Raw genomic sequence first — 138,362 nt, 5'->3', positions numbered from 1 at the left:
TGCTCCCGCCCTCGCAGCAGCTCCATGGCCTCCTCTGGCCTCGCTCCAACAGCTCCAGGTCCCTCTTGTGCTGCTGCCCCAGAGCTGGATCAGGGCTGCAGGGGGGGTCTCACAGAGCACAGCAGAGGGGCAGGATCCCCTCCCTGAGCTGCTGCTCACGCTCTGGGGGTGCAGCCCCACACACGGAGGGGTTCTGGTCTCAAGCACTCACTGAAGCTGGGTCATGAGGAGCTTCTCCTCAGCCAACACCCCAAGTCCTTCTCATCAAGCTGCTCCATGCCCTTTCCCCCAGCCTGTGTTTCTGCTGAGTATTGCCCTGACATAGGGGCAGGACCTTGCTCTTGGAAGAGCTTGCTGTGGCAAAATGGGGGTTCTTGGGCAAAGATTTTCTCAAACATCTACTGACTGGCATATTGCTTCAAGGTTTTATTGCCATGAGCCATGTGGTGATGGTCTCTGCACTGACTCGATGGTCCTTTCACTGAAGCAGTAAGTGTATGTCAATGCACATAATAAATGATATTTTCTTTTCAAGGGCTGGTTTGTTTGGTAGAGGCTGAATAGCACCAGCATTTCAGAAAACCCGTGGTGCCCAGCACATCACAGGACCTTGGCTCCAGGACCCTGTTGCCAGAGCAGCTCTGTGTGACAAACAAACTCCGTTTGCATTGTGCAGAAGCTCTCACAGCACTCCAGCAACAAACACCGCAGCCTGGCAGGATCTGTCCTGAACGCTGATGAGAGAAAGGGGTATCTCCATTCAAATGGGGTGATTAAACTCAGCAATAGCTCCTCATGACCACCAAGCTGCCACGCGTAATGAATGGAAATGCCATACTTAAAGCATGTGGTGTTGGCATGACTCAAAGTGTGCGCCATAAATTGCAGGGTTTTGGCACTTGTGGGTGCATAATGGTGCTGTTGTTGCACATGCACACAGACAGGAGCTCCTGCTCTCTAACATGAGATGGGTGCAAGACAGCGTTTTTCCATGTGGGATGAAGAGAGACGGAATGGTAACATGATGAGGGACTTAATTAAACACTGTGGAGCCTGAATAGATAATCACAGGCCTGTGCTGCACCTTCATGCACGAGGAGTTGTGTCGCTTTGTAAGCAGCGGAGAAGCAAAGCTCTCAATAACCTGAGTGTTTACATTAATTTCCCATGATTGGTGAGGAGGGACCCCGCACGCTTGATTGAAGCAGGCAGCACTGGTGCCTGAAGAATGTGCCAATAATGGGAGCTGTAAGAACCTCTTTTTTTCACTCTGCCATAACGTGGATTTTAATCCAAGCTCTCTCCCTCTAATCCGTGAGAAACACAGGGAAGGCAAACACAGAACAGTGAAGCATTAGTCCTGGAAGTAAGAGATTTGGCTTTCCTGCTGCAGGCTTGGGCTATTAGACACCTTTCAGAAGAGGCTGCTTTACTCTGCTCTCTCCTTCTCCTACACTCCATATGTTCACAGAGAGAGAGGGGATTTTAACTGTCTAATCACAGCAGCATTTGATTCAGAGACTGAAATTCACCCCTTTGACAGGCAAGCAAGCTGAGGCCCACAGGGGTGATGTTCAGAGTGTACTGGGGGTTTATACCCTGTCTGTGTGTAGACTTCACCCCAGCTGCAAAACAATGCCCTTATACACACTGCAAAATGTTTGTCTTGCATAATATTTTTGCATCTCTCATTACAGCACTTCTCCAGCATATTTAGGAAGTTAAATCATTACCTGCTCCAAGTGCCTACAGCATGAATGAGGCTCAGAAATTCAGTGACAGGAGTCAGCCCAGCACCAGTGTTCCCACAGGGAACATTCAACACATCCTGTTTAATACTGCCTTTTCTAGACACTTCCCAGTGTTTTATCAGCACTTGGAACAAGGTACAACATGTCACGTGGTTGCCCTGTCTATTAGTGACCTGCAGCAGTACACCTTATGATGGATCATTGATGCTTTCACCAACACACACACAACAGGCAGAGAATAGACTCTTTTTCTCATAACAAAGTCGATAAAATGAAGAAGCAGCATGAAAGTGGCCACAGTTCCAGAGGTGCTAAAACCAACTGATGGGCTTTGGGAGCATCTAAGAACCCATGAAAGAAGAAAAATCTTGCTTTTATTCATCAACATTTTAAGAATTGCTCTGTGTGGTAAGAATTTCCCACGTTACAGTTGCTTGCAGGGAACCACAGGACAATTCATGTGGGAAGGGACCTCTGGAATCGCCCAGTCCAGCTTGGAGCACATGTTCTCAGATCAGATTCCTCGCAGCTGAGTCTTGACCACCTCAAAGGATGGAAGGTTGTATGGTGGAGTAGGGAGAAGGGGATTTAACAGAATCAGGTTTCCTGTGTGAGGCAGCAAGAGGAAAAGAGTGTTGCTTGCCTCGCAGTCTTCTTTCTGTTGCACATTGCTCACCAAATTCTAGCTTTCCTCAGCGCTTTGAGCTTGCAGCCCATTTTCATTCTGTCGGCTGTAATATTAATCAGCAGGCTGCCAATTATTTTGTTGTAACCCATGTACTTTAAACTGGAAATAAGATGAATTGGTGCAGGGTAAACAAATTCCAGCTTTCTGGGAGAAGCACACAGGCAGCGCAGCAGAGCAAGGGGAGCTGTGGGTGCTACAGCCAGGAGCCCATGGAGAGCAACCTCATTGAGTCTGGACCCGTTGTTCAGCTGATGAAGATAATTAATGGAGTGCTCATCCAGACAGGCTCTGTACAGATCACAGAGCAGCAAACACAGCTGCGAGACCATCTCCCTCTTGCTTCTGACCCAAGGTGCCTCTTGGTCTGCTCAACACCGGCGTAAAGCACCATGTGAGCACGGTCCAGCTGCATGAGTTCTGGTAGCTCCATTGAAATCCCTCTGCTTTTTCACTGACACCATCAGAAAAAGATTAATTCCTCAGGGGATTGTGTGACAGTAACATGCAATCAGTCACCCCAGAGCAGTATGAACATACAAAAACTAGAGTGGAAATTAAAAACAGTGGGACAGGAAAGTGCTGTGACTGTGTCAAGCAGAGGAAATTAAATCACTCCAACCCACCATGTGTGCTGATTTCTCCCCAAAGTGTTATAAATCAAAGAGGAACTTCAATATTGGTGTCTGCAAAGTAGCTAGGCACGTTAGTCCTGGCTGGTGGGGACATATTAGTGGGGTGAAGCAGCTGCTGGTGTACAATGCCCTTCCCACCGTGACTAAGGACATCAGAACCAACAGGCATCACACCTTCCTCTTTAATCTACCTTTAAAACACCAAAGACAGGTCATAGAATCATGAATCCCAGGTTGGAAGGGACCTCAAGGTTGGATCTGGTCTAACCTTTCTCGGCAAAGAATGACCTAAACTAGATGTTAGACTCTTGGTTAATATTCAAGGATCACCTGCTACAAGCTCAGGAGTGTTGCATCCTGACTAGAAGGAAGTGCAGCAGGAGGGCCAGGAGACCTCCTGGGATGGATAAGGAGCTGCTGAGAAAAATTCACAGGAAAAAAGAGGCTTATAAAAGGTGGAAACAAGGACAGGTGGCCTGGGATAAACACAGGGATGTTGTCAGGGTAGCTAGGGACCAAGGCAGGAAAGCTAAGGCCCCGTTGGAGCTAAACTTGGCAAGGGATGTAAACGATAAGAGGAAGGGATTTTATAGGTATGTAGCAGCTAAAAAACAGACTAAGGACAATGTAGGCCCCCTCTGGAAACTTTCAGGAGAACTGGCTACACAGGACTTGGAGAAGGCTGAGGTTCTGAATGGCTTCTTTGCCTCAGTCGTCACTGGCAAAGGCTCTGACCGCACCACCCAAGTCTTGGAAGGTGGACGCAGGGACTGTGAAAACCTAGACCTAGGGCCCACTGTACATGAGGATCTGGTTCGAGACCATTTTAAGAACCTGAATGTACACAAGTCCATGGGACCTGATGAAATCCATCCATGGGTCCTGAAGGAGCTGTTGAATGAAGTTGCAAATCCACTGGCCATCATATTTGAAAAATCCTGGCAGTCAGGTGAAGTTCCTGACGACTGGACAAAGGGAAATATAACCCCCATTTTCAAGAAGGAGAAAATGGATGACCCGGGAATTACAGACCAGTCAGTCTCACCTCTGTGCCTGGCAAAATCTGGGAGCAGATTCTCTGGGAAGGCATGCTAAGGCATATGACAAAAAACAAGGTGCTTGGCGACAGCCAGCATGGCTTTACTAAGGGGAAATCCTGCCTGACCAATTTGGTAGCCTTCTATGATGGCACTACAGAAGTGATGGACAGTGGTGGAGCAGTTGACGTCATCTACCTGGACTTGTGCAAAGAGTTCGACACTGTCCCACACTACATCCTTGTCTCTAAATTGGAGTGTCATCAATTTGATAGGTGGACCACTTGGTGGATAAAGAACTGGCTGGATAGACACACACAAAGAGTTGTGGTCAACAGCTCAATGTCCGCCTGGAGACCAGTAACGAGCAGCATCCCTCAGGGATCCGTGTTGGGACCAGTCTTAACATCTTTGTTGCTGACATGGGCAGTGGAATTCAGTGCACCCTCAGCAAGACTGCCAATGACACCAAGCTGTGTGGTTCGGTTGATACGCTGCAGGGAAGGAATGCCATTCAGAGGAACCTTGACATGCTTGTGAGGTGAGCTGATGCCAACCTCATGAAGTTTAACCATGCCAAGTGCAAGGTCCTACACCTGGGTCAGAGCAATCCCAGGCACAGCTACAGGTTGGGCAAAGAACAGATTCAGAGCAGCCCTGCGGAGAGGATGTTATGGGGACCGTCCTGTGGGACTAGGTGGGCTGGTGTTGGAGGAGGGCCAAGGAGAATAACATTAAGCCACTCCTGGGGACTCCCAGTCCTGGTGTTTGCTGAGCCCAAAGCCCCATACTGAAGCTGTGTGCCTGTGTGCCAGCAGTGGGTTCATGGGCCTCAGAGCAGATATAACATGGAAAGGTGCTATGGAGCGATGATTCACAATCACTGGAGGCTGTTGGATGTGGTCTAGGCTGCGCCGAGCCTGGACCAGGACCTGAAAGAAGTTATCATCCAACCTCTCAGTCCTGTAATTTCAAAATCAGCTAGTTCAGGCTTATTCTTCCTTGAACGGGCTTGCTCCTCTCTTACAGTGGGAGCAGCACTCTGGACATCCTGCCCTTCCCTCTGCAAGATCTCAGGAATAATTGCAAGGGGAGAAGAAGACTCATTCACCTTTTACTGTCCGTCTCTTCTCTGTGTAATCCAGTTGGTGTTTGTCTTGATGGTGATAATTACTCAGGAGTATGTAACTGCAAGAGAAATGTTTAATTAAGAGTGGGTTTATCACTAGTCTGTTGTCTGCTTCCATCTGGAAAGAGTGTGGGTGTGTCAGTCATCTTGGCAGCCCAGGTTGGAGGTCTGACAGCCCGATTCTGCACTCTCCCAAAAAAGTAAGGAAATAAATGACATTAAAATACTAATGGGACCCTTCTTTCCCTGCTGCTGCCATGTGAGCTCCTGATTTCTAAATAATACTTCATCCAAGATCCACATTTTCTGCTCCCTGGAATTGTTCAAGGCCAGGCTGGACAGGGCTTGGAGCAAGCTGCACTACTGGAAGGTGTCCCTGTCCATGGCAGGGGGTTGGAGCTGGGTGATCTTTAAGGTCCCTCCAACCTAAAGCAGTTTGGGATTCCATACCCACTGAGGATAAACCAGGTTTGCCTCAACTGAATCCATAATGCAGGACAGTGTCCTCTATGTGGTCAGAGTTCCAGGTGCCCTGTAAGGATATCTGCTTGTTTAGATGATGCAGTTATTTGCCTCCAGGTGAGTTTAAATCAAAATTACATTTACTAGCTCTTTAGAAATGCCCAGTAATCTACTCCTGCAATATCTTAAAAGTCAGAAGGCTTTTAAAAGCCACAAAAATCTTGCTCAGGGTGCAAAGGCTCCTCATTTAAGCATATTGGAATCAAAAGGCTTTAAATTATCAGCCTGTGCTACCTCCTGGGAAGGGTCAACAAAGGTGAAGGTGGCCCAGAAACCTGATTGCACAGGGAATTAGCACTAGAAATATTTCTCCTCTTGTTGCTCTCAGGTGCAGTGGACATTCAGGGCAGAATGTGTCCCTGCCTTACAATAACTGCAATGAGCATAACCAGCTGGAGTGATTTATACACATTTTCACTCTGGGAAATCATGCTGATCTTAATAGGGTTTTTAATTAAACAATGTGGTGTTACAAGCTGCAAATACGTTGATTTTGTGTTTATTCTTTGCAGCAGCATTTCCTTCTGGCTGTTGCTCAGTTGCTTAAGGAGAGAAAGGCTCAGGATTGCTACCCACCAGGAAATGGCTCCGGGATCCTGCTCTCAAAAGGGTGGATGTATGGGAATACATATATGAGCAGCTGGGGAAGTGCTGATCTTGGAGCTAGGCTGCTGTAGTGTGTCACTGGAGGGTGTATCCCAAATACAACACTGGGTCTCTCCTGGATCCCTGCAACTGGCAAATCTGGAAATAGATGGAGTTGCAGTATTTCTTTCCCCTGCTGATAATGAAGTGGCTAATTAGGCAGAGCAGCAGCAATTTCACTGGTTCTTTAAAACTCAATGAACATAAAACATCCTGTTTCTCCCCATGCTGGTGCGTCCCAGCAATGAAGCCCCTGCTGTCCCTCAGCACTGCCAGGTGTGAATAATCTGGCAGTCGAATATAGGCACTGTGGGGCTGTGAAATGCCATGGCAACATTTCAGGCAGGAGTTGGGTGGGTAGAACATATATGCATATGCCAATTCAAATTTAAACAGTCCTTCACGTGAAGAGTGAGCCTTGCCCATGCAGCGGGACCCCTGGTTTGTTAGTAAAGTATATGAGGATCAAATGGATGTCTCTGTGCTGGTGGGTGCCTGGCTCTGGGGCTCCTCTGTCCCTGCCTGACCCCGTGCCTGCATGTCCCTCACTCCTGGCCTGATTTGGATGTTTTGAGATGTTTTGACTGCTCTACTGTCTGCAGTGACATATTCATGGGGCTTCCTCCTGCTGTGTGATGGGCTGACCTCTTTATGAAGCACCTGTACAAGATCCTCCTTGGGCATTTCCATCCCCAGATTGTCACAGATGACTTGGAAGTTATCAATACTTTGTGCTGCAACGTGAATCAGGAAGGGTTCCCACACAGCATAAGCATTCCCAAGATGACCTCATGAGGACATGCAACAGCTGGCTAATTCCAAGGGACAAAAGCAGTGGCTGGAGCCGACAGGAAAAGGCAGCAGGGTGATGTGTGCAGGGAAGGGATGATATTTTGGGCTAAGCAATTGCCTTACGAGCTATTCCTCCCTGGACTGTTATGCTGCTGTCAAAAGTACATCAGATGCAGGGGTACTTGCATCTTCTCAGCTTGAGGTGGAAGCGAGCAGCTCTGCAGCGCTGCCAACCTTTCCCTGCTGAACTGCCAGCTAAGAGCCTCTAGAAAGGCACAGCAGTATTAGTTAAGAGCTTCTTTCCCAAATGACCCAAATGAGGCATTACCTCAAATGTGCTCCCCATGTGACATCCAGATGCTGCTTTTGGACAAACTGTGCTGGTCTGGGAGATTTCTCTGCAGGGAGGTTATTGTCAGCATCTGCTTCTTTGCCTTCCTAGCTTTGAAGTGTTTGGGCTGAGTTGTAAATTCAAGTTGATCCCCCTATTAAAAAGCACACTCAGCTACACACTGCTCAGCTTCAGTCTTTCATGGTCTCTGAGAGGCTGGGACAGTTTGCATCACTTCCAAAACACCTTTTAAAGCTTAAAAACACTATTTGCAATTAGAACAGTGAAGGGAAATGGCCAGTCTTGGAGGAAAAAAAACGTAATGTTCTCTTGTTGTGTACTTGAGATTGGTTATTTCTCATGTTGAAATATTCCCAAAATGTTTGATCTGAAATCTAAATGGCTGTATGGTGCCTCAGCTTTGTTCTCAGAGGAGATAGCATCTCCTGGCACAGACAGCACAGCTTTCCCAAACCAGGCTGCTTAAGGTCATTTGAGAACTTCACTTGCACATGTTCAAACAGATCCTTCATTATCATCCATCAATACCTCCGTCCTCACCCAGTCCTTTGGATACCCACTGCGGCTGGTGCAAAGCCATCCCACTTAATTGGTACCTCAGGGAAGCTGTTTCCATTCCGAAGCCTGCTCTGCTTTAATTAATGGATAAAAATTTCTGTGAATAGGAAGACCTTAACTCACTCCCATTTTTATTTCTCTTCTGCTTCCCATGCTTCTCCCAGGTAATTTGGGGGGGCACTTTGTGAAGCTCCATGGAAAGATTGCCTGGCCACTTGTTTCCTACAGACACAGTCCAGCAAAGAGCAGGGATGCTTGTTAAACACAGGTTAATTGTTCCTGAGATAGCTCCTTTGTTAAAGCTGAGCTTGGATCCAAGTACTCCAAGGAATTTTCCCTGGAGGGTGGGGAAACAGCAGTTTTGAGGTGATGCTGTTTACTCTGCGCATCTTCTGCATTTGGCATGCTGGGGACAGCCCTGACAAATTCAAAGTGTCTGCTTTTACAAAGAACACCACAACTTCTAAAAGAATTCTCATTATTTTCTGCATTTCTTCTATGGGAACAATGAGGAGTGCAGCTGGTCTAGGTAGCAGCCTCCAAAATTACCCGGTAGTGCCGAGGACCCTGCACGGTTCCTTCTGCTGTGCCTGGGCTCCCCTTGCCCCTCATAGCTTCGGAAGCCATGGCCAAGCCAGTGCCATCAAGGGTTATGGGCAGGCAGAGGTTGTGCTTTTAATTAGAACCTTTCAATTGAACACAGGACTGTTAATGATTGAGTTACCAGGGTAAATGGCTTGTGTGGTAAGTAGCGAAGGACACTGGGCGGAAAAAGGGAGGCGATGCTGTGGGGTGCAGGATTTCCTTCTTGGGCATGTGCTAATTGCTTGTGAAAAATGGGCTCTGGGTGGCAGAGAAACAGGGAAGCACTGTGGCAAAATCTGGGCTCTCCAAGGCCACCCCTGGAGCTCCCCAGCACATTAAACCGGGAGGCGTTTCATGTCCTTGGGAGGCTTCTGCCATTATTCTGGCAGATGTGATGCTCATGGTCTGTATAAAGGCTGCTTATGGCATACGTGAAAAATAGTAGCAGGAGGTTGAAAATGATGGAGAATGGGGGTGTGCAGCTGCTCTATGGGCATCCCCCTGTACCAGAGAGCTGTGACAAGCTCCTTCCCAAGGATTTATAAAGGTGGCTGCCTACGACGTGACAGAGACTTCATCGTTTTTCTCTTTGCTTTGGCAGTTTTAGGTCAGTTTAATAAGAGAGAAGAAAACAGGAGACCTTCAAGGGAGTTGATGCCAAATTGGGAAATGAAAAGCTTTGCTCTGAACTACTTTTGTTGCCAGTGAGATGGAAGGAGCCAGCTGGGATCCCTCGCAGCTGCCACGTGGTAGCTCTTGCCCCGGTTTGGTGGGTGGGTGATTTGACATCAGCGTTAAATTGAACGTGATGTGGGAAGATGGAGGAAGAAGTGAGTAAAGAGTGTTAATTCAGGATGCAAGGAGGGTGCCAAGGCCTGGGTGCTGCTGTGGTGGGGTGGGACAGGAAGGGAGAGCACCAGGGGCAGGCTCTGGGGGCACAAGGCAGCAAACCAGCATTTGCAAGAAATATAAACTAAATGGGCTGGGCTGCTGATACTGCTTTCCCTACATGGGCTCATCCTGAGGACCGCGACATCTGGACATCATCTGCTCTGGGGAAAGGGACCTGAGTGTCCTGAGGGACACAAGCTCAAAAGCACTGAACAGTGAGCAGCAGTAGCAAAGAAAGCCAACAGGATGCTGGGGAACATCAGCAAGGGCATCACCAGCAGAGGTAAAGGTGGTGTTGTCCCACTCTGCTCACCCCTTGTCAGGCCACCCCTGGAATACTGTGTTCAGTTTTGGTCCCCACTATACAAAAAAGATGTGGGTGGATGGAGAGGGTCCAGAGAAGGGCCACAAAGATGATCCAAGGATTGGGTAGAGTGTGAGGAAAGGCTGGGAGAGCTGGAACACTTCAGCAGGAGAAAAAAAGGCTCAGGAGAGACCTTGTCACCATGTTCCAGTATTTAAAGGGTGGCTACAAAGAAGATGGAGACTCCAATTTTACAGGGAGTCCCATGGAAAAGATAAGGGGTGATGGGCACAAGTTAGTCCTGGGGAGATCCTTTCTCTCACCAAAGGAAAATCTTTCATCATGAGAACAACCAGCCATAGGAATAATCTCCCAAGGAAAGTGGTAGACTCTTCAACGCAGGACAAGTTAAGCTTTGGCTGACATGGTGCTCGGACATAGAATCATGGAATAGTTAGGACTGGAAAGGACCTCAAGATCATCTAGTTCCAAGCCCCCTGCCATGGGCAGGGACACCTCACACTAAACCGTATCACCCAAGGCTTCATCCAACCTGGTCTTGAACACTGCCAGGGATGGAGCATTCACTACCTCCCTGGGCAACCCATTCCACTACCTCACCACCCTCACAGGAAAGAACTTCTTCCTTATATCCAGTCTAAACCTCTGCTGTTTTAAGTTTCAACCCGTTACCCCTTGTCCTATCACGACAGTCCCTAATGAAGAGTCCCACACCAGCATACCTGTAGGCCCCCTTCAGATACTGCAAGGCTGCTCTGAGGTCTCCACGCAGCCTTCTCTTCTCCAGGCTGAACAGCCACAACTTTCTCAGCCTCTCTTCATACAGGAGGTGCTCCAGTCGCTGATCATCCTCGTGGCCTCCTCTGGACTTGTTCCAACAGTTCCATGTCCTTTTTATGTTGAGGACACCAGAACTGCACACAATACTCCAAGTGAGGTCTCACGAGAGCAGAGTAGAGGGGCAGGATCGCCTCCTTTGACCTGCTGGTCACGCTTCTTTTGATGCAGCCTAGGATACGGTTGGCTTTCTGAGCTGTGAGTGCATACTGAAGCTGGCTCATGTTCATTTTCTGACTGACCAACACCCCCAAGTCCCTCTCCTTGGGCTGCTCTGAATCTTTTCTCCGCTCAACCTGTAGCTGTGCCTGGGACTGCTCCCACCCAGGTGTACGATCTTGCTCTTCTCATGGTTAAACTTCATGAGGTTGGCATCAGCTCACCTCACAAGCGTGTCAAGGTCCCTCTGGATGGCATTCCTTCCCTCTAGCCTATCAACCAAACCACACAGCCTGGTGTCATCGGCAAACTTGCTGAGGGCGTACTCAAACCCACTGTCCGTGTCACCGACAAAGATGTTAAGACTGGTCCCAGCACGGATCACTGAGGGACACCACTCATTACTGGTCTCCAGGCGGACATTGAGCCGTTGACCACAACTCTTTGTGTGTGTCTATCCAGCCAGTTCTTTATCCACCAAGTGGTCCACCTATCAAATTGATGACACTCCATTTTAGAGACAAGGATGTTGTGTGGGACAGTGTCAAACGCTTTGCACAAGTCCAGGTAGATGACGTCAACTGCTCCACCCCTGTCCATCATTTTTGTAGGCCCGTTATAGAAGGCCACCAAATTGGTCAGGCAGGATTTCCCCTTAGTGAAGCCATGCTGGCTGTCACCAAGCACCTTGTTGTTTTTCGTGTGCCATAGCATGCCTTCCAAGAGAATCTGCTCCCAGATTTTGCCAGGCACAGAGGTGAGACTGACTGGTCTGTAATTCCCCAGGTCATCCATCTTCCCCTTCTTGAAAATGGGGGTTATATTTCCTTTTTTCCAGTGATCAGGAACTTGTCCTGACTGCCAGGATTTTTCAAATATGATGGCCAGTGGCTTAGCAACTTCATTCGCCAGCTGCTTCGGGACCCATGGATGGATTTCATCAGGTCCCATGGACTTGTGTACATTCAGGTTCTTAAGATGGTCTCGAACCAGATCCTCATGTACAGTGGGCCCAAGGTCTAGGTTTTCACAGTCCCTGCGTCTGCCTTCCAAGACTCGGGTGCTGCGGTCAGAGCCTTTGCCAGTGACGACCGAGGCAAAGAAGTCATTCAGAACCTCAGTCTTCTCCAAGTCCTGTGTAGCCAGTTCTCCCGAAAGTTTCCGGAGGGGGCCTACATTGTCCTTAGTCTGTTTTTTAGCTGCTACATACCTATAAAATCCCTTCCTCTTATCTTTAACATCCCTTGCCAAGTTTAGCTCCAATTGGGCCTTAGCTTTCCTACCTTGGTCCCTAGCTTCCCAGACAACATCCCTGTATTCATCCCAGGCCACCTGTCCTTGTTTCCACCTTTTATAAGCCTCTTTTTTCCTGTGAATTTTTCTCAGCAGCTCCTTATCCATCCCAGGAGGTCTCCTGGCCCTCCTGCTGCACTTCCTTCTAGTCAGGATGCAACACTCCTGAGCTTGTAGCAGGTGATCCTTGAATATTAACCAAGAGTCTAACATCTAGTTTAGGTCATTCTTTGCCGAGAAAGGTTAGACCAGATCCAACCTTGAGGTCCCTTCCAACCTGGGATTCATGATTCTATGACCTGTCTTTGGTGTTTTAAAGGTAGATTAAAGAGGAAGGTGTGATGCCTGTTGGTTCTGATGTCCTTAGTCACGGTGGGAAGGGCATTGTACACCAGCAGCTGCTTCACCCCACTAATATGTCCCCACCAGCCAGGACTAACGTGCCTAGCTACTTTGCAGACACCAATATTGAAGTTCCTCTTTGATTTATAACACTTTGGGGAGAAATCAGCACACATGGTGGGTTGGAGTGATTTAATTTCCTCTGCTTGACACAGTCACAGCACTTTCCTGTCCCACTGTTTTTAATTTCCACTCTAGTTTTTGTATGTTCATACTGCTCTGGGGTGACTGATTGCATGTTACTGTCACACAATCCCCTGAGGAATTAATCTTTTTCTGATGGTGTCAGTGAAAAAGCAGAGGGATTTCAATGGAGCTACCAGAACTCATGCAGCTGGACCGTGCTCACATGGTGCTTTACGCCGGTGTTGAGCAGACCAAGAGGCACCTTGGGTCAGAAGCAAGAGGGAGATGGTCTCGCAGCTGTGTTTGCTGCTCTGTGATCTGTACAGAGCCTGTCTGGATGAGCACTCCATTAATTATCTTCATCAGCTGACAACGGGTCCAGACTCAATGAGGTTGCTCTCCATGGGCTCCTGGCTGTAGCATCCGCAGCTCCCCTTGCTCTGCTGCGCTGCCTGTGTGCTTCTCCCAGAAAGCTGGAATTTGTTTACCCTGCACCAATTCATCTTATTTCCAGTTTAAAGTACATGGGTTACAACAAAATAATTGGCAGCCTGCTGATTAATATTACAGCCGACAGAATGAAAATGGGCTGCAAGCTCAAAGCGCTGAGGAAAGCTAGAATTTGGTGAGCAATGTGCAACAGAAAGAAGACTGCGAGGCAAGCAACACTCTTTTCCTCTTGCTGCCTCACACAGGAAACCTGATTCTGTTAAATCCCCTTCTCCCTACTCCACCATACAACCTTCCATCCTTTGAGGTGGTCAAGACTCAGCTGCGAGGAATCTGATCTGAGAACATGTGCTCCAAGCTGGACTGGGCGATTCCAGAGGTCCCTTCCCACATGAATTGTCCTGTGGTTCCCCGCAAGCAACTGTAACATGGGAAATTCTTACCACACAGAGCAATTCTTAAAATATTGATGAATAAAAGCAAGTTTTTTCTTCTTTCATGGGTTCTTAGATGCTCCCAAAGCCCATCAGTTGGTCTTAGCACCTCTGGAATTGTGGCCACTTTCATGCTGCTTCTTCATTTTATCGACTTTGTTATGAGAAAAAGAGTCTATTCTCTGCCTGTTGTGTGTGGGTTGGTGAAAGCATCAATGATCCATCCTAAGGTGTACTGCTGCAGGTCACTAATAGACAGGGCAACCACGTGACATGTTGTACCTTGTTCCAAGTGCTGATAAAACACTGGGAAGTGTCTAGAAAAGGCAGTATTAAACAGGATGTGCTGAATGTTCCTTGTGGGAACACTGGTGCTGGGCTGACTCCTGTCACTGAATTTCTGAGCCTCATTCATGCTGTAGGCACTTGGAGCAGGTAATGATTTAACTTCCTAAATATGCTGGAGAAGTGCTGTAATGAGAGATGCAAAAATATTATGCAAGACAAACATTTTGCAGTGTGTATAAGGGCATTGTTTTGCAGCTGGGGTGAAGTCTACACACAGACAGGGTATAAACCCCCAGTACACTCTGAACATCACCCCTGTGGGCCTCAGCTTGCTTGCCTGTCAAAGGGGTGAATTTCAGTCTCTGAATCAAATGCTGCTGTGATTAGACAGTTAAAATCCCCTCTCTCTCTGTGAACATATGGAGTGTAGGAGAAGGAGAGAGCAGAGTAAAGCAGCCTCTTCTGAAAGGTGTCTAATAGCCCAAGCCTGCAGCAGGAAAGCCAAATCTCTTACTTCCAGGACTAATGCTTCACTGTTCTGTGTTTGCCTTCCCTGTGTTTCTCACGGATTAGAGGGAGAGAGCTTGGATTAAAATCCACGTTATGGCAGAGTGAAAAAAAGAGGTTCTTACAGCTCCCATTATTGGCACATTCTTCAGGCACCAGTGCTGCCTGCTTCAATCAAGAGCGCCGGGTCCCTCCTCACCAATCATGGGAAATTAATGTAAACACTCAGGTTATTGAGAGCTTTGCTTCTCCCCTGCTTACAAAGAGACACAACTCCTCGTGCATGAAGGTGCAGCACAGGCCTGTGATTATCTATTAAAGGCTCCACAGTGTTTCATTAAGTCCCTCTTCATGTTACCATTCTGTCTCTCTTCATCCCGCATGAAAAAACGTTGTCTTGCACCCATCTCATGTTAGAGAGCAGGAGCTCCTGTCTGTGTGCATGTGCAACAACAGCACCATTATGCACCCACAAGTGCCAAAACCCTGCAATTTATGGCGCACACTTTGAGTCATGCCAACACCACATGCTTTAAGTATGGCATTTCCATTCATTACGCGTGGCAGCTTGGTGGTCATGAGGAGCTATTGCTGAGTTTAATCACCCCATTTGAATGGAGATACCCCTTTCTCTCATCAGCGTTCAGGACAGATCCTGCCAGGCTGCGGTGTTTGTTGCTGGAGTGCTGTGAGAGCTTCTGCACAATGCAAACGGAGTTTGTTTGTCACACAGAGCTGCTCTGGCAACAGGGTCCTGGAGCCAAGGTCCTGTGAGGTGCTGGGCACCACTGGGTTTTCTGAAATGCTGGTGCTATTCAGCCTCTACCAAACAAACCAGCCCTTGAAAAGAAAATATCATTTATTATGTGCATTGACATACACTTACTGCTTCAGTGCAAGGACCATCGAGTCAGTGCAGAGACCATCACCACATGGTTCATGGCAATAAAACCTTGAAGCAATATGCCAGTCAGTAGATGTTTGAGAAAATCTTTGCCCAAGAACCCCCACTTTGCCCCAGCAAGCTCTTCCAAGAGCAAGGTCCTGCCCCTATGTCAGGGCAATCCCCAGCACAAACACAGGCTGGGGAAGAGGGCATGGAGCATCTTGAGGAGAAGGACTTGGGGTGTTGGCTGAGGAGAAGCTCCTCATGACCCAGCTTCAGTGACTGCTTGAGCCCAGAACCCCCCCCGTGTGTGGGGCTGCACCCCCAGAGCGTGAGCAGCAGCTCAGGGAGGGGATCCTGCCCCTCTGCTGTGCTCTGTGAGACCCCCCCTGCAGCCCTGATCCAGCTCTGGGGCAGCAGCACAAGAGGGACCTGGAGCTGTTGGAGCGAGGCCAGAGGAGGCCATGGAGCTGCTGCGAGGGCTGGAGCAGCTCTGCTCTGGAGCCAGGCTGAGAGAGCTGGGCTGGGCAGCCTGGACAAGAGAAGGCTCCTGAAGGGGACACCTGAGAGCAGCTCCAGGGCCTAAAGGGGCTGCAGGAAAGCTGGAGAGGGGCTTGGGACAAGGGCCTGTAGGGACAGGACAAGGGGAATGGCTTGAACCTGCCAGAACAGGGGAGACTGAGCTGAGCTCTGAGGCAGAAGCTGTTCCCTGGGAGGGTGCTGAGGCGCTGGCACAGGGTGCCCAGAGCAGCTGTGGCTGCCCCATCCCTGCAGTGCTCAAGGCCAGGCTGGACACAGGGGCTTGGAGCAGCTGCTCCAGTGGAAGGGGTCCCTACCTGTGGCAGGGGTTGGAACTGGAGGAGCTTTAAAGTCCCTTCCAACCCAAACCAGTCGGGGGTTCTATGATACATAACACCAAAGGATGAGAATTTGGGGTTATAAGGGTAAATCCCGAGAGGACTGCCTTGAGTAGCACAACACCTCTACAAGAGCGTGAAATGGCTTTAAGTGCCCACAGTTCTTTGTCTTCCATGCTACAGCTTCATTCTTGCCCTATACATGCAAGGGAGTGTTTATAGTTTGCTTTACATACACTGAACAAGCGTCCTCACCACAGATCACCTCCAGCCATCTCCCTCCAGCCACATCTCCCCTGTCACACACAGCCGCACCCCACGGCGAATACAGGGGACCTGTACATCCGTGAAGGGCAGACTTCACCCCACACGGGTGCAGCTGGGAAGGCTCCTTCAGGGACCCCCACATCCTGCAGCCCTCACGACACCCCGCTCCCAGCTCCCCTCACAGAGCCCGGCACCGGGTTGCGGCTCCTATCGCCCCTCTCGACGGACGGGAGGAGGCTGTCCCCGCTCCGGCCCCGTCCCTCACCACCGCTACGGAGTGCGGGCCCGGCCCGGACACCTCCCGGCACCGCCGCTGCGCCGCCATGGCCGCCCGGCCGCCTCAGCCGTTGCTAGAGCGACGCGCGGCGGTGGATGTGGCGTCATGGCGCAGCCACGGTGAGGGGCTCGGGAGCTGTAATGGCGGCCTGAGGTGACCCGCAGCCCAGCGGCGCTGCCGTGTGGTGCCGCAGCCCTGCAGCCTCTCACAGCCCCCCACAAAGTCCGTTTCTCTCAGCTGTAGAGGTACGGGTGTAATGAGGGGGCTGATCGATGGTTGGACAGTCGCATGCAGCTCAGTGTCTCGATGCACACCAGTGACAAATGGTGTCCCTCAGGGGTCTGTACTGGGACCAGTGCTGTTTAGTATCTTCATCAACAACATAGTGGGATCGAGCGCACTGTCACAAGCATGCAGGTGACACACCCGAGGTAAGGGATGGGATACAGGTTGGAGAAGTGGAACCATCATGAGGTTCAATGGGCCCAGCACAGGGTCCACACTGTGAAATACGAGCTCTCTGCTCTAATCGAGATTAACAGGGGTTTATTGAGGGACAAAGTCAATAAAGCAAAAGCAACAGTGCTGGGCGCATGGCTGCAGCCGGAGGCACACTGGTTAGCGTTTGTTACAGGTTTATATACTTTCACTATTGCCTTAGTCATATACATATTGATAATTCCTGCATATAGGCAGGGAATATTATAACTAAATCCAGGAACTTATTACCATAAGTCTCTTGGCATCTGTGCACTGCTCTGCAGTGATTGTGGGCAGGGTCTTGAGGATGAACTAAGCAGTCTTTCTCTTGTGAGCAGGGGTCTTCAAGATGAAGTAAGCAGTCTTCCTCGCAGTGTACTTTTCACCTTTGGCACGGTTGGATGCCCCAGTAATCACCAATTAGCTGAAACCAGCCATATCTGCAAGTTTCTGGTAGCTGGCAAAGATTTAGAACAGGGTGACCTTCCACAAAATTTGGTGCAGGAGGGGCAGACAAGGAGTATCCCAAGCTAGCAGATGTTGGGGAGGCTCTGTCTCTGAACTAACTGATAAGTAGAAGGCTGGTGTGAAGTCATTCAGTCATGTTTAGTGGGTCCCCTAAATTCCAAAGACTTACAGCACAGACTTTGTTCTTTATCTTCGACCTAAGTTAAGCTGAAAGTACTTTAACCCTACGTTTTCCAGGCACTAGCTTTTATCAAGCCTCCCCCCCCCCCCCCTTTTTTTTCTTTTTACTTGACTCCATTTTGCTCGAGTTCTGGCCATTTTCAACTTTGTGAACCCATACAGTTATATCCACATAGCAGCACCAATGATTGCCAAAAGCAAATACGTTTATGTGTTTATTGCAGCCCCCTGGGTCAGGCAACCCCCAGTATCAAGACAGGCTGGGGGATGGAGGAATGGAGAGTAGCCCTGAGGAGAAGAACTTGGGGTGCTGGATGAGCAGAAGCTCCCCATGACCCAGCTTCAGTGAGTGCTGGAGCCCAGAGCCCCCCGTGTGTGGGGCTGCACCCCCAGAGCATGAGCAGCAGCTCAGGGAGGGGATCCTGCCCCTCTGCTGTGCTTTGGGCAGACCCCCCCCTGCAGCCCTGATCCAGCTCTGGGGCAGCAGCACAATGATCAGAGGGGTGAAGCTGATCTGCTGTGAGAAAAGGCTGAGACAGCTGGGCTTGTTCAGCCTGGATGAAGACGACTCAGGGAGACCTTATTGTGGCACTCCAGTTCTTAGAAAGAGCCTATTAAGAAGTATGGGGAGAGACTTTTTAGCAGGGCCTGTTGTGATAAAACGAGGGGTGATGGTTTTAACTTAGAGAGGGGACATTCATGATGGATATGAGAAAAAATTCTTCACAGTGTGAGTGGTAAAAACTGGCACAGGTTACCCAGAGCATTGGCAGTTGCAGCATCCCTGGAGATATTCAAGGCTGGATGTGGTTCTGGGGTACCTGATCTAGTGGAAGGTGTCCCTGCTCACTGCATGGGGGTTGGACTGGATGAGCTTTTGAAGGTCCCTTACAACCCAAACCATTCTATGAGTCTACGATTCAGAGGGTGACAGAGCCCAGACCCTGGATCCCCTCAGAGCACAGTGCCTGGCTGGGAAGGGCTAAGGACATCTAGTGAGGGGAGAGCTTGCACAGACGGGTACAAGAGTGAGAAAGTTTTGCATTAATATGTGCATAAACCAAAGGTTGAGTTTAATGGCAAGAATGGGCTCCCTGTGCCTGTGGGTTGGTGGTAGCTGTGTGAGCCCCACAGCATCAGCTCCTGGTCAGGGAGGGCAGTCACCTCTGAGGCCTCCTGTGGTCCATGTCCTGCTGATGGACAGGTGCCGGAGCTGCCTGGGGTGGAGGGAAATGGGAATTAAAACAGTGACTGTGGATCAGAGATTGCTTCAAGTTAATTGCCCACAAAGAAGGAAAAAGCTGTTGCTCTGTCTGCCAAGAACTTCTCTTTCTTGCTGAAAATCAGGACTTGGCTGATGACAAGTTGGAAAAATTATCCAAAGGAGGAGAGGTCAGTGTTTAAAGCTGACTGTAAAGCTTGTTGTCATCCAGCTGAAATATGCCATGCAGTTACTTTAGGTATGGGTCCCAGGATCCTTGCACAATCAGACAAAGTGCTGTGTTACACAGCATGTATACACTGTGTTTCACACACATATATTATGCCACCACAGCAGTGCTTGAACTGCCATCTCTTTATTTCAGTAGAGACTTATGCTACCATTCTACTGTAAGTTAATCTTGGAGATGTTTAGGAGATGTAAACAACTTCACACCAGGGAACTGTGGACTCTCCCCCTGAAAACTCATATTTAAGGGCTGGGAGGGATGAATTTCTTGGTATGTTACAGTTTTGTCTGAGGTTTTATGAAGTAATGAGAAAACTGTTGACTCCATGGAAATAGAGTAATGCAGCAGCTAGGGATGACTTGAAAATCCAGTGGCAAATGGCAAGCATAAAACTTGTAGTACAACAAAGCAGCAAGGGAGCCAGAAAGAGTAATTCCCCTTGCCATGGGTGCTGCCTGGTGGGGTTATAAAACAATACATTACTTATGGAGGAAATAGTGTGCAAACCTTTCTGAGCAAAGGATTTGCCTCTCAAGTAAGTAAGAAATCCAAAGACAAAGAAACTCTTTTGCTTGGGTTATGCAGCTGTAATTGAGACCAGCATTGCTGGGGCTTCATTCTAGATATAGGGGGGAAGGGAACCTCACAGTAGTGGCAAATAATTGCAGATGGTTTCCTAATCTCTCATGTGGAAAATCAAAACTGCTGAAAAGATGACAGCACCCTAGTGAATGTTGTTTCTGGATGTGAAGGCAAAACATCAGCACCTGGTGTTTTGTGGGGAGAGGTGTTTTGACTTGAATCACTGCTATGCAAGGATACTGGTGGATAAAAAGTGGTTTTCAAGGCCCAGATTTAAATAAAACAGTGAGCTGATTATCTAAGGAAGAACTAAAAGGGAGTGTTTCAGGATGTGTTTCTATGAACATTGATAGTTCTGCTAGCACATATTTGTTGTAGTTTGCTGCAGAAAAATATTACTGTCACTCTAAGCTATGCTATTAACCTTTTCTCGTAAAAAGCTTATAATATGGGACAAAATCAAATCAGTTCAAATTTTGTGCTGTGGAAGATACTAGTGCTGGTAATGGGAAAGGCCTGACAGATATGGGAGAAATGCCATTGTCCATCATATTTGAAAAATCCTGGCAGTCGGGTGAGGTTCCTGATGGCTGGAAAAAGGGAATATAACCCCCATTTTCAAGAAGGGGAAAATGGATGACCCGGGGAATTACAGACCAGTCAGTCTCACCTCTGTGCCTGGCAAAATCTGGGAGCAGATTCTCCTGCAAGGCATGCTAAGGCACAGGAAGAACAACAAGGTGCTTGGTGACAGCCAGCATGGTTTCACTAAGGGGAAATCCTGCCTGACCAATTTGGTGGCCTTCTATGATGGGGCTACAGAACTGATGGACAGGGGTAGAGGCTTTGAGGACCACAGGATGGCTTCAGGGCAGACTGGGACCTGAGGAGCAACAAGAGGGCTGCAGGAGGTTCATCTGGGCAACATGTTCCCCTTATGGTGACTAGTCTGAGTTTCCTAAGCCTGTGCTGGAGACCTCAGTGTCTGCACAGGTCTCCTGGATGTCTGAGCAGGGAAAAACACCAAGGAAAGTAGCAAAAAGTTCCCACTGGCAAAAAGGGAACTCTGAGAGGTAGGAGCTGGGCCAACATGCTTCTACACAGTGCCACATCAGGTTTGAGATCCACCTCTACATCTCACCCCTTGGCACCATCATCAGAACACAAGATGCTTCCCAGCTTTTTGGCACTACGAGCTGAAATCCCCAGGGTTGCTGAGACCAGGTAGGGCTGGATGGGAGGTGGTGCTGGCTCCCACACTGAGCTTCTTGGCTTACTCTACATGCAGTGGAAGGAAACCAAGTTTTGCCTCATCAGCTTAATTAGCAATATTAGTACAGTTCTAGAAGCACTGAAAGGGAAAATGCAAAGCATGAGACTAAAAGGGGAGAAAGAGCCCCATTTTATCTCATGAGCAAAGGGATGGCCTTCATGGTGCTCCTGGCTACATCTCAGTCCCTGATGAGTGATGACCCTGCAGCATCTCCTGCAATTAGAGGGCGGAGACAGAATCACCCCTAAAAGGATGGCCCCAGAGCATTCAGGCTGTGTTCCTGCCTTTGCTCTAAGGGCTGGGTCCCTCTCATTGAACCACCCTGGGAAAAGCTGGTGGTGAATACAGGGACATGCACCACGGCTAAGAGACCAGCAGGCAACACGCTCCCACTGGGGCAGGGGTAACCAAGTGGGAGTTCCAGGATTCACCATCACCAATCCCAGTATTTTCCTCTTCTCTTCTTGGGTCTCCGTGTCTATTGTAATGAAAAAGTATTATTTCAGTGGCCTAATGAAAATAGCTGCTCAGACCAACAGTGGTGGTAAAACCAGCAATGATGCTTTCTGGCAGCAGATGATGGAAACTGTGGTCTATTTTCATGTGCTCATGTGCTCGATAGAGGGTTTTATTGGGGTGCTGGAAGAGAGTAGGACACAAAGGGACAGTAGTTTTAAGAGATCTGAGTGCTATCTTTATTCCCATCTATTTCCCACCTCCTGTCCATCCTAGTTTAAGGCTGGGAAAGCTTTGGGGAACTTTCAGAAAGCACATACTAACATTGATCTCTGTTGGAAAACTCTCCTGTACTGCAGACCATAAATCCCATCAATTTAGTAAATATGAGCAAGGTCAAACTCATCATTGAAACATGCAGCATGGACAGAGGGAAGGGTCAGGAGCTCTCATGTTGCCCCCGATCCAGTCACCCAGCCCTTCAGTTGCCTGGGCATGGCTGGGACACCAGGGAAGGGAAACAGTCACTTATAAAGAGAACTATACAAGCAAACTGGTAATAAAACAAATCAATCACATACAACCAAACCAAGCACAAACACAGGTTGCAGCAGAGGATATGGAGCAGCCTGACAAGAAGGACTTGGTGTGTTGGGTGAGGAGAAGCTCCTCATGACCCAGCTTCAGTGAGTGCTGGAGCCCAGAACCCCCCCCGTGTGTGGGGCTGCACCCCCAGAGCGTGAGCAGCAGCTCAGGGAGGGAATCCTGCCCCTCTGCTGTGCTCTGGGGAGACCCCCCCTGCAGCCCTGATCCAGCTCTGGGGCAGCAGCACAAGAGGGACCTGGAGCTGTTGGAGCGAGGCCAGAGGAGGCCATGGAGCTGCTGCGAGGGCTGGAGCAGCTCTGCTCTGGAGCCAGGCTGAGAGAGCTGGGCTGGGGCAGCCTGGACAAGAGAAGGCTCCTGAAGGGGACACCTGAGAGCAGCTCCAGTGCCTAAAGGGGCTGCAGGAAAGCTGGAGAGGGGCTTGGGACAAGGGCCTGTAGGGACAGGACAAGGGGAATGGCTTGAACCTGCCAGAACAGGGGAGACTGAGCTGAGCTCTTAGGCAGAAGCTGTTCCCTGGGAGGGTGCTGAGGTGCTGGCACAGGGTGCCCAGAGCAGCTGTGGCTGCCCCATCCCTGGCAGTGTTCAAGGCCAGGTTGGAGCAGTTTGTGATTCTATGAAATCCCAAAAAAAACACTGTGCATATAAGAATAATGCAGGAAATGTAGAGACTTGTTACCTCTTCATGAACACTGAGCAGATTTTACAGTTTCCATTTACCTCTCACTTGCTTTTTCACTGAAGGCAGCTGCAGCCTCTGCACAGATGCAGAGATTTCATAATCAGGACCCCTTATCCCATAAAATAGTAGGATGAGGGAATTAAGAAGTTTGCTTCTATTCTTCCATTCTGTCTCTCTCGTTCACCACTCTAGGCAAGGTAAGCATTTCTCCTTGTCTTGCTGCTGGGATCTGCACTCACCTTTCTGCTCCCTTCACTGCTCTAAAGCCAAGGGGAGCTCTGTGTACCCTTGCATGAGCTCTCCATGCCATCTCCCAGCATTTCCCAGCCCAAGCCCTGCCCACGACATTGTGATGAGCTTTTCTTTTTCACCAAGCCCTCTCAAAGCAGCATCGGTCTCTCTACCTGCATGAATTCATTAAAGCTCAAGCTTTGTAGCAAGATGTCTGTTATTAACAGGGCACCACATGTGCTAATTAAAGGAGAATAACAGCCATCTCTCTCTGAAACACTTTGTAAAGGGATGGGTCCTGCAAACCATCACATCTTTACAGCCTTTTCAACTGGTGTCAAGATTAAACGTAAAGCAGGAGGGGTTCAGCAGGGGCTGTGTTCATCGTACAGGCTTGGCTCATTGATTCCTGCATTGGGTGGGTCTGGTGGGAGCAGGATGAGATTCATTTTGTGTTCTGTCTCCTCACTCCAGCATGCCTCCCTTCCTCCCCAGCATCAAGAGCCTTTCAAATGCCCTCTGTCTCTTCCTCACTGCTCCCAGTACCACAGCAGCATCTTCCCCACCGAGCACAGCAGAAGCCATATCTGACCTAGAGGAGCCAAGCAGAGCTGCAGAGACCCCACTGTGGAGGGTGCAGAGAACCGAGGATGGGGAGTTTGGTTCCCATTGTTCCCGGGATGGACTTGCATGTCCTTAGGGAATCTCTCCAAGCTTTAGTCACAGTAATGGAGTTAGTGAAGCAGAGGGAAGTATGGACAAACCTCCCATAGCTCGTGGCCTCCAGGCCAGTGGCTGCTTCAAGGCTGAAATGTAATGAGTTCTTCCCACGAATAAACACGGGCTCCTGCTGCTCAGTTCTGCAGGAACATCCTGCAGAGAGCCCCAGGGAGGGTCACTCTCTGGGGCTGAACACAGGTAAAGGCAACGCTCTGGTCTTGGCAAACAGCCTCTTCCCTTCCCTCCTGCAGCTATGAGCTATGGGATCTGGTTATGTGCTTTGCAATGCCTTGCATTGCCCAGGAGTATGAAGTTCCTATCACAGCCGTGGGAAGCTTTATGCCCTGTTCTTTCCTGAGGCTCTCCACACACTCTGATGCCAAAGGGCTGTGCTCTGCACCAGCCTTCCCAGAAGAACAAGCACACCAGTCAGTTGCCAGCACATATAATAAATGATCAGAGCAATGCAGAGATATTCCAGCTGCTCCAGCCAATGAGCTGTCTTCATTTAGAGCTCGGCAAAGATGCCTTTATCCAAACACCCTTAGCATGGGGAACAGAAATTCGACATGTGTGCACATCTGCGGGGGTATGATATAATGGGCATCACACAGAAACATGGTGAGATGGCTCCTATGACTGGAGTGTTGGAATGGAAGGTTACAGGCTCTTTAGAAAAGACAGGCCCAGCAGGCGGAGACGGGGATTTGCCATTTATGTTAGGGATAGGCTGGAGAGTATGGAACTCTGCCTGGGGACAGGTGAGCAGTTAACAGACAGTTTGTGGGTCAGGGTTAAGGGGAAGACAATGATGGGAGACATTACTGTGGGGATCTGTTACAGGCCAACTGATCAAGAGGAACCTGTGGATGAAGTGCTCTATAGACAGATAGGAACAGCCTCATGCTCACAGGCCCTTGCTCTCATGTGGGACTTCAACCACCCTGATACCTGCTGGAGCAACGAAACGGCCCAGCACAAGCAATCCAGGAGGTTCCTCGACTGTGTGGAAGACAAATTCCTCCTGCAAGTAACAGAGGAGCTGACAAGGAGAGGTGCCCTGCTTGACGTTGTGCTCACCAACAGGGAAGGGCTGGTTGGAAATGTGATGCTCCAGGGCAGCCTTGGTTGTAGTGATCAAGAGATGGTTGAATTTGAGATCCTCAGGACAGTGAGAAGAGTGTGCAGCAAGCTCACTGCCCTGGACTTCAAGAGAGGAGACTTTGGCCTCTTCAGGAACCTGCTTAGCAAGGTTCCATGGGATATAGAATCATAGAATCATAGAATAGTTAGGATTGGAAAGGACCTCAAGATCATCCAGTTCCAACCCCCCTGCCATGGGCAGGGACACCTCACATTAACCATATCACCCAAGGCTTCATCCAACCTGGTCTTGAACACTGCCAGGGATGGAGCATTCACTACCTCCCTGGGCAACCCATTCCAGTGCCTCACCACCCTAACAGGAAAGAATTTCTTCCTTATATCCAGTCTAAACCTCTGCTGTTTAAGTTTCAACCCGTTACCCCTTGTCCTATCACCCTAGAGGGCAGGGGGGCCCAAGACTCATGGTTAATATTCAAGGATCACCTGCTACAAGCTCAGAAATATTGCATCCCAAAGTAGAAGGAAGTGCAGCAGGAGGGCCAGGAGACCCCATTGGATGGATAAGGAGCTGCTGTGGAAACTCTGAGGGAAAAAATAGGCTCATAAAAGGTGGAAGCAAGGACAGGTGGCCTGGGAAGAATACAGGGATATTGTTCGGGAAGCTAGGGACCAGGTTAGGAAAGACAAGGGCCACTTAGAATTAAAATTGGCTAGGGATGTAAACGATAACAGGAAGGGATTCCATAAGTACATGGCAAATAAAGAAGAGACTAGGGACAATGTAGGCCCATCCAGAAGCTATCGGGAGAGCTGGCTACCCTGGATTTGGAGAAGCCTGAGGTTCTTAATGACTTCTTTGCCTCCGTCTTCACTGGCAAATGTTCTGACCACACCACCCAAATCTTAGAAGGCAGATGCAGGGACTGTGAGAATAATGACCCTAGGCCCACTGTAGGAGAGAGAGGATCTGGTTCGAGACCATCTTAAAAACCTGAACGTACACAAGGGGTAACGGGTTGAAACTTAAACAGCAGAGGTTTAGATTGGATATAAAGAAGAAATTCTTTCCTGTGAGGGTGCTGAGGCACTGGAATGGGTTGCCCAGGGAATTGGTGAATGCTCCATCCCTGGCAGTGTTCAAGGGAGGGTTGGATAGAGCCTGGGGTGGCAGGGTTTAGTGTGAAGTGTCCCTGGCCCTGGCCAGGGGGGTTGGAACTGGATGATCTTAAGGTCCTTTCCAACCCTGACTATTCTGTGATTCTAAGTCTCATTGTCTCAGCTCTTTTCCTCTCTAGAGGATGCATCTTGCTGAGCACACTCCTTGGTTGAACTTGCAAACAAATTTGTCCTGTAAATTCCTTTTAATGTTCTGGCTTTGTTACTTTCTATTTAACTGACCATCCTTTTAATAAGAAAATCCTATATTGGTTCACATTAATACACTAAATGACAACATCAAAACTCTGAAATTGGATGGTGCTGGGAGAAAACCTCAAAACCAGCAACAGCAGTCCCAGAAATTCTCAAAATAACAGGCCCTGCTTTTTAATCTCACAGGTGGCAGTTTGGCTCCTGTGCTGCATTTTGTTTAGGTATGGCCAAGGAGAAAGCAGCCTAAACTGATAAATACAAGGAACACAAACCTCTGTTCTCAGCCGTCATGGAGGCTCAACTTAGTAGAACAAAGAAATGCTGGTGGGAAACTGCTCTGGGAGAATCTGCCTGTTAAAGCCTTTGCTTTCTTTTAGCTCAACGGCAACAAGAAGTTAAGTTTTTAAACAATTGAAGATTTCTGGGCAGCTACAGCTTCTCTGGTCAACATGGGCCTGGGCCTCAGCAGCCTCACAGTAAAGAACTTCCTAATGTCTGATTTAAATTTCCCCTCTTTCAGTTGAAAACCATTCTCTGTTGTCCCTTCACCACATGCTCTTGTCAAAAGCCCCACACTACAGGCCCTTGTCCCAAACCCCCTCCCCAGGTTTCTTTTAGGGCCCCTTTAGGCACTGGAGCTGCTCTCAGGTCTCCCCTTCAGGAGCCTTCTCTTTGCAGGCTGCCCCAGCCTGGCTCTCTCAGCCTGGCTCCAGAGGCTGGAGGTGTTCTGGGCCAGGCTGGATGGGGCTTGGAGCAAGCTGCTCTCGTGGAAGGTGTCCCAGCTCCTGGCAAAGCCCCTTCAAGCCAAACCATTCCAGCATAATATGGTTCTTATGGTCATATGTTGTAATTCGAGTTACTGCACAGGTGTTTGGTGCAAGACAACTAACAAGAAAGTTAAAATCTAGAACCAATATTTGAGGGAGCACAGTGTACAGTTCTGGTGTCCTCAACATAGAAAGGACATGGAGCTGTTGGAACAAGCCCAGAGGAGGCCACGAGGATGATCAGGGGGGACTGCAGCACCTCTTTTATGGAGACAAGCTGTGAAGGTTGGGGCTGTTCAGCCTGGAGAAGAGAAGGTTGTGTGGAGACCTCAGAGCAGCCTTCCAGTATCTGAATGGGGCTATAGGGATGCTGGGGATGGACTGTTCATTAGGGACTGTAGTGATAGGACAAGGGGGAAAAGGTTAAAACTTAAACAGGGGAAGTTTAGATTGGATCTAAGGAACTTCTTTACTGTAAGGGTAGTGAGGCACTGGAATGGGTTACCCAGGGAATTTGTGAATGCTCCATCCCTGGCAGTGTGCAAGGGAGGGTTGGAGAGAGCCTGGGGTGGCAGGGTTTAGTGTGAGGTGTCCCTGGCCCTGGCCAGGGGGGTTGGAACTAAGTGAACTTAAGCTCCTTTCCAACCCAAACTGTTCTGTGACTCTTTGATTCTGTGACAATTGCTTGTTAAACAGGGCCTTTGGTTCTCCCCTCCCCTTTACTGATGCCTTTATTGTGTGCCGACAGAAATACAGCCTATGTATGTCCAGTTAGTGTACAAGTTGGATAATTAGATGTATACGGTGTGAAAGATGGGAATCTCAGAACACAACACCTCAGTGTGGTTGTGCAGACAGGACTGCTGGTGGGGTTTGTGCTGGCTCCCGTGTGCCACTGAAGATGTGATTGCTTTCGGCTGCTCAGTATGTTAGAATTCTGTGTGGTTGTAGGGGCCAGCTTCAGTAACTTAGTTACTGTCAGTGCAAGTCCTTCTGTGCTGGTTTTCCTTTCTTCTTACAGGTCTGCTGAATGCAGTCAGTGCTTGGAGCGCACTGCTGCTTTAAACACGGCCCTTCTTTAACTCATTTGTACGTTAATCTGTTTCTCAGTTCTTCAGGAAGGTTGGGTTATTTTTAACGTTGGAGAGAGAGCTGAGAGCTACGGTTCATTAGAGAGCTGTGGAAAAGCAGCAGAGGTTTTGCTTGGTTTTAATTTGCAGAGATAAACAGCTTCTCCTTAGCAATAAACCTTTATAGATGGAGTTGAGCAGGAAAACGAATTAGTTGGGGGTAACTTCGCCCTCTCCTGCAGAGCAAAGAAAAGGGACTAGAGTGTTTTGTGGGAGCCATACGAGTGTGTCCGTGCTGCAAACCGCTGTTTGATGAACACTGCTGTTACCGACGGCCTCGCCTTCTGTTGAAGGCCGCCATTGACTGAACGTTCATCACCCCCAGCACCGCTGCGGGGCCGCTGCTTGGGGGGGGAGGTGGGGGGGCTGCTTGCGGGCCGCTCTGCTGCTCTCCCCCCGCCGTGCCCACCTGCAGCTGCAGCGCATGCGCCAGCTCTAGACCCGCCCGCCCGAGCGCGGTTTGAAAGCGGAGCAGTCCCTGCCCAGCCGCTGTGCTCGGGAATTGCTGTGCTGGTTGCTTTGCTTGTTGTGGTGCTGCTCGGAGCCGCCGCCGCAAGGATCGCGGAGGTGAGGATCGGGGAACAGAAGGGGTCGTGCTGGGGGGCTTGGTGAGGGAGCTGGGGGTGGCCCGGGGTAATGCGGGTTAGGAGGGAGCCCCTCCCGCTTCTGCTGAGGCGCGGAGATCGGCCGGGCCCTCCTAAGTGACTAATAAGTGATGTGTGCCGGTTCGTAGCGCTGTAAAATGCAAAGGGAAGTAAACCTTTGTTTTGCGGTGTGGTGGATCCACCATGAGGGTGGTGAGCTCAGCGCTGGCACAGGGTGCCCAGAGAAGCTGTGGCTGCCCCATCCCTGGCAGTGCTCAAGGCCAGGCTGTGCGGTTCCTGAGGGAATGCTAAGGGTCCCGGGTCTCATGGCGGACGGGCGGCCGGTGTGGCAGGGCCGTGGCTGCGGGGCTGGCACGGATCTGCACATGACGAGTGTGCAGTGAGTCCAGAACCCCCCGTGTGCTGGGCTGCACCCCCAGAGCGTGAGCAGCAGCTCAGGGAGGGGATCCTGCCCCTGTGCTGTGCTCTGGGGAGACCCCCCCTGCAGCCCTGATCCAGCTCTGGGGCAGCAGCACAGAGAGCTGGGCTGGGGCAGCCTGGAGGAGAGAAGGCTCCTGAAGGGGAGACCTTAAAGGAGCTCCAGTGCCTAAAGGGGCTGCAGGAAAGCTGGAGAGGGGCTTGGGACAAGGGCCTGTAGGGACAGGCCAAGGGGAATAGCTTGAACCTGCCAGAACAGGGGAGACTGAGCTCTTAGGCAGAAGCTGTTCCCTGTGAGGGTGCTGAGGCGCTGGCACAGGGTGCCCAGAGAAGCTGTGGCTGCCCCATCCCTGGCGGTGCTCAAGGCCGGGTTGGACACAGGGGCTTGGAGCAGCTGCTCCAGTGGAAGGGGTCCCTTCCCGTGGCAGGGGGTTGGAAATGGAGGAGCTTTAAGCTTTCTTGCAGGCAGAAGCGTTCTGGTTTTGTGCGTCCATTCTCTGCTCTGGCAGGCAGGAGCATGTTGGTGTTGTTGTGTTTTTGTTGGTGGTGGTTGTTTTTTTTTGGTGGGTTTTGTTTGTTTGTTTAATTATTAAAAAAACCTGCAACAAACACAGGCTTTTGAAATATTGATCACCTCATGATGTATCCCAGAGAGGGATTTATAGGTCTGCTCTATATAAACCACTATTTCCTGGTTTTGCAGTAAGTTTCCAACTCCTTTAGTAGTGAGCACTTTAATATAATAAAGATGTAATTCAATTTCATGAGGAATTGTATGTTAGTACACTGTGTTTATCTCCAGAGTTCAGGAAATTGCTTTGTTTGGTCTAACAACAGTCACTTTGTGCTTTTGGTGTTGTAAAATAAAAGGTAGTTACTCCATTTACTGCTTCATTTAGGTTCCTTTTGCTGCTTTGGCAGATCAGGGTCCTCTTTAAAATGCTGCTTTCATGCCTAGTGTTTGCAATTCTTTCTGAAATTACTGCATTCTTTGTTTCCCTTCAGAGTGATGGCAGAGAGTTCTGAATCTTCTTGCTCGCAAAGGTTGCTCTCAGACCTGGACACTTTAGATGCTGAAAGGGAAAAGATTTCATCTTTGAAACGGTTTTTTCGATTTACACTGAAAGGTGAAAGGAACTGAAGAGTGGGTTTTGCTTTTAAGCTGTAGCAGTAGTGGGTAAAGCTTAGTGCTTTCTGGCCTTGTGCTGGAGAGAAGCCTTTATTCCCACAGCAGCTTTGAACTGTTGGCTCTATGGTTGACAGTTTGACCAGCAAATATTGCTGCTTCTTCTGGGAAGATACTGGTGTTTGGGGCACATAGACTTAGTAGATAATTGCTGCATGTGGAGGGGAGGGAAATGGGATTTTCATTTTGTGTTGGAGATGGTTTGGCTTAATGTTCTTTCTTTTTTGGCAGGTCAAAAATCATCCCTTAAGTACGTGGTTCTTAAAATAAGAAAGCAGATAGAATCCTTGCATGGTCTCCTGAAGAAAATAGGATTTGGTTGTCAAGAAAATATTGAACAGGCAACATCGCTAAAAGTAATCTTTTTTTCTTTTTTAATCCTGTTCATAGTGATACACTGGTAACCAATGTACAGGGGGGTAATATAGAGAAATTGTACAAGGGGGTTAAAGGAATTCCTTTACTTAAACAAAAGTATTGTCTGTCCTAAGTATCTGCCACTGCCACCTTGCCAAGGCATTGATTATTGCTGGAGGGGAAGAAGCAGATGCTAGTTCTGCTGACAAAAGCAGATGAAAGGTCCTGCTGATAAGCCGGGGAGAAGCAGACTGGGCGATCAGGCCTTAAGACCATGACAAAAACACGGATGTTTATTCCTACTGATAAGCAGTAGGAGAAGCAGACTGGGCGCCAACTAACCCTAAATCCATGTCTGAAGATTAAAAGGTAAAAAGGTTAAGAAGAGGAAGACTCATTTACTTCATCTTGAAGACCCCTGCCCACAGGAGGAAGACTCATTTACTTCATCCTGAGACCCCTGCCCATGATCAGAAGGGGCACTGCGCAAGTGCAAAGGACCTTCCGGCTCATTATAATACGAAGCGGGGATAGGTAATAAATATGTATAGGCGGATTGAGCAATCTCATGTCTATGTATACCTTAAGAGAATAAGTGTAAAGGGACAACCACCCTGAGGTGTGCATGCTTTGCAGGAGCTATCCCCATGCACCTCAGCGCTGAATAAAAGCATACCTACTTTACAACTTTAACTAGTTGTGGAGTCTATCCGCGCATCAATTTGGCGAGCCAGCCAGGAGGCCTCTGTCCGGCTGCAGGATCGGCCAAGGGGTGGACATCCTCGGCGCCACAGGCTGTTTGCCTGGAGGACCTCCACTTCTCGTCTGCTCACTGCGGGGACAGACAACAACCTGTGCCGGCTGCGGAGAAACGGTATGTTTGGGGTTTTGGTGATTTGGGTTTTGGTAATTTAGGTTTTGGTAATTTAGGTGGCCTGTAAGGCGTACGCGTGGCCCGGGGCGCGCAGAGACGTCTGGCGCACAGCGAAGTTCCCCTTGGTTGGTATGGCTTGCAAGCGGGGGGCTCGCCGACCGATAGAGCGGCTGCTAGCGATCCTGGGAGCGGATCGGGTGAGCCCGGGTTTTCGCTGTATCCCAAGTTTTGGGAGCCAGGACGGACCTGCTAGGGGGGCAGGTGAAGGGTAAGCGAACCCACCAGGTTTCTGCTGTATCTCAAATTCTGAGAACCGTGAGGATGGTAAGCGGAACCATAGTATGAGTGGGGGATCCCATGTGTAACTTTGTGTTTCTGTGTGACTGAGACGTAGCATAGCTACGAAGCGAGTGTGGAGTCCCAATCCGCGGTTCCGTGTCTCCGCGAGGAGAGCGGCCGGAGACGGACGAAGTGTCTATGTTTTGTGGTCCTGTCTCTGTCCTGTGTATAAGATTAAAAGAAAAAAAAAAAAAGAGAGAAAAAAACACAAACTGGAAAAAAAAAATTGTAAAAAATGTAAAAAAAAAATTTAAGAGGCATGATTGCAAAGGTTTTCTGTAACTGAAACTTGTGTAGGTGCTCTCATATTTTCATAAGTGCATTTGCAGAGCACTGAGAAGCTATAGAGATCTGTAAAAGATTGACTGAAATGGGAGCCGGTCAAAACAAGGAAATTCTGAGGAAAAGCCCATTGGGTTACATTTTGGCTCATTAGAAAGAACTGAGAGGATCTTCTGGGGCCTCTGTAAACAAGAAAACGTTGGTAAAATATTGTAACCAATGCTGACCTTCATATACTTTGGAAGATGAAGGAAAATGGCCCAAAAATGGAACTTTGAATTATGATACATTGTTATAATTAATGTTGTTTTGAGGTGACAAGGAAAATGGAATGTATGCAGATGTGACAGTGCAAAATTAATATACCTCTTCCTGATCCCTTAATTTTTGCTTTGGAAAAGAACAGGAAAAACTAAAAGCTAATGAAATGTTGTTCAGATTGTGATACTGGGGAAAGATGTTTAAAGTTAAGGAGGGAGCTCGAGCAGCTCCTGTGTTTGAGTATGGGATGGGTGCCGGGATTGACAAACAAGTGGAAACAGACATGTTGATAAATGCGGACTGGGAGTAAAGGAGGAAACATGGAAAGTGGATAAAAAAGAAAGCGGTTGCTTTGAAACTGGTGGAGAAGGAATGTTGAGCAGAGGTGGGGGAGTAGGCTCTTCTGTGGAACCAGATCGGTGTGTGTGCTATGGGGAGTCTGGACCCTGGAAGTGAGACTGCCTGGAGGGGAGTGCCATGGGGCGGCTGCAGTGAATGAATTAGAACTAAAATGGCATAAAAGCTGAAAAAGAAGAGAGTTTATCCCCTCGTTGGGAGGGACCATTTCTTGTTCTTTTAACTACAGAAACGGCGATAAGAACTGCTGAAAAAGGTGGACACATGCGTCATGAATAAAAGGAAAGAATGGAAAGTTGTGACTGAACCCGGAGACACCAAGCTGACCCTCAAAAGGACTTGGATAAGTAACTGAGAGAATTCATATTGACTCCTGTAAATTTGATATGGGAAATGCAGATATAGCTGAAATTATTTTAAGAGCCAAGTGTCCCAATTGTTTGAAGTATGTTATTACTGGTAAGGGAGACCACGAATAGTTTTTGAGAAATCAATTACAGTTCTTTTTGCATTCGGTGTGAAATTACCACCTCGTTGGAATAGTTGTTGTGGGGTATACCTTTAACCTACCAGAGAGGGCAAGACCGGAGGGAGTTGGTGCTGCAGCTGAAAAGGTCTGCCAAGGGCTGCAACCCCTGGGGCTGTGACCGCTGAGCACTATGATCCTGACCGGACCTCTTTTGGTGTCGGTTCTGATAGGAACCATATGGGAAAATGCCGTGGCTTCTAAAATCATTCACAACAACTGTAGTGAATGCATTACCACAACTAGACAAGGGAGAGTAACCTCTCAAATGCTGATCTACCACACCTTTTATGAATGCAAAGGAACAAAGACAGGCAGTTGCATATATAATCAAACTCAGTGAGAACAAATTCAGAAGGAAGATTAATTGGAATAAGTTATAATGAAGTTATAACCAATTCGAGTACCTCACTGTCAATAATTTTTGATGCATGTGATATTATAGATGATAATTTAGATACTAATTGTGGAAGTTTAGAGTGGAGGTGGTACTATAGTAGCCAACCAAAATATATTTGCCCAGGTGGATACCAATGTCACATAAATCCTGATGATGTACCTAGTCAAACGGCTAGATATCAGTCATCACACCTCTGTGGAAGAAAAAGATGGTCTTGTGTATGCTGGAATACTGCAGGCTGGAGATATGACTATCAATGTAAGAGCTGTACAACCCGTGCCTGCAAGCCAGTAAATTTAACTGAAATTTAACTGAAAAATTGGAAACAGAAAAAAAAAAAAGTAACTAAAATTGGGCTTAAACTGGAGAAGATCCAAATGTGATTATTAGTATTAAGATCAAAGAAAAATATAAAGAGTCAATACAACATCATGTATTATCATGAAATGGAAATTGGAGTCCAATATGAAATTCCCACAGTTGCTAAAAAAAAAAAAAAAAAAAAAAAAAAAATCTCTTTGTAAAGCATTGAATGTAACTAACTGCTGTGTTTGTGGGGGAAATAACCGGGGAGAGAGATGGCCCTGAGAGGCAATGGAGAGTAATATAAGTGACCCTGCAATCTGGAAAAATCTAAAAGGGAACAAATGGACCAGGCCAACAATGGCAGATTGACTTTACAGAACTGCCAAGGAAGGGGGGTATAGGCATGTGTTACTAAATTGAATAATAATCAAATGGTTTGCTGTCTTGGATTTAAAGGACTCTTTCTTTGCTTAATATTGGCCAAAGAAAACCAGAATTTATTGGCTTTTGAATAAGGAAAATCCTGACACAGTAAGGAAAACTCAACTAATTTGGACAGTATTACCTGAAGGGTTTAAAACCAGTCCAACAAGTTTTGATCCACCCACTCAGAGGGACTCTTACAATATGTGAATGACCTATTAATTGCTACAGGAACAAAGGAAGAATATGTCTCGTTAATGGTGGGATTGTTGAATTTTCTGGGACTGAATGATTATCAGGTATCCAGACAAAAGGCCAAACTAATTCAAACCTGAGTTTCCTACCTAGGATATGAAACAACAGGAGAACATAGAAGTTGGAACTGCTAGAAAAGAAGCCATTTATCAAACACCACGACCATCAGCCATCAAGGAGTACGTACCTGGGAATGACTGGATGATGCAGACATGGATACATGATTATGGTGTTCTGGTAAGACCACTATATGAACTGTTAAAAGAAACCTCTCTCTTTGGAATAGACTGATTCTGTAGAGGAGGGCTTTAAAACAGAGCTAATGAGAACTGCAGCTCTGTGACTTCTGGATGTGACTGAATCATTTTGGCTATATTCCTATGAAGAGGGAATAGCTTTGGTCCTTGCTCAGAAACTAGGACCCTATAAGAAGACAGTGGTGCATTTTTCAAAACAGCTGGATGAAGCAAGCAAAGGATAGCCCAGATGCCCAAGGGCTGTGGCTGCAGTTGTCATGAACATTGAAGAGGCTTGCAAATTTACCTTGGGACAAAAGATTACTGTACTAGTGTCTCATGTTGTATTAGCAGTTCTGGAACAGAAAGAAGCCCACTGGTTATCTCCTTCATGGTTTTTTTTTTTTTTGGTTTTTAAATTTAAGCTGGTGACTCTGATCAGGAAACTGGAAATAATTTGGCCAATATTGAAGCCAAACAAGAAGCTGAACAATCTAAAATCATTCTTTTAATCCCTGATGGCAAACTAACAATTGAGAAATCTAAACCTAGATATTCAGAGGATAGAAAATTGATTGAAGATCTCAAAGGACAGGAAAAAAAAGGGGGTTGGGTTCAGATACATGATGGGCGAATAGTAATTCCCTGTAATCAACTCTGGAAGATACTTCAGGAGGAACCTAATAAAACTCATTGGGGTCGCAACTCTTTGTATAAATACTTAGACAGGCAAATTGTAGGAAGGCGAAATTAGAAATCAAATTGGTACAACTGGGGAGGAAGCTACCCAGGACAGTACTGGCAAATAAATTTTCCTGAGTTACCGAGAACAGGTTACCAATATTTGTTGGTGTTAACGGATACTTTTTCAGGGTGGCCAGAAGCATTCCCTTGTAGAATAAATAATGTAAGACAAGTAATTGGAACATCGTTGTATGATATACCTTGTTTTGGAGTACCAGAGGCAATTTCTTCCGACCGAGGCTCGCACTTTAGAGCAAAATAGTTGTAAAATATGTCAGGAAATAAATTAATATTGGTACCAAGCCTTACCACTGGCTCTATTAAGGCTTTGAACTAAACCTCGGTCGAAAGAAAAGGCTAGACCATGTAAAATTTTATATGGAAGACCATATGGGGTCCAACAGGGAGTGCCTCTCCAAGTGGGAGAAGAAAACCATGTGGCTGGAACTCGAAGCAGAGGACTGGAGAGTCCAGTACATAATATACAACCTGGAGATTATGTATACCACAGAGGAAGATCTCGAACCAAGGTAGAAGGGGCCGTTCCAAGTATTACTCACAACTTTCACTACTATCAAATTAGAGAACAAAGCGTCTGGATTCAAAAAGGCTCCAAAAGCTCCCTGGAAAATCACATCAAGTGCAGCAGGGAAAGCATTGAAAGACATACATCATTTGGCATGTTGGGCAGCTAAACAACTAAATATAACTTCAGACATAATATCCTCACTTGCCACGGATACAGATAGTGTAAGACATGCATCTTTACAAAATCGAGCAGCAATTGATTTTTTATTATTGGCCCATGGACATGGCTGTGAGGATTTCGAAGGTATGTGTTGTATGAACTTATCTGATCATTCTGAATCGATCCATGCCAAGCTTAAAAAATTGCAGGAGAATATGAAAGAGCTTAGAATTGCTGGAAGTGGATTGGATGAATGGCTAAACAACCTAGGAGTTACTGGATGGTTCAGAGATATACTTAAACAAGGTTTTCTAATCTTAATTATAGTACCTTGCATAATACAATTTATATCAAAATTACTCCATAAATCAATAGAAGGAACATGGATAGCTCTGTCATAAATAATATAGTAAAAGAATTTACTCACTTTATAGAAAAAGGGGGGACTGATACACTGGTAACCAATGTACAGGGGGGTAATATAGAGAAATTGTACAAGGGGGTTAAAGGAATTCCTTTACTTAAACAAAAGTATTGTCTGTCCTAAGTATCTGCCACTGCCACCTTGCCAAGGCATTGATTATTGCTGGAGGGGAAGAAGCAGATGCTAGTTCTGCTGACAAAAGCAGATGAAAGGTCCTGCTGATAAGCCGGGGAGAAGCAGACTGGGCGATCAGGCCTTAAGACCATGACAAAAACACGGATGTTTATTCCTACTGATAAGCAGTAGGAGAAGCAGACTGGGCGCCAACTAACCCTAAATCCATGTCTGAAGATTAAAAGGTAAAAAGGTTAAGAAGAGGAAGACTCATTTACTTCATCTTGAAGACCCCTGCCCACAGGAGGAAGACTCATTTACTTCATCCTGAGACCCCTGCCCATGATCAGAAGGGGCACTGCGCAAGTGCAAAGGACCTTCCGGCTCATTATAATACGAAGCGGGGATAGGTAATAAATATGTATAGGCGGATTGAGCAATCTCATGTCTATGTATACCTTAAGAGAATAAGTGTAAAGGGACAACCACCCTGAGGTGTGCATGCTTTGCAGGAGCTATCCCCATGCACCTCAGCGCTGAATAAAAGCATACCTACTTTACAACTTTAACTAGTTGTGGAGTCTATCCGCGTATCAATAAAACACTGGCAGATTCAAAGGGTTGTTTGATAAGGGTGTGGTAGTTCTTTTCCAGATCCTCAATGCCTACAGAAGAAGCTGGGGCCTGTACTGGGTTTACTAATGGTTTATTAAGAAGCTCTCCAGCACAGTAAAAACTAAATATTTTATTTATCAAGTTTTATACATTGAAAGCACATCTTTATCTTAACAGACACACGAGATAAACAGCAGTTCTATTTTTGAATCCTTGCTATAGCTACGAAAACTATTTAATGAGAGTATTTATGTGTTGTTCTGATAAGTGTTTGCAGTGCTTTCATGTGTTAAGTCTTTCTGAAAGTGTTGCTCGGGGAATGTAGATGGGTTTCCTGTGCTATGTGTTCATTGCCCTCACCATTCCCCTGCCGAGACTTAGTAAGGTATATTGGTAAAGATTTTTCTTGCCCATTCAGTTACCTGCCACTTTGAGGGCAAGGACAGACATTGTTGGAATAGTTTTTCTGAGCTTTACTAGTTGCTTTTTGGAAAGTGCGGGGTAAAGAACTGAGATGATGAGGGGAGAGCAAAGAACATCTGTTGCCAAGTTAAAAATTACTTTAGCAATACCCTAATAGTAAACTAATTTTGCGTGCTTGACATTAATATTTCAAGATTTCTGATTAAGTCTTAACATTCATTTTAGGAGCTCCAGGACACTGTGGAGATGGAACAGAATGAAGCACAGCACTTACAGGAAGCATTTCCTAATGGTTTTAGTGCGCCGGGCGGCTGGTACGTGTTACATAAATATGGAGGGCTTGGGCTGTTCCTGGCATTGTCCATCCGCAGAATGGTATTCCTTTTCCTGTATATTAACTGTAAACATTTGGGAGCTGAGGTTGTTACATGTATTGATTCCAGAGTTTGCTCTTGACTGTTCAAATTCAAGCTTGTGCTAGAACCCTAAAAACTCACTCACGTGAACCCTGTAAAACACTAGTCATCTTCCCTAGCAAGAAGGACACTGGGTTTTGGGGGGGTTGCATTGAGCAACGCATGAAATCTCAGCCCTCACATCAACAGATGGGGCACTACTGCGCCTGTCAGTGACTGCAGGGCCCTGTCAAACAAAGCTCTCTTCTTGTGGCAAGGGTAGACTGAAGTAGAGGATCAGTTATTTGTGACAGATCAGTTTGGTACTGCTTTGAGTTATTTGTGTTGAGCATCTCAGCCCAGTAATGTCCTTGTATTCAGATGGCTTAGGCTAAATGCATCCTCTTTGCTGTTCTCTTAGCCGTGAGTAGGAGAGCAGTTGGGTCGGTGAGTGGCAAATAATTTGGTGTTTGAGGCTCTAAGCTGAGGGTTTTGAGGAAAAGTAATTTTATGAAAATAATTCTCTAATAATCACTCAAAGCAGGACGTTCCTCAGCTTTTGGGATCTTGCCTAAGGAACAGAAATTCCTATATAAACAACCCCAGCCTGCTGCATGGTGTGGAATTCCTTTGCTTTATATATAACCTTAATGACTTATCTAACCCATGGTATATAATCTTAAGGGGTGAGTCAGGCTTCCCATGGTTTGAAATTGTTTCAAAGAGCTGTGAAGTGTTTGAGATCTGCCTGTTAGACTGCAACTCTGCGCTGTGGTTCACGTGATGAAAAGCCAGGCTTCATGTTCTGTGTGAAATGTAATGGTACGCTGAATTCCAAAGTGCTCAGTGCTGTGTTTGGAGTGCTTCTAATTCACTGGCTAGCAGCCTGTCTAGCAGAGACATTAAGAGCTATCCTGAAGTCAGCTGCATTCTTCAGCTGACAATGGAGTAGGCAGGCTTTATTAATTCTTTTTCTTTCAGAAGAGATTGTGAATTGTCTTCATTCACACAGATGGGTTGGAACTTAGTCCTGTGAGTGAGCAGATTGATATTGTAATGGTATTCTCCTTATACTTACCTGCTATTTATACACTTATTATTCATGCATTTTACAGTGAGTCTGTGGAATCCCAGAGATGTGATGTGAGGCAGCGAGTGAATGAAGCAAAACGAAAAAAGGTAGCTGCAGTACCAGGATTTCCTAGTGATATGCCTGCAACAAGCACAGATGATTCTCGAGAAATTCCTGCGTAAGTATGAGTGGCTTTTCTTACTGCTGTCATGCCAGTGTGGTGGGAAGGGCAGGTCTGGGTGAGTGAGCTCTTGCAGATCTGAGACTGACAGAGCTGCTTTAGAGTTGTAGATGTTCCACAGGGTGGAAAGTTGTGCTGTCAGCTCAAGCTAGCTTATATGCAGCACTGTAAAACCTGGAAATGAAAGTAATGAAGGTGATTATGTTCCTTTCTAATGTGTATGTTGGGAAGATGAGAAATCATCACTTAAACGCCAAACGTCTCATCTCTAAAGTCACTTTGAGTTTATGAAATATCTTGGCTACGGAATGTATGGCTGGGTTCTCCTTGTGTTCTGCAAAGAGGAATTAAAAACTGAGCTATCCTGTCATAAGAGGAAAGGTATGGTTAAGCTTAAAAGGAAAACTAATGATAAATGCTGGTTTTATTGTACCTGACAGTTGGTTTAGGTCTTGACTTACCAAGCTGTTCTGGGACAGGAAATAAATCAGACTTGTTAAAAGCAACAAAGACCACCTACTGAAAGATCCGAGATTTCTGGAAAGGAAAGCTGTGGTTTTTTTTCCCTACAGTCGGGACCTGATTGTTAGATGTTCTTGTGTGCAGTCTGACATGTAGTAGTAACATTTCTTAAATAGTATTTTTTGGACAAGGTCAAATATTTCTGCCAAAATGAGGGAGTTCTCTTGATGGCTGAAGCTAAATTGTTATCCTAAAATCCCAAACTGATTTGGGTTGGAAGGGACCTTAAAGCTCACCCGGATCCAACCTCCCTGCTCAAACAAATGCTCGATGGAGCATAATTGGTCAGGATCCATCTGTATTGCTGTAAATAGGTCTTCAGTCCTCTTCCTCAAACGTTCTTCCATTGACTTTCTCCATTTCTGTTCCTATGTGTCCCAAAATGCATGGGGAGCCAAGTACTGATTGTCTATTGAGTGCATTTTGTAAGTGATGGAGAAAGCAAAGCACTTGAGCCCTGGTGATGCAGGCCTTCAAATCTGAGGAAGAATGAGACTGTACGCACAGAGGAATGGGACACTTCATGGGTTTAGCTGTTTTTCTCTCATGTTCTTGGTTCTGATGTTCTCATTTAGCAGAGGAATCTCACTGAAATGAAAAGCAAGTTGAGTATGTCTTCAGGCCTTTGTATTCCAGGTGTTTATTTAGAGAGCAGTTTATCATTACACAAAAGCAAGGTTGTGAAACATGCTTCAGTTCTTTCCTTTTGTGGTTCAGGTTAGCAGCCAACTGTGTAAATGTACTATCTCATTGCAGCTACGTAGTGTCAAGGTAGTGGGTGGGAAGCCAAAGCAGAAGTACCTGCATGTCACAGATGGTATAGATGAGCAGGGAATCCTGGAGGAAAGGTATGTTTGTTGTGGTGAGGCAGAGAGCAGAAGTCAGGAGTGTACGGGAGGAATGACGTTTTAAGATGCGAACTCGCATCTCTTGGTCCTTGTGTTTCTCCTATTTTATATCCTCCTTCCACACCACCAAAATCCACACCCTTCCCTGAGGGAAGTCTTTGCTGATGTGCCCTGCCAGTAGTGCTCACGCAGGGGTGCCAGGATAAATCTTGTGCAGTGCCTCATCGTTTTTTTCAGCTGTTTAAATCGGCATTAGTGTAACTGGTTTTCAGAAGGGCTCTGCCTTGTGGTGTGGCAAGGAGCAGAGCCTTCACCTCGTCCCTGAGGTGCAGACCAGGCAGATTGTGAGTCCAGCAGGTGGCACTGGCTGTCTTCTAGACTGCACTCATCTTCCCTAGCAAGAAGGACACTGGGTTTTGGGGGGGTTGCATTGAGCAACGCATGAAATCTCAGCCCTCACGTCAACAGATGGGGCACTACTGCGCCTGTCAGTGACTGCAGGGCCCTGTCAAACAAAGCTCTCTTCTTGTGGCAAGGGTAGACTGAAGTAGAGGATCAGTTATTTGTGATAGATCAGTTTGGTACTGCTTTGAGTTATTTGTGTTGAGCATCTCAGCCCAGTAATGTCCTTGTATTCAGATGGCTTAGGCTAAATGCATCCTCTTTGCTGTTCTCTTAGCCGTGAGTAGGAGAGCAGTTGGGTCGGTGAGTGGCAAATAATTTGGTGTTTGAGGCTCTAAGCTGAGGGTTTTGAGGAAAAGTAATTTTATGAAAATAATTCTCTAATAATCACTCAAAGCAGGACGTTCCTCAGCTTTTGGGATCTTGCCTAAGGAACAGAAATTCCTATATAAACAACCCCAGCCTGCTGCTGTATGGTGTGGAATTCCTTTGCTTTATAACCTTAATGACTTATCTAACCCATGGTATATAATCTTAAGGGGTGAGTCAGGCTTCCCATGGTTTGAAATTGTTTCAAAGAGCTGTGAAGTGTTTGAGATCTGCCTGTTAGACTGCAACTCTGCGCTGTGGTTCACGTGATGAAAAGCCAGGCTTCATGTTCTGTGTGAAATGTAATGGTACGCTGAATTCCAAAGTGCTCAGTGCTGTGTTTGGAGTGCTTCTAATTCACTGGCTAGCAGCCTGTCTAGCAGAGACATTAAGAGCTATCCTGAAGTCAGCTGCATTCTTCAGCTGACAATGGAGTAGGCAGGCTTTATTAATTCTTTTTCTTTCAGAAGAGATTGTGAATTGTCTTCATTCACACAGATGGGTTGGAACTTAGTCCTGTGAGTGAGCAGATTGATATTGTAATGGTATTCTCCTTATACTTACCTGCTATTTATACACTTATTATTCATGCATTTTACAGTGAGTCTGTGGAATCCCAGAGATGTGATGTGAGGCAGCGAGTGAATGAAGCAGAATGAAAAAAGGCAGCAAAATCACCTGTGAGCATTCTGCCTGTGACCCCAGAAGATCTTGGGGAAATTCCTATGTAAGTATGAGTGGCTTTTCTTACTGCTGTCATGCCAGTGTGGTGGGAAGGGCAGGTCTGGGTGAGTGAGCTCTTGCAGATCTGAGACTGACAGAGCTGCTTTAGAGTTGTAGATGTTCCACAGGGTGGAAAGTTGTGCTGTCAGCTCAAGCTAGCTTATATGCAGCACTGTAAAACCTGGAAATGAAAGTAATGGAGGTGATTATGTTCCTTTCTAATGTGTATGTTGGGAAGATGAGAAATCATCACTTAAACGCCAAACGTCTCATCTCTAAAGTCACTTTGAGTTTATGAAATATCTTGGCTACGGAATGTATGGCTGGGTTCTCCTTGTGTTCTGCAAAGAGGAATTAAAAACTGAGCCATCCTGTCATAAGAGGAAAGGTATGGTTAAGCTTAAAAGGAAAACTAATGATAAATGCTGGTTTTATTGTACCTGACAGTTGGTTTAGGTCTTGACTTACCAAGCTGTTCTGGGACAGGAAATAAATCAGACTTGTTAAAAGCAACAAAGACCACCTACTGAAAGATCCGAGATTTCTGGAAAGGAAAGCTGTGGTTTTTTTCCCTACAGTCGGGACCTGATTATTAGAGGTCCTTGTCTCCTGGGTTCAGCTGTAGTAGTCATTTTTCTCCTTTTTAGCAGCCATCTTTTCACCGCTGGGGCAGTTGATCCCAAGTGTACTGGACACCTCTCCAAGTAAACGTGAACCGTGGCCTGCACTCTACTGCCAAAGGGATCGAGAAAAATGCCTTGGCAATATCAGTTGTGCCATTCCTCTTAGCTGCCTTTGACTCCAGTTCCCACTGAAGTTCTAGCATGTCTGGTATGGCAGCACTCAATGGTGGGGTGACTTCATTCGGGCCATGATAGTCTACAGTTAGTATTCACTTGTGCACTGGCCATATGGGGCTAAACTGGCCAGACCACAGCAACTTGCCCCATCCTGTGCTTCTCCATTAAGGGGCGTTTTGCAGTCTGTCGTGGAGGAACAACTCTTCTTAAATGGCATTTTTTGGACAAGGACAAATATTTCTGCCAAAATGAGGGAACTCTCTCGATGACTAAATTGTGATCCTAAAATTAGAGACTGTTTAGGTTGGAAGGGAGCTTAAAGCTCCTCCAGTTCCAGCCCCTGCCATGGGCAGAGAGACCTTCCACTGGAGCAGCTGCTCCAAGCCCCTGTGTCCAACCTGGCCTTGAACACTGCCAGGGATGGGGCAGCCACAGCTTCTCTGGGCACCCTGTGCCAGCGCCTCAGCACCCTCCCAGGGAACAGCTTCTGCCTAAGAGCTCAGCTCAGTCTCCCCTGTTCTGTCCGGTTCAAGCCATTCCCCTTGTCCTGTCCCTACAGGCCCTTGTCCCAAGCCCCTCTCCAGCTTTCCTGCAGCCCCTTTAGGCACTGGAGCTGCTCTCAGGTGTCCCCTTCAGGAGCCTTCTCTTGCCCAGGCTGCCCCAGCCCAGCTCTCTCAGCCTGGCTCCAGAGCAGAGCTGCTCCAGCCCTCGCAGCATCTCCATGGTCTCCTCTGGGCTCACTGGTTCATTGTTACCAAGAGTCTGGTTTCAGTGTGTTCCCTGGTAGCACTTATTTCTGTAAGATTTTTTTTTTATTATTGAGTCAGAATGTTGAGCTGCTCCTATTTTTTACTGTTGTGATAATTTCTGTTATATGGTGGATTTAATCCTGTAGATACTTCTCTCTGATAAAACTTTGGAAAGGTGAATCTGGAGTACATGAATTTTTAGTCCCATGCTACGGCAGGAGTAGTTCCAGGCAAACATTCCAGGCAAATATTGTGTCTTCCACTTTCAACTACAGTCTTCCATGTCACTTCTTGACTGTTTCATCATCCCTAAAAATGGGAGACTTTCCACTACTGATCCCGGGTTGGGAGGGTAGGGACAGAGCCCTCCTCTATTTATTCTGGATTTATAAAAAGGTCACATCTTATGCTGTGCTTATGGAGCTGGAGAAGTACTTTTACTCATATGGGAAAAGCGTGTTTGTTCTGTGGAGGATGATTTACATGAATTTAAATAGTACTATTAATCTTCCAATTTTTATCTGTTGCCTGGCTGTGTAGTAATAGATTGGGAGAGTGTGCTAAGCTTGCCATCTCACATCCTATTTATTCAAATCTAACCAGCAAGCTTGCGACCCAAGTTTTCTCACACTTCACATATTGTCTTAGAACAATGAGAGTTAGGCTCATATCCCAGTTCTCTAGGTCAGCACTGGTTCCATTGTCGGGTCTCTTTACCTGCTGCATTTTTACACAGCTCTAGTGCTAGAGCTGCTTGGCTGTGCTAGCACAGGACTGTGCCTATGCTAAGCCTGTTTGAGGGACTTAGTAAAGTACAAATGCATCACATATGTGTCTAAATCCTATACCAGCTGGGTATCTTGGATTTTGCATCTGCCAAGAGTCTCATTCCTCTCCTCCCACAGCTGCTATAGATTGTAACTGAATAGGTGGTTTTCACCCTCTTTGTGCTGAATGTGAGCAACAGTCTACTCCTGACATCATTAGGGCACAAAAAAGGGGATTGTCTGCAGTGGCTTTCTAATTTTGAACTCTGCAGCAGGTATTTAGCACACGTCCATGCTGTGTTAAAGTGTGGATACAAGAGTCCCTTGATCAAGCAGAATGCTTCAGCACAGTAAGAAACTTGCAAATTATCTCACCCTTCAAATCTGTCAAGAAAGGCACTTTTTGGAGGAAGAGAAAGGAAGTTGCACAGTGGATGTCTCAGTTAACATTGAATTCAAGGCAAAAGAAGATGCTTGCTTTATTCCCTGTGTAAAATTCTTACCCCTTAAAATATTTTAGAATCTGCATATTCATTATAACTCTCAAGTCTCAGAAGATGGTAACTTGGGGAAATAGAGGTTTCTTTTTGCCTAAGCACTTTTGAGGGAGCAGGCTAGCCATTAGGAGGAGGTTCATCTCCAGTGACGTATATGTGATATACTGATGTTTTTTCTTTGAAGAACATAGCACTGTGCTTTGGCTTTCATACCTAGGGAGAAAGATGTTTTGAAAAGAGCTTCTGTGGATTAAAAAAAAAGAAATTGGGTCAGTCTTTTAAAAACTAAAGAAGAATCTGATTTACTTTTTGCTTTTAGTGTAGTAAAATAGATTTTAAAGTTATTTTAAATCTAAATTAAAGGGGTGAATTTGTAACTTCTGAACTTTGTCTTTTCATGTTGCTGTATGTGCAAACAGAAACAAATATACCAGCATTTATGTGCTTGCCAGCCATGGCTGATCAAAACATGAGGGGGTTTTGTGACCCTTCTGGTTATGCACAGAAAAACAAAAAAGGCAGTTTCTTTTGGCATCATTTCATTTCAGATGAAGGCACCTACGTGTAAATGTCTGTGATACTGGTGTCCCTATGCTCATTGGGTGCCCCAGCTCCCCCTCTTGTCCCTGAATGCCTTTGGAGAAACCAGAAGGCAGTTGGCTAAGCCTGACGCCCTGGTGCCATTGCAGGTGCTGTAGCACTCAGTGTCAGATCTTTAGTTAGTGAGTTGTCTGTAAACCCCTTCATATCTGCTGGCCTCTGCCAATCCCCTTGGGATTCCTGAGGGCCTGTCGTTGAGCACTCGTTTCTTAGGCTCAGGTAACCAAATCCTGCTTTTCTGTTTCTGCTTCTCACGCTCTTTGTCTTCTGATAGTGGGAGCATAGGAGCTTAAATCTAGGTATTTTATCCTCTGGCCTTAATCTTTGTAACTCTGCACCCTCCCCTGTGACTTTATAAATAGGCTAAGGGAGGCAAATAGAGCAATAAATAGCAGTTAATGTATACAGGCAAAGCCCTTCTGTGGTTGTTTATGCCAAGTGTGACTGAAGGTCAGGGGTGGCAGTGCTGTTTTTATTTGAACAGATGCTATTTGTGCAAAGTAGAATATTTTTATATAAAAAAAAAGTCTGCACCTCAAACTTTGAGTCTGGTTTAATCAAAGTATCAATACAGTTGAAAACTGGCAGCAAATAACTTAGCAGCACTTCAGTCTGGAGTGAGAGCAAATGCTTTGAATTTAGGATTTTGTACAGTCCCCCTGCAGGCCTGTGTCCCTGGCAGGGACTGGCTATTCTTCATATTGACAGCAAACGCTTCTTTCTAGTTGGCAACTGTAGGATGCCTGCCCACATTGTGGTTTGGTATATTGAATTTCTCATTGATGAGCTACTTGTGCTTTTAATGCTTTGTATGTTTTCCAGATACGTTTTTCCATTCAGATTAAAATGAGGGAAGAAATTTCCTGTTCATTGATCTTTTCAGTCTTACTCTCCTACAGCTTTTAGCCACCTGATGTACCAACCTGAAGAACTCTGTTCTTCAAATTAATTGCAACACTTTCCTCAGTTCCACACATCAGCAAATTGGTACTGAAGCAAACACCCAACAGCCAAGTTTGGTTTGTTGTAGTACCTGAAAAGCAATCACAGGATAATTCAGGTTACAAGGGTGCCCTCTCTGTTACTGCAGTAGTTCCTGGGGTTTTATTTTGCATTTAGCTTACTGCTTGTTTATGTGAGTTTCAGCCTTTGTTTTTAGATAATGGCTCTTCAGTTTGTAGCATGTTTCCTTTTGCTTGAATTTATGCCTTTACATTATAAATACTAAAGAGCTTAACTTGCAAATATTCCAGTGTTCTAATGCTTCCACATCACTTTGTTTTTATCTTCTGTGCTTCCTGCACCTCTAGGCTGTTACTGGCAGATCTTATTATCTTCGTGTCAGCTTTGTGATCCGCTCTGGAAGTTCAGAGGAACTGTGTCTTGCATAGCTCAATACGCTGCACAATAAAATCGAGAGAACAACACAAAACTGGTATTTCTTCAGAAAAGTTACAGGAGTGGCTCTAGGGTCACACACAGTATCTAGTGCAAATAACATTGCACTCTTAGGCAGAAGCATTTCAGTTTTGGCTTGTGCGATGTTTTCTGCAATGCTGTTTGATTTTTCTGCATTTGTATTTCAGGTGGTACAAGGTAACAGCAACCTTTGTTCCGTCTTGAAATGCTTCTTACAACTGAAGCACTGGGGTTTTGTTTTACTTAATTTAGCTTTCTAATGTTTCATCTCTCTGCTTTAAGTTTTATCACGGCTTTTTACTGTCAAGATTATTAGGCAGTCAAGGAAATGAACAAAATTAACGACTATGTTTATTCATTAACACAGAGCAGGAAAATTGAAGAAGAAACTGAATAAGGTGTTCAGTGAAGGCAGATGAAAGAGAAGAAGAAACACAGAACTTTGATTTTCTGGTTACTGATTTGTATTTTTCATTTGCAGGTATATGAAATGCCGCATAACATGTGATCAGATCAATGCAGTTGTTGAAAACCTGAACAAAGCGATTACGAGCAAATACAGGATCCGCAATCAGGCTCTAAGTTCTATGAATGCAGCAGATAGAAACACGTACTACAGATACTTAAGAGAAGAAAGTGATAACAAAGAAGGTATTTGTTTTATCCCTTTGTTAGTGCCAGATTTGTAACATTCAGATATTGCAGCACAAGTATAAAGATACGAACAAAATACTGAATCATTAATAACAGCATGTGCTTTTCATGTTATGGTGTAACTCAGAGCATTTTATTCTCAGCAAACAGTCTATGCAGGCTGTGGTCAATGGTGGAATGGTGTAACCTACTGGAGGTAAAATGTTTACAAAATCTGCTGTTACTTATTCTCAGATGAAAAAAAAAAGTGGAAAAAAAACTAATAGTTTGTGAAGTTCCAGTGCTTCAGCAGTCTGGAGCTGGGAAAGTTCTGCTTCCACCTCCGTGGAAGGGAAGGGGAACAGAAATGAAGTTTGTTTCCAGATTAGATTCTAGGCCATAAGGAATAGAAGTGTCTTATTACTGTACAGATCTGGGTAATCAGTAGAAAGTCCTTTTTATATTCTCCGTATAAAAAACCTTTAAAAATACTCAACATAAAACCGTTTTCTGGCTAAAGTTGTACGGTGTAGCAACAAGGGTTATGTTTTTGTGTGAAGAGTTTTCCCATGACCAACTTGGTGGCTTTTTATATGTTTTTGCTTAAGAAATTATCGCTTTCACAGTGTGTTGTAGCAAAATCTTGGAGTGCACAAAGGTTTAGTGAGGAATTGCTACAAGTTCCGGAAGCTCCTGCTTTGATAACCAAGCTGTATAAATAGTGCTTTCAGTTTCTAAGCTAGAATGGACATGAACTATTAGAAACTTGTTGGGAAATCTGGGTAATCAGCCATGCTGCAGAGGGTTTATAGAAAAGACAGGGCTGTCTGATAGTCTCAAGAGGTTTTCTCCTCTTGAAAGTGTGGAGGGGGAGACAACAAACCAAAATGTCTTTCCCTCAACTTAGAAGCCAGCTGTACTTACAGGTTAGTTTTTCAAAGAGACATGGCACAATGAATCTCTAATATTAAAATACCCTATTTGACATTCTTCTTGAGAACAAGAACGTAATTATTCCTGGAGGGGTGTACTCCACATGCTGAGCTTGGCAATATCCTTAGAATGTTCTCAGGTGTCCGAGTTCAGACATAAAACATGGAGCAAACCCTATCTGTCTCGCAGAAGGAGAGTTCTTTATGTAGGGGCCTGCCTCTTAATTTTTGCCCTGGGCAGAATGCAAGAGTATTCTGCCCTAAGCATTCACTGGGAGCTCAGGAGTCACCTTATGACAAACTGAGACTTTTTCTTGCTTCTTTTGGATTTGTTGTTCATCGAGACTCTCCCAGTATTATAGTAGTGTGACAATATGCTGTGGGCTTGCTTGAGTGAGTCCAGAAGAGGCCACAGAGTTGCTGCGAGGGCTGGAGCAGCTCTGCTCTGGAGCCAGGCTGAGAGAGCTGGGCTGGGGCAGCCTGGACGAGAGAAGGCTCCTGAAGGGGAGACCTGAGAGCAGCTCCAGTGCCTAAAGGGGCTCCAGAAAAGCTGGAGAGGGGCTTGGGACAAGCTCTAACTTAGGCAGAAGCTGTTCCCTGTGAGGGTGCTGAGGCGCTGGCACAGGGTGCCCAGAGAAGCTGTGGCTGCCCCATCCCTGGCAGTGTTCAAGGCCAGGTTGGACACAGGGGCTTGGAGCAGCTGCTCCAGTGGAAGGGGTCCCTTCCTGTGGCAGGGGTTGGAACTGGAGGAGCCTTAAGTTTCTTCCAATACAGACCACTGTGTGATTGTATGTACACCCTGACAGGAGCATATGTGTGGTTTGGGAGATGTTAGCTACAGCTGAAAACAGAGGGAGCTCAGTGAATGGGGCCTGTGGATCGTGCAGGTTTTCCATTAACTTAATGAACCCTGGTAATTCTTCCTGGTGATAGTTTAGACGGTAGGACAAAGCTCCTGAGACAGTGTGATGCTGCCCTACTGATGACTGTATTGCTCATCAGCACATGCAGTTGCTAAGTAGAAGCTGTGTAGTAATGTGTGCAATATCAAGTGTATCCTACAACAGTTATTTCTCTAGCAAAGCTGGTTTTTGTTTTCCAGGTTGTGTTTTTATTGTGGAGGAGGATATCCAACTGTTCACCCCTATGAAAACGGATAAGCGCTTCCATAAGATCATCGTCATCCTGCGCCACTGCCGAAGGCTGAAAGAAATTCATGTCTCCGGAATTACCCGCTATGTCATATGCTAACATGCTTCACGTACTCTGCTTCCCCCAGATGTAGATGGCAGCAGTGTTTTGAGACGCAGAGAGAGTTTTGTTTTATGCAGAAAGTTTCCATGTGTGGATGTTACTTTTGAGATTTATTTTTTTCTGAAAGGCAGTGTTTTCCCTGCTGTGTTTTCATACAGTCTGGGTCAGGACATGGAATCTCAAATGTCCTCAAAGTACCTGGTTTTTGTTTTGAAAACTTGAGAGGGAGCTAATGCCTTTTGATAAATTATATGTGCAAACCAAAGACGTGATTGGCTCATCTGTTGTCACAGGCAGTTCTAATCACATTTTCAGGTCAGCACTTGAAAGTTAATATCCTCTACATGGTCATGATGGTCTGGTTTTTGTTGATGAGTTAGAAACTGTGTCCCAAGCTCTGCAGCTACTCAAAGGGAATTTCATTACTTCATGAAGACAAAAAAGACAGTTAGATTTTTCCCTCAGATTTACCCTTGGACCAAAATTTTACAGAGCAGTGTCTGTTTTTCAGAAAAAAAGTTGACGTCCTCTGCAAGAATGGTGCCCAAACTTGTCAGTTTGTGATATAGAAGGTTGTTTTGACATACCTAGGAGTCCCAGAACAAACTTACTGCGATAAGTGCTAATTCTGCAAGTTGGTCAAAAAAGAGAAATGTGTGGTCTGCAAGTCTGTGTCTGTTTTAAACCCATGATCTAATCTAAAGTATCTGCTCTTATGGGCCCTGAATATGACAATGTGTTTAAAAAAGATTTTAAATTTATTAATAAAGGTGTACCCCAATCCATGCAATGCAACCCTGGATTTCTGTGGTTTTTTTCTGAGTGGGGGGTGTTGGTTGGTTTTGAGTTGGAGTTTTCTTGGTCTTCTGCTTCGGGTACTGAGGTCCAACCTGAGGTTTCTACTCTGCATTGTGTTGGAATAAACTGAGAGAACCACAGTCTGGTTTGGGTTTCAGAGAAGCTTAAAATCATAGAATAGTTAGGGTTGGAAAGGACCTGAAGATCATCCAGTTCTCGGGGTGGGAACATCTCACACTAAACCATGTCACAGGATCACAGAATCCCAAGGGTTGGAAGGGACCTCGAAAGATCATGTAGTCCAGCCCCCCTGCAAGAGCAGGGTAACCTAAGAGTACATCACACAGGAACTTGTCCAGGCGGGCCTTGAATATCTCCAACGTAGGAGACTCCACAACCCCCCTGGGCAACCTGTTCCAGTGCTCTGTCACTCTCACAGTAAAGAAGTTCTTCCTGATGTTAACGTGGAAGCTCCTGTGGTCCAGTTTACACCCACTGCCCCATGTCCTATCACTGGGTATCACTGGAAAAAACCTAGCTCCACCATCCTGACACCTACCCTTTACATATTTGTAAACACTGATGAAGTCACCCCTCTGTAACCCAAGGCTTTGTCCAGCCTGGCCTTGAACACTGCCAGGGATGGAGCATTCACAGCCTCTGGGCAACCCATTCCAGTACCTCACCACCCTCACAGGAAAGAACGTCTTCCTTACATCCAACCTAAACTTACCCTGGTTAAGTTTCAACCCGTTACCCCTTGTCCTGTCACTACAGTCCCTAATGAAGAGTCCCCCACCAGCATCCCTATAGCCCCCTTCAGATACTGGAAGGCTGCTCTGAGGTCTCCACACAGCCTTCTCCAGGCTGAACAGCCCCAACTTTCTCAGCCTCTCTTCATACAGGAGGTGCTCCAGTCGCTGATCATCCTCGTGGCCTCCTCTGGACTTGTTCCAACAGTTCCATGTCCTTTTTGTTTTGAAGGCACCAGAACTGCACACAATACTCCAAGTGAGGTCTCACAAGAGCAGAGTAGAGGGGCAGGATCACCTCCTTCGACCTGCTGGTCACGCTCCTCTTCATGCAGCCCAGAATACTGTTGCTTTCTGAGCTGTGAGTGCACACTGCTGTCTTATGTTTATTTTCTGACTGACCAACACCCCCAAGTCCTTCTCTGCAGGGCTGCTGTGACCCTCTTCTCTGCCCAACCTGTAGCTGTGCCTGGGATTGCTCCAACCCAGGTGTAGAACCTTACACTTGGCATGGTTAAACTTCATGAGTTTGGCATCAGCTCACTTCACAAGCGTGTCAAGGTCCCTCTGGATGGCATTCCTTCCCTCTAGCGTATCAACAGAGCCATACAGCTTGGTGTCATTGGCAAACTTGCTGAGGGTGCACTCAATCCCATTGTCCATGTCAGCGATGAAGATGTTAAGACTGGTCCCAACACTGATCCCTGAGGGACGCTGCTCGTTACTGGTCTCCAGGTGGACATTGAGCCATTGACCACAACTCTTTGTGTGTGTCTATCCAGCTAGTTCTTTATCCACCAAGTGGTCCACCTATCAAATTGATGACACTCCAATTTAGAGACAAGGATGTTGTGTGGGACAGTGTCAAATGCTTTGCACAAGTCCAGGTAGATGACATCAACTGCTCCACCCCTGTCCATCATTTTTGTAGCCCCGTTGTAGAAGGCCACCACATTAGGCAGGATTTCCCCTTAGTGAAGCCATGCTGGCTGTCACCAAGCACCTTGTTATTTTTCATGTGCCTTAGCATGCCTTGCAGGAGAATCTGCTCCCAGGTTTTGCCAGGCACAGAGGTGGTATTGACTGGTCTGTAATTCCCCGTGTCATCCATCTTCCCCTTCTTGAAAATGGGGGTTATATTTCCCTTTTTCCAGTCATCAGGAACTTGTCCTGACTGCCATAATTTTTCAAATATGATAGCCAGTGGATTTGCACCTTTATTCGCCAGCTCCTTCAGGACCCATGGGTGGATTTCATCAGATGCCATGGACTTGTGTACATTCAGGTTCTTAATATGGTCTCGAACCAGGTCTAGATTTTCACAGAGCCCAAGGCCTAGATTTTCAGAGTCCCTGCATCCACCTTCCAAGACTTGGGTGGTGCGGTCAGAGCCTTTGCCAGTGATGACTGAGGCAAAGAAGCCATTCAGAACCTCAACCTTCTCCAAATCCTGTGTAGCCAGTTCTCCCGAATGTTTCCGGAGGGGGCCTACATTGTCCCTATTCTGTTTTTTAGCTGCTACATACCTATAAAATCCCTTCCTCTTATCTTTAACATCCCTTGCCAAGTTTAGCTCCAATTGGGCCTTAGCTTTCTAACCTGGTCCCTAGCTTCCCGGTCAATATCCCTGTATTCATCCCAGGCCACATGTCCTTGCTTTCACCTTTTATAAGCCTCTTTTTTCCTGTGAATTTTTCTCAGCAGCTCTTTATCCATCCCAGGGGGTCTCCTGTCCCTCCTGCTGCACTTCCTTCTAGTCGGGACGCAACACTCCTGAGCTTGTAGCAGGTGATCCTTGAATATTAACCAAGAGTCATAGGCCCCCCTGCCCTCTAGGGTTTTATCCCATGGAACCTTACTAAGCAGGTTCCTGAATAATATATTATTATACAAATATATATATATAGGGAAATATAACCCCCATTTTCAATATTCAGGAACCTGGTAAGAGGGGAGGCTGCGGTGCAGAGCTTGGAGTGTAGAGAGTGCCTGTGCTGGTCTGGTGAGGGAAAGGTGCAGAATGGGCAGGGCTGCGCTCGCTGCTCCCTGGTGCAGGTCCACTTGCAGCAGGTGGCTGAGCTACGGCATGCTGTCAGTAAGCTGCAAGATGTCAGGGAAGCTGAGAGGAAGCAGGACTGCTTGCTCCAGGCTCAAACAGCGCAGGGGCCTCAAGCTTCCCCTCTAACTCACGGAGGAAAGAAGGAGGCTGTTGACCAGGGAAGCTGGGAATTAGTAACAAAGAAAAACAAACAAAGGACGAAGAGAACAATTAAACGCAAGGGGCTTCCTCCTAAATCTGCTGTACCCACCCAGAACCGCTCTGCTGTCCTGCAGGGGGCTGATGAGGAAACGCACTCACACCAGAACACCCGGCTGGTGCACTGGTACAGAAGATCTCTACTGGTGCCGCCTGCAAAAAGCGGCGGGTTGTAGTAGTAGGGGACTCTGCCCTGAAAGGGACAGAAGCGCTCATCTGTCACCCTGACCCGGGCGCAAGGGAGGTGTGTTGTCTACCTGGGGCACGGATCAGGGATGCTGTGGAGAGGCTGCCTGCTCTAGTAAGTCCCACGGACTATTACCCGCTTCTAGTGATACATGTGGGTGCTAGGGATATAGATAGTAGTAGCCTGAGGAGTATAAAGAAGGACTACAGAGCTCTGGGAGAGGTGGTCGGGGGTTCTGGAGCTCAGATAGTCTTTTCGACAATTCTCCAAGACACAGGGGAGGACCTTTCAAAGGCTAGGAGGATTGGACAGGTTAATAAATGGTTAAAAGGGTGGAGTCATAGTCAAGGGTTTGGGTGTCTTGGACATGGGGCCCACATTTGTAGGCCAGGCCTACTGGGGGCTGGTGGAGCTGCTCTGATAAAGAAAGGGAAGAGCAGTTTAGCTGGGAGGCTTGCCAGACTTGTCAAGGATGCTTTAAACTAGTTGTGTTGGGGGAGGGGAGCATCATTCCATCCCAACACACCCAGGCAGTTGCCAGCACCTATAATAAATACTTGGAGCAATGTAGAGATATCCTAGCCGCTCCAGCCAATGAGCAGGCTTCATTTGGAGCTCGGCTAAGATGTCTCTATACAAATGCCCGTAGCATGGGGAACAAACAAGAGGAATTAGAGATGTGGGCACATCTACAGGGCTATGATATAACGGGCATCACAGAAACATGGTGGGATGGCTCCTTTGACTGGAGTGGTGGAATGGAAGGTTACAGGTTCTTTAGAAAAGACAGGCCCGGTAGGAGGGGAGGGGGAGTTGCCCTTTATGTTAGGGATAGGCTGGAGAGTATGGAACTGTGTCTGGGAACAACTGACCAGTTAACAGAAAGTTTATGGGTCAGGGTTAAGAGGAAATAGCTGATGGGACACATTACTGTCAGGATCTGTTACAGACCACCTGACCAAGAGGAACCTGTGGATGAAGAACGCTACAGACAAATAGGAAAAGCCTCACACTCTCAGGCCCTTGTTCTCATGGGGGACTTCAACCACCCTGACATCTGTTGGGGCAAAGGTACAGCCCAGCACAAGCAATCCAGGAGGTTTCTTGATTGTGTGGAAGACAATTTCCTTCTGCAAGCAATAGAGGAGCCAACGAGGAGAGGTGCCCTGCTTGACCTCGTGCTCACCAACAGGGAAGGGCTCGTTGGAAATGTGACTCTCCAGGGAAGTCTTGGATGCAGCAATCACGAGATGGTCGAAATCGAGGTCCTCAGGACAGTGAGAAGAGTGTGCAGCAAGCTCACTGACCTGGACTTCCAGAGAGCAGACTTTGGCCTCTTCAGGAACCTGCTTAGCAAGGTTCCATGGGATATAGCCCTAGAGGGCAGGGGGGCCCAAGACTCTTGGTTAATATTCAAGGATCACCTGCTACAAGCTCAGGAGTGTTACATCCCGACTAGAAGGAAGTGCAGCAGGAGGGCCAGGAGACCTCCTGGGATGGATAAGGAGCTGCTGAGAAAAATTCACAGGAAAAAAGAGGCTTATAAAAGGTGGAAACAAGGACAGGTGGCCTGGGATGAATACAGGGATGTTGTCAGGGTAGCTAGGGACCAAGGTAGGAAAGCTAAGGCCCAATTGGAGCTAAACTTGGCAAGGGATGTTAAAGATAAGAGGAAGGGATTTTATAGGTATGTAGCAGCTAAAAAACAGACTAAGGACAACCTAGGCCCCCTCCAGAAACTTTCGGGAGAACTGGCTACACAGGACTTGGAGGAGGCTGAGGTTCTGAATGACTTCTTTGCCTCGGTCTTCACTGGCAAAGGCTCTGACCGCAGCACCCGAGTCTTGGAAGGCAGACGCATGGACTGTGAAAAACTAGACCTTGGGCCTACTGTACATGAGGATCTGGTTCGAGACCCTTTTAAGAACCTGAATGTACACAAGTCCATGGGACCTGATGAAATCCATCCATGGGTCCTGAAGGAGCTGTTGAATGAAGTTGCAAATCCACTGGCCATCATATTTGAAAAATCCTGGCAGTCAGGTGAAGTTTCTGATGACTGGAAAAAGGGAAATATAACCCCCATTTTCAAGAAGGAGAAAATGGATGACCTGGGGAATTACAGACCAGTCAGTCTCACCTCTGTGCCTGGCAAAGTCTGGGAGCAGATTCTCCTGCAAGGCATGCTAAGGCACAGGAAGAACAACAAGGTGCTTGGTGACAGCCAGCATGGCTTCACTAAGGGGAAATCCTGCCTGACCAACCTGGTGGCCTTCTATGATGGGGCTACGGAAACGATGGACAGGGGTGGAGCAGTTGACGTCATCTACCTGGACTTGTGCAAAGAGTTCGACACTGTCCCACACTACATCCTTGTCTCTAAATTGGAGTGTCATCAATTTGATAGGTGGACCACTTGATGGATAAAGAACTGGGTGGATGGTCGCATGCAAAGAGTTGTGGTCAACTGTTCAATGTCCGCCTGGAGACCAGTAACGAGTGGTGTCTCTCAGTGATCCATGTTGGGACCGGTCTTGTTTAATATCTTTGTTGCCGACATGGACAATGGAATTGAGAATCAATGAGTGAATCGGAGAAGTGAATAGCAACACACCCTTCTCACTCAAGCAATTATATAAGTTTTTGGTGTTTCCATTTTTTTTTCTATTACAATTCAGTAGTATTCGTTATTTAGGTGATGTGAGACTAGTAACGGATGATACATCCAGCCTTTATGTCACTTTGTGAGCTCAAGCTGCTTGGACTCTCCTGGTAACACTTCAAGGCTGTTTCATGCTTAGTAGAAGTCTTGTGGATTGATTTATCCTGAAGTTTCTTTTTTTTTTGTCCCTTATTGATTTCATTTTTCCCAGATTTCAGGGAGAATTTGTCCACAGGAGAGCCTCAGCCCCTGTTCCCCTGTACCGCTTTGCACTGGTCATCTCCACCTCACCCATTCCTGCTGATGCAGCTACTCCTGCCACGTGCTGAGCAGCAGCATTGCAGTTATGAACTGATGTTTTATGGTTGATATTTATGCAGCAGCTTAGAAACCTAAACACTGACATTTACCTATGGCCTGAGCAGGCCATGAGCTCCTTCACAGGCATAAGCTGGGCTAGCTTGAAAGCTTTACTGATGTAATGACTGAAACCTGTGTGCTTGTTCCTTGACAGGGATGGTGGTTCTGGCCATTAGTACTTCAGCATTGGCTCAGCAAAACAGACGAATGTGCCAGGGTGCTTTTCCTGCAGCTCACACAAAGAGTTGTGGCCAATGGCTCAATGTTCAGCTGGAGACCAGTACTGAGTGGTGTCCCTCAGGGATCGGTGTTGGGACTGGTCTTGTTCAACATCTTTGTCGGTGACATGGACAGCGGGATTGAGTGCACCCGCAGCAAGATTGCCAATGACACCAAGCTGTGTGGTTCGGTTGATACGCTGCAGGGAAGGAATGCCATTCAGAGGAACCTTGACACGCTTGTGAGGTGAGCTGATGCCAACCTCATGAAGTTTAAGCATGACAAGTGCAAGGTCCTACACCTGGGTCAGAGCAATCCCAGGCACAGCTACAGGTTGGGCAAAGAACAGATTCAGAGCAGCCCTGAGGAGAGGATGTTATGGGGACCGTCCTGTGGGACTAGGTGGGCTGGTGTTGGAGGAGGGCCAAGGAGAATAACATTAAGCCACTCCTGGGGACTCCCAATCCTAGTGTTTGCTGAGCCCAAAGCCCCATACTGAAGCTGTGTGCCTGTGTGCCAGCAGTGGGTTCATGGGCCTCAGAGCAGATACAACATGGAAAGGTGCTATGGAGGGATGATTCACAATCACTGGAGGCTGTTGGATGTGGTCTAGGCTGCGCCAAGCCTGGACCAGGACCTCAAAGAAGTCATCATCCAACCTCTCAGTCCTGTAATTTCAAAATCAGCTAGTTCAGGCTTATTCTTCCTTGAACGGGCTTGCTCCTCTCTTACAGTGGGAGCAGCACTCTGGACATCCTGCCCTTCCCTCTGCAAGAACTCAGGAATAATTGCAAGGGGAGAAGAAGACTCATTCACCTTTTACTGTCCGTCTCTTCTCTGTGTAATCCAGTTGGTGTTTGTCTTGATGGTGATAATTACTCAGGAGTATGTAACTGCAAGAGAAATGTTTAATTAAGAGTGGGTTTATCACTAGTCTGTTGTCTGCTTCCATCTGGAAAGAGTGTGGGTGTGTCAGTCATCTTGGCAGCCCAGGTTGGAGGTCTGACAGCCCGATTCTGCACTCTCCCAAAAAAGTAAGGAAATAAATGACATTAAAATACTAATGGGACCCTTCTTTCCCTGCTGCTGCCATGTGAGCTCCTGATTTCTAAATAATACTTCATCCAAGATCCACATTTTCTGCTCCCTGGAATTGTTCAAGGCCAGGCTGGACAGGGCTTGGAGCAAGCTGCACTACTGGAAGGTGTCCCTGTCCATGGCAGGGGGTTGGAGCTGGGTGATCTTTAAGGTCCCTCCAACCTAAAGCAGTTTGGGATTCCATACCCACTGAGGATAAACCAGGTTTGCCTCAACTGAATCCATAATGCAGAACAGTGTCCTCTATGTGGTCAGATTTCCAGGTGCCCTGTAAGGATATCTGCTCTTCTAGATGATGCAGTTATTTGCCTCCAGATGAGTTTAAATCAAAATTACATTTACTAGCTCTTTAGAAATGCCCAGTAATATACTCCTGCAATATCTTAAAAGTCAGAAGGCTTTTAAAAGCCACAAAAATCTTGCTCAGGGTGCAAAGGCTCCTCATTTAAGCATATTGGAATCAAAAGGCTTTAAATTATCAGCCTGTGCTACCTCCTGGGAAGGGTCAACAAAGGTGAAGGTGGCCCAGAAACCTGATTGCACAGGGAATTAGCACTAGAAATATTTCTCCTCTTGTTGCTCTCAGGTGCAGTGGACATTCAGGGCAGAATGTGTCCCTGCCTTACAATAACTGCAATGAGCATAACCAGCTGGAGTGATTTATACACATTTTCACTCTGGGAAATCATGCTGATCTTAAGAGGGTTTTTAATTAAACAATGTGGTGTTACAAGCTGCAAATACGTTGATTTTGTGTTTATTCTTTGCAGCAGCATTTCCTTCTGGCTGTTGCTCAGTTGCTTAAGGAGAGAAAGGCTCAGGATTGCTACCCACCAGGAAATGGCTCCGGGATCCTGCTCTCAAAAGGGTGGATGTATGGGAATACATATATGAGCAGCTGGGGAAGTGCTGATCTTGGAGCTGGGCTGCTGTAGTGTGTCACTGGAGGGTGTATCCCAAATACGACACTGGGTCTCTCCTGGATCCTCACTTCTCCCTTCCCTGCAACTGGCAAATCTGGAAATAGATGGAGTTGCAGTATTTCTTTCCCCTGCTGATAATGAAGTGGGTAATTAGGCAGAGCAGCAGCAATTTCACTGGTTCTTTAAAACTCAATGAACATAAACCATTCTGTTTCTCCCCATGCTGGTGCGTCCCAGCAATGAAGCCCCTGCTGTCCCTCAGCACTGCCAGGTGTGAATAATCTGGCAGTTGAATATAGGTGCTGTGGGGCTGTGAAATGCCCTGGCAACATTTCAGGCAGGAGTTGGGTGGGTACGAACGTATATGCACATGCCAATTCAAATTTAAACAGTCCTTCACGTGAAGAGTGAGCCTTGCCCATGCAGCGGGACCCCTGGTTTGTTAGTAAAGTATATGAGGATCAAATGGATGTCTCTGTGCTGGTGGGTGCCTGGCTCTGGGGCTCCTCTGTCCCTGCCTGACCCCGTGCCTGCTTGTCCCTCACTCCTGGCCTGATTTGGATGTTTTGAGATGTTTTGACTGCTCTACTGTCTGCAGTGACGTGTTCATGGGGCTTCCTCCTGCTGTGTGATGGGCTAAGCTCTTTATGAAGCATCTGTACAGGATCCTCCTTGGGCATTTCCATCCCCAGATTGTCACAGATGACTTGGAAGTTATCAATACTTTGTGGTGCAACGTGAACCAGGAGGGGTTCCCACACAGCATAAGCATTCCCAAGATGACCTCATGAGGACATGCAACAGCTGGCTAATTCCAAGGGACAAAAGCAGTACATCAGATGCAGGGGTACTTGCATCTTCTCAGCTTGAGGTGGAAGCGAGCAGCTCTGCAGCGCTGCCAACCTTTCCCTGCTGAACTGCCAGCTAAGAGCCTCTAGAAAGGCGCAGCAGTATTAGTTAAGAGCTTCTTTCCCAAATGACCCAAATGAGGCATTACCTCAAATGTGCTCCCCATGTGACATCCAGATGCTGCTTTTGGACAAACTGTGCTGGTCTGGGAGATTTCTCTGCAGGGAGGTTGTTGTCAGCATCTGCTTCTTTGCCTTCCTAGCTTTGAAGTGTTTGGGCTGAGTTGTAAATTCAAGTTGATCCCCCTATTAAAAAGCACACTCAGCTACACACTGCTCAGCTTCAGTCTTTCATGGTCTCTGAGAGGCTGGGACAGTTTGCATCACTTCCAAAACACCTTTTTAAGCTTAAAAACACTATTTGCAATTAGAACAGTGAAGGGAAATGGCCAGTCTTGGAGGAAAAAAAACGTAATGTTCTCTTGTTGTGTACTTGAGATTGGTTATTTCTCATGTTGAAATATTCCCAAAACGTTTGATCTGAAATCTAAAGGGCTGTATGGTGCCTCAGCTTTGTTCTCAGAGGAGATAGCATCTCCTGGCACAGACCAGGCTGCTTAAGGTCATTTGAGAACTTCACTTGCACATGTTCAAACAGATCTTTCATTATCATCCATCAATACCTCCATCCTCACCCAGTCCTTTGGATACCCACTGCGGCTGGTGCAAAGCCATCCCACTTAATTGGTACCTCAGGGAAGCTGTTTCCATTCCGAAGCCTGCTCTGCTTTAATTAATGGATAAAAATTTCTGTGAATAGGAAGACCTTAACTCACTCCCATTTTTATTTCTCTTCTGCTTCCCATGCTTCTCCCAGGTAATTTGGGGGGGCACTTTGTGAAGCTCCATGGAAAGATTGCCTGGCCACTTGTTTCCTACAGACACAGTCCAGCAAAGAGCAGGGATGCTTGTTAAACACAAGTTAATTGTTCCTGAGATAGCTCCTTTGTTAAAGCTGAGCTTGGATCCAAGTACTCCAAGGAACTTTCCCTGGAGGGTGGGGAAACAGCAGTTTTGAGGTGATGCTGTTTACTCTGCGCATCTTCTGCATTTGGCATGCTGGGGACAGCCCTGACAAATTCAAAGTGTCTGCTTTTACAAAGAACACCACAACTTCTAAAAGAATTCTCATTATTTTCTGCATTTCTTCTATGGGAACAATGAGGAGTGCAGCTGGTCTAGGTACCAGCCTCCAAAATTACCCGGTAGTGCCGAGGACCCTGCACGGTTCCTTCTGCTGTGCCTGGGCTCCCCTTGCCCCTCATAGCTTCGGAAGCCATGGCCAAGCCAGTGCCATCAAGGGTTATGGGCAGGCAGAGGTTGTGCTTTTAATTAGAACCTTTCAATTGAACACAGGACTGTTAATGATTGAGTTACCAGGGTAAATGGCTTGTGTGGTAAGTAGCGAAGGACACTGGGCGGAAAAAGGGAGGCGATGCTGTGGGGTGCAGGATTTCCTTCTTGGGCATGTGCTAATTGCTTGTGAAAAATGGGCTCTGGGTGGCAGAGAAACAGGGAAGCACTGTGGCAAAATCTGGGCTCTCCAAGGCCACCCCTGGAGCTCCCCAGCACATTAAACCGGGAGGCGTTTCATGTCCTTGGGAGGCTTCTGCCATTATTCTGGCAGATGTGATGCTCATGGTCTGTATAAAGGCTGCTTATGGCATACGTGAAAAATAGTAGCAGGAGGTTGAAAATGATGGAGAATGGGGGTGTGCAGCTGCTCTATGGGCATCCCCCTGTACCAGAGAGCTGTGACAAGCTCCTTCCCAAGGATTTATAAAGGTGGCTGCCTACGACGTGACAGAGACTTCATCGTTTTTCTCTTTGCTTTGGCAGTTTTAGGTCAGTTTAATAAGAGAGAAGAAAACAGGAGACCTTCAAGGGAGTTGATGCCAAATTGGGAAATGAAAAGCTTTGCTCTGAACTACTTTTGTTGCCAGTGAGATGGAAGGAGCCAGCTGGGATCCCTCGCAGCTGCCACGTGGTAGCTCTTGCCCCGGTTTGGTGGGTGGGTGATTTGACATCAGCGTTAAATTGAACGTGATGTGGGAAGATGGAGGAAGAAGTGAGTAAAGAGTGTTAATTCAGGATGCAAGGAGGGTGCCAAGGCCTGGGTGCTGCTGTGGTGGGGTGGGACAGGAAGGGAGAGCACCAGGGGCAGGCTCTGGGGGCACAAGGCAGCAAACCAGCATTTGCAAGAAATATAAACTAAATGGGCTGGGCTGCTGATACTGCTTTCCCTACATGGGCTCATCCTGAGGACCGCGACATCTGGACATCATCTGCTCTGGGGAAAGGGACCTGAGTGTCCTGAGGGACACAAGCTCAAAAGCACTGAACAGTGAGCAGCAGTAGCAAAGAAAGCCAACAGGATGCTGGGGAACATCAGCAAGGGCATCACCAGCAGAGGTAAAGGTGGTGTTGTCCCACTCTGCTCACCCCTTGTCAGGCCACCCCTGGAATACTGTGTTCAGTTTTGGTCCCCACTATACAAAAAAGATGTGGGTGGATGGAGAGGGTCCAGAGAAGGGCCACAAAGATGATCCAAGGATTGGGTAGAGTGTGAGGAAAGGCTGGGAGAGCTGGAACACTTCAGCAGGAGAAAAAAAGGCTCAGGAGAGACCTTGTCACCATGTTCCAGTATTTAAAGGGTGGCTACAAAGAAGATGGAGACTCCAATTTTACAGGGAGTCCCATGGAAAAGATAAGGGGTGATGGGCACAAGTTAGTCCTGGGGAGATCCTTTCTCTCACCAAAGGAAAATCTTTCATCATGAGAACAACCAGCCATAGGAATAATCTCCCAAGGAAAGTGGTAGACTCTTCAACGCAGGACAGTTAAGCTTTGGCTGACATGGTGCTCGGACATAGAATCATGGAATAGTTAGGACTGGAAAGGACCTCAAGATCATCTAGTTCCAAGCCCCCTGCCATGGGCAGGGACACCTCACACTAAACCGTATCACCCAAGGCTTCATCCAACCTGGTCTTGAACACTGCCAGGGATGGAGCATTCACTACCTCCCTGGGCAACCCATTCCACTACCTCACCACCCTCACAGGAAAGAACTTCTTCCTTATATCCAGTCTAAACCTCTGCTGTTTTAAGTTTCAACCCGTTACCCCTTGTCCTATCACGACAGTCCCTAATGAAGAGTCCCACACCAGCATACCTGTAGGCCCCCTTCAGATACTGCAAGGCTGCTCTGAGGTCTCCACGCAGCCTTCTCTTCTCCAGGCTGAACAGCCACAACTTTCTCAGCCTCTCTTCATACAGGAGGTGCTCCAGTCGCTGATCATCCTCGTGGCCTCCTCTGGACTTGTTCCAACAGTTCCATGTCCTTTTTATGTTGAGGACACCAGAACTGCACACAATACTCCAAGTGAGGTCTCACGAGAGCAGAGTAGAGGGGCAGGATCGCCTCCTTTGACCTGCTGGTCACGCTTCTTTTGATGCAGCCTAGGATACGGTTGGCTTTCTGAGCTGTGAGTGCATACTGAAGCTGGCTCATGTTCATTTTCTGACTGACCAACACCCCCAAGTCCCTCTCCTTGGGCTGCTCTGAATCTTTTCTCCGCTCAACCTGTAGCTGTGCCTGGGACTGCTCCCACCCAGGTGTACGATCTTGCTCTTCTCATGGTTAAACTTCATGAGGTTGGCATCAGCTCACCTCACAAGCGTGTCAAGGTCCCTCTGGATGGCATTCCTTCCCTCTAGCCTATCAACCAAACCACACAGCCTGGTGTCATCGGCAAACTTGCTGAGGGCGTACTCAAACCCACTGTCCGTGTCACCGACAAAGATGTTAAGACTGGTCCCAGCACGGATCACTGAGGGACACCACTCATTACTGGTCTCCAGGCGGACATTGAGCCGTTGACCACAACTCTTTGTGTGTGTCTATCCAGCCAGTTCTTTATCCACCAAGTGGTCCACCTATCAAATTGATGACACTCCATTTTAGAGACAAGGATGTTGTGTGGGACAGTGTCAAACGCTTTGCACAAGTCCAGGTAGATGACGTCAACTGCTCCACCCCTGTCCATCATTTTTGTAGGCCCGTTATAGAAGGCCACCAAATTGGTCAGGCAGGATTTCCCCTTAGTGAAGCCATGCTGGCTGTCACCAAGCACCTTGTTGTTCTTCCTGTGCCATAGCATGCCTTCCAAGAGAATCTGCTCCCAGATTTTGCCAGGCACAGAGGTGAGACTGACTGGTCTGTAATTCCCCAGGTCATCCATCTTCCCCTTCTTGAAAATGGGGGTTATATTTCCTTTTTTCCAGTGATCAGGAACTTGTCCTGACTGCCAGGATTTTTCAAATATGATGGCCAGTGGCTTAGCAACTTCATTCGCCAGCTGCTTCGGGACCCATGGATGGATTTCATCAGGTCCCATGGACTTGTGTACATTCAGGTTCTTAAGATGGTCTCGAACCAGATCCTCATGTACAGTGGGCCCAAGGTCTAGGTTTTCACAGTCCCTGCGTCTGCCTTCCAAGACTCGGGTGCTGCGGTCAGAGCCTTTGCCAGTGACGACCGAGGCAAAGAAGTCATTCAGAACCTCAGTCTTCTCCAAGTCCTGTGTAGCCAGTTCTCCCGAAAGTTTCGGAGGGGGCCTACATTGTCCTTAGTCTGTTTTTTAGCTGCTACATACCTATAAAATCCCTTCCTCTTGTCGTTTACATCCCTTGCCAAGATTAGCTCCAATTGGGCCTTAGCTTTCCTACCTTGGTCCCTAACTTCCCAGACAACATCCCTGTATTCATCCCAGGCCACCTGTCCTTGTTTCCACCTTTTATAAGCCTCTTTTTTCCTGTGAATTTTTCTCAGCAGCTCCTTATCCATCCCAGGAGGTCTCCTGGCCCTCCTGCTGCACTTCCTTCTAGTCAGGATGCAACACTTCCTGAGCTTGTAGCAGGTGATCCTTGAATATTAACCAAGAGTCTAACATCTACTTTAGGTCATTCTTTGCCGAGAAAGGTTAGACCAGATCCAACCTTGAGGTCCCTTCCAACCTGGGATTCATGATTCTATGACCTGTCTTTGGTGTTTTAAAGGTAGATTAAAGAGGAAGGTGTGATGCCTGTTGGTTCTGATGTCCTTAGTCACGGTGGGAAGGGCATTGTACACCAGCAGCTGCTTCACCCCACTAATATGTCCCCACCAGCCAGGACTAACATGCCTAGCTACTTTGCAGACACCAATATTGAAGTTCCTCTTTGATTTATAACACTTTGGGGAGAAATCAGCACACATGGTGGGTTGGAGTGATTTAATTTCCTCTGCTTGACACAGTCACAGCACTTTCCTGTCCCACTGTTTTTAATTTCCACTCTAGTTTTTGTATGTTCATACTGCTCTGGGGTGACTGATTGCATGTTACTGTCACACAATCCCCTGAGGAATTAATCTTTTTCTGATGGTGTCAGTGAAAAAGCAGAGGGATTTCAATGGAGCTACCAGAACTCATGCAGCTGGACCGTGCTCACATGGTGCTTTACGCCGGTGTTGAGCAGACCAAGAGGCACCTTGGGTCAGAAGCAAGAGGGAGATGGTCTCGCAGCTGTGTTTGCTTGCTCTGTGATCTGTACAGAGCCTGTCTGGATGAGCACTCCATTAATTATCTTCATCAGCTGACAACGGGTCCAGACTCAATGAGGTTGCTCTCCATGGGCTCCTGGCTGTAGCATCCCAGCAGCTCCCCTTGCTCTGCTGCGCTGCCTGTGTGCTTCTCCCAGAAAGCTGGAATTTGTTTACCCTGCACCAATTCATCTTATTTCCAGTTTAAAGTACATGGGTTACAACAAAATAATTGGCAGCCTGCTGATTAATATTACAGCCGACAGAATGAAAATGGGCTGCAAGCTCAAAGCGCTGAGGAAAGCTAGAATTTGGTGAGCAATGTGCAACAGAAAGAAGACTGCGAGGCAAGCAACACTCTTTTCCTCTTGCTGCCTCACACAGGAAACCTGATTCTGTTAAATCCCCTTCTCCCTACTCCACCATACAACCTTCCATCCTTTGAGGTGGTCAAGACTCAGCTGCGAGGAATCTGATCTGAGAACATGTGCTCCAAGCTGGACTGGGCGATTCCAGAGGTCCCTTCCCACATGAATTGTCCTGTGGTTCCCCTGCAAGCAACTGTAACATGGGAAATTCTTACCACACAGAGCAATTCTTAAAATATTGATGAATAAAAGCAAGTTTTTTCTTCTTTCATGGGTTCTTAGATGCTCCCAAAGCCCATCAGTTGGTCTTAGCACCTCTGGAATTGTGGCCACTTTCATGCTGCTTCTTCATTTTATCGACTTTGTTATGAGAAAAAGAGTCTATTCTCTGCCTGTTGTGTGTGGGTTGGTGAAAGCATCAATGATCCATCCTAAGGTGTACTGCTGCAGGTCACTAATAGACAGGGCAACCACGTGACATGTTGTACCTTGTTCCAAGTGCTGATAAAACACTGGGAAGTGTCTAGAAAAGGCAGTATTAAACAGGATGTGCTGAATGTTCCCTTGTGGGAACACTGGTGCTGGGCTGACTCCTGTCACTGAATTTCTGAGCCTCATTCATGCTGTAGGCACTTGGAGCAGGTAATGATTTAACTTCCTAAATATGCTGGAGAAGTGCTGTAATGAGAGATGCAAAAATATTATGCAAGACAAACATTTTGCAGTGTGTATAAGGGCATTGTTTTGCAGCTGGGGTGAAGTCTACACACAGACAGGGTATAAACCCCCAGTACACTCTGAACATCACCCCTGTGGGCCTCAGCTTGCTTGCCTGTCAAAGGGGTGAATTTCAGTCTCTGAATCAAATGCTGCTGTGATTAGACAGTTAAAATCCCCTCTCTCTCTGTGAACATATGGAGTGTAGGAGAAGGAGAGAGCAGAGTAAAGCAGCCTCTTCTGAAAGGTGTCTAATAGCCCAAGCCTGCAGCAGGAAAGCCAAATCTCTTACTTCCAGGACTAATGCTTCACTGTTCTGTGTTTGCCTTCCCTGTGTTTCTCACGGATTAGAGGGAGAGAGCTTGGATTAAAATCCACGTTATGGCAGAGTGAAAAAAAGAGGTTCTTACAGCTCCCATTATTGGCACATTCTTCAGGCACCAGTGCTGCCTGCTTCAATCAAGAGCGCCGGGTCCCTCCTCACCAATCATGGGAAATTAATGTAAACACTCAGGTTATTGAGAGCTTTGCTTCTCCCCTGCTTACAAAGAGACACAACTCCTCGTGCATGAAGGTGCAGCACAGGCCTGTGATTATCTATTAAAGGCTCCACAGTGTTTCATTAAGTCCCTCTTCATGTTACCATTCTGTCTCTCTTCATCCCGCATGAAAAAACGTTGTCTTGCACCCATCTCATGTTAGAGAGCAGGAGCTCCTGTCTGTGTGCATGTGCAACAACAGCACCATTATGCACCCACAAGTGCCAAAACCCTGCAATTTATGGCGCACACTTTGAGTCATGCCAACACCACATGCTTTAAGTATGGCATTTCCATTCATTACGCGTGGCAGCTTGGTGGTCATGAGGAGCTATTGCTGAGTTTAATCACCCCATTTGAATGGAGATACCCCTTTCTCTCATCAGCGTTCAGGACAGATCCTGCCAGGCTGCGGTGTTTGTTGCTGGAGTGCTGTGAGAGCTTCTGCACAATGCAAACGGAGTTTGTTTGTCACACAGAGCTGCTCTGGCAACAGGGTCCTGGAGCCAAGGTCCTGTGAGGTGCTGGGCACCACTGGGTTTTCTGAAATGCTGGTGCTATTCAGCCTCTACCAAACAAACCAGCCCTTGAAAAGAAAATATCATTTATTATGTGCATTGACATACACTTACTGCTTCAGTGCAAGGACCATCGAGTCAGTGCAGAGACCATCACCACATGGTTCATGGCAATAAAACCTTGAAGCAATATGCCAGTCAGTAGATGTTTGAGAAAATCTTTGCCCAAGAACCCCCACTTTGCCCCAGCAAGCTCTTCCAAGAGCAAGGTCCTGCCCCTATGTCAGGGCAATCCCCAGCACAAACACAGGCTGGGGAAGAGGGCATGGAGCATCTTGAGGAGAAGGACTTGGGGTGTTGGCTGAGGAGAAGCTCCTCATGACCCAGCTTCAGTGAGTGCTGGAGCCCAGAACCCCCCCCGTGTGTGGGGCTGCACCCCCAGAGCGTGAGCAGCAGCTCAGGGAGGGAATCCTGCCCCTCTGCTGTGCTCTGTGAGACCCCCCCTGCAGCCCTGATCCAGCTCTGGGGCAGCAGCACAAGAGGGACCTGGAGCTGTTGGAGCGAGGCCAGAGGAGGCCATGGAGCTGCTGCGAGGGCTGGAGCAGCTCTGCTCTGGAGCCAGGCTGAGAGAGCTGGGCTGGGGCAGCCTGGACAAGAGAAGGCTCCTGAAGGGGACACCTGAGAGCAGCTCCAGGGCCTAAAGGGGCTGCAGGAAAGCTGGAGAGGGGCTTGGGACAAGGGCCTGTAGGGACAGGACAAGGGGAATGGCTTGAACCTGCCAGAACAGGGGAGACTGAGCTGAGCTCTGAGGCAGAAGCTGTTCCCTGTGAGGGTGCTGAGGCGCTGGCACAGGGTGCCCAGAGCAGCTGTGGCTGCCCCATCCCTGCAGTGCTCAAGGCCAGGCTGGACACAGGGGCTTGGAGCAGCTGCTCCAGTGGAAGGGGTCCCTACCTGTGGCAGGGGTTGGAACTGGAGGAGCTTTAAAGTCCCTTCCAACCCAAACCAGTCGGGGGTTCTATGATACATAACACCAAAGGATGAGAATTTGGGGTTATAAGGGTAAATCCCGAGAGGACTGCCTTGAGTAGCACAACACCTCTACAAGAGCGTGAAATGGCTTTAAGTGCCCACAGTTCTTTGTCTTCCATGCTACAGCTTCATTCTTGCCCTATACATGCAAGGGAGTGTTTATAGTTTGCTTTACATACACTGAACAAGCGTCCTCACCACAGATCACCTCCAGCCATCTCCCTCCAGCCACATCTCCCCTGTCACACACAGCCGCACCCCACGGCGAATACAGGGGACCTGTACATCCGTGAAGGGCAGACTTCACCCCACACGGGTGCAGCTGGGAAGGCTCCTTCAGGGACCCCCACATCCTGCAGCCCTCACGACACCCCGCTCCCAGCTCCCCTCACAGAGCCCGGCACCGGGTTGCGGCTCCTATCGCCCCTCTCGACGGACGGGAGGAGGCTGTCCCCGCTCCGGCCCCGTCCCTCACCACCGCTACGGAGTGCGGGCCCGGCCCGGACACCTCCCGGCACCGCCGCTGCGCCGCCATGGCCGCCCGGCCGCCTCAGCCGTTGCTAGAGCGACGCGCGGCGGTGGATGTGGCGTCATGGCGCAGCCACGGTGAGGGGCTCGGGAGCTGTAATGGCGGCCTGAGGTGACCCGCAGCCCAGCGGCGCTGCCGTGTGGTGCCGCAGCCCTGCAGCCTCTCACAGCCCCCCACAAAGTCCGTTTCTCTCAGCTGTAGAGGTACGGGTGTAATGAGGGGGCTGATCGATGGTTGGACAGTCGCATGCAGCTCAGTGTCTCGATGCACACCAGTGACAAATGGTGTCCCTCAGGGGTCTGTACTGGGACCAGTGCTGTTTAGTATCTTCATCAACAACATAGTGGGATCGAGCGCACTGTCACAAGCATGCAGGTGACACACCCGAGGTAAGGGATGGGATACAGGTTGGAGAAGTGGAACCATCATGAGGTTCAATGGGCCCAGCACAGGGTCCACACTGTGAAATACGAGCTCTCTGCTCTAATCGAGATTAACAGGGGTTTATTGAGGGACAAAGTCAATAAAGCAAAAGCAACAGCGCTGGGCGCATGGCTGCAGCCGGAGGCACACTGGTTAGCGTTTGTTACAGGTTTATATACTTTCACTATTGCCTTAGTCATATACATATTGATAATTCCTGCATATAGGCAGGGAATATTATAACTAAATCCAGGAACTTATTACCATAAGTCTCTTGGCATCTGTGCACTGCTCTGCAGTGATTGTGGGCAGGGTCTTGAGGATGAACTAAGCAGTCTTTCTCTTGTGAGCAGGGGTCTTCAAGATGAAGTAAGCAGTCTTCCTCGCAGTGTACTTTTCACCTTTGGCACGGTTGGATGCCCCAGTAATCACCAATTAGCTGAAACCAGCCATATCTGCAAGTTTCTGGTAGCTGGCAAAGATTTAGAACAGGGTGACCTTCCACAAAATTTGGTGCAGGAGGGGCAGACAAGGAGTATCCCAAGCTAGCAGATGTTGGGGAGGCTCTGTCTCTGAACTAACTGATAAGTAGAAGGCTGGTGTGAAGTCATTCAGTCATGTTTAGTGGGTCCCCTAAATTCCAAAGACTTACAGCACAGACTTTGTTCTTTATCTTCGACCTAAGTTAAGCTGAAAGTACTTTAACCCTACGTTTTCCAGGCACTAGCTTTTATCAAGCCTCCCCCCCCCCCCCCCTTTTTTTTCTTTTTACTTGACTCCATTTTGCTCGAGTTCTGGCCATTTTCAACTTTGTGAACCCATACAGTTATATCCACATAGCAGCACCAATGATTGCCAAAAGCAAATACGTTTATGTGTTTATTGCAGCCCCCTGGGTCGGGCAACCCCCAGTATCAAGACAGGCAGGGGGATGGAGGAATGGAGAGTAGCCCTGAGGAGAAGAACTTGGGGTGCTGGATGAGCAGAAGCTCCCCATGACCCAGCTTCAGTGAGTGCTAGAGCCCAGAGCCCCCCGTGTGTGGGGCTGCACCCCCAGAGCATGAGCAGCAGCTCAGGGAGGGGATCCTGCCCCTCTGCTGTGCTCTGGGCAGACCCCCCCTGCAGCCCTGATCCAGCTCTGGGGCAGCAGCACAATGATCAGAGGGGTGAAGCTGATCTGCTGTGAGAAAAGGCTGAGACAGCTGGGCTTGTTCAGCCTGGATGAAGACGACTCAGGGAGACCTTATTGTGGCACTCCAGTTCTTAGAAAGGGCCTATTAAGAAGTATGGGGAGAGACTTTTTAGCAGGGCCTGTTGTGATAAAACGAGGGGTGATGGTTTTAACTTAGAGAGGGGACATTCATGATGGATATGAGAAAAAATTCTTCACAGTGTGAGTGGTAAAAACTGGCACAGGTTACCCAGAGCATTGGCAGTTGCAGCATCCCTGGAGATATTCAAGGCTGGATGTGGTTCTGGGGTACCTGATCTAGTGGAAGGTGTCCCTGCTCACTGCATGGGGGTTGGACTGGATGAGCTTTTGAAGGTCCCTTACAACCCAAACCATTCTATGAGTCTACGATTCAGAGGGTGACAGAGCCCAGACCCTGGATCCCCTCAGAGCACAGTGCCTGGCTGGGAAGGGCTAAGGACATCTAGTGAGGGGAGAGCTTGCACAGACAGGTACAAGAGTGAGAAAGTTTTGCATTAATATGTGCATAAACCAAAGGTTGAGTTTAATGGCAAGAATGGGCTCCCTGTGCCTGTGGGTTGGTGGTAGCTGTGTGAGCCCCACAGCATCAGCTCCTGGTCAGGGAGGGCAGTCACCTCTGAGGCCTCCTGTGGTCCATGTCCTGCTGATGGACAGGTGCCGGAGCTGCCTGGGGTGGAGGGAAATGGGAATTAAAACAGTGACTGTGGATCAGAGATTGCTTCAAGTTAATTGCCCACAAAGAAGGAAAAAGCTGTTGCTCTGTCTGCCAAGAACTTCTCTTTCTTGCTGAAAATCAGGACTTGGCTGATGACAAGTTGGAAAAATTATCCAAAGGAGGAGAGGTCAGTGTTTAAAGCTGACTGTAAAGCTTGTTGTCATCCAGCTGAAATATGCCATGCAGTTACTTTAGGTATGGGTCCCAGGATCCTTGCACAATCAGACAAAGTGCTGTGTTACACAGCATGTATACACTGTGTTTCACACACATATATTATGCCACCACAGCAGTGCTTGAACTGCCATCTCTTTATTTCAGTAGAGACTTATGCTACCATTCTACTGTAAGTTAATCTTGGAGATGTTTAGGAGATGTAAACAACTTCACACCAGGGAACTGTGGACTCTCCCCCTGAAAACTCATATTTAAGGGCTGGGAGGGATGAATTTCTTGGTATGTTACAGTTTTGTCTGAGGTTTTATGAAGTAATGAGAAAACTGTTGACTCCATGGAAATAGAGTAATGCAGCAGCTAGGGATGACTTGAAAATCCAGTGGCAAATGGCAAGCATAAAACTTGTAGTACAACAAAGCAGCAAGGGAGCCAGAAAGAGTAATTCCCCTTGCCATGGGTGCTGCCTGGTGGGGTTATAAAACAATACATTACTTATGGAGGAAATAGTGTGCAAACCTTTCTGAGCAAAGGATTTGCCTCTCAAGTAAGTAAGAAATCCAAAGACAAAGAACTTCTTTTGCATGGGTTATGCAGCTGTAATTGAGACCAGCATTGCTGGGGCTTCATTCTAGATATAGGGGGGAAGGGAACCTCACAGTAGTGGCAAATAATTGCAGATGGTTTCCTAATCTCTCATGTGGAAAATCAAAACTGCTGAAAAGATGACAGCACCCTAGTGAATGTTGTTTCTGGATGTGAAGGCAAAACATCAGCACCTGGTGTTTTGTGGGGAGAGGTGTTTTGACTTGAATCACTGCTATGCAAGGATACTGGTGGATAAAAAGTGGTTTTCAAGGCCCAGATTTAAATAAAACAGTGAGCTGATTATCTAAGGAAGAACTAAAAGGGAGTGTTTCAGGATGTGTTTCTATGAACATTGATAGTTCTGCTAGCACATATTTGTTGTAGTTTGCTGCAGAAAAATATTACTGTCACTCTAAGCTATGCTATTAACCTTTTCTCGTAAAAAGCTTATAATATGGGACAAAATCAAATCAGTTCAAATTTTGTGCTGTGGAAGATACTAGTGCTGGTAATGGGAAAGGCCTGACAGATATGGGAGAAATGCCATTGTCCATCATATTTGAAAAATCCTGGCAGTCGGGTGAGGTTCCTGATGGCTGGAAAAAGGGAATATAACCCCCATTTTCAAGAAGGGGAAAATGGATGACCCGGGGAATTACAGACCAGTCAGTCTCACCTCTGTGCCTGGCAAAATCTGGGAGCAGATTCTCCTGCAAGGCATGCTAAGGCACAGGAAGAACAACAAGGTGCTTGGTGACAGCCAGCATGGTTTCACTAAGGGGAAATCCTGCCTGACCAATTTGGTGGCCTTCTATGATGGGGCTACAGAACTGATGGACAGGGGTAGAGGCTTTGAGGACCACAGGATGGCTTCAGGGCAGACTGGGACCTGAGGAGCAACAAGAGGGCTGCAGGAGGTTCATCTGGGCAACATGTTCCCCTTATGGTGACTAGTCTGAGTTTCCTAAGCCTGTGCTGGAGACCTCAGTGTCTGCACAGGTCTCCTGGATGTCTGAGCAGGGAAAAACACCAAGGAAAGTAGCAAAAAGTTCCCACTGGCAAAAAGGGAACTCTGAGAGGTAGGAGCTGGGCCAACATGCTTCTACACAGTGCCACATCAGGTTTGAGATCCACCTCTACATCTCACCCCTTGGCACCATCATCAGAACACAAGATGCTTCCCAGCTTTTTGGCACTACGAGCTGAAATCCCCAGGGTTGCTGAGACCAGGTAGGGCTGGATGGGAGGTGGTGCTGGCTCCCACACTGAGCTTCTTGGCTTACTCTACATGCAGTGGAAGGAAACCAAGTTTTGCCTCATCAGCTTAATTAGCAATATTAGTACAGTTCTAGAAGCACTGAAAGGGAAAATGCAAAGCATGAGACTAAAAGGGGAGAAAGAGCCCCATTTTATCTCATGAGCAAAGGGATGGCCTTCATGGTGCTCCTGGCTACATCTCAGTCCCTGATGAGTGATGACCCTGCAGCATCTCCTGCAATTAGAGGGCGGAGACAGAATCACCCCTAAAAGGATGGCCCCAGAGCATTCAGGCTGTGTTCCTGCCTTTGCTCTAAGGGCTGGGTCCCTCTCATTGAACCACCCTGGGAAAAGCTGGTGGTGAATACAGGGGACATGCACCACGGCTAAGAGACCAGCAGGCAACACGCTCCCACTGGGGCAGGGGTAACCAAGTGGGAGTTCCAGGATTCACCATCACCAATCCCAGTATTTTCCTCTTCTCTTCTTGGGTCTCCGTGTCTATTGTAATGAAAAAGTATTATTTCAGTGGCCTAATGAAAATAGCTGCTCAGACCAACAGTGGTGGTAAAACCAGCAATGATGCTTTCTGGCAGCAGATGATGGAAACTGTGGTCTATTTTCATGTGCTCATGTGCTCGATAGAGGGTTTTATTGGGGTGCTGGAAGAGAGTAGGACACAAAGGGACAGTAGTTTTAAGAGATCTGAGTGCTATCTTTATTCCCATCTATTTCCCACCTCCTGTCCATCCTAGTTTAAGGCTGGGAAAGCTTTGGGGAACTTTCAGAAAGCACATACTAACATTGATCTCTGTTGGAAAACTCTCCTGTACTGCAGACCATAAATCCCATCCATTTAGTAAATATGAGCAAGGTCAAACTCATCATTGAAACATGCAGCATGGACAGAGGGAAGGGTCAGGAGCTCTCATGTTGCCCCCGATCCAGTCACCCAGCCCTTCAGTTGCCTGGGCATGGCCGGGACACCAGGGAAGGGAAACAGTCACTTATAAAGAGAACTATACAAGCAAACTGGTAATAAAACAAATCAATCGCATACAACCAAACCCAGCACAAACACAGGTTGCAGCAGAGGATATGGAGCAGCCTGACAAGAAGGACTTGGTGTGATGGGTGAGGAGAAGCTCTCCATGACCCAGCTTCAGTGAGTGCTTGAGCCCAGAACCCCCCCGTGTGTGGGGCTGCACCCCCAGAGCGTGAGCAGCAGCTCAGGGAGGGGAATCCTGCCCCTCTGCTGTGCTCTGGGGAGACCCCCCCTGCAGCCCTGATCCAGCTCTGGGGCAGCAGCACAAGAGGGACCTGGAGCTGTTGGAGCGAGGCCAGAGGAGGCCATGGAGCTGCTGCGAGGGCTGGAGCAGCTCTGCTCTGGAGCCAGGCTGAGAGAGCTGGGCTGGGGCAGCCTGGACAAGAGAAGGCTCCTGAAGGGGACACCTGAGAGCAGCTCCAGTGCCTAAAGGGGCTGCAGGAAAGCTGGAGAGGGGCTTGGGACAAGGGCCTGTAGGGACAGGACAAGGGGAATGGCTTGAACCTGCCAGAACAGGGGAGACTGAGCTGAGCTCTTAGGCAGAAGCTGTTCCCTGGGAGGGTGCTGAGGTGCTGGCACAGGGTGCCCAGAGCAGCTGTGGCTGCCCCATCCCTGGCAGTGTTCAAGGCCAGGTTGGAGCAGTTTGTGATTCTATGAAATCCCAAAAAAAACACTGTGCATATAAGAATAATGCAGGAAATGTAGAGACTTGTTACCTCTTCATGAACACTGAGCAGATTTTACAGTTTCCATTTACCTCTCACTTGCTTTTTCACTGAAGGCAGCTGCAGCCTCTGCACAGATGCAGAGATTTCATCATCAGGACCCCTTATCCCATAAAATAGTAGGATGAGGGAATTAAGAAGTTTGCTTCTACCATTCTGTCTCTCTCGTTCACCACTCTAGGCAAGGTAAGCATTTCTCCTTGTCTTGCTGCTGGGATCTGCACTCACCTTTCTGCTCCCTTCACTGCTCTAAAGCCAAGGGGAGCTCTGTGTACCCTTGCATGAGCTCTCCATGCCATCTCCCAGCATTTCCCAGCCCAAGCCCTGCCCACGACATTGTGATGAGCTTTTCTTTTTCACCAAGCCCTCTCAAAGCAGCATCGGTCTCTCTACCTGCATGAATTCATTAAAGCTCAAGCTTTGTAGCAAGATGTCTGTTATTAACAGGGCACCACATGTGCTAATTAAAGGAGAATAACAGCCATCTCTCTCTGAAACACTTTGTAAAGGGATGGGTCCTGCAAACCATCACATCTTTACAGCCTTTTCAACTGGTGTCAAGATTAAACGTAAAGCAGGAGGGGTTCAGCAGGGGCTGTGTTCATCGTACAGGCTTGGCTCATTGATTCCTGCATTGGGTGGGTCTGGTGGGAGCAGGATGAGATTCATTTTGTGTTCTGTCTCCTCACTCCAGCATGCCTCCCTTCCTCCCCAGCATCAAGAGCCTTTCAAATGCCCTCTGTCTCTTCCTCACTGCTCCCAGTACCACAGCAGCATCTTCCCCACCGAGCACAGCAGAAGCCATATCTGACCTAGAGGAGCCAAGCAGAGCTGCAGAGACCCCACTGTGGAGGGTGCAGAGAACCGAGGATGGGGAGTTTGGTTCCCATTGTTCCCGGGATGGACTTGCATGTCCTTAGGGAATCTCTCCAAGCTTTAGTCACAGTAATGGAGTTAGTGAAGCAGAGGGAAGTATGGACAAACCTCCCATAGCTCGTGGCCTCCAGGCCAGTGGCTGCTTCAAGGCTGAAATGTAATGAGTTCTTCCCACGAATAAACACGGGCTCCTGCTGCTCAGTTCTGCAGGAACATCCTGCAGAGAGCCCCAGGGAGGGTCACTCTCTGGGGCTGAACACAGGTAAAGGCAACGCTCTGGTCTTGGCAAACAGCCTCTTCCCTTCCCTCCTGCAGCTATGAGCTATGGGATCTGGTTATGTGCTTTGCAATGCCTTGCATTGCCCAGGAGTATGAAGTTCCTATCACAGCCTTGGGAAGCTTTATGCCCTGTTCTTTCCTGAGGCTCTCCACACACTCTGATGCCAAAGGGCTGTGCTCTGCACCAGCCTTCCCAGAAGAACAAGCACACCAGTCAGTTGCCAGCACATATAATAAATGATCAGAGCAATGCAGAGATATTCCAGCTGCTCCAGCCAATGAGCTGTCTTCATTTAGAGCTCGGCAAAGATGCCTTTATCCAAACACCCTTAGCATGGGGAACAGAAATTCGACATGTGTGCACATCTGCGGGGGTATGATATAATGGGCATCACACAGAAACATGGTGAGATGGCTCCTATGACTGGAGTGTTGGAATGGAAGGTTACAGGCTCTTTAGAAAAGACAGGCCCAGCAGGCGGAGACGGGGATTTGCCATTTATGTTAGGGATAGGCTGGAGAGTATGGAACTCTGCCTGGGGACAGGTGAGCAGTTAACAGACAGTTTGTGGGTCAGGGTTAAGGGGAAGACAATGATGGGAGACATTACTGTGGGGATCTGTTACAGGCCAACTGATCAAGAGGAACCTGTGGATGAAGTGCTCTATAGACAGATAGGAACAGCCTCATGCTCACAGGCCCTTGCTCTCATGTGGGACTTCAACCACCCTGATACCTGCTGGAGCAACGAAACGGCCCAGCACAAGCAATCCAGGAGGTTCCTCGACTGTGTGGAAGACAAATTCCTCCTGCAAGTAACAGAGGAGCTGACAAGGAGAGGTGCCCTGCTTGACGTTGTGCTCACCAACAGGGAAGGGCTGGTTGGAAATGTGATGCTCCAGGGCAGCCTTGGTTGTAGTGATCAAGAGATGGTTGAATTTGAGATCCTCAGGACAGTGAGAAGAGTGTGCAGCAAGCTCACTGCCCTGGACTTCAAGAGAGGAGACTTTGGCCTCTTCAGGAACCTGCTTAGCAAGGTTCCATGGGATATAGAATCATAGAATCATAGAATAGTTAGGATTGGAAAGGACCTCAAGATCATCCAGTTCCAACCCCCCTGCCATGGGCAGGGACACCTCACATTAACCATATCACCCAAGGCTTCATCCAACCTGGTCTTGAACACTGCCAGGGATGGAGCATTCACTACCTCCCTGGGCAACCCATTCCAGTGCCTCACCACCCTAACAGGAAAGAATTTCTTCCTTATATCCAGTCTAAACCTCTGCTGTTTAAGTTTCAACCCGTTACCCCTTGTCCTATCACCCTAGAGGGCAGGGGGGCCCAAGACTCATGGTTAATATTCAAGGATCACCTGCTACAAGCTCAGGAATATTGCATCCCAAAGTAGAAGGAAGTGCAGCAGGAGGGCCAGGAGACCCCCTGGGATGGATAAGGAGCTGCTGTGGAAACTCTGAGGGAAAAAATAGGCTCATAAAAGGTGGAAGCAAGGACAGGTGGCCTGGGAAGAATACAGGGATATTGTTCGGGAAGCTAGGGACCAGGTTAGGAAAGACAAGGGCCACTTAGAATTAAAATTGGCTAGGGATGTAAACGATAACAGGAAGGGATTCCATAAGTACATGGCAAATAAAGAAGAGACTAGGGACAATGTAGGCCCATCCAGAAGCTATCGGGAGAGCTGGCTACCCTGGATTTGGAGAAGCCTGAGGTTCTTAATGACTTCTTTGCCTCCGTCTTCACTGGCAAATGTTCTGACCACACCACCCAAATCTTAGAAGGCAGATGCAGGGACTGTGAGAATAATGACCCTAGGCCCACTGTAGGAGAGAGAGGATCTGGTTCGAGACCATCTTAAAAACCTGAACGTACACAAGGGGTAACGGGTTGAAACTTAAACAGCAGAGGTTTAGATTGGATATAAGGAAGAAATTCTTTCCTGTGAGGGTGCTGAGGCACTGGAATGGGTTGCCCAGGGAGGTTGTGAATGCTCCATGCCTGGCAGTGTTCAAGGCGAGGTTGGATGAAGCATTGGGTGACATGGTTTAGTGTGAGGTGTCTCTGCCCATGGCAGGGGGGTTGGAACTGGATGATCTTAAGGTCCTTTCCAACCCTAACTATTCTATGATTCTATAGAGACAGGCTGAGAAAGTTGGGGCTGTTCAGCCTGGAGAAATGAAGGCAGCGTGTAGACCTCAGAGCAGCCTTCCAGTATCTGAATGGGGCTATAGGGATGCTGGGGATGGACTGTTCATTAGGGACTGTAATGATAGGACAAGGGGGAACAGGTTAAAACTTAAACAGGGGAAGTTTAGATTGGATCTAAGGAACTTCTTTACTGTAAGGGTAGTGAGGCACTGGAATGGGTTACCCAGGGAATTGGTGAATGCTCCATCCCTGGCAGTGTTCAAGGGAGGGTTGGATAGAGCCTGGGGTGGCAGGGTTTAGTGTGAAGTGTCCCTGGCCCTGGCCAGGGGGGTTGGAACTGCCGGATCTTAAGGTCCTTTCCAACCCTGACTATTCTGTGATTCTAAGTCTCATTGTCTCAGCTCTTTTCCTCTCTAGAGGATGCATCTTGCTGAGCACACTCCTTGGTTGAACTTGCAAACAAATTTGTCCTGTAAATTCCTTTTAATGTTCTGGCTTTGTTACTTTCTATTTAACTGACCATCCTTTTAATAAGAAAATCCTATATTGGTTCACATTAATACACTAAATGACAACATCAAAACTCTGAAATTGGATGGTGCTGGGAGAAAACCTCAAAACCAGCAACAGCAGTCCCAGAAATTCTCAAAATAACAGGCCCTGCTTTTTAATCTCACAGGTGGCAGTTTGGCTCCTGTGCTGCATTTTGTTTAGGTATGGCCAAGGAGAAAGCAGCCTAAACTGATAAATACAAGGAACACAAACCTCTGTTCTCAGCCGTCATGGAGGCTCAACTTAGTAGAACAAAGAAATGCTGGTGGGAAACTGCTCTGGGAGAATCTGCCTGTTAAAGCCTTTGCTTTCTTTTAGCTCAACGGCAACAAGAAGTTAAGTTTTTAAACAATTGAAGATTTCTGGGCAGCTACAGCTTCTCTGGTCAACATGGGCCTGGGCTTCAGCAGCCTCACAGTAAAGAACTTCCTAATGTCTGATTTAAATTTCCCCTCTTTCAGTTGAAAACCATTCTCTGTTGTCCCTTCACCACATGCTCTTGTCAAAAGCCCCACACTACAGGCCCTTGTCCCAAACCCCCTCCCCAGGTTTCTTTTAGGGCCCCTTTAGGCACTGGAGCTGCTCTCAGGTCTCCCCTTCAGGAGCCTTCTCTTCGCAGGCTGCCCCAGCCCGGCTCTCTCAGCCTGGCTCCAGAGGCTGGAGGTGTTCTGGGCCAGGCTGGATGGGGCTTGGAGCAAGCTGCTCTCGTGGAAGGTGTCCCAGCTCCTGGCAAAGCCCCTTCAAGCCAAACCATTCCAGCATAATATGGTTCTTATGGTCATATGTTGTAATTCGAGTTACTGCACAGGTGTTTGGTGCAAGACAACTAACAAGAAAGTTAAAATCTAGAACCAATATTTGAGGGAGCACAGTGTACAGTTCTGGTGTCCTCAACATAGAAAGGACATGGAGCTGTTGGAACAAGCCCAGAGGAGGCCACGAGGATGATCAGGGGGGACTGCAGCACCTCTTTTATGGAGACAAGCTGTGAAGGTTGGGGCTGTTCAGCCTGGAGAAGAGAAGGTTGTGTGGAGACCTCAGAGCAGCCTTCCAGTATCTGAATGGGGCTATAGGGATGCTGGGGATGGACTGTTCATTAGGGACTGTAGTGATAGGACAAGGGGGAAAAGGTTAAAACTTAAACAGGGGAAGTTTAGATTGGATCTAAGGAACTTCTTTACTGTAAGGGTAGTGAGGCACTGGAATGGGTTACCCAGGGAATTTGTGAATGCTCCATCCCTGGCAGTGTGCAAGGGAGGGTTGGAGAGAGCCTGGGGTGGCAGGGTTTAGTGTGAGGTGTCCCTGGCCCTGGCCAGGGGGGTTGGAACTAAGTGAACTTAAGCTCCTTTCCAACCCAAACTGTTCTGTGACTCTTTGATTCTGTGACAATTGCTTGTTAAACAGGGCCTTTGGTTCTCCCCTCCCCTTTACTGATGCCTTTATTGTGTGCCGACAGAAATACAGCCTATGTATGTCCAGTTAGTGTACAAGTTGGATAATTAGATGTATACGGTGTGAAAGATGGGAATCTCAGAACACAACACCTCAGTGTGGTTGTGCAGACAGGACTGCTGGTGGGGTTTGTGCTGGCTCCCGTGTGCCACTGAAGATGTGATTGCTTTCGGCTGCTCAGTATGTTAGAATTCTGTGTGGTTGTAGGGGCCAGCTTCAGTAACTTAGTTACTGTCAGTGCAAGTCCTTCTGTGCTGGTTTTCCTTTCTTCTTACAGGTCTGCTGAATGCAGTCAGTGCTTGGAGCGCACTGCTGCTTTAAACACGGCCCTTCTTTAACTCATTTGTACGTTAATCTGTTTCTCAGTTCTTCAGGAAGGTTGGGTTATTTTTAACGTTGGAGAGAGAGCTGAGAGCTACGGTTCATTAGAGAGCTGTGGAAAAGCAGCAGAGGTTTTGCTTGGTTTTAATTTGCAGAGATAAACAGCTTCTCCTTAGCAATAAACCTTTATAGATGGAGTTGAGCAGGAAAACGAATTAGTTGGGGGTAACTTCGCCCTCTCCTGCATAGCAAAGAAAAGGGACTAGAGTGTTTTGTGGGAGCCATACGAGTGTGTCCGTGCTGCAAACCGCTGTTTGATGAACACTGCTGTTACCGACGGCCTCGCCTTCTGTTGAAGGCCGCCATTGACTGAACGTTCATCACCCCCAGCACCGCTGCGGGGCCGCTGCTTGGGGGGGGAGGTGGGGGGGCTGCTTGCGGGCCGCTCTGCTGCTCTCCCCCCGCCGTGCCCACCTGCAGCTGCAGCGCATGCGCCAGCTCTAGACCCGCCCGCCCGAGCGCGGTTTGAAAGCGGAGCAGTCCCTGCCCAGCCGCTGTGCTCGGGAATTGCTGTGCTGGTTGCTTTGCTTGTTGTGGTGCTGCTCGGAGCCGCCGCCGCAAGGATCGCGGAGGTGAGGATCGGGGAACAGAAGGGGTCGTGCTGGGGGGCTTGGTGAGGGAGCTGGGGGTGGCCCGGGGTAATGCGGGTTAGGAGGGAGCCCCTCCCGCTTCTGCTGAGGCGCGGAGATCGGCCGGGCCCTCCTAAGTGACTAATAAGTGATGTGTGCCGGTTCGTAGCGCTGTAAAATGCAAAGGGAAGTAAACCTTTGTTTTGCGGTGTGGTGGATCCACCATGAGGGTGGTGAGCTCAGCGCTGGCACAGGGTGCCCAGAGAAGCTGTGGCTGCCCCATCCCTGGCAGTGCTCAAGGCCAGGCTGTGCGGTTCCTGAGGGAATGCTAAGGGTCCCGGGTCTCATGGCGGACGGGCGGCCGGTGTGGCAGGGCCGTGGCTGCGGGGCTGGCACGGATCTGCACATGACGAGTGTGCAGTGAGTCCAGAACCCCCCGTGTGTGGGGCTGCACCCCCAGAGCGTGAGCAGCAGCTCAGGGAGGGGATCCTGCCCCTGTGCTGTGCTCTGGGGAGACCCCCCCTGCAGCCCTGATCCAGCTCTGGGGCAGCAGCACAGAGAGCTGGGCTGGGGCAGCCTGGAGGAGAGAAGGCTCCTGAAGGGGAGACCTTAAAGGAGCTCCAGTGCCTAAAGGGGCTGCAGGAAAGCTGGAGAGGGGCTTGGGACAAGGGCCTGTAGGGACAGGCCAAGGGGAATGGCTTGAACCTGCCAGAACAGGGGAGACTGAGCTGAGCTCTTAGGCAGAAGCTCTTTGCTGTGAGGGTGCTGAGGCGCTGGCACAGGGTGCCCAGAGAAGCTGTGGCTGCCCCATCCCTGGCAGTGCTCAAGGCCGGGTTGGACACAGGGGCTTGGAGCAGCTGCTCCAGTGGAAGGGGTCCCTTCCCGTGGCAGGGGGTTGGAAATGGAGGAGCTTTAAGCTTTCTTGCAGGCAGAAGCGTTCTGGTTTTGTGCGTCCATTCTCTGCTCTGGCAGGCAGGAGCATGTTGGTGTTGTTGTGCTTTTGTTGGTGGTGGTTGTTTTTTTTTGGTGGGTTTTGTTTGTTTGTTTAATTATTAAAAAAACCTGCAACAAACACAGGCTTTTGAAATATTGATCACCTCATGATGTATCCCAGAGAGGGATTTATAGGTCTGCTCTATATAAACCACTATTTCCTGGTTTTGCAGTAAGTTTCCAACTCCTTTAGTAGTGAGCACTTTAATATAATAAAGATGTAATTCAATTTCATGAGGAATTGTATGTTAGTACACTGTGTTTATCTCCAGAGTTCAGGAAATTGCTTTGTTTGGTCTAACAGCAGTCACTTTGTGCTTTTGGTGTTGTAAAATAAAAGGTAGTTACTCCATTTACTGCTTCATTTAGGTTTCTTTTGCTGCTTGGCAGATCAGGGTCCTCTTTAAAATGCTGCTTTCATGCCTAGTGTTTGCAATTCTTTCTGAAATTACTGCATTCTTTGTTTCCCTTCAGAGTGATGGCAGAGAGTTCTGAATCTTCTTGCTTGCAAAGGTTGCTCTCAGACCTGGACACTTTAGATGCTGAAATGGAAAAGATTTCATCTTTGAAACGGTTTTTTCGATTTACACGGAAAGGTAAAAGGAACTGAAGAGTGGGTTTTGCTTTTAAGCTGTAGCAGTAGTGGGTAAAGCTTAGTGCTTTCTGGCCTTGTGCTGGAGAGAAGCCTTTATTCCCACAGCAGCTTTGAACTGTTGGCTCTATGGTTGACAGTTTGACCAGCAAATATTGCTGCTTCTTCTGGGAAGATACTGGTGTTTGGGGCACATAGACTTAGTAGATAATTGCTGCATGTGGAGGGGAGGGAAATGGGATTTTCATTTTGTGTTGGAGATGGTTTGGCTTAATGTTCTTTCTTTTTTGGCAGGTCAAAAATCATCCCTTAAGTACGTGGTTCTTAAAGTAAGAAAGCAGATAGAATCCTTGCATGGTCTCCTGAAGAAAATAGGATTTGGTTGTCAAGAAAATATTGAACAGGTAACATCGCTAAAAGTAATCTTTTTTTTCTTTTTTAATCCTGTTCATAAAACACTGGCAGATTCAAAGGGTTGTTTGATAAGGGTGTGGTAGTTCTTTTCCAGATCCTCAATGCCTACAGAAGAAGCTGGGGCCTGTACTGGGTTTACTAATGGTTTATTAAGAAGCTCTCCAGCACAGTAAAAACTAAATATTTTATTTATCAAGTTTTATACATTGAAAGCACATCTTTATCTTAACAGACACACGAGATAAACAGCAGTTCTATTTTTGAATCCTTGCTATAGCTACGAAAACTATTTAATGAGAGTATTTATGTGTTGTTCTGATAAGTGTTTGCAGTGCTTTCATGTGTTAAGTCTTTCTGAAAGTGTTGCTCGGGGAATGTAGATGGGTTTCCTGTGCTATGTGTTCATTGCCCTCACCATTCCCCTGCCGAGACTTAGTAAGGTATATTGATAAAGATTTTTCTTGCCCATTCAGTTACCTGCCACTTTGAGGGCAAGGACAGACATTGTTGGAATAGTTTTTCTGAGCTTTACTAGTTGCTTTTTGGAAAGTGCGGGGTAAAGAACTGAGATGATGAGGGGAGAGCAAAGAACATCTGTTGCCAAGTTAAAAATTACTTTAGCAATACCCTAATAGTAAACTAATTTTGCGTGCTTGACATTAATACTTCAAGATTTCTGATAAAGTCTTAACATTCATTTTAGGAGCTCCAGGACACTGTGGAGACGGAACAGAATGAAGCACAGCACTTACAGGAAGCATTTCCTAATGGTTTTAGTGCGCCGGGCGGCTGGTACGTGTTACATAAATATGGAGGGCTTGGGCTGTTCCTGGCATTGTCCATCCGCAGAATGGTATTCCTTTTCCTGTATATTAACTGTAAACATTTGGGAGCTGAGGTTGTTACATGTATTGATTCCAGAGTTTGCTCTTGACTGTTCAAATTCAAGCTTGTGCTAGAACCCTAAAAACTCACTCACGTGAACCCTGTAAAACACTAGTCATCTTCCCTAGCAAGAAGGACACTGGGTTTTGGGGGGGTTGCATTGAGCAACGCATGAAATCTCAGCCCTCACGTCAACAGATGGGGCACTACTGCGCCTGTCAGTGACTGCAGGGCCCTGTCAAACAAAGCTCTCTTCTTGTGGCAAGGGTAGACTGAAGTAGAGGATCAGTTATTTGTGACAGATCAGTTTGGTACTGCTTTGAGTTATTTGTGTTGAGCATCTCAGCCCAGTAATGTCCTTGTATTCAGATGGCTTAGGCTAAATGCATCCTCTTTGCTGTTCTCTTAGCCGTGAGTAGGAGAGCAGCTGGGTCGGTGAGTGGCAAATAATTTGGTGTTTGAGGCTCTAAGCTGAGGGTTTTGAGGAAAAGTAATTTTATGAAAATAATTCTCTAATAGTCACTCAAAGCAGGACGTTCCTCAGCTTTTGGGATCTTGCCTAAGGAACAGAAATTCCTATATAAACAACCCCAGCCTGCTGCATGGTGTGGAATTCCTTTGCTTTATATATAACCTTAATGACTTATCTAACCCATGGTATATAATCTTAAGGGGTGAGTCAGGCTTCCCATGGTTTGAAATTGTTTCAAAGAGCTGTGAAGTGTTTGAGATCTGCCTGTTAGACTGCAACTCTGCGCTGTGGTTCACGTGATGAAAAGCAAGGCTTCATGTTCTGTGTGAAATGTAATGGTACGCTGAATTCCAAAGTGCTCAGTGCTGTGTTTGGAGTGCTTCTAATTCACTGGCTAGCAGCCTGTCTAGCAGAGACATTAAGAGCTATCCTGAAGTCAGCTGCATTCTTCAGCTGACAATGGAGTAGGCAGGCTTTATTAATTCTTTTTCTTTCAGAAGAGATTGTGAATTGTCTTCATTCACACAGATGGGTTGGAACTTAGTCCTGTGAGTGAGCAGATCGATATTGTAATGGTATTCTCCTTATACTTACCTGCTATTTATACACTTATTATTCATGCATTTTACAGTGAGTCTGTGGAATCCCAGAGATGTGATGTGAGGCAGCGAGTGAATGAAGCAAAACGAAAAAAGGTAGCTGCAGTACCAGGATTTCCTAGTGATATGCCTGCAACAAGCACAGATGATTCTCGAGAAATTCCTGCGTAAGTATGAGTGGCTTTTCTTACTGCTGTCATGCCAGTGTGGTGGGAAGGGCAGGTCTGGGTGAGTGAGCTCTTGCAGATCTGAGACTGACAGAGCTGCTTTAGAGTTGTAGATGTTCCACAGGGTGGAAAGTTGTGCTGTCAGCTCAAGCTAGCTTATATGCAGCACTGTAAAACCTGGAAATGAAAGTAATGAAGGTGATTATGTTCCTTTCTAATGTGTATGTTGGGAAGATGAGAAATCATCACTTAAACGCCAAACGTCTCATCTCTAAAGTCACTTTGAGTTTATGAAATATCTTGGCTACGGAATGTATGGCTGGGTTCTCCTTGTGTTCTGCAAAGAGGAATTAAAAACTGAGCCATCCTGTCATAAGAGGAAAGGTATGGTTAAGCTTAAAAGGAAAACTAATGATAAATGCTGGTTTTATTGTACCTGACAGTTGGTTTAGGTCTTGACTTACCAAGCTGTTCTGGGACAGGAAATAAATCAGACTTGTTAAAAGCAACAAAGACCACCTACTGAAAGATCCGAGATTTCTGGAAAGGAAAGCTGTGGTTTTTTTTCCCTACAGTCGGGACCTGATTGTTAGATGTTCTTGTGTGCAGTCTGACATGTAGTAGTAACATTTCTTAAATAGTATTTTTTGGACAAGGTCAAATATTTCTGCCAAAATGAGGGAGTTCTCTTGATGCCTGAAGCTAAGTTGTTATCCTAAAATCCTACACTGATTTGGGTTGGAAGGGACCTTAAAGCTCACCCGGATCCAACCTCCCTGCTCAAACAAATGCTCGATGGAGCATAATTGGTCAGGATCCATCTGTATTGCTGTAAATAGGTCTTCAGTCCTCTTCCTCAAACGTTCTTCCATTGACTTTCTCCATTTCTGTTCCTATGTGTCCCAAAATGCATGGGGAGCCAAGTACTGATTGTCTATTGAGTGCATTTTGTAAGTGATGGAGAAAGCAAAGCACTTGAGCCCTGGTGATGCAGGCCTTCAAATCTGAGGAAGAATGAGACTGTACGCACAGAGGAATGGGACACTTCATGGGTTTAGCTGTTTTTTCTCTCATGTTCTTGGTTCTGATGTTCTCATTTAGCAGAGGAATCTCACTGAAATGAAAAGCAAGTTGAGTATGTCTTCAGGCCTTTGTATTCCAGGTGCTTATTTAGAGAGCAGTTTATCATTACACAAAAGCAAGGTTGTGAAACATGCTTCAGTTCTTTCCTTTTGTGGTTCAGGTTAGCAGCCAACTGTGTAAATGTACTATCTCATTGCAGCTACGTAGTGTCAAGGTAGTGGGTGGGAAGCCAAAGCAGAAGTACCTGCATGTCACAGATGGTATAGATGAGCAGGGAATCCTGGAGGAAAGGTATGTTTGTTGTGGTGAGGCAGAGAGCAGAAGTCAGGAGTGTACGGGAGGAATGACGTTTTAAGATGCGAACTCGCATCTCTTGGTCCTTGTGTTTCTCCTATTTCATATCCTCCTTCCACACCACCAAAATCCACACCCTTCCCTGAGGGAAGTCTTTGCTGATGTGCCCTGCCAGTAGTGCTCACGCAGGGGTGCCAGGATAAATCTTGTGCAGTGCCTCATCGTTTTTTTCAGCTGTTTAAATCGGCATTAGTGTAACTGGTTTTCAGAAGGGCTCTGCCTTGTGGTGTGGCAGGGAGCAGAGCCTTCACCTCGTCCCTGAGGTGCAGACCAGGCAGATTGTGAGTCCAGCAGGTGGCACTGGCTGTCTTCTAGACTGCACTCATCTTCCCTAGCAAGAAGGACACTGGGTTTTGGGGGGGTTGCATTGAGCAACGCATGAAATCTCAGCCCTCACGTCAACAGATGGGGCACTACTGTGCACGTCAGTGACTGCAGGGCCCTGTCAAACAAAGCTCTCTTCTTGTGGCAAGGGTAGACTGAAGTAGAGGATCAGTTATTTGTGATAGATCAGTTTGGTACTGCTTTGAGTTATTTGTGTTGAGCATCTCAGCCCAGTAATGTCCTTGTATTCAGATGGCTTAGGCTAAATGCATCCTCTTTGCTGTTCTCTTAGCCGTGAGTAGGAGAGCAGCTGGGTCGGTGAGTGGCAAATAATTTGGTGTTTGAGGCTCAAAGCTGAGGGTTTTGAGGAAAAGTAATTTTATGAAAATAATTCTCTAATAATCACTCAAAGCAGGACGTTCCTCAGCTTTTGGGATCTTGCCTAAGGAACAGAAATTCCTATATAAACAACCCCAGCCTGCTGCTGTATGGTGTGGAATTCCTTTGCTTTATAACCTTAATGACTTATCTAACCCATGGTATATAATCTTAAGGGGTGAGTCAGGCTTCCCATGGTTTGAAATTGTTTCAAAGAGCTGTGAAGTGTTTGAGATCTGCCTGTTAGACTGCAACTCTGCGCTGTGGTTCACGTGATGAAAAGCAAGGCTTCATGTTCTGTGTGAAATGTAATGGTACGCTGAATTCCAAAGTGCTCAGTGCTGTGTTTGGAGTGCTTCTAATTCACTGGCTAGCAGCCTGTCTAGCAGAGACATTAAGAGCTATCCTGAAGTCAGCTGCATTCTTCAGCTGACAATGGAGTAGGCAGGCTTTATTAATTCTTTTTCTTTCAGAAGAGATTGTGAATTGTCTTCATTCACACAGATGGGTTGGAACTTAGTCCTGTGAGTGAGCAGATTGATATTGTAATGGTATTCTCCTTATACTTACCTGCTATTTATACACTTATTATTCATGCATTTTACAGTGAGTCTGTGGAATCCCAGAGATGTGATGTGAGGCAGCGAGTGAATGAAACAAAACGAAAAAAGGCAGCAAAATCACCTGTGAGCATTCTGCCTGTGACCCCAGAAGATCTTGGGGAAATTCCTATGTAAGTATGAGTGGCTTTTCTTACTGCTGTCATGCCAGTGTGGTGGGAAGGGCAGGTCTGGGTGAGTGAGGTCTTGCAGATCTGAGACTGACAGAGCTGCTTTAGAGTTGTAGATGTTCCACAGGGTGGAAAGTTGTGCTGTCAGCTCAAGCTAGCTTATATGCAGCACTGTAAAACGTGGAAATGAAAGTAATGGAGGTGATTATGTTCCTTTCTAATGTGTATGTTGGGAAGATGAGAAATCATCACTTAAACGCCAAACGTCTCATCTCTAAAGTCACTTTGAGTTTATGAAATATCTTGGCTACGGAATGTATGGCTGGGTTCTCCTTGTGTTCTGCAAAGAGGAATTAAAAACTGAGCCATCCTGTCATAAGAGGAAAGGTATGGTTAAGCTTAAAAGGAAAACTAATGATAAATGCTGGTTTTATTGTACCTGACAGTTGGTTTAGGTCTTGACTTACCAAGCTGTTCTGGGACAGGAAATAAATCAGACTTGTTAAAAGCAACAAAGACCACCTACTGAAAGATCCGAGATTTCTGGAAAGGAAAGCTGTGGTTTTTTTTCCCTACAGTCGGGACCTGATTATTAGAGGTCCTTGTCTCCTGGGTTCAGCTGTAGTAGTCATTTTTCTCCTTTTTAGCAGCCATCTTTTCACCGCTGGGGCAGTTGATCCCAAGTGTACTGGACACCTCTCCAAGTAAACGTGAACCGTGGCCTGCACTCTACTGCCAAAGGGATCGAGAAAAATTCCTTGGCAATATCAGTTGTGCCATCCCTCTTAGCTGCCTTTGACTCCAGTTCCCACTGAAGTTCTAGCATGTCTGGTATGGCAGCACTCAATGGTGGGGTGACTTCATTCGGGCCATGATAGTCTACAGTGAGTCTTCACTTCCGCACTGGCCATATGGGGCTAAACTGGCCAGACCACAGCAACTTGCCCCATCCTGTGCTTCTCCATTAAGGGGCGTTTTGCAGTCTGTCGTGGAGGAACAACTCTTCTTAAATGGCATTTTTTGGACAAGGACAAATATTTCTGCCAAAATGAGGGAACTCTCTCGATGACTAAATTGTGATCCTAAAATTAGAGACTGTTTAGGTTGGAAGGGAGCTTAAAGCTCCTCCAGTTCCAGCCCCTGCCATGGGCAGAGAGACCTTCCACTGGAGCAGCTGCTCCAAGCCCCTGTGTCCAACCTGGCCTTGAGCACTGCCAGGGATGGGGCAGCCACAGCTTCTCTGGGCACCCTGTGCCAGCGCCTCAGCACCCTCCCAGGGAAGAGCTTCTGCCTAAGAGCTCAGCTCAGTCTCCCCTGTTCTGGCAGGTTCAAGCCATTCCCCTTGTCCTGTCCCTCCAGGCCCTTGTCCCAAGCCCCTCTCCAGGTTTCCTGCAGCCCCTTTAGGCACTGGAGCTGCTCTCAGGTGTCCCCTTCAGGAGCCTTCTCTTGTCCATGCTGCCTCAGCTCAGCTCTCTCAGCCTGGCTCCAGAGCAGAGCTGCTCCAGCCCTCGCAGCAGCTCCATGGTCTCCTCTGGGCTCACTGGTTCATTGTTACCAAGAGTCTGGTTTCAGTGTGTTCCCTGGTAACACTTATTTCTGTAAGATTTTTTTTATTATTGGGTCAGAATGTTGAGCTGCTCCTATTTTTTACGCTTCCACATCACTTTGTTTTTATCTTCTGTGCTTCCTGCACCTCTAGGCTGTTACTGGCAGATCTTATTATCTTCGTGTCAGCTTTGTGATCCGCTCTGGAAGTTCAGAGGAACTGTGTCTTGCATAGCTCAATACGCTGCACAATAAAATCGAGAGAACAACACAAAACTGGTATTTCTTCAGAAAAGTTACAGGAGTGGCTCTAGGGTCACACACAGTATCTAGTGCAAATAACATTGCACTCTTAGGCAGAAGCATTTCAGTTTTGGCTTGTGCGATGTTTTCTGCAATGCTGTTTGATTTTTCTGCATTTGTATTTCAGGTGGTACAAGGTAACAGCAACCTTTGTTCCGTCTTGAAATGCTTCTTACAACTGAAGCACTGGGGTTTTGTTTTACTTAATTTAGCTTTCTAATGTTTCATCTCTCTGCTTTAAGTTTTATCACGGCTTTTTACTGTCAAGATTATTAGGCAGTCAAGGAAATGAACAAAATTAACGACTATGTTTATTCATTAACACAGAGCAGGAAAACTGAAGAAGAAACTGAATAAGGTGTTCAATGAAGGCAGATGAAAGAGAAGAAGAAACACAGAACTTTGATTTTCTGGTTACTGATTTGTATTTTTCATTTGCAGGTATATGAAATGCCGCATAACATGTGATCAGATCAATGCAGTTGTTGAAAACCTGAACAAAGCAATTACGAGCAAATACAGGATCCGCAATCAGGCTCCAAGTTCTATGAGTGCAGCAGATAGAAACACGTACTACAGATACTTAAGAGAAGAAAGGAGTAACAAAGAAGGTATTTGTTTTATCCCTTTGTTAGTGCCAGATTTGTAACATTCAGATATTGCAGCACAAGTATAAAGATACTGAACAAAATACTGAATCATTAATAACAGCATGTGCTTTTCATGTTATGGTGTAACTCAGAGCATTTTATTCTCAGCAAACAGTCTATGCAGGCTGTGGTCAATGGTGGAATGGTGTAACCTACTGGAGGTAAAATGTTTACAAAATCTGCTGTTACTTATTCTCAGATGAAAAAAAAAAGTGGAAAAAAAACTAATAGTTTGTGAAGTTCCAGTGCTTCAGCAGTCTGGAGCTGGGAAAGTTCTGCTTCCACCTCCGTGGAAGGGAAGGGGAACAGAAATGAAGTTTGTTTCCAGATTAGATTCTAGGCCATAAGGAATAGAAGTGTCTTATTACTGTACAGATCTGGGTAATCAGTAGAAAGTCCTTTTTATATTCTCCGTATAAAAAACCTTTAAAAATACTCAACATAAAACCGTTTTCTGGCTAAAGTTGTACGGTGTAGCAACAAGGGTTATGTTTTTGTGTGAAGAGTTTTCCCATGACCAACTTGGTGGCTTTTTATATGTTTTTGCTTAAGAAATTATCGCTTTCACAGTGTGTTGTAGCAAAATCTTGGAGTGCACAAAGGTTTAGTGAGGAATTGCTACAAGTTCCGGAAGCTCCTGCTTTGATAACCAAGCTGTATAAATAGTGCTTTCAGTTTCTAAGCTAGAATGGACATGAACTATTAGAAACTTGTTGGGAAATCTGGGTAATCAGCCATGCTGCAGAGGGTTTATAGAAAAGACAGGGCTGTCTGATAGTCTCAAGAGGTTTTCTCCTCTTGAAAGTGTGGAGGGGGAGACAACAAACCAAAATGTCTTTCCCTCAACTTAGAAGCCAGCTGTACTTACAGGTTAGTTTTTCAAAGAGACATGGCACAATGAATCTCTAATATTAAAATACCCTATTTGACATTCTTCTTGAGAACAAGAACGTAATTATTCCTGGAGGGGTGTACTCCACATGCTGAGCTTGGCAATATCCTTAGAATGTTCTCAGGTGTCCGAGTTCAGACATAAAACATGGAGCAAACCCTATCTGTCTCGCAGAAGGAGAGTTCTTTATGTAGGGGCCTGCCTCTTAATTTTTGCCCTGGGCAGAATGCAAGAGTATTCTGCCCTAAGCATTCACTGGGAGCTCAGGAGTCACCTTATGACAAACTGAGACTTTTTCTTGCTTCTTTTGGATTTGTTGTTCATCGAGACTCTCCCAGTATTATAGTAGTGTGACAATATGCTGTGGGCTTGCTTGAGTGAGTCCAGAAGAGGCCACAGAGCTGCTGCGAGGGCTGGAGCAGCTCTGCTCTGGAGCCAGGCTGAGAGAGCTGGGCTGGGGCAGCCTGGACGAGAGAAGGCTCCTGAAGGGGAGACCTGAGAGCAGCTCCAGTGCCTAAAGGGGCTGCAGGAAAGCTGGAGAGGGGCTTGGGACAAGGGCCTGTAGGGACAGGCCAAGGGGAATGGCTTGAACCGGACAGAACAGGGGAGACTGAGCTGAGCTCTTAGGCAGAAGCTGTTCCCTGTGAGGGTGCTGAGGCGCTGGCACAGGGTGCCCAGAGAAGCTGTGGCTGCCCCATCCCTGGCAGTGTTCAAGGCCAGGTTGGACACGGGCTTGGAGCAAGCTGCTCTAGTGGAAGGTGTCCCTGCCCATGGCAGGGGTTGGAACTGGAGGAGCCTTAAGTTTCTTCCAATACAGACCACTGTGTGATTGTATGTACACCCTGACAGGAGCATATGTGTGGTTTGGGACATGTTAGCTACAGCTGAAAACAGAGGGAGCTCAGTGAATGGGGCCTGTGGATCGTGCAGGTTTTCCATTAACTTAATGAACCCTGGTAATTCTTCCTGGTGATAGTTTAGACGGTAGGACAAAGCTCCTGAGACAGTGTGATGCTGCCCTACTGATGACTGTATTGCTCATCAGCACATGCAGTTGCTAAGTAGAAGCTGTGTAGTAATGTGTGCAATATCAAGTGTATCCTACAACAGTTATTTCTCTAGCAAAGCTGGTTTTTGTTTTCCAGGTTGTGTTTTTATTGTGGAGGAGGATATCCAACTGTTCACCCCTATGAAAACGGATAAGCGCTTCCATAAGATCATCGTCATCCTGCGCCACTGCCGAAGGCTGAAAGAAATTCATGTCTCCGGAATTACCCGCTATGTCATATGCTAACATGCTTCACGTACTCTGCTTCCCCCAGATGTAGATGGCAGCAGTGTTTTGAGACGCAGAGAGAGTTTTGTTTTATGCAGAAAGTTTCCATGTGTGGATGTTACTTTTGAGATTTATTTTTTTCTGAAAGGCAGTGTTTTCCCTGCTGTGTTTTCATACAGTCTGGGTCAGGACATGGAATCTCAAATGTCCTCAAAGTACCTGGTTTTTGTTTTGAAAACTTGAGAGGGAGCTAATGCCTTTTGATAAATTATATGTGCAAACCAAAGACGTGATTGGCTCATCTGTTGTCACAGGCAGTTCTAATCACATTTTCAGGTCAGCACTTGAAAGTTAATATCCTCTACATGGTCATGATGGTCTGGTTTTTGTTGATGAGTTAGAAACTGTGTCCCAAGCTCTGCAGCTACTCAAAGGGAATTTCATTACTTCATGAAGACAAAAAAGACAGTTAGATTTTTCCCTCAGATTTACCCTTGGACCAAAATTTTACAGAGCAGTGTCTGTTTTTCAGAAAAAAAGTTGACGTCCTCTGCAAGAATGGTGCCCAAACTTGTCAGTTTGTGATATAGAAGGTTGTTTTGACATACCTAGGAGTCCCAGAACAAACTTACTGCGATAAGTGCTAATTCTGCAAGTTGGTCAAAAAAGAGAAATGTGTGGTCTGCAAGTCTGTGTCTGTTTTAAACCCATGATCTAATCTAAAGTATCTGCTCTTATGGGCCCTGAATATGACAATGTGTTTAAAAAAGATTTTAAATTTATTAATAAAGGTGTACCCCAATCCATGCAATGCAACCCTGGATTTCTGTGGTTTTTTTCTGAGTGGGGGGTGTTGGTTGGTTTTGAGTTGGAGTTTTCTTGGTCTTCTGCTTCGGGTACTGAGGTCCAACCTGAGGTTTCTACTCTGCATTGTGTTGGAATAAACTGAGAGAACCACAGTCTGGTTTGGGTTTCAGAGAAGCTTAAAATCATAGAATAGTTAGGGTTGGAAAGGACCTGAAGATCATCCAGTTCTCGGGGTGGGAACATCTCACACTAAACCATGTCACAGGATCACAGAATCCCAAGGGTTGGAAGGGACCTCGAAAGATCATGTAGTCCAGCCCCCCTGCAAGAGCAGGGTAACCTAAGAGTACATCACACAGGAACTTGTCCAGGCGGGCCTTGAATATCTCCAACGTAGGAGACTCCACAACCCCCCTGGGCAACCTGTTCCAGTGCTCTGTCACTCTCACAGTAAAGAAGTTCTTCCTGATGTTAACGTGGAAGCTCCTGTGGTCCAGTTTACACCCACTGCCCCATGTCCTATCACTGGGTATCACTGGAAAAAACCTAGCTCCACCATCCTGACACCTACCCTTTACATATTTGTAAACACTGATGAAGTCACCCCTCTGTAACCCAAGGCTTTGTCCAGCCTGGCCTTGAACACTGCCAGGGATGGAGCATTCACAGCCTCTGGGCAACCCATTCCAGTACCTCACCACCCTCACAGGAAAGAACGTCTTCCTTACATCCAACCTAAACTTACCCTGGTTAAGTTTCAACCCGTTACCCCTTGTCCTGTCACTACAGTCCCTAATGAAGAGTCCCCCACCAGCATCCCTATAGCCCCCTTCAGATACTGGAAGGCTGCTCTGAGGTCTCCACGCAGCCTTCTCCCGGCTGGACAGCCCCAACTTCCTCAGCCTGTCTTCATACAGGAGGTGCTCCAGTCCCCCCTGAACATCCTCGTGGCCTCCTCTGGACTTGTTCTAACAGTTCCATGTCCTTTTTATGTTGAGGACACCAGAACTGCACACAGTGCTTCAGGTGAGGTCTCACGAGAGCAGAGTAGAGGTGCAGGATCACCTCCTTTGACCTGCTGGTCACGCTCCACTTGATGCAGGCCAGGATACGTTTCCTTCTGGGCTGTAAGCGCACACTGAAGCCAGCTCATGTTCATTTTCTCATCTACCAACACCCCCAAGTCCTTCTCTGCAAGGCTGCACTGAATTTTCTTTTACCCCAACCTGTAGCTGTGCCTGGGATTGCTCCCACCCAGGAATAGGACCTTGCACTTGGCATGGTTAAACTTCATGAGGTTGGCATCAGCTCACCTCACAAGCGTGTCAAGGTCCCTCTGGATGGCATTCCTTCCCTCTAGTGGGTCAACAGAACCATACAGCTTGGTGTCATCGGCAAACTTGCTGAGGGCACACTCAATCCCATTGTCCATGTCAGCGATGAAGATGTTAAGACTGGTCCAAACACCGATCCCTGAGGGACGCTGCTCGTTACTGGTCTCCAGCCGGACATTGAACAGTTGACCACAACTCTTTGTGTGTGTCTATCCAGCCAGTTCTTTATCCACCAAGTGGTCCACCTATCAAATTGATGACACTCCAATTTAGAGACAAGGATGTAGTGTGGGACAGTGTCAAACTCTTTGCACAAGTCCAGGTAGATGACGTCAACTGCTCCACCCCTGTCCATCGTTTCCGTAGCCCCATCATAGAAGGCCACCAGGTTGGTCAGGCAGGATTTCCCCTTAGTGAAGCCATGCTGGCTGTCACCAAGCACCTTGTTGTTCTTCCTGTGCCATAGCATGCCTTGCAGGAGAATCTGCTCCCAGATTTTGCCAGGCACAGAGGTGGGATTGACTGGTCTGTAATTCCCCAGGTCATCCATTTTCTCCTTCTTAAAAATGGGGGTTATATTTCCCTTTTTCCAGTCATCAGGAACTTCACCTGACTGCCAGGATTTTTCAAATATGATGGCCAGTGGATTTGCAACTTCATTCGCCAGCTCCTTCGGGACCCATGGATGGATTTCATCAGGTCCCATGGACTTGTGTACATTCAGGTTCTTAAAAGGGTCTCGAACCAGATCCTCTTGTACAGTAGGCCCAAGGTCTAGACTTTCACAGTCCCTGCGTCTGCCTTCCAAGACTCGGGTGGTGCGGTCAGAGCCTTTGCCAGTGAAGACCGAGGCAAAGAAGTCATTCAGAACCTCAGCCTCCTCCAAGTCCTGTGTAGCCAGTTCTCCCGAAAGTTTCTGGAGGGGGCCTAGGTTGTCCTTAGTCTGTTTTTTAGCTGCTACATACCTATAAAATCCCTTCCTCTTATCGTTTATATCCCTTGCCAAGTTTAGCTCCAATTGGGCCTTAGCTTTCCTACCTTGGTCCCTAGCTACCCTGACAACATCCCTGTATTCATCCCAGGCCACCTGTCCTTGTTTCCACCTTTTATAAGCCTCTTTTTTCCTGTGAATTTTTCTCAGCAGCTCCTTATCCATCCCAGGGGGTCTCCTGTCCCTCCTGCTGCACTTCCTTCTAGTCGGGACGCAACACTCCTGAGCTTGTAGCAGGTGATCCTTGAATATTAACCAAGAGTCATGGGCCCCCCTGCCCTCTAGGGCTATATCCCATGGAACCTTACTAAGCAGGTTCCTGAATAATATATTATTATACAAATATATATATATAGGGAAATATAACCCCCATTTTCAATATTCAGGAACCTGGTAAGAGGGGAGGCTGCGGTGCAGAGCTTGGAGTGTAGAGAGTGCCTGTGCTGGTCTGGTGAGGGAAAGGTGCAGAATGGGCAGGGCTGCGCTCGCTGCTCCCTGGTGCAGGTCCACTTGCAGCAGGTGGCTGAGCTACGGCATGCTGTCAGTAAGCTGCAAGATGTCAGGGAAGCCGAGAGGAAGCAGGACTGCTTGCTCCAGGCTCAAACAGCGCAGGGGCCTCAAGCTTCCCCTCTAACTCATGGAGGGAAGAAGGAGGCTGTTGAACAGGGAAGCTGGGAATTAGTAACAAAGAAAAACAAAGGAGGAAGAGAACAATTAAACGCAAGGGGCTTCCTCCTAAATCTGCTGTCCCTACCCAGAACCGCTCTGCTGTCCTGCAGGGGGCTGATGAGGAAACGCACTCACACCAGAACACCCGGCTGGTGCACTGGTACAGAAGATCTCTACTGGTGCCGCCTGCAAAAAGCGGCGGGTTGTAGTAGTAGGGGACTCTGCCCTTTTTTTTCCTTTTCTAAACTGCTTTTGCCCATTTCTCACCCATTTTGAGCTATTTTGGACCATTGCTAACCTATTTTTACTCACTTCTAACTCCTTTGAAGTCATTTTTAGCTATTTCTAGCCTTGTCTAACAAAGTTCTTTTCCAGTTTCAAGCCATTTCTTGCCATTTCTACCCGTTTTGCACCTCTCTAACACTTTTTAACCATATGTGTCCATTTCTAACCCAGTTTTGCACCTCTCTATCCCTCATAAAGCCATTTTTTCCTCTTTCTAAACCATTTTTGCCCACTTTCAACGCGTTTTAGCCATTTTTTTCCTTCTCTAAAAGATTTTGTCACTTTATAACCAATTTTCAGCCTCTTTTTTCCTTTTCTAAACTGCTTTTGCCCATTTCTCACCCATGTTGAGCTATTTTTGACCATTGCTAACCTATTTTTACTCACTTCTAACTCATTTGAAGTCATTTTTAGCTATTTCTAGCCTTGTCTAACAAAGTTCTTTTCCAGTTTTAAGCCATTTTTGGCCATTTCTAACACGGTTTTGCACTTCTCTCATCATTGTTAAGCCGTTTTTGGTCGTTTCTAACCCAATTTTGCTCTTCTCTAAAAATCTTCAAACCAAGTTTGGCTATTTCTAAACCATTTTTTCCCAATTGCAACCCGTTTCAAGCCATAGTTTTCCTTTTCTAACCTGGTTTTGCACATCTCTAATAAATCTGGGCCCAGTTTTAACCTTCTCTAACCCATTTTTAGGCTTCTCTACCCCTTCTTAACCGATCTTTGGAAATTTCTAACCCACTTTGAGCTATTTTTAACTCCCTTCAAGCCATTTTTGCCCATTTCTACCCGTTTTGCACCTCTCTAACACTTTTTAACCATATGTGTCCATTTCTAACCCAGTTTTGCACCTCCCTAACCCTTTTTAACCAATTGTGTCCATCTCTAACCCAGTTTTGCACCTCTCTATCCCTCATAAAGCCATTTTTTCCTCTTTCTAAACCATTTTTGCCCACTTTCAACGCGTTTTAGCCATTTTTTTCCTTCTCTAAACGATTGTCACTTTATAACCAATTTTCAGCCTTTTTTTTTCCTTTTCTAAACTGCTTTTGCCCATTTCTCACCCATGTTGAGCTATTTTTGACCATTGCTAACCTATTTTTACTCACTTCTAACTCATTTGAAGTCATTTTTAGCTATTTCTAGCCTTGTCTAACAAAGTTCTTTTCCAGTTTTAAGCCATTTTTGGCCATTTCTAACACGGTTTTGCACTTCTCTCATCATTGTTAAGCCGTTTTTGGTCGTTTCTAACCCAATTTTGCTCTTCTCTAAAAATCTTCAAATCAAGTTTGGCTATTTCTAAACCATTTTTTCCCAATTGCAACCTGTTTCAAGCCATAGTTTTCCTTTTCTAACCTGGTTTTGCACATCTCTAATAAATCTGGGCCCAGTTTTAACCTTCTCTAACCCATTTTTAGGCTTCTCTACGCCTTCTTAACCGATCTTTGGCCATTTCTAACCCACTTTGAGCTATTTTTAACTCCCTTCAAGCCATTTTTGGCCATTTCTACCCGTTTTGCACCTCTCTAACCCTTTTAAACCATTTGTGTCCATTCCTAACCCAGTTTTGCACCTCCCTAACCCTTTTTAACCAATTGTGTCCATGTCTAACCCAGTTTTGCACCTCTCTATCCCTCATAAAGCCATTTTTTCCTCTTTCTAAACCATTTTTGCCCACTTTCAACGCGTTTTAGCCATTTTTTTCCTTCTCTAAACGATTGTCACTTTATAACCAATTTTCAGCCTTTTTTTTTCCTTTTCTAAACTGCTTTTGCCCATTTCTCACCCATGTTGAGCTATTTTTGACCATTGCTAACCTATTTTTACTCACTTCTAACTCATTTGAAGTCATTTTTAGCTATTTCTAGCCTTGTCTAACAAAGTTCTTTTCCAGTTTTAAGCCATTTTTGGCCATTTCTAACACGGTTTTGCACTTCTCTCATCACTGTTAAGCCGTTTTTGGTCGTTTCTAACCCAATTTTGCTCTTCTCTAAAAATCTTCAAATCAAGTTTGGCTATTTCTAAACCATTTTTTCCCAATTGCAACCTGTTTCAAGCCATAGTTTTCCTTTTCTAACCTGGTTTTGCACATCTCTAATAAATCTGGGCCCAGTTTTAACCTTCTCTAACCCATTTTTAGGCTTCTCTACGCCTTCTTAACCGATCTTTGGCCATTTCTAACCCACTTTGAGCTATTTTTAACTCCCTTCAAGCATTTTTTGGCCATTTCTACCCGTTTTGCACCTCTCTAACCCTTTTAAACCATTTGTGTCCATTTCTAACCCAGTTTTGCACCTCCCTAACCCTTTTTAACCAATTGTGTCCATCTCTAACCCAGTTTTGCACCTCTCTATCCCTCATAAAGCCATTTTTTCCTCTTTCTAAACCATTTTTGCCCACTTTCAACGCGTTTTAGCCATTTTTTTTCCTTCTCTAAAAGATTTTGTCACTTTATAACCAATTTTCAGCCTTTTTTTTTCCTTTTCTAAACTGCTTTTGCCCATTTCTCACCCATGTTGAGCTATTTTTGACCATTGCTAACCTATTTTTACTCACTTCTAACTCATTTGAAGTCATTTTTAGCTATTTCTAGCCTTGTCTAACAAAGTTCTTTTCCAGTTTTAAGCCATTTTTGGCCATTTCTAACACGGTTTTGCACTTCTCTCATCATTGTTAAGCCGTTTTTGGTCGTTTCTAACCCAATTTTGCTCTTCTCTAAAAATCTTCAAATCAAGTTTGGCTATTTCTAAACCATTTTTTCCCAATTGCAACCTGTTTCAAGCCATAGTTTTCCTTTTCTAACCTGGTTTTGCACATCTCTAATAAATCTGGGCCCAGTTTTAACCTTCTCTAACCCATTTTTAGGCTTCTCTACGCCTTCTTAACCGATCTTTGGCCATTTCTAACCCACTTTGAGCTATTTTTAACTCCCTTCAAGCCATTTTTGGCCATTTCTACCCGTTTTGCACCTCTCTAACCCTTTTAAACCATTTGTGTCCATTCCTAACCCAGTTTTGCACCTCCCTAACCCTTTTTAACCAATTGTGTCCATGTCTAACCCAGTTTTGCACCTCTCTATCCCTCATAAAGCCATTTTTTTCCTCTTTCTAAACCATTTTTGCCCACTTTCAACGCGTTTTAGCCATTTTTTTTCCTTCTCTAAACGATTGTCACTTTATAACCAATTTTCAGCCTTTTTTTTCCTTTTCTAAACTGCTTTTGCCCATTTCTCACCCATGTTGAGCTATTTTTGACCATTGCTAACCTATTTTTACTCACTTCTAACTCATTTGAAGTCATTTTTAGCTATTTCTAGCCTTGTCTAACAAAGTTCTTTTCCAGTTTTAAGCCATTTTTGGCCATTTCTAACACGGTTTTGCACTTCTCTCATCACTGTTAAGCCGTTTTTGGTCGTTTCTAACCCAATTTTGCTCTTCTCTAAAAATCTTCAAATCAAGTTTGGCTATTTCTAAACCATTTTTTCCCAATTGCAACCTGTTTCAAGCCATAGTTTTCCTTTTCTAACCTGGTTTTGCACATCTCTAATAAATCTGGGCCCAGTTTTAACCTTCTCTAACCCATTTTTAGGCTTCTCTACCCCTTCTTAACCGATCTTTGGCCATTATTACCCGTTTTGAACCTCCCTAACCCTTTTTAACCAATTGTGTCCATTTCTAACCCAGTTTTGCACCTCTCTATCCCTCATAAAGCCTTTTTTTCCTCTTTCTAAACCATTTTTGCCCACTTTCAACGCGTTTTAGCCATTTTTTTTCCTTCTCTAAAAGATTTTGTCACTTTATAACCAATTTTCAGCCTTTTTTTTTCCTTTTCTAAACTGCTTTTGCCCATTTCTCACCCATGTTGAGCTATTTTTGACCATTGCTAACCTATTTTTACTCACTTCTAACTCATTTGAAGTCATTTTTAGCTATTTCTAGCCTTGTCTAACAAAGTACTTTTCCAGTTTTAAGCCATTTCTGGCCATTTCTACCCGTTTTGCACCTCTCTAACCCTTTTAAACCATTTGTGTCCATTTCTAACCCAGTTTTGCACCTCCCTAACCCTTTTTAACCAATTGTGTCCATCTCTAACCCAGTTTTGCACCTCTCTATCCCTCATAAAGCCATTTTTTCCTCTTTCTAAACCATTTTTGCCCACTTTCAACGCGTTTTAGCCATTTTTTTTCCTTCTCTAAACGATTTTGTCACTTTATAACCAATTTTCAGCCTTTTTTTTTCCTTTTCTAAACTGCTTTTGCCCATTTCTCACCCATGTTGAGCTATTTTTGACCATTGCTAACCTATTTTTACTCACTTCTAACTCATTTGAAGTCATTTTTAGCTATTTCTAGCCTTGTCTAACAAAGTTCTTTTCCAGTTTTAAGCCATTTTTGGCCATTTCTAACACGGTTTTGCACTTCTCTCATCACTGTTAAGCCGGTTTTGGCCGTTTCTAACCCAATTTTGCTCTTCTCTAAAAATCTTCAAACCAAGTTTGGCTATTTCTAATCCATTTTTTCCCAATTGCAACCCGTTTCAAGCCATAGTTTTCCTTTTCTAACCTGGTTTTGCACATCTCTAATAAATCTGGGCCCAGTTTTAACCTTCTCTAACCCATTTTTAGGCTTCTCTACCCCTTCTTAACCGATCTTTGGCCATTTCTAACCCACTTTGAGCTATTTTTAACTCCCTTCAAGCCATTTTTGGCCATTTCTACCCGTTTTGCACCTCTCTAACCCTTTTTAACCATTTGTGTCCATTTCTAACCCAGTTTTGCACCTCCCTAACCCTTTTTAACCAATTGTGTCCATCTCTAACCCAGTTTTGCACCTCTCTATCCCTCATAAAGCCATTTTTTTCCTCTTTCTAAACCATTTTTGCCCACTTTCAACGCGTTTTGGCCATTTTTTTTCCTTCTCTAAACGATTTTGTCACTTTATAACCAATTTTCAGCCTTTTTTTTTCCTTTTCTAAACTGCTTTTGCCCATTTCTCACCCATGTTGAGCTATTTTTGACCATTGCTAACCTATTTTTACTCACTTCTAACTCATTTGAAGTCATTTTTAGCTATTTCTAGCCTTGTCTAACAAAGTTCTTTTCCAGTTTTAAGCCATTTTTGGCCATTTCTAACACGGTTTTGCACTTCTCTCATCACTGTTAAGCCGGTTTTGGCCGTTTCTAACCCAATTTTGCTTTTCTCTAAAAATCTTCAAACCAAGTTTGGCTATTTCTAAACCATTTTTTCCCAATTGCAACCCGTTTCAAGCCATAGTTTTCATTTTCTAACCCGGTTTTGCACATCTCTAATAAATCTAGGCCCAGTTTTAACCTTCTCTAACCCATTTTTAGGCTTCTCTACCCCTTCTTAACCGATCTTTGGCCATTTCTACCCGTTTTGCACCTCTCTAACCCTTTTTAACCATTTGTGTCCATTTCTAACCCAGTTTTGCACCTCCCTAACCCTTTTTAACCAATTGTGTCCATTTCTAACCCAGTTTTGCACCTCTCTATCCCTCATAAAGCCATTTTTTTCCTCTTTCTAAACCATTTTTGCCCACTTTCAACGCGTTTTAGCCATTTTTTTCCTTCTCTAAACGATTTTGTCACTTTATAACCAATTTTCAGCCTTTTTTTTTCCTTTTCTAAACTGCTTTTGCCCATTTCTCACCCATGTTGAGCTATTTTTGACCATTGCTAACCTATTTTTACTCACTTCTAACTCATTTGAAGTCATTTTTAGCTATTTCTAGCCTTGTCTAACAAAGTACTTTTCCAGTTTTAAGCCATTTCTGGCCATTTCTACCCGTTTTGCACCTCTCTAACCCTTTTTAACCATTTGTGTCCATTTCTAACCCAGTTTTGCACCTCCCTAACCCTTTTTAACCAATTGTGTCCATCTCTAACCCAGTTTTGCACCTCTCTATCCCTCATAAAGCCATTTTTTCCTCTTTCTAAACCATTTTTGCCCACTTTCAACGCGTTTTGGCCATTTTTTTCCTTCTCTAAACGATTTTGTCACTTTATAACCAATTTTCAGCCTTTTTTTTCCTTTTCTAAACTGCTTTTGCCCATTTCTCACCCATGTTGAGCTATTTTTGACCATTGCTAACCTATTTTTACTCACTTCTAACTCATTTGAAGTCATTTTTAGCTATTTCTAGCCTTGTCTAACAAAGTTCTTTTCCAGTTTTAAGCCATTTTTGGCCATTTCTAACACGGTTTTGCACTTCTCTCATCACTGTTAAGCCGGTTTTGGCCGTTTCTAACCCAATTTTTCTTTTCTCTAAAAATCTTCAAACCAAGTTTGGCTATTTCTAAACCATTTTTTCCCAATTGCAACCCGTTTCAAGCCATAGTTTTCATTTTCTAACCCGGTTTTGCACATCTCTAATAAATCTAGGCCCAGTTTTAACCTTCTCTAACCCATTTTTAGGCTTCTCTACCCCTTCTTAACCGATCTTTAGCCATTTCTACCCGTTTTGCACCTCTCTAACCCTTTTAAACCATTTGTGTCCATTTCTAACCCAGTTTTGCACCTCCCTAACCCTTTTTAACCAATTGTGTCCATCTCTAACCCAGTTTTGCACCTCTCTATCCCTCATAAAGCCATTTTTTCCTCTTTCTAAACCATTTTTGCCCACTTTCAACGCGTTTTAGCCATTTTTTTTCCTTCTCTAAACGATTTTGTCACTTTATAACCAATTTTCAGCCTTTTTTTTTCCTTTTCTAAACTGCTTTTGCCCATTTCTCACCCATGTTGAGCTATTTTTGACCATTGCTAACCTATTTTTACTCACTTCTAACTCATTTGAAGTCATTTTTAGCTATTTCTAGCCTTGTCTAACAAAGTTCTTTTCCAGTTTTAAGCCATTTTTGGCCATTTCTAACACGGTTTTGCACTTCTCTCATCATTGTTAAGCCGTTTTTTGGTCGTTTCTAACCCAATTTTGCTTTTCTCTAAAAATCTTCAAACCAAGTTTGGCTATTTCTAAACCATTTTTTCCCAATTGCAACCCATTTCAAGCCATAGTTTTCCTTTTCTAACCTGGTTTTGCACATCTCTAATAAATCTGGGCCCAGTTTTAACCTTCTCTAACCCATTTTTAGGCTTCTCTACCCCTTCTTAACCGATCTTTGGCCATTTCTAACCCACTTTGAGCTATTTTTAACTCCCTTCAAGCCATTTTTGGCCATTTCTACCCGTTTTGCACCTCTCTAACCCTTTTAAACCATTTGTGTCCATTTCTAACCCAGTTTTGCACCTCCCTAACCCTTTTTAACCAATTGTGTCCATCTCTAACCCAGTTTTGCACCTCTCTATCCCTCATAAAGCCATTTTTTTCCTCTTTCTAAACCATTTTTTGCCCACTTTCAATGCGTTTTAGCCATTTTTTTCCTTCTCTAAAAGATTTTGTCAGTTTATAACCAATTTTCAGCCTTATTTTTCCTTTTCTAAACTGCTTTTGCCCATTTCTCACCCATGTTGAGCTATTTTTGACCATTGCTAACCTATTTTTACTCACTTCTAACTCATTTGAAGTCATTTTTAGCTATTTCTAGCCTTGTCTAACAAAGTACTTTTCCAGTTTTAAGCCATTTCTGGCCATTTCTACCCGTTTTGCACCTCTCTAACCCTTTTAAACCATTTGTGTCCATTTCTAACCCAGTTTTGCACCTCCCTAACCCTTTTTAACCAATTGTGTCCATCTCTAACCCAGTTTTGCACCTCTCTATCCCTCATAAAGCCATTTTTTCCTCTTTCTAAACCATTTTTGCCCACTTTCAACGCGTTTTAGCCATTTTTTTCCTTCTCTAAACGATTTTGTCACTTTATAACCAATTTTCAGCCTTTTTTTTTCCTTTTCTAAACTGCTTTTGCCCATTTCTCACCCATGTTGAGCTATTTTTGACCATTGCTAACCTATTTTTACTCACTTCTAACTCATTTGAAGTCATTTTTTAGCTATTTCTAGCCTTGTCTAACAAAGTTCTTTTCCAGTTTTAAGCCATTTTTGGCCATTTCTAACACGGTTTTGCACTTCTCTCATCACTGTTAAGCCGGTTTTGGCCGTTTCTAACCCAATTTTGCTCTTCTCTAAAAATCTTCAAACCAAGTTTGGCTATTTCTAAACCATTTTTTCCCAATTGCAACCCGTTTCAAGCCATAGTTTTCCTTTTCTAACCTGGTTTTGCACATCTCTAATAAATCTGGGCCCAGTTTTAACCTTCTCTAACCCATTTTTAGGCTTCTCTACGCCTTCTTAACCGATCTTTGGCCATTTCTAACCCACTTTGAGCTATTTTTAACTCCCTTCAAGCATTTTTTGGCCATTTCTACCCGTTTTGCACCTCTCTAACCCTTTTAAACCATTTGTGTCCATTTCTAACCCAGTTTTGCACCTCCCTAACCCTTTTTAACCAATTGTGTCCATCTCTAACCCAGTTTTGCACCTCTCTATCCCTCATAAAGCCATTTTTTCCTCTTTCTAAACCATTTTTGCCCACTTTCAACGCGTTTTAGCCATTTTTTTCCTTCTCTAAACGATTTTGTCACTTTATAACCAATTTTCAGCCTTTTTTTTCCTTTTCTAAACTGCTTTTGCCCATTTCTCACCCATTTTGAGCTATTTTTGACCATTGCTAACCTATTTTTACTCACTTCTAACTCATTTGAAGTCATTTTTAGCTATTTCTAGCCTTGTCTAACAAAGTACTTTTCCAGTTTTAAGCCATTTCTGGCCATTTCTACCCGTTTTGCACCTCTCTAACCCTTTTTAACCATTTGTGTCCATTTCTAACCCAGTTTTGCACCTCCCTAACCCTTTTTAACCAATTGTGTCCATCTCTAACCCAGTTTTGCACCTCTCTATCCCTCATAAAGCCATTTTTTCCTCTTTCTAAACCATTTTTGCCCACTTTCAATGCGTTTTAGCCATTTTTTTCCTTCTCTAAAAGATTTTGTCAGTTTATAACCAATTTTCAGCCTTATTTTTCCTTTTCTAAACTGCTTTTGCCCATTTCTCACCCATGTTGAGCTATTTTTGACCATTGCTAACCTATTTTTACTCACTTCTAACTCATTTGAAGTCATTTTTAGCTATTTCTAGCCTTGTCTAACAAAGTACTTTTCCAGTTTTAAGCCATTTCTGGCCATTTCTACCCGTTTTGCACCTCTCTAACCCTTTTAAACCATTTGTGTCCATTTCTAACCCAGTTTTGCACCTCCCTAACCCTTTTTAACCAATTGTGTCCATCTCTAACCCAGTTTTGCACCTCTCTATCCCTCATAAAGCCATTTTTTCCTCTTTCTAAACCATTTTTGCCCACTTTTCAACGCGTTTTAGCCATTTTTTTTCCTTCTCTAAACGATTTTGTCACTTTATAACCAATTTTCAGCCTTTTTTTTTCCTTTTCTAAACTGCTTTTGCCCATTTCTCACCCATGTTGAGCTATTTTTGACCATTGCTAACCTATTTTTACTCACTTCTAACTCATTTGAAGTCATTTTTAGCTATTTCTAGCCTTGTCTAACAAAGTTCTTTTCCAGTTTTAAGCCATTTTTGGCCATTTCTAACACGGTTTTGCACTTCTCTCATCACTGTTAAGCCGGTTTTGGCCGTTTCTAACCCAATTTTGCTCTTCTCTAAAAATCTTCAAACCAAGTTTGGCTATTTCTAAACCATTTTTTCCCAATTGCAACCCGTTTCAAGCCATAGTTTTCCTTTTCTAACCTGGTTTTGCACATCTCTAATAAATCTGGGCCCAGTTTTAACCTTCTCTAACCCATTTTTAGGCTTCTCTACCCCTTCTTAACCGATCTTTGGCCATTTCTAACCCACTTTGAGCTATTTTTAACTCCCTTCAAGCATTTTTTGGCCATTTCTACCCGTTTTGCACCTCTCTAACCCTTTTAAACCATTTGTGTCCATTTCTAACCCAGTTTTGCACCTCCCTAACCCTTTTTAACCAATTGTGTCCATCTCTAACCCAGTTTTGCACCTCTCTATCCCTCATAAAGCCATTTTTTTCCTCTTTCTAAACCATTTTTGCCCACTTTCAACGCGTTTTAGCCATTTTTTTTCCTTCTCTAAACGATTTTGTCACTTTATAACCAATTTTCAGCCTTTTTTTTCCTTTTCTAAACTGCTTTTGCCCATTTCTCACCCATTTTGAGCTATTTTTGACCATTGCTAACCTATTTTTACTCACTTCTAACTCATTTGAAGTCATTTTTAGCTATTTCTAGCCTTGTCTAACAAAGTTCTTTTCCAGTTTTAAGCCATTTCTGGCCATTTCTACCCGTTTTTGCACCTCTCTAACCCTTTTTAACCATTTGTGTCCATTTCTAACCCAGTTTTGCACCTCCCTAACCCTTTTTAACCAATTGTGTCCATCTCTAACCCAGTTTTGCACCTCTCTATCCCTCATAAAGCCATTTTTTCCTCTTTCTAAACCATTTTTGCCCACTTTCAACGCGTTTTGGCCATTTTTTTCCTTCTCTAAACGATTTTGTCACTTTATAACCAATTTTCAGCCTTTTTTTTCCTTTTCTAAACTGCTTTTGCCCATTTCTCACCCATGTTGAGCTATTTTTGACCATTGCTAACCTATTTTTACTCACTTCTAACTCATTTGAAGTCATTTTTAGCTATTTCTAGCCTTGTCTAACAAAGTTCTTTTCCAGTTTTAAGCCATTTTTGGCCATTTCTAACACGGTTTTGCACTTCTCTCATCACTGTTAAGCCGGTTTTGGCCGTTTCTAACCCAATTTTGCTTTTCTCTAAAAATCTTCAAACCAAGTTTGGCTATTTCTAAACCATTTTTTCCCAATTGCAACCCGTTTCAAGCCATAGTTTTCATTTTCTAACCCGGTTTTGCACATCTCTAATAAATCTAGGCCCAGTTTTAACCTTCTCTAACCCATTTTTAGGCTTCTCTACCCCTTCTTAACCGATCTTTGGCCATTTCTACCCGTTTTGCACCTCTCTAACCCTTTTTAACCATTTGTGTCCATTTCTAACCCAGTTTTGCACCTCCCTAACCCTTTTTAACCAATTGTGTCCATTTCTAACCCAGTTTTGCACCTCTCTATCCCTCATAAAGCCATTTTTTCCTCTTTCTAAACCATTTTTGCCCACTTTCAACGCGTTTTAGCCATTTTTTTCCTTCTCTAAACGATTTTGTCACTTTATAACCAATTTTCAGCCTTTTTTTTCCTTTTCTAAACTGCTTTTGCCCATTTCTCACCCATGTTGAGCTATTTTTGACCATTGCTAACCTATTTTTACTCACTTCTAACTCATTTGAAGTCATTTTTAGCTATTTCTAGCCTTGTCTAACAAAGTACTTTTCCAGTTTTAAGCCATTTCTGGCCATTTCTACCCGTTTTGCACCTCTCTAACCCTTTTTAACCATTTGTGTCCATTTCTAACCCAGTTTTGCACCTCCCTAACCCTTTTTAACCAATTGTGTCCATCTCTAACCCAGTTTTGCACCTCTCTATCCCTCATAAAGCCATTTTTTCCTCTTTCTAAACCATTTTTGCCCACTTTCAACGCGTTTTGGCCATTTTTTTCCTTCTCTAAACGATTTTGTCACTTTATAACCAATTTTCAGCCTTATTTTTCCTTTTCTAAACTGCTTTTGCCCATTTCTCACCCATGTTGAGCTATTTTTGACCATTGCTAACCTATTTTTACTCACTTCTAACTCATTTGAAGTCATTTTTAGCTATTTCTAGCCTTGTCTAACAAAGTTCTTTTCCAGTTTTAAGCCATTTTTGGCCATTTCTAACACGGTTTTGCACTTCTCTCATCACTGTTAAGCCGGTTTTGGCCGTTTCTAACCCAATTTTGCTTTTCTCTAAAAATCTTCAAACCAAGTTTGGCTATTTCTAAACCATTTTTTCCCAATTGCAACCCGTTTCAAGCCATAGTTTTCATTTTCTAACCCGGTTTTGCACATCTCTAATAAATCTAGGCCCAGTTTTAACCTTCTCTAACCCATTTTTAGGCTTCTCTACCCCTTCTTAACCGATCTTTAGCCATTTCTACCCGTTTTGCACCTCTCTAACCCTTTTAAACCATTTGTGTCCATTTCTAACCCAGTTTTGCACCTCCCTAACCCTTTTTAACCAATTGTGTCCATCTCTAACCCAGTTTTGCACCTCTCTATCCCTCATAAAGCCATTTTTTCCTCTTTCTAAACCATTTTTGCCCACTTTCAACGCGTTTTAGCCATTTTTTTCCTTCTCTAAACGATTTTGTCACTTTATAACCAATTTTCAGCCTTTTTTTTTCCTTTTCTAAACTGCTTTTGCCCATTTCTCACCCATGTTGAGCTATTTTTGACCATTGCTAACCTATTTTTACTCACTTCTAACTCATTTGAAGTCATTTTTAGCTATTTCTAGCCTTGTCTAACAAAGTTCTTTTCCAGTTTTAAGCCATTTTTGGCCATTTCTAACACGGTTTTGCACTTCTCTCATCATTGTTAAGCCGTTTTTGGTCGTTTCTAACCCAATTTTGCTTTTCTCTAAAAATCTTCAAACCAAGTTTGGCTATTTCTAAACCATTTTTTCCCAATTGCAACCCATTTCAAGCCATAGTTTTCCTTTTCTAACCTGGTTTTGCACATCTCTAATAAATCTGGGCCCAGTTTTAACCTTCTCTAACCCATTTTTAGGCTTCTCTACCCCTTCTTAACCGATCTTTGGCCATTTCTAACCCACTTTGAGCTATTTTTAACTCCCTTCAAGCCATTTTTGGCCATTTCTACCCGTTTTGCACCTCTCTAACCCTTTTAAACCATTTGTGTCCATTTCTAACCCAGTTTTGCACCTCCCTAACCCTTTTTAACCAATTGTGTCCATCTCTAACCCAGTTTTGCACCTCTCTATCCCTCATAAAGCCATTTTTTCCTCTTTCTAAACCATTTTTGCCCACTTTCAATGCGTTTTAGCCATTTTTTTCCTTCTCTAAACGATTTTGTCACTTTATAACCAATTTTCAGCCTTTTTTTTCCTTTTCTAAACTGCTTTTGCCCATTTCTCACCCATGTTGAGCTATTTTTGACCATTGCTAACCTATTTTTACTCACTTCTAACTCATTTGAAGTCATTTTTAGCTATTTCTAGCCTTGTCTAACAAAGTTCTTTTCCAGTTTTAAGCCATTTTTGGCCATTTCTAACACGGTTTTGCACTTCTCTCATCACTGTTAAGCCGGTTTTGGCCGTTTCTAACCCAATTTTGCTTTTCTCTAAAAATCTTCAAACCAAGTTTGGCTATTTCTAAACCATTTTTTCCCAATTGCAACCCGTTTCAAGCCAAGTTTTCATTTTCTAACCCGGTTTTGCACATCTCTAATAAATCTAGGCCCAGTTTTAACCTTCTCTAACCCATTTTTAGGCTTCTCTACCCCTTCTTAACCGATCTTTAGCCATTTCTACCCATTTTGCACCTCTCTAACGCTTTTAAACCATTTGTGTCCATTTCTAACCCAGTTTTGCACCTCCCTAACCCTTTTTAACCAATTGTGTCCATCTCTAACCCAGTTTTGCACCTCTCTATCCCTCATAAAGCCATTTTTTTCCTCTTTCTAAACCATTTTTTGCCCACTTTCAACGCGTTTTAGCCATTTTTTTTCCTTCTCTAAACGATTTTGTCACTTTATAACCAATTTTCAGCCTTTTTTTTTCCTTTTCTAAACTGCTTTTGCCCATTTCTCACCCATGTTGAGCTATTTTTGACCATTGCTAACCTATTTTTACTCACTTCTAACTCATTTGAAGTCATTTTTAGCTATTTCTAGCCTTGTCTAACAAAGTTCTTTTCCAGTTTTAAGCCATTTTTGGCCATTTCTAACACGGTTTTGCACTTCTCTCATCACTGTTAAGCCGGTTTTGGCCGTTTCTAACCCAATTTTGCTTTTCTCTAAAAATCTTCAAACCAAGTTTGGCTATTTCTAAACCATTTTTTCCCAATTGCAACCCATTTCAAGCCATAGTTTTCCTTTTCTAACCTGGTTTTGCACATCTCTAATAAATCTGGGCCCAGTTTTAACCTTCTCTAACCCATTTTTAGGCTTCTCTACCCCTTCTTAAGCGATCTTTGGCCATTTCTAACCCACTTTGAGCTATTTTTAACTCCCTTCAAGCCATTTTTGGCCATTTCTACCCGTTTTGCACCTCTCTAACCCTTTTAAACCATTTGTGTCCATTTCTAACCCAGTTTTGCACCTCCCTAACCCTTTTTAACCAATTGTGTCCATCTCTAACCCAGTTTTGCACCTCTCTATCCCTCATAAAGCCATTTTTTCCTCTTTCTAAACCATTTTTGCCCACTTTCAACGCGTTTTAGCCATTTTTTTCCTTCTCTAAACGATTTTGTCACTTTATAACCAATTTTCAGCCTTTTTTTTCCTTTTCTAAACTGCTTTTGCCCATTTCTCACCCATGTTGAGCTATTTTTGACCATTGCTAACCTATTTTTACTCACTTCTAACTCATTTGAAGTCATTTTTAGCTATTTCTAGCCTTGTCTAACAAAGTTCTTTTCCAGTTTTAAGCCATTTTTGGCCATTTCTAACACGGTTTTGCACTTCTCTCATCATTGTTAAGCCGTTTTTGGTCGTTTCTAACCCAATTTTGCTTTTCTCTAAAAATCTTCAAACCAAGTTTGGCTATTTCTAATCCATTTTTTCCCAATTGCAACCCATTTCAAGCCATAGTTTTCCTTTTCTAACCTGGTTTTGCACATCTCTAATAAATCTGGGCCCAGTTTTAACCTTCTCTAACCCATTTTTGGGCTTCTCTACCCCTTCTTAACCGATCTTTGGCCATTTCTAACCCACTTTGAGCTATTTTTAACTCCCTTCAAGCCATTTTTGGCCATTTCTACCCGTTTTGCACCTCTCTAACCCTTTTAAACCATTTGTGTCCATTTCTAACCCAGTTTTGCACCTCCCTAACCCTTTTTAACCAATTGTGTCCATCTCTAACCCAGTTTTGCACCTCCCTAACCCTTTTTAACCAATTGTGTCCATTTCTAACCCAGTTTTGCACCTCTCTATCCCTCATAAAGCCATTTTTTCCTCTTTCTAAACCATTTTTGCCCACTTTCAACGCGTTTTAGCCATTTTTTTTCCTTCTCTAAAAGATTTTGTCACTTTATAACCAATTTTCAGCCTTTTTTTTTCCTTTTCTAAACTGCTTTTGCCCATTTCTCACCCATGTTGAGCTATTTTTGACCATTGCTAACCTATTTTTACTCACTTCTAACTCATTTGAAGTCATTTTTTAGCTATTTCTAGCCTTGTCTAACAAAGTACTTTTCCAGTTTTAAGCCATTTCTGGCCATTTCTACCCGTTTTGCACCTCTCTAACCCTTTTTAACCATTTGTGTCCATTTCTAACCCAGTTTTGCACCTCCCTAACCCTTTTTAACCAATTGTGTCCATCTCTAACCCAGTTTTGCACCTCTCTATCCCTCATAAAGCCATTTTTTCCTCTTTCTAAACCATTTTTGCCCACTTTCAACGCGTTTTGGCCATTTTTTTTCCTTCTCTAAACGATTTTGTCACTTTATAACCAATTTTCAGCCTTTTTTTTCCTTTTCTAAACTGCTTTTGCCCATTTCTCACCCATGTTGAGCTATTTTTGACCATTGCTAACCTATTTTTACTCACTTCTAACTCATTTGAAGTCATTTTTAGCTATTTCTAGCCTTGTCTAACAAAGTTCTTTTCCAGTTTTAAGCCATTTTTGGCCATTTCTAACACGGTTTTGCACTTCTCTCATCACTGTTAAGCCGGTTTTGGCCGTTTCTAACCCAATTTTGCTTTTCTCTAAAAATCTTCAAACCAAGTTTGGCTATTTCTAAACCATTTTTTCCCAATTGCAACCCGTTTCAAGCCATAGTTTTCATTTTCTAACCCGGTTTTGCACATCTCTAATAAATCTAGGCCCAGTTTTAACCTTCTCTAACCCATTTTTAGGCTTCTCTACCCCTTCTTAACCGATCTTTGGCCATTTCTACCCGTTTTGCACCTCTCTAACCCTTTTAAACCATTTGTGTCCATTTCTAACCCAGTTTTGCACCTCCCTAACCCTTTTTAACCAATTGTGTCCATTTCTAACCCAGTTTTTTCCTCTTTCTAAACCATTTTTGCCCACTTTCAACGCGTTTTAGCCATTTTTTTTCCTTCTCTAAACGATTTTGTCACTTTATAACCAATTTTCAGCCTTTTTTTTTCCTTTTCTAAACTGCTTTTGCCCATTTCTCACCCATGTTGAGCTATTTTTGACCATTGCTAACCTATTTTTACTCACTTCTAACTCATTTGAAGTCATTTTTAGCTATTTCTAGCCTTGTCTAACAAAGTTCTTTTCCAGTTTTAAGCCATTTTTGGCCATTTCTACCCGTTTTGCACCTCTCTAACCCTTTTTAACCATTTGTGTCCATTTCTAACCCAGTTTTGCACCTCCCTAACCCTTTTTAACCAATTGTGTCCATCTCTAACCCAGTTTTGCACCTCTCTATCCCTCATAAAGCCATTTTTTCCTCTTTCTAAACCATTTTTGCCCACTTTCAACGCGTTTTGGCCATTTTTTTCCTTCTCTAAACGATTTTGTCACTTTATAACCAATTTTCAGCCTTTTTTTTTCCTTTTCTAAACTGCTTTTGCCCATTTCTCACCCATGTTGAGCTATTTTTGACCATTGCTAACCTATTTTTACTCACTTCTAACTCATTTGAAGTCATTTTTAGCTATTTCTAGCCTTGTCTAACAAAGTTCTTTTCCAGTTTTAAGCCATTTTTGGCCATTTCTAACACGGTTTTGCACTTCTCTCATCATTGTTAAGCCATTTTTGGTCGTTTCTAACCCAATTTTGCTCTTCTCTAAAAATCTTCAAACCAAGTTTGGCTATTTCTAATCCATTTTTTCCCAATTGCAACCCGTTTCAAGCCATAGTTTTCCTTTTCTAACCTGGTTTTGCACATCTCTAATAAATCTGGGCCCAGTTTTAACCTTCTCTAACCCATTTTTAGGCTTCTCTACCCCTTCTTAACCGATCTTTAGCCATTTCTACCCGTTTTGCACCTCTCTAACCCTTTTTAACCATTTGTGTCCATTTCTAACCCAGTTTTGCACCTCCCTAACCCTTTTTAACCAATTGTGTCCATCTCTAACCCAGTTTTGCACCTCTCTATCCCTCATAAAGCCATTTTTTTCCTCTTTCTAAACCATTTTTGCCCACTTTCAACGCGTTTTAGCCATTTTTTTTCCTTCTCTAAAAGATTTTGTCACTTTATAACCAATTTTCAGCCTTTTTTTTCCTTTTCTAAACTGCTTTTGCCCATTTCTCACCCATGTTGAGCTATTTTTGACCATTGCTAACCTATTTTTACTCACTTCTAACTCATTTGAAGTCATTTTTAGCTATTTCTAGCCTTGTCTAACAAAGTTCTTTTCCAGTTTTAAGCCATTTTTGGCCATTTCTAACACGGTTTTGCACTTCTCTCATCATTGTTAAGCCATTTTTGGTCGTTTCTAACCCAATTTTGCTCTTCTCTAAAAATCTTCAAACCAAGTTTGGCTATTTCTAATCCATTTTTTCCCAATTGCAACCCGTTTCAAGCCATAGTTTTCCTTTTCTAACCTGGTTTTGCACATCTCTAATAAATCTGGGCCCAGTTTTAACCTTCTCTAACCCATTTTTAGGCTTCTCTACCCCTTCTTAACCGATCTTTGGCCATTTCTACCTGTTTTGCACCTCTCTAACCCTTTTTAACCATTTGTGTCCATTTCTAACCCAGTTTTGCACCTCCCTAACCCTTTTTAACCAATTGTGTCCATCTCTAACCCAGTTTTGCACCTCTCTATCCCTCATAAAGCCATTTTTTCCTCTTTCTAAACCATTTTTGCCCACTTTCAACGCGTTTTAGCCATTTTTTTTCCTTCTCTAAAAGATTTTGTCACTTTATAACCAATTTTCAGCCTTTTTTTTCCTTTTCTAAACCGCTTTTGCCCATTTCTCACCCATGTTGAGCTATTTTTGACCATTGCTAACCTATTTTTACTCACTTCTAACTCATTTGAAGTCATTTTTAGCTATTTCTAGCCTTGTCTAACAAAGTTCTTTTCCAGTTTTAAGCCATTTTTGGCCATTTCTAACACGGTTTTGCACTTCTCTCATCATTGTTAAGCCATTTTTGGTCGTTTCTAACCCAATTTTGCTCTTCTCTAAAAATCTTCAAACCAAGTTTGGCTATTTCTAAACCATTTTTTCCCAATTGCAACCCGTTTCAAGCCATAGTTTTCCTTTTCTAACCCGGTTTTGCACATCTCTAATAAATCTGGGCCCAGTTTTAACCTTCTCTAACCCATTTTTAGGCTTCTCTACCCCTTCTTAACCGATCTTTGGCCATTATTACTTGTTTTGAACCTCCCTAACCCTTTTTAACCAATTGTGTCCATTTCTAACCCAGTTTTGCACCTCTCTATCCCTCATAAAGCAATTTTTTCCTCTTTCTAAACCATTTTTGCCCACTTTCAACGCGTTTTAGCCATTTTTTTCCTTCTCTAAACGATTTTGTCACTTTATAACCAATTTTCAGCCTTTTTTTTTCCTTTTCTAAACTGCTTTTGCCCATTTCTCACCCATGTTGAGCTATTTTTGACCATTGCTAACCTATTTTTACTCACTTCTAACTCATTTGAAGTCATTTTTAGCTATTTCTAGCCTTGTCTAACAAAGTTCTTTTCCAGTTTTAAGCCATTTTTGGCCATTTCTAACACGGTTTTGCACTTCTCTCATCACTGTTAAGCCGTTTTTGGTCGTTTCTAACCCAATTTTGCTCTTCTCTAAAAATCTTCAAACCAAGTTTGGCTATTTCTAATCCATTTTTTCCCAATTGCAACCCGTTTCAAGCCATAGTTTTCCTTTTCTAACCTGGTTTTGCACATCTCTAATAAATCTGGGCCCAGTTTTAACCTTCTCTAACCCATTTTTAGGCTTCTCTACCCCTTCTTAACCGATCTTTGGCCATTTCTAACCCACTTTGAGCTATTTTTAACTCCCTTCAAGCCATTTTTGGCCATTTCTACCCGTTTTGCACCTCTCTAACACTTTTAAACCATTTGTGTCCATTTCTAACCCAGTTTTGCACCTCCCTAACCCTTTTTAACCAATTGTGTCCATCTCTAACCCAGTTTTGCACCTCTCTATCCCTCATAAAGCCATTTTTTTCCTCTTTCTAAACCATTTTTGCCCACTTTCAACGCGTTTTAGCCATTTTTTTTCCTTCTCTAAAAGATTTTGTCACTTTATAACCAATTTTCAGCCTCTTTTTTTCCTTTTCTAAACTGCTTTTGCCCATTTCTCACCCATGTTGAGCTATTTTTGACCATTGCTAACCTATTTTTACTCACTTCTAACTCATTTGAAGTCATTTTTAGCTATTTCTAGCCTTGTCTAACAAAGTTCTTTTCCAGTTTTAAGCCATTTTTTGGCCATTTCTAACACGGTTTTGCACTTCTCTCATCACTGTTAAGCCGGTTTTGGCCGTTTCTAACCCAATTTTGCTCTTCTCTAAAAATCTTCAAACCAAGTTTGGCTATTTCTAAACCATTTTTTTCCCAATTGCAACCCGTTTCAAGCCATAGTTTTCCTTTTCTAACCTGGTTTTGCACATCTCTAATAAATCTGGGCCCAGTTTTAACCTTCTCTAACCCATTTTTAGGCTTCTCTACCCCTTCTTAACCGATCTTTGGCCATTTCTAACCCACTTTGAGCTATTTTTAACTCCCTTCAAGCATTTTTTGGCCATTTCTACCCGTTTTGCACCTCTCTAACGCTTTTAAACCATTTGTGTCCATTTCTAACCCAGTTTTGCACCTCCCTAACCCTTTTTAACCAATTGTGTCCATCTCTAACCCAGTTTTGCACCTCTCTATCCCTCATAAAGCCATTTTTTTCCTCTTTCTAAACCATTTTTGCCCACTTTCAACGCGTTTTAGCCATTTTTTTTCCTTCTCTAAACGATTTTGTCACTTTATAACCAATTTTCAGCCTTTTTTTTTCCTTTTCTAAACTGCTTTTGCCCATTTCTCACCCATGTTGAGCTATTTTTGACCATTGCTAACCTATTTTTACTCACTTCTAACTCATTTGAAGTCATTTTTAGCTATTTCTAGCCTTGTCTAACAAAGTTCTTTTCCAGTTTTAAGCCATTTTTGGCCATTTCTAACACGGTTTTGCACTTCTCTCATCACTGTTAAGCCGGTTTTTGCCGTTTCTAACCCAATTTTGCTTTTCTCTAAAAATCTTCAAACCAAGTTTGGCTATTTCTAATCCATTTTTTCCCAATTGCAACCCGTTTCAAGCCATAGTTTTCATTTTCTAACCCGGTTTTGCACATCTCTAATAAATCTAGGCCCAGTTTTAACCTTCTCTAACCCATTTTTAGGCTTCTCTACCCCTTCTTAACCGATCTTTAGCCATTTCTACCCGTTTTGCACCTCTCTAACCCTTTTAAACCATTTGTGTCCATTTCTAACCCAGTTTTGCACCTCCCTAACCCTTTTTAACCAATTGTGTCCATCTCTAACCCAGTTTTGCACCTCTCTATCCCTCATAAAGCCATTTTTTCCTCTTTCTAAACCATTTTTGCCCACTTTCAACGCGTTTTAGCCATTTTTTTTCCTTCTCTAAACGATTTTGTCACTTTATAACCAATTTTCAGCCTTTTTTTTTCCTTTTCTAAACTGCTTTTGCCCATTTCTCACCCATGTTGAGCTATTTTTGACCATTGCTAACCTATTTTTACTCACTTCTAACTCATTTGAAGTCATTTTTAGCTATTTCTAGCCTTGTCTAACAAAGTTCTTTTCCAGTTTTAAGCCATTTTTGGCCATTTCTAACACGGTTTTGCACTTCTCTCATCATTGTTAAGCCGTTTTTGGTCGTTTCTAACCCAATTTTGCTCTTCTCTAAAAATCTTCAAACCAAGTTTGGCTATTTCTAATCCATTTTTTCCCAATTGCAACCCGTTTCAAGCCATAGTTTTCCTTTTCTAACCTGGTTTTGCACATCTCTAATAAATCTGGGCCCAGTTTTAACCTTCTCTAACCCATTTTTAGGCTTCTCTACCCCTTCTTAACTGATCTTTGGCCATTTCTAACCCACTTTGAGCTATTTTTAACTCCCTTCAAGCCATTTTTGGCCATTTCTACCCGTTTTGCACCTCTCTAACCCTTTTAAACCATTTGTGTCCATTTCTAACCCAGTTTTGCACCTCCCTAACCCTTTTTAACCAATTGTGTCCATCTCTAACCCAGTTTTGCACCTCTCTATCCCTCATAAAGCCATTTTTTCCTCTTTCTAAACCATTTTTGCCCACTTTCAATGCGTTTTAGCCATTTTTTTTCCTTCTCTAAACGATTTTGTCACTTTATAACCAATTTTCAGCCTTTTTTTTTCCTTTTCTAAACTGCTTTTGCCCATTTCTCACCCATGTTGAGCTATTTTTGACCATTGCTAACCTATTTTTACTCACTTCTAACTCATTTGAAGTCATTTTTAGCTATTTCTAGCCTTGTCTAACAAAGTTCTTTTCCAGTTTTAAGCCATTTTTGGCCATTTCTAACACGGTTTTGCACTTCTCTCATCACTGTTAAGCCGGTTTTGGCCGTTTTCTAACCCAATTTTGCTTTTCTCTAAAAATCTTCAAACCAAGTTTGGCTATTTCTAAACCATTTTTTCCCAATTGCAACCCGTTTCAAGCCAAGTTTTCATTTTCTAACCCGGTTTTGCACATCTCTAATAAATCTAGGCCCAGTTTTAACCTTCTCTAACCCATTTTTAGGCTTCTCTACCCCTTCTTAACCGATCTTTAGCCATTTCTACCCGTTTTGCACCTCTCTAACGCTTTTAAACCATTTGTGTCCATTTCTAACCCAGTTTTGCACCTCCCTAACCCTTTTTAACCAATTGTGTCCATCTCTAACCCAGTTTTGCACCTCTCTATCCCTCATAAAGCCATTTTTTTCCTCTTTCTAAACCATTTTTGCCCACTTTCAACGCGTTTTAGCCATTTTTTTCCTTCTCTAAACGATTTTGTCACTTTATAACCAATTTTCAGCCTTTTTTTTCCTTTTCTAAACTGCTTTTGCCCATTTCTCACCCATTTTGAGCTATTTTTGACCATTGCTAACCTATTTTTACTCACTTCTAACTCATTTGAAGTCATTTTTAGCTATTTCTAGCCTTGTCTAACAAAGTTCTTTTCCAGTTTTAAGCCATTTTTGGCCATTTCTAACACGGTTTTGCACTTCTCTCATCATTGTTAAGCCGGTTTTTGGTCGTTTCTAACCCAATTTTGCTCTTTCTCTAAAAATCTTCAAACCAAGTTTGGCTATTTCTAAACCATTTTTTCCCAATTGCAACCCGTTTCAAGCCATAGTTTTCCTTTTCTAACCTGGTTTTGCACATCTCTAATAAATCTGGGCCCAGTTTTAACCTTCTCTAACCCATTTTTAGGCTTCTCTACCCCTTCTTAACCGATCTTTGGCCATTTCTAACCCACTTTGAGCTATTTTTAACTCCCTTCAAGCCATTTTTGGCCATTTCTACCCGTTTTGCACCTCTCTAACCCTTTTTTAACCATTTGTGTCCATTTCTAACCCAGTTTTGCACCTCCCTAACCCTTTTTAACCAATTGTGTCCATCTCTAACCCAGTTTTGCACCTCTCTATCCCTCATAAAGCCATTTTTTCCTCTTTCTAAACCATTTTTGCCCACTTTCAACTGCGTTTTAGCCATTTTTTTTCCTTCTCTAAACGATTTTGTCACTTTATAACCAATTTTCAGCCTTTTTTTTTCCTTTTCTAAACTGCTTTTGCCCATTTCTCACCCATGTTGAGCTATTTTTGACCATTGCTAACCTATTTTTACTCACTTCTAACTCATTTGAAGTCATTTTTAGCTATTTCTAGCCTTGTCTAACAAAGTTCTTTTCCAGTTTTAAGCCATTTTTGGCCATTTCTAACACGGTTTTGCACTTCTCTCATCACTGTTAAGCCGGTTTTGGCCGTTTCTAACCCAATTTTGCTTTTCTCTAAAAATCTTCAAACCAAGTTTGGCTATTTCTAAACCATTTTTTCCCAATTGCAACCCGTTTCAAGCCAAGTTTTCATTTTCTAACCCGGTTTTGCACATCTCTAATAAATCTAGGCCCAGTTTTAACCTTCTCTAACCCATTTTTGGGCTTCTCTACCCCTTCTTAACCGATCTTTAGCCATTTCTACCCGTTTTGCACCTCTCTAACGCTTTTAAACCATTTGTGTCCATTTCTAACCCAGTTTTGCACCTCCCTAACCCTTTTTAACCAATTGTGTCCATCTCTAACCCAGTTTTGCACCTCTCTATCCCTCATAAAGCCATTTTTTCCTCTTTCTAAACCATTTTTGCCCACTTTCAACGCGTTTTAGCCATTTTTTTTCCTTCTCTAAACGATTTTGTCACTTTATAACCAATTTTCAGCCTTTTTTTTTCCTTTTCTAAACTGCTTTTGCCCATTTCTCACCCATTTTGAGCTATTTTTGACCATTGCTAACCTATTTTTACTCACTTCTAACTCATTTGAAGTCATTTTTAGCTATTTCTAGCCTTGTCTAACAAAGTTCTTTTCCAGTTTTAAGCCATTTTTGGCCATTTCTAACACGGTTTTGCACTTCTCTCATCATTGTTAAGCCGGTTTTTGGTCGTTTCTAACCCAATTTTGCTCTTTCTCTAAAAATCTTCAAACCAAGTTTGGCTATTTCTAAACCATTTTTTCCCAATTGCAACCCGTTTCAAGCCATAGTTTTCCTTTTCTAACCTGGTTTTGCACATCTCTAATAAATCTGGGCCCAGTTTTAACCTTCTCTAACCCATTTTTAGGCTTCTCTACCCCTTCTTAACCGATCTTTGGCCATTTCTAACCCACTTTGAGCTATTTTTAACTCCCTTCAAGCCATTTTTGGCCATTTCTACCCGTTTTGCACCTCTCTAACCCTTTTTAACCATTTGTGTCCATTTCTAACCCAGTTTTGCACCTCCCTAACCCTTTTTAACCAATTGTGTCCATCTCTAACCCAGTTTTGCACCTCTCTATCCCTCATAAAGCCATTTTTTCCTCTTTCTAAACCATTTTTGCCCACTTTCAACGCGTTTTAGCCATTTTTTTCCTTCTCTAAACGATTTTGTCACTTTATAACCAATTTTCAGCCTTTTTTTTTTCCTTTTCTAAACTGCTTTTGCCCATTTCTCACCCATTTTGAGCTATTTTTGACCATTGCTAACCTATTTTTACTCACTTCTAACTCATTTGAAGTCATTTTTTAGCTATTTCTAGCCTTGTCTAACAAAGTTCTTTTCCAGTTTTAAGCCATTTTTGGCCATTTCTAACACGGTTTTGCACTTCTCTCATCATTGTTAAGCCGGTTTTGGTCGTTTCTAACCCAATTTTGCTCTTCTCTAAAAATCTTCAAACCAAGTTTGGCTATTTCTAAACCATTTTTTTCCCAATTGCAACCCGTTTCAAGCCATAGTTTTCCTTTTCTAACCCGGTTTTGCACATCTCTAATAAATCTGGGCCCAGTTTTAACCTTCTCTAACCCATTTTTGGGCTTCTCTACCCCTTCTTAACCGATCTTTGGCCATTTCTAACCCACTTTGAGCTATTTTTAACTCCCTTCAAGCCATTTTTGGCCATTTCTACCCGTTTTGCACCTCTCTAACCCTTTTTAACCATTTGTGTCCATTTCTAACCCAGTTTTGCACCTCCCTAACCCTTTTTAACCAATTGTGTCCATCTCTAACCCAGTTTTGCACCTCTCTATCCCTCATAAAGCCATTTTTTTCCTCTTTCTAAACCATTTTTGCCCACTTTCAACGCGTTTTTAGCCATTTTTTTCCTTCTCTAAACGATTTTGTCACTTTATAACCAATTTTCAGCCTTTTTTTTCCTTTTCTAAACTGCTTTTGCCCATTTCTCACCCATTTTGAGCTATTTTTGACCATTGCTAACCTATTTTTACTCACTTCTAACTCATTTGAAGTCATTTTTAGCTATTTCTAGCCTTGTCTAACAAAGTTCTTTTCCAGTTTTAAGCCATTTTTGGCCATTTCTAACACGGTTTTGCACTTCTCTCATCATTGTTAAGCCGGTTTTGGTCGTTTCTAACCCAATTTTGCTCTTCTCTAAAAATCTTCAAACCAAGTTTGGCTATTTCTAATCCATTTTTTCCCAATTGCAACCCGTTTCAAGCCATAGTTTTCCTTTTCTAACCTGGTTTTGCACATCTCTAATAAATCTGGGCCCAGTTTTAACCTTCTCTAACCCATTTTTAGGGCTTCTCTACCCCTTCTTAACCGATCTTTGGCCATTTCTAACCCACTTTGAGCTATTTTTAACTCCCTTCAAGCCATTTTTGGCCATTTCTACCCGTTTTGCACCTCTCTAACCCTTTTTAACCATTTGTGTCCATTTCTAACCCAGTTTTGCACCTCCCTAACCCTTTTTAACCAATTGTGTCCATCTCTAACCCAGTTTTGCACCTCTCTATCCCTCATAAAGCCATTTTTTCCTCTTTCTAAACCATTTTTGCCCACTTTCAACGCGTTTTAGCCATTTTTTTCCTTCTCTAAACGATTTTGTCACTTTATAACCAATTTTCAGCCTTTTTTTTTCCTTTTCTAAACTGCTTTTGCCCATTTCTCACCCATTTTGAGCTATTTTTGACCATTGCTAACCTATTTTTACTCACTTCTAACTCATTTGAAGTCATTTTTAGCTATTTCTAGCCTTGTCTAACAAAGTTCTTTTCCAGTTTTAAGCCATTTTTGGCCATTTCTAACACGGTTTTGCACTTCTCTCATCATTGTTAAGCCGTTTTTTGGTCGTTTCTAACCCAATTTTGCTCTTCTCTAAAAATCTTCAAACCAAGTTTGGCTATTTCTAAACCATTTTTTCCCAATTGCAACCCGTTTCAAGCCATAGTTTTCCTTTTCTAACCCGGTTTTGCACATCTCTAATAAATCTGGGCCCAGTTTTAACCTTCTCTAACCCATTTTTGGCTTCTCTACCCCTTCTTAACCGATCTTTGGCCATTTCTAACCCACTTTGAGCTATTTTTAACTCCCTTCAAGCCATTTTTGGCCATTTCTACCCGTTTTGCACCTCTCTAACCCTTTTTAAACCATTTGTGTCCATTTCTAACCCAGTTTTGCACCTCCCTAACCCTTTTTAACCAATTGTGTCCATCTCTAACCCAGTTTTGCACCTCTCTATCCCTCATAAAGCCATTTTTTTCCTCTTTCTAAACCATTTTTGCCCACTTTCAACGCGTTTTAGCCATTTTTTTCCTTCTCTAAACGATTTTGTCACTTTATAACCAATTTTCAGCCTTTTTTTTTCCTTTTCTAAACTGCTTTTGCCCATTTCTCACCCATTTTGAGCTATTTTTGACCATTGCTAACCTATTTTTACTCACTTCTAACTCATTTGAAGTCATTTTTAGCTATTTCTAGCCTTGTCTAACAAAGTTCTTTTCCAGTTTTAAGCCATTTTTTGGCCATTTCTAACACGGTTTTGCACTTCTCTCATCATTGTTAAGCCGGTTTTGGTCCGTTTCTAACCCAATTTTGCTCTTCTCTAAAAATCTTCAAACCAAGTTTGGCTATTTCTAAACCATTTTTTCCCAATTGCAACCCGTTTCAAGCCATAGTTTTCCTTTTCTAACCCGGTTTTGCACATCTCTAATAAATCTGGGCCCAGTTTTAACCTTCTCTAACCCATTTTTAGGCTTCTCTACCCCTTCTTAACCGATCTTTGGCCATTTCTACCCGTTTTGCACCTCTCTAACCCTTTTTAAACCATTTGTGTCCATTTCTAACCCAGTTTTGCACCTCCCTAACCCTTTTTAACCAATTGTGTCCATCTCTAACCCAGTTTTGCACCTCTCTATCCCTCATAAAGCCATTTTTTCCTCTTTCTAAACCATTTTTGCCCACTTTCAACGCGTTTTTAGCCATTTTTTTCCTTCTCTAAACGATTTTGTCACTTTATAACCAATTTTCAGCCTTTTTTTTTCCTTTTCTAAACTGCTTTTGCCCATTTCTCACCCATTTTGAGCTATTTTTGACCATTGCTAACCTATTTTTACTCACTTCTAACTCATTTGAAGTCATTTTTAGCTATTTCTAGCCTTGTCTAACAAAGTTCTTTTCCAGTTTTAAGCCATTTTTGGCCATTTCTAACACGGTTTTGCCCTTCTCTCATCATTGTTAAGCCGGTTTTGGTCGTTTCTAACCCAATTTTGCTCTTCTCTAAAAATCTTCAAACCAAGTTTGGCTATTTCTAAACCATTTTTTCCCAATTGCAACCCGTTTCAAGCCATAGTTTTCCTTTTCTAACCCGGTTTTGCACATCTCTAATAAATCTGGGCCCAGTTTTAACCTTCTCTAACCCATTTTTGGGCTTCTCTACCCCTTCTTAACCGATCTTTGGCCATTTCTAACCCACTTTGAGCTATTTTTAACTCCCTGCAAGCCATTTTTGGCCATTTCTACCCGTTTTGCACCTCTCTAACCCTTTTTAAACCATTTGTGTCCATTTCTAACCCAGTTTTGCACCTCCCTAACCCTTTTTAACCAATTGTGTCCATCTCTAACCCAGTTTTGCACCTCTCTATCCCTCATAAAGCCATTTTTTTCCTCTTTCTAAACCATTTTTGCCCACTTTCAACGCGTTTTAGCCATTTTTTTTCCTTCTCTAAACGATTTTGTCACTTTATAACCAATTTTCAGCCTTTTTTTTTCCTTTTCTAAACTGCTTTTGCCCATTTCTCACCCATTTTGAGCTATTTTTGACCATTGCTAACCTATTTTTACTCACTTCTAACTCATTTGAAGTCATTTTTAGCTATTTCTAGCCTTGTCTAACAAAGTTCTTTTCCAGTTTTAAGCCATTTTTGGCCATTTCTAACACGGTTTTGCACTTCTCTCATCATTGTTAAGCCGGTTTTGGTCGTTTCTAACCCAATTTTGCTCTTCTCTAAAAATCTTCAAACCAAGTTTGGCTATTTCTAAACCATTTTTTCCCAATTGCAACCCGTTTCAAGCCATAGTTTTCCTTTTCTAACCCTGGTTTTGCACATCTCTAATAAATCTGGGCCCAGTTTTAACCTTCTCTAACCCATTTTTAGGCTTCTCTACCCTCTACCGATCTTGCATTTAACCCACTTTGAGCTATTTTTAACTCCCTTCAAGCCATTTTGGCCATTTCTACCCGTTTTGCACCTCTCTAACCCTTTTTAACCATTTGTGTCCATTTCTAACCCAGTTTTGCACCTCCCTAACCCTTTTTAACCAATTGTGTCCATCTCTAACCCAGTTTTGCACCTCTCTATCCCTCATAAAGCCATTTTTTCCTCTTTCTAAACCATTTTTGCCCACTTTCAACGCGTTTTAGCCATTGTTTTCCTTCTCTAAACGATTTTGTCACTTTATAACCAATTTTCAGCCTTTTTTTTTCCTTTTCTAAACTGCTTTTGCCCATTTCTCACCCATTTTGAGCTATTTTTGACCATTGCTAACCTATTTTTACTCACTTCTAACTCATTTGAAGTCATTTTTAGCTATTTCTAGCCTTGTCTAACAAAGTTCTTTTCCAGTTTTAAGCCATTTTTGGCCATTTCTAACACGGTTTTGCACTTCTCTCATCATTGTTAAGCCGGTTTTGGTCGTTTCTAACCCAATTTTGCTCTTCTCTAAAAATCTTCAAACCAAGTTTGGCTATTTCTAAACCATTTTTTCCCAATTGCAACCCGTTTCAAGCCATAGTTTTCCTTTTCTAACCCGGTTTTGCACATCTCTAATAAATCTGGGCCCAGTTTTAACCTTCTCTAACCCATTTTTAGGCTTCTCTACCCCTTCTTAACCGATCTTTGGCCATTTCTACCCGTTTTGCACCTCTCTAACCCTTTTTAACCATTTGTGTCCATTTCTAACCCAGTTTTGCACCTCCCTAACCCTTTTTAACCAATTGTGTCCATCTCTAACCCAGTTTTGCACCTCTCTATCCCTCATAAAGCCATTTTTTCCTCTTTCTAAACCATTTTTGCCCACTTTCAACGCGTTTTTAGCCATTTTTTTTCCTTCTCTAAACGATTTTGTCACTTTATAACCAATTTTCAGCCTTTTTTTTTCCTTTTCTAAACTGCTTTTGCCCATTTCTCACCCATTTTGAGCTATTTTTGACCATTGCTAACCTATTTTTACTCACTTCTAACTCATTTGAAGTCATTTTTAGCTATTTCTAGCCTTGTCTAACAAAGTTCTTTTCCAGTTTTAAGCCATTTTTGGCCATTTCTAACACGGTTTTGCACTTCTCTCATCATTGTTAAGCCGGTTTTGGTCGTTTCTAACCCAATTTTGCTCTTCTCTAAAAATCTTCAAACCAAGTTTGGCTATTTCTAAACCATTTTTTCCCAATTGCAACCCGTTTCAAGCCATAGTTTTCCTTTTCTAACCCGGTTTTGCACATCTCTAATAAATCTGGGCCCAGTTTTAACCTTCTCTAACCCATTTTTGGGCTTCTCTACCCCTTCTTAACCGATCTTTGGCCATTTCTAACCCACTTTGAGCTATTTTTTAACTCCCTTCAAGCCATTTTTGGCCATTTCTACCCGTTTTGCACCTCTCTAACCCTTTTTAACCATTTGTGTCCATTTCTAACCCAGTTTTGCACCTCCCTAACCCTTTTTAACCAATTGTGTCCATCTCTAACCCAGTTTTGCACCTCTCTATCCCTCATAAAGCCATTTTTTCCTCTTTCTAAACCATTTTTGCCCACTTTCAACGCGTTTTTAGCCATTTTTTTCCTTCTCTAAACGATTTTGTCACTTTATAACCAATTTTCAGCCTTTTTTTTTCCTTTTCTAAACTGCTTTTGCCCATTTCTCACCCATTTTGAGCTATTTTTGACCATTGCTAACCTATTTTTACTCACTTCTAACTCATTTGAAGTCATTTTTAGCTATTTCTAGCCTTGTCTAACAAAGTTCTTTTCCAGTTTTAAGCCATTTTTGGCCATTTCTAACACGGTTTTGCACTTCTCTCATCATTGTTAAGCCGGTTTTGGCTCGTTTCTAACCCAATTTTGCTCTTCTCTAAAATCTTCAAACCAAGTTTGGCTATTTCTAAACCATTTTTTCCCAATTGCAACCCGTTTCAAGCCATAGTTTTCCTTTTCTAACCCGGTTTTGCACATCTCTAATAAATCTGGGCCCAGTTTTAACCTTCTCTAACCCATTTTTAGGCTTCTCTACCCCTTCTTAACCGATCTTTGGCCATTTCTACCCGTTTTGCACCTCTCTAACCCTTTTAAACCATTTGTGTCCATTTCTAACCCAGTTTTGCACCTCCCTAACCCTTTTTAACCAATTGTGTCCATCTCTAACCCAGTTTTGCACCTCTCTATCCCTCATAAAGCCATTTTTTCCTCTTTCTAAACCATTTTTGCCCACTTTCAACGCGTTTTAGCCATTTTTTTCCTTCTCTAAACGATTTTGTCACTTTATAACCAATTTTCAGCCTTTTTTTTTCCTTTTCTAAACTGCTTTTGCCCATTTCTCACCCATTTTGAGCTATTTTTGACCATTGCTAACCTATTTTTACTCACTTCTAACTCATTTGAAGTCATTTTTAGCTATTTCTAGCCTTGTCTAACAAAGTTCTTTTCCAGTTTTAAGCCATTTTTGGCCATTTCTAACACGGTTTTGCACTTCTCTCATCATTGTTAAGCCGGTTTTGGCCGTTTCTAACCCAATTTTGCTCTTCTCTAAAAATCTTCAAACCAAGTTTGGCTATTTCTAAACCATTTTTTCCCAATTGCAACCCGTTTCAAGCCATAGTTTTCCTTTTCTAACCCGGTTTTGCACATCTCTAATAAATCTGGGCCCAGTTTTAACCTTCTCTAACCCATTTTTAGGCTTCTCTACCCCTTCTTAACCGATCTTTGGCCATTTCTACCCGTTTTGCACCTCTCTAACCCTTTTTAACCATTTGTGTCCATTTCTAACCCAGTTTTGCACCTCCCTAACCCTTTTTAACCAATTGTGTCCATCTCTAACCCAGTTTTGCACCTCTCTATCCCTCATAAAGCCATTTTTTCCTCTTTCTAAACCATTTTTGCCCACTTTCAACGCGTTTTAGCCATTTTTTTCCTTCTCTAAACGATTTTGTCACTTTATAACCAATTTTCAGCCTTTTTTTTTCCTTTTCTAAACTGCTTTTGCCCATTTCTCACCCATTTTGAGCTATTTTTGACCATTGCTAACCTATTTTTACTCACTTCTAACTCATTTGAAGTCATTTTTAGCTATTTCTAGCCTTGTCTAACAAAGTTCTTTTCCAGTTTTAAGCCATTTTTGGCCATTTCTAACACGGTTTTGCACTTCTCTCATCATTGTTAAGCCGGTTTTGGTCGTTTCTAACCCAATTTTGCTCTTCTCTAAAAATCTTCAAACCAAGTTTGGCTATTTCTAAACCATTTTTTCCCAATTGCAACCCGTTTCAAGCCATAGTTTTCCTTTTCTAACCCGGTTTTGCACATCTCTAATAAATCTGGGCCCAGTTTTAACCTTCTCTAACCCATTTTTGGGCTTCTCTACCCCTTCTTAACCGATCTTTGGCCATTTCTAACCCACTTTGAGCTATTTTTAACTCCCTTCAAGCCATTTTTGGCCATTTCTACCCGTTTTGCACCTCTCTAACCCTTTTTAACCATTTGTGTCCATTTCTAACCCAGTTTTGCACCTCCCTAACCCTTTTTAACCAATTGTGTCCATCTCTAACCCAGTTTTGCACCTCTCTATCCCTCATAAAGCCATTTTTTCCTCTTTCTAAACCATTTTTGCCCACTTTCAACGCGTTTTAGCCATTTTTTTCCTTCTCTAAACGATTTTGTCACTTTATAACCAATTTTCAGCCTTTTTTTTCCTTTTCTAAACTGCTTTTGCCCATTTCTCACCCATTTTGAGCTATTTTTGACCATTGCTAACCTATTTTTACTCACTTCTAACTCATTTGAAGTCATTTTTAGCTATTTCTAGCCTTGTCTAACAAAGTTCTTTTCCAGTTTTAAGCCATTTTTGGCCATTTCTAACACGGTTTTGCACTTCTCTCATCACTGTTAAGCCGGTTTTGGCCGTTTCTAACCCAATTTTGCTCTTTCTCTAAAAATCTTCAAACCAAGTTTGGCTATTTCTAAACCATTTTTTCCCAATTGCAACCCGTTTCAAGCCATAGTTTTCCTTTTCTAACCCGGTTTTGCACATCTCTAATAAATCTGGGCCCAGTTTTAACCTTCTCTAACCCATTTTTAGGCTTCTCTACCCCTTCTTAACCGATCTTTGGCCATTTCTACCCGTTTTGCACCTCTCTAACCCTTTTTAAACCATTTGTGTCCATTTCTAACCCAGTTTTGCACCTCCCTAACCCTTTTTAACCAATTGTGTCCATCTCTAACCCAGTTTTGCACCTCTCTATCCCTCATAAAGCCATTTTTTCCTCTTTCTAAACCATTTTTGCCCACTTTCAACGCGTTTTAGCCATTTTTTTCCTTCTCTAAACGATTTTGTCACTTTATAACCAATTTTCAGCCTTTTTTTTTCCTTTTCTAAACTGCTTTTGCCCATTTCTCACCCATTTTGAGCTATTTTTGACCATTGCTAACCTATTTTTACTCACTTCTAACTCATTTGAAGTCATTTTTAGCTATTTCTAGCCTTGTCTAACAAAGTTCTTTTCCAGTTTTAAGCCATTTTTGGCCATTTCTAACACGGTTTTGCACTTCTCTCATCACTTGTTAAGCCGGTTTTGGTCGTTTCTAACCCAATTTTGCTCTTCTCTAAAAATCTTCAAACCAAGTTTGGCTATTTCTAAACCATTTTTTCCCAATTGCAACCCGTTTCAAGCCATAGTTTTCCTTTTCTAACCCGGTTTTGCACATCTCTAATAAATCTGGGCCCAGTTTTAACCTTCTCTAACCCATTTTTAGGCTTCTCTACCCCTTCTTAACCGATCTTTGGCCATTTCTAACCCACTTTGAGCTATTTTTAACTCCCTTCAAGCCATTTTTGGCCATTTCTACCCGTTTTGCACCTCTCTAACCCTTTTTAACCATTTGTGTCCATTTCTAACCCAGTTTTGCACCTCCCTAACCCTTTTTAACCAATTGTGTCCATCTCTAACCCAGTTTTGCACCTCTCTATCCCTCATAAAGCCATTTTTTTCCTCTTTCTAAACCATTTTTGCCCACTTTCAACGCGTTTTAGCCATTTTTTTCCTTCTCTAAACGATTTTGTCACTTTATAACCAATTTTCAGCCTTTTTTTTTCCTTTTCTAAACTGCTTTTGCCCATTTCTCACCCATTTTGAGCTATTTTTGACCATTGCTAACCTATTTTTACTCACTTCTAACTCATTTGAAGTCATTTTTAGCTATTTCTAGCCTTGTCTAACAAAGTTCTTTTCCAGTTTTAAGCCATTTTTGGCCATTTCTAACACGGTTTTGCACTTCTCTCATCACTTGTTAAGCCGGTTTTGGTCGTTTCTAACCCAATTTTGCTCTTCTCTAAAAATCTTCAAACCAAGTTTGGCTATTTCTAAACCATTTTTTCCCAATTGCAACCCGTTTCAAGCCATAGTTTTCCTTTTCTAACCCGGTTTTGCACATCTCTAATAAATCTGGGCCCAGTTTTAACCTTCTCTAACCCATTTTTGGGCTTCTCTACCCCTTCTTAACCGATCTTTGGCCATTTCTAACCCACTTTGAGCTATTTTTAACTCCCTTCAAGCCATTTTTGGCCATTTCTACCCGTTTTGCACCTCTCTAACCCTTTTTAACCATTTGTGTCCATTTCTAACCCAGTTTTGCACCTCCCTAACCCTTTTTAACCAATTGTGTCCATCTCTAACCCAGTTTTGCACCTCTCTATCCCTCATAAAGCCATTTTTTTCCTCTTTCTAAACCATTTTTTGCCCACTTTCAACGCGTTTTAGCCATTTTTTTCCTTCTCTAAACGATTTTGTCACTTTATAACCAATTTTCAGCCTTTTTTTTCCTTTTCTAAACTGCTTTTGCCCATTTCTCACCCATTTTGAGCTATTTTTGACCATTGCTAACCTATTTTTACTCACTTCTAACTCATTTGAAGTCATTTTTAGCTATTTCTAGCCTTGTCTAACAAAGTTCTTTTCCAGTTTTAAGCCATTTTTGGCCATTTCTAACACGGTTTTGCACTTCTCTCATCACTGTTAAGCCGGTTTTGGTCCGTTTCTAACCCAATTTTGCTCTTCTCTAAAAATCTTCAAACCAAGTTTGGCTATTTCTAAACCATTTTTTCCCAATTGCAACCCGTTTCAAGCCATAGTTTTCCTTTTCTAACCCTGGTTTTGCACATCTCTAATAAATCTGGGCCCAGTTTTAACCTTCTCTAACCCATTTTTAGGCTTCTCTACCCCTTCTTAACCGATCTTTGGCCATTTCTACCCGTTTTGCACCTCTCTAACCCTTTTTAAACCATTTGTGTCCATTTCTAACCCAGTTTTGCACCTCCCTAACCCTTTTTAACCAATTGTGTCCATCTCTAACCCAGTTTTGCACCTCTCTATCCCTCATAAAGCCATTTTTTCCTCTTTCTAAACCATTTTTGCCCACTTTCAACGCGTTTTAGCCATTTTTTTCCTTCTCTAAACGATTTTGTCACTTTATAACCAATTTTCAGCCTTTTTTTTTCCTTTTCTAAACTGCTTTTGCCCATTTCTCACCCATTTTGAGCTATTTTTGACCATTGCTAACCTATTTTTACTCACTTCTAACTCATTTGAAGTCATTTTTAGCTATTTCTAGCCTTGTCTAACAAAGTTCTTTTCCAGTTTTAAGCCATTTTTGGCCATTTCTAACACGGTTTTGCACTTCTCTCATCACTTGTTAAGCCGGTTTTGGCCGTTTCTAACCCAATTTTGCTCTTCTCTAAAAATCTTCAAACCAAGTTTGGCTATTTGTAAACCATTTTTTCCCAATTGCAACCCGTTTCAAGCCATAGTTTTCCTTTTCTAACCCGGTTTTGCACATCTCTAATAAATCTGGGCCCAGTTTTAACCTTCTCTAACCCATTTTTGGGCTTCTCTACCCCTTCTTAACCGATCTTTGGCCATTTCTAACCCACTTTGAGCTATTTTTAACTCCCTTCAAGCCATTTTTGGCCATTTCTACCCGTTTTGCACCTCTCTAACCCTTTTTAACCATTTGTGTCCATTTCTAACCCAGTTTTGCACCTCCCTAACCCTTTTTAACCAATTGTGTCCATCTCTAACCCAGTTTTGCACCTCTCTATCCCTCATAAAGCCATTTTTTCCTCTTTCTAAACCATTTTTGCCCACTTTCAACGCGTTTTAGCCATTTTTTTCCTTCTCTAAACGATTTTGTCACTTTATAACCAATTTTCAGCCTTTTTTTTCCTTTTCTAAACTGCTTTTGCCCATTTCTCACCCATTTTGAGCTATTTTTGACCATTGCTAACCTATTTTTACTCACTTCTAACTCATTTGAAGTCATTTTTAGCTATTTCTAGCCTTGTCTAACAAAGTTCTTTTCCAGTTTTAAGCCATTTTTGGCCATTTCTAACACGGTTTTGCACTTCTCTCATCACTGTTAAGCCGGTTTTGGCCGTTTCTAACCCAATTTTGCTCTTCTCTAAAAATCTTCAAACCAAGTTTGGCTATTTGTAAACCATTTTTTCCCAATTGCAACCCGTTTCAAGCCATAGTTTTCCTTTTCTAACCCGGTTTTGCACATCTCTAATAAATCTGGGCCCAGTTTTAACCTTCTCTAACCCATTTTTAGGCTTCTCTACCCCTTCTTAACCGATCTTTGGCCATTTCTACCCGTTTTGCACCTCTCTAACCCTTTTTAAACCATTTGTGTCCATTTCTAACCCAGTTTTGCACCTCCCTAACCCTTTTTAACCAATTGTGTCCATCTCTAACCCAGTTTTGCACCTCTCTATCCCTCATAAAGCCATTTTTTCCTCTTTCTAAACCATTTTTGCCCACTTTCAACGCGTTTTAGCCATTTTTTTTCCTTCTCTAAACGATTTTGTCACTTTATAACCAATTTTCAGCCTTTTTTTTTTCCTTTTCTAAACTGCTTTTGCCCATTTCTCACCCATTTTGAGCTATTTTTGACCATTGCTAACCTATTTTTACTCACTTCTAACTCATTTGAAGTCATTTTTAGCTATTTCTAGCCTTGTCTAACAAAGTTCTTTTCCAGTTTTAAGCCATTTTTGGCCATTTCTAACACGGTTTTTGCACTTCTCTCATCACTGTTAAGCCGGTTTTGGCCGTTTCTAACCCAATTTTGCTCTTTCTCTAAAAATCTTCAAACCAAGTTTGGCTATTTCTAAACCATTTTTTCCCAATTGCAACCCGTTTCAAGCCATAGTTTTCCTTTTCTAACCCTGGTTTTGCACATCTCTAATAAATCTGGGCCCAGTTTTAACCTTCTCTAACCCATTTTTAGGCTTCTCTACCCCTTCTTAACCGATCTTTGGCCATTTCTACCCGTTTTGCACCTCTCTAACCCTTTTTAAACCATTTGTGTCCATTTCTAACCCAGTTTTGCACCTCCCTAACCCTTTTTAACCAATTGTGTCCATCTCTAACCCAGTTTTGCACCTCTCTATCCCTCATAAAGCCATTTTTTCCTCTTTCTAAACCATTTTTGCCCACTTTCAACGCGTTTTAGCCATTTTTTTTCCTTCTCTAAACGATTTTGTCACTTTATAACCAATTTTCAGCCTTTTTTTTTCCTTTTCTAAACTGCTTTTGCCCATTTCTCACCCATTTTGAGCTATTTTTGACCATTGCTAACCTATTTTTACTCACTTCTAACTCATTTGAAGTCATTTTTAGCTATTTCTAGCCTTGTCTAACAAAGTTCTTTTCCAGTTTTAAGCCATTTTTGGCCATTTCTAACACGGTTTTGCACTTCTCTCATCACTGTTAAGCCGGTTTTGGCCGTTTCTAACCCAATTTTGCTACTTCTCTAAAAATCTTCAAACCAAGTTTGGCTATTTCTAAACCATTTTTTCCCAATTGCAACCCGTTTCAAGCCATAGTTTTCATTTTCTAACCCGGTTTTGCACATCTCTAATAAATCTGGGCCCAGTTTTAACCTTCTCTAACCCATTTTTAGGCTTCTCTACCCCTTCTTAACCGATCTTTGGCCATTTCTACCCGTTTTGCACCTCTCTAACCCTTTTTAACCATTTGTGTCCATTTCTAACCCAGTTTTGCACCTCCCTAACCCTTTTTAACCAATTGTGTCCATCTCTAACCCAGTTTTGCACCTCTCTATCCCTCATAAAGCCATTTTTTCCTCTTTCTAAACCATTTTTGCCCACTTTCAACGCGTTTTAGCCATTTTTTTCCTTCTCTAAACGATTTTGTCACTTTATAACCAATTTTCAGCCTTTTTTTTCCTTTTCTAAACTGCTTTTGCCCATTTCTCACCCATTTTGAGCTATTTTTGACCATTGCTAACCTATTTTTACTCACTTCTAACTCATTTGAAGTCATTTTTAGCTATTTCTAGCCTTGTCTAACAAAGTTCTTTTCCAGTTTTAAGCCATTTTTGGCCATTTCTAACACGGTTTTGCACTTCTCTCATCATTGTTAAGCCGGTTTTGGTCGTTTCTAACCCAATTTTGCTCTTCTCTAAAAATCTTCAAACCAAGTTTGGCTATTTCTAAACCATTTTTTCCCAATTGCAACCCGTTTCAAGCCATAGTTTTCCTTTTCTAACCCGGTTTTGCACATCTCTAATAAATCTGGGCCCAGTTTTAACCTTCTCTAACCCATTTTTGGGCTTCTCTACCCCTTCTTAACCGATCTTTGGCCATTTCTAACCCACTTTGAGCTATTTTTAACTCCCTTCAAGCCATTTTTGGCCATTTCTACCCGTTTTGCACCTCTCTAACCCTTTTTAACCATTTGTGTCCATTTCTAACCCAGTTTTGCACCTCCCTAACCCTTTTTAACCAATTGTGTCCATCTCTAACCCAGTTTTGCACCTCTCTATCCCTCATAAAGCCATTTTTTCCTCTTTCTAAACCATTTTTGCCCACTTTCAACGCGTTTTAGCCATTTTTTTCCTTCTCTAAACGATTTTGTCACTTTATAACCAATTTTCAGCCTTTTTTTTTCCTTTTCTAAACTGCTTTTGCCCATTTCTCACCCATTTTGAGCTATTTTTGACCATTGCTAACCTATTTTTACTCACTTCTAACTCATTTGAAGTCATTTTTAGCTATTTCTAGCCTTGTCTAACAAAGTTCTTTTCCAGTTTTAAGCCATTTTTGGCCATTTCTAACACGGTTTTGCACTTCTCTCATCACTGTTAAGCCGGTTTTGGCCGTTTCTAACCCAATTTTGCTCTTCTCTAAAAATCTTCAAACCAAGTTTGGCTATTTCTAAACCATTTTTTCCCAATTGCAACCCGTTTTAGCCATTTTTTTCCTTTTCTAACCCTGGTTTTGCACATCTCTAATAAATCTGGGCCCAGTTTTAACCTTCTCTAACCCATTTTTAGGCTTCTCTACCCCTTCTTAACCGATCTTTGGCCATTTCTCTACCCGTTTTGCACCTCTCTAACCCTTTTTAACCATTTGTGTCCATTTCTAACCCAGTTTTGCACCTCCCTAACCCTTTTTAACCAATTGTGTCCATCTCTAACCCAGTTTTGCACCTCTCTATCCCTCATAAAGCCATTTTTTTCCTCTTTCTAAACCATTTTTTGCCCACTTTCAACGCGTTTTAGCCATTTTTTTCCTTCTCTAAACGATTTTGTCACTTTATAACCAATTTTCAGCCTTTTTTTTTCCTTTTCTAAACTGCTTTTGCCCATTTCTCACCCATTTTGAGCTATTTTTGACCATTGCTAACCTATTTTTACTCACTTCTAACTCATTTGAAGTCATTTTTAGCTATTTCTAGCCTTGTCTAACAAAGTTCTTTTCCAGTTTTAAGCCATTTTTGGCCATTTCTAACACGGTTTTGCACTTCTCTCATCATTGTTAAGCCGGTTTTGGTCGTTTCTAACCCAATTTTGCTCTTCTCTAAAAATCTTCAAACCAAGTTTGGCTATTTGTAAACCATTTTTTCCCAATTGCAACCCGTTTCAAGCCATAGTTTTCCTTTTCTAACCCTGGTTTTGCACATCTCTAATAAATCTGGGCCCAGTTTTAACCTTCTCTAACCCATTTTTGGGCTTCTCTACCCCTTCTTAACCGATCTTTGGCCATTTCTAACCCACTTTGAGCTATTTTTAACTCCCTTCAAGCCATTTTTGGCCATTTCTACCCGTTTTGCACCTCTCTAACCCTTTTTAACCATTTGTGTCCATTTCTAACCCAGTTTTGCACCTCCCTAACCCTTTTTAACCAATTGTGTCCATCTCTAACCCAGTTTTGCACCTCTCTATCCCTCATAAAGCCATTTTTTCCTCTTTCTAAACCATTTTTGCCCACTTTCAACGCGTTTTAGCCATTTTTTTCCTTCTCTAAACGATTTTGTCACTTTATAACCAATTTTCAGCCTTTTTTTTTCCTTTTCTAAACTGCTTTTGCCCATTTCTCACCCATTTTGAGCTATTTTTGACCATTGCTAACCTATTTTTACTCACTTCTAACTCATTTGAAGTCATTTTTAGCTATTTCTAGCCTTGTCTAACAAAGTTCTTTTCCAGTTTTAAGCCATTTTTGGCCATTTCTAACACGGTTTTGCACTTCTCTCATCACTGTTAAGCCGGTTTTGGCCGTTTCTAACCCAATTTTGCTTTTCTCTAAAAATCTTCAAACCAAGTTTGGCTATTTCTAAACCATTTTTTCCCAATTGCAACCCGTTTCAAGCCATAGTTTTCATTTTCTAACCCGGTTTTGCACATCTCTAATAAATCTGGGCCCAGTTTTAACCTTCTCTAACCCATTTTTAGGCTTCTCTACCCCTTCTTAACCGATCTTTGGCCATTTCTACCCGTTTTGCACCTCTCTAACCCTTTTTAAACCATTTGTGTCCATTTCTAACCCAGTTTTGCACCTCCCTAACCCTTTTTAACCAATTGTGTCCATCTCTAACCCAGTTTTGCACCTCTCTATCCCTCATAAAGCCATTTTTTCCTCTTTCTAAACCATTTTTGCCCACTTTCAACGCGTTTTAGCCATTCTTTTCCTTCTCTAAACGATTTTGTCACTTTATAACCAATTTTCAGCCTTTTTTTTTCCTTTTCTAAACTGCTTTTGCCCATTTCTCACCCATTTTGAGCTATTTTTGACCATTGCTAACCTATTTTTACTCACTTCTAACTCATTTGAAGTCATTTTTAGCTATTTCTAGCCTTGTCTAACAAAGTTCTTTTCCAGTTTTAAGCCATTTTTGGCCATTTCTAACACGGTTTTG

The 138,362-nt window shown here is 44.3% G+C and overlaps 1 protein-coding gene across 2 annotated transcripts; it reads left to right on the top strand.

Annotated features, from left to right (window-relative positions):
* The first annotated feature begins 16,825 nt into the window (after nucleotides 1-16,825).
* LOC117435859 (spindle and kinetochore-associated protein 1-like) lies at nucleotides 16,826-94,525 on the top strand. 2 transcript variants are annotated; one of them, XM_034073872.1, is made up of 9 exons: nucleotides 16,826-17,121; nucleotides 30,219-30,340; nucleotides 30,631-30,755; nucleotides 38,249-38,337; nucleotides 39,534-39,668; nucleotides 86,040-86,174; nucleotides 88,921-89,046; nucleotides 91,333-91,502; nucleotides 93,579-94,525. In XM_034073872.1, exons 1-9 carry the CDS (start codon nucleotides 17,102-17,104, stop codon nucleotides 93,725-93,727), a joined length of 1,071 nt encoding a protein of 356 aa, XP_033929763.1. In that variant the 5' UTR covers nucleotides 16,826-17,101; the 3' UTR covers nucleotides 93,728-94,525. The 2 variants fall into 2 exon arrangements, with proteins under 2 accessions (XP_033929763.1, XP_033929764.1); XM_034073873.1 differs by lacking the exons at nucleotides 16,826-17,121; nucleotides 30,219-30,340; nucleotides 30,631-30,755; nucleotides 38,249-38,337; nucleotides 39,534-39,668 and adding exons at nucleotides 69,728-70,023; nucleotides 83,520-83,641; nucleotides 83,932-84,041; nucleotides 84,755-84,843.
* Nucleotides 94,526-138,362: the final 43,837 nt, after the last annotated feature.

Source organism: Melopsittacus undulatus, unplaced genomic scaffold, assembly GCF_012275295.1.
Source record: "Melopsittacus undulatus isolate bMelUnd1 unplaced genomic scaffold, bMelUnd1.mat.Z mat_scaffold_128_arrow_ctg1, whole genome shotgun sequence".
Taxonomy (NCBI): Eukaryota; Metazoa; Chordata; class Aves; order Psittaciformes; family Psittaculidae; genus Melopsittacus; species Melopsittacus undulatus.
This window is presented reverse-complemented; position numbering and strand designations above follow the sequence as displayed.

Bases quoted from the DNA above. Each gene is read 5' to 3' on its own strand.
- LOC117435859 (XM_034073872.1), top strand. From the start codon at position 17,102: ATGCAGGTGACACACCCGAG. The intron at 30,756-38,248 runs GTAATCTTTTTT...CATTCATTTTAG, and splicing joins AACAGGCAACATCGCTAAAA to GAGCTCCAGGACACTGTGGA. The intron at 39,669-86,039 runs GTAAGTATGAGT...TGCATTTTACAG, and splicing joins GATTCTCGAGAAATTCCTGC to TGAGTCTGTGGAATCCCAGA.